Consider the following 138,520-nt stretch of genomic DNA (forward strand, 5'->3'; position numbering starts at 1 on the left):
ATTGTTTGGTGTGTGTGTGTGTGTATGTATGTCCATGTGGGTTAACTTGTGCTTGCCTGCGTGTGCATACCATTTGCATATGCGAGACAAAAATAGATCTGTAATTGAAGGAAAAAAAAAGAAAGAAAGCTTAAAAAAGCTCTATGTTAGAGCATGTCAAGTATAGGAAAAGAAAGATTAAAAACAGCTTGATATCCATGGTTACTCAAAAGAGAATCAACCCTCCCCTGACTTTTTATTCATGCAGCAAAAAGATTTCACAATGTCTTTTTTTTTTTGCTGCTTAATCTTTAATCATAGTGAAATATAAATTCTACTTTTGTATGTGAGTCTAGTGACAGAATGGGAAAATATAAATTTAAGAAGCAGTCATGTCTTTTATAGTATTTGAACTAAATCGCCTCAGGGCCAGAAAAATATGTTAACATTTTATGCCAGGTTATTCAGATGCATTCTGTAAGTTCTGCTCCGATAATTCAAAGTCTTTCCTTCAATGTTAGGACTTTTTATTTAAATTATTTTAATCTAAGATAAAATATTGGGGTGTAACAAAATTTATTCCCAAACATTAAATGTGATTTAAGGAATCACAGATATTTTTGAGCTAATGTACAGTGCTGGAAGATTTGCATCTCGCACGTTTTACGAACATATGCTCTTCTTACTGCTGCTTTTACTGCCTCCTGTCTGGGCTTTTAGGTCACCTTTAATTACCTCCATCCGTTCATCGCAGCCTCTGTTTGCCCATTTAGTCGTACCTCGCTGTTTCGAGACGGTACTTCATTGGCCGTCCCAAAGAAACTGCGTCTTTTATTTTGACAGCACCAATCCATTTTTTTTTTTTTCAATTTGCGTCTTTATCCAGCTGATCTATCCAATACAGTAAGTGAGAAGGCTGTTTTGAACCTTGGAATTCAAATTAAATCAAAGTTTAAGTTGGCTATGCAACATTAGCAAACTGATTACTATGATGAAAATGTATTTGATAACTTATTAAGCATTCTGTTGAACTGATAATGTCCGAAGAAGGAGATTATTCAGGTGTATCTCAATAAGTGGAGTCAAATAAGAGAAACTATCCACCCATCCATCATCTACACCCACCTACCCAGTAGACACAATGTTTTCGCAATGTTTTCAGGGGTTTACTTTTGAAAATTTGGATCAAGAGTGCTTACAGCTAAGCAGCTAAGGAAAACTGAAATTCAGTTTCTCAAAAAAAAAAAAAATAAAATAAAACTGAGTCGGTAACGTAAGCACTTGAATATGTTTTTTGTGTTGGACCAAGACCACAAACAAGTAGTGAAAATGTATGAATGCTTGAAATGCCCTCTATATAATTGCCTATTTTAATACTTAAAACACCAAATGTGCCTGAATATGCATTAATATCCAGAATGGAAACAATCTTAGCGTAATCTGTTACCTTAGCTGTAATCTGGTAGCGGTAATCTGTTACCGCTCATCCTCACCTCTGCTCTTGGCGGTCAGCCCTAAAGGAAATGATGTACTCCTGGACTGGACTCTTATTTGTCCTCCTATCTGTATGCAGTGTTATTTATACTTAATTATGAGGTAGTTTAAAAGTTTGGTTCTAATCTTCTCTATTTTATTTTACTTTTTTATCCTAAGTGACATTAAAAGTGAAATACATCTCATATTAACCCTAATATCTCACTTTGCACATTTTTTTTGGTCACATTTATATGCTTGAATGCAGACTTAAAAACATTTGTGCCACCTAAGGATGATCTCTCTTCAAGTTTCATTTATACAAATGAAAAACAAAATCTAGGTAACTATGTTCACCATACAGGAGGATGGTGTGACTGTGAATGGAAAGGGAAGGAAAGACTAAGGTGTTGTGGCAACCTTTCTGGCAGCCAGGCAGTCAGGGAGCCAACAATGCTTAGAGGCAAATGGAAAAGATTCCTGACCTGTCTGACATTCCTACTGCCTTACAGCCGCAGTTCAGCAAGTGGATGGAAGTGCACTTACACATCCCTGTATATGTATTTAGGTAATTGGAGGAAAAACAATCTGAAGACCAGGAATTACAAATCTACGTACTTTAAAAAAAAAAAAAAAAAAAAAAAAAAGTTCATCACGGTTATGACGGCTTCACCGCATCTTGTGTGTTTCTGTACTCGTTTCTTTATCTATTGTGCTGGACTAAACAGCGTTTATCATCCATGCCTTACAATAATAAACATGTGGCCTGCCGACCTGTCGGGATGCCTATTTATGTGCTCAAATGGCATATTGAACAAATCAAACAAATGAATCACAAAGAGAGGACACCATATGGATTTGGAACATCATCCTAGACACCTGAGTCACTGTTACCGCTTAAACGTTGTTGTCTGTTTGCAAGGATTAAAGTAGCAATAAATGTACAATTTATATGCAATGTTTATCCCAAAATGGATGTAAAACATACAAGATAATTTATCTTGTAATTGATTTTGCAGTTCTGAAAGTTTTCTCTGTCTAAAGGTGAATGGGACCAAGGCAAATTTTCATCTAAACTACGGTGCCTTGAAAGTATTAACTTTCCACAATGTTTCATGCTACAGCCACATCTTCAGTGTATGTTTGGCTTAGGGAAACTGGTCGGAGGTGATTGGAAGATAAATTGCGCTAATTACAGGGAAATCCTAGCAGCAAACCAGAAAAGATTTTCGACTGAGATGAAAGTTTAGCTTTCAGAATGACGATAACCGGTAAACATAAAGCCAGAGCGACCACAGAATGGTTAGACCAAATCACATTCATTTGTCAGAATGGCCCAGTCAAAGTCTGGACCAATTTCCACCCGAGGATGTTTAGGGCCTTTGGTGGAATGACCTAAAAATTGATGTTTATAGATTTTCTCAAACTTACACTTATTTTCTAAATGTGAAGGGAGAAGCACACACCCACCACACTTCACTGTAAATGCAGCAGAAGGTGGGCTCTACAAGGTTTTGGCTCAGTTTTGACACTGCGGACCGTTGACATGCTTGCTTATGAAATATTTTTTCAAAACTGCGTGTCTTTTTCCTTCCAGCTCGCAATGATGCACTACACAGTTTTGGCCTGTCGCATAAAATCCCAACGAAATTACATTGGTCGTAACGTGAATGTGAAAAAGTTCATTGGATGTGAATCCTTTTGCGGGGAACTGTCGTGTTCATTGTTCACATTCACTTTCTAAAGCATTCAAGTGCGATTTTGGGGTAAAATGTGGAATAATTATAGCAAACACTCCTCTGCTGTGCTGTCCTCCTTCCCTTTTAATAAAACAGGTTAGTCTGAAAATCTCCTTGACTCAAGTTGTTTAATGACCATAGCTAATGCCGCTGTGCTCACCCCTCTCTTTGTCTTGTCTGTGTAGCCTGCCTAATCACTGCTGACAGTCTGCTTTGCTCTTTTATTAGCTCTGCGTCGCTTGCAATCAGTGACAGTGAAGTCAGGCAGCAGGAAGGGCTTGTGTGAACTCAACACCCACTCTGGCCCAATGATCGGACTTATGAACACACACACACACGCGCGCACACGCACACACATGCATGTAAGGGTCTCTGTGCATGTTCACAAAACAAAACAAAACTTTTCCTAAACAACTAAACAGACCTTCAGTGTGTTTGTGTTTCAAATTTACATCCACGCACGCACAGGAGACACACACACACACACATTTAATCACTTGTCTTTTCGGCTCATGGATTTACAAATGCATAGCAAATGAATCCAAATACACACAATAATGATATTGCCTTGCCTGTTCAGGCTGTGGTGTGCCTGTATGTGGGTCAGGCTCATGCAAAGCTGTATTGATTTTTTGGCAGTGTGTCTGACTGTGTGCCTCCGTGTTCAAAACACTGACTGCTAATACGAGCGGCATCTCTGGCCTTTTCTTGTCAGTGTCCCATGAATTGGCAGACAATAGACTTTGCTTGATAAGAAGGAGGGCTGACATTCGAATGGGCAATTTGTGAGCGACGGGGCGGGAGGCAGGGATGGGGGCGGAGAGGGTGGGTTAGGAATTTTGCTTCACTCCCTTTAAAGAATGTAGCATCACCCATATGTCCGTCTGCCCTGGTGCAAACTCGATGGACTGGAAGGGCAGGGATGCGAGAGTGCCTCTCTCTTTTTCTTCCTCCGTCTATTTCCAGTCTATTTTGCAGGGCTGACAAGCCTTTCTGCACACTGGGGATGCAGAGCAAATGCCTAATGCTGTTTTGTCTATTGCATTAAACCACGTAACGGCCATTTAGGCCACTATGTAGGCCAGAGCAAAGACTGAAACGGCATTAAAGCCTATAGTTGAGGTCAAAGCAGAATGAGGTGAAATATTTTTATCCTTTAAATCAATCTATTTGTGCGTTGCTTTTACTACTCTGTTTTGTGTGTGTATGTGTGTTTTTGAAAGATGCGCTATGAATCTCTCTTGTACTGCAGGCTTACACATTATATTTACCACAGCTGACCTTTTGACCTTAGCCACAGGCTATCATCTATTGTTGTAAATTGGTTAATTTGTGAAATGGCAGCCTTTACGAGTGAAGACCACTTAGACCTAATGGCGGACTCATCTGCATGCTTACAGGAGGGCAAGAGCAGGGCAGCGGTGGCGCTAGTCCACGCTGAAGCATACTGTATTTGCAAAATGAAGCCGCTTCAAATAAGCCAGACATCAGTCCCTCTCGCATCAATATGAATAGTTACGACTTTCTCCACTTTCATTAACTGGCCATTTGTTATCCCTGTGTGCTGTAGGCTTTTTCTCAATTATAGCCATTCATGGCTTTTGTAGTAATTACATTAAACTCGAGTTAGTTACCTGTGAGGTGTGTTCTACTGTAAATTAATTTGGAAGTTTCGGTCTCGCTTCGGTTTCATTTGAAAGTAATGGGTTCCTCTTGTTCATGTGCCAGACAACCAGAGGGGCTGAATGAATTCGGAGGCAGGAAACTGACCTCATAAGACGAGGTATAGACTTCCAGGAGTTCACAGCAGTTTCAATTAAGGCTGAGAGACAGAGCGTCATCCCTGAGAGAAATGATGTCATTCCAGACAGCCGTAATATGCCAAGCAGATAGGTACAGAAAAAAAATAAAAATAAATAAAAATTAGACATAATTCAAATATTTATTGAGTGACATTTATAAATAATGTGTACCACAGTGTGCATCTTATTTATTTATTTTTGAATGAACAAACAAATAGTAAATTAAGTAATAACTTTAATTACAAAATAGTTCTGACGTGACACAGGAAATCCTTGGTTTGGTTTAATAGAGTGGTGATTAAAAATAGGTTTCATCTGTACATACATGGGGATAACTGAGAACCTAATGTATTCCTACACTTACTTCCTTGTCTGATTTCTCCAATTTGTGCATGGAATATTTTACTACCTCAGCTACCTTCAGCATATTTAGCCAGTCCTTCATTTGCACTCGTCGTTTAGGCTAACAGCTTATTCAGCCTGTTTATGGATGGCCCCTCAGAGCTAAATTAATAGAAGAGGCTTTGGGGACCAGAGAGGAAAGTCATAAGCAAGACTGTAATGCTCATTTGCAATGTAGAAGCTAATTACCAATTTGCCACTCTCCAATCTTGTTTCATAATATGTTCACGACTCAACTTCTTTTGTGTTTTGGTGCCTGCAAGCGATATATGACTTTTATACAACAGAGAATGCTTGCTCCTGTCTTCTTCGTGGCTTCATGTGCAGGAAATATTGAGCACTTACAACGTGCCCCACGCAGACTCGCATTTACCATTTGGCCATGCGAGCAGGATGCTGGGATTTCCTTCGTCTTTAAGCGTTCTCTTTGGTCTCTTTCAGTTCGTGGATAAAGATTGAGTTCAGCTGAATCTCATGTTCCAAAAAAGCACCATGCGCTTCTTACACCTGTCACCTCTGCCTATGCATTAGGACTGAGTGTTGGAAGTATTCCACTGGGAAGGGAGCTTCATTAAGAAGTTAGAACTTCACCAGGTGTTGCCAGTTCTTTGTATGTCGAAAGACGCAATGCAAATTTGTCCATACATCACCAAAACCCAGCAGAGGAATTTGACACACAACGCATTGTCTTTATATTTTTCAAGGATAAACAATAACCCAATGTCAAACGTGGCACATCGGAATGTATGAAACATGACATTCCAGTGGCCTTTGTGTGTTTGGTGGTTTGAAAGTCATACACTTCTAATAGACGGATTTTGCCATTTCCTCTGCAAACGCTTGTATGGAATTTTACCTTTTAAAGCAGCAGCACAAGCGCTTTTTAGTAGCTGCGCAACATATATTTTATGCGTCTTCTGCACAGCCACATGCTCATGAATTGCTAACAAAATAATTCTGCCAGCATGTTCAAGATTGCCGAGTCTGTTCTTGACATTAAAGTGTGGTACCTGAAAGGTTTGAGCTAGAGTGCAAAATACCTTGCCGCCAGTCAACAGAAATAGAGGTACTCTGAGAACGCACTTCAATAGCTCCAGTATTGACTCAGACCTTTCATGTACTTTCCGTCTGTCGTTGAGCAACATTCACAACGTGTCTCTTAATGCTGATTATCTCACTGCAAACCAAACACAAGTCTGAGGATTATCAGGCTTTGGAGTGCGCATTATTTAAAATCCCACAGTCAATGTTGCGGCTCTGGACCTTCAAATAGTGCATTACATATACAAATTATGTGTCATCACGTCTGTTCAGAAATATTTACTGAGAGTTACTTTGTGCTTTACTCTCTCTTTTCTTTCCTATCCAAACACAAAACACACTAAGTGTAGCAGTTTAAGAAATAATCTGTAAGAAAAAAGACAAAAAAAAAAAAAACATGGCTAGAGACTCAATTCTATATTCTCAACATTTGGTTAGAAATAAAATTTATGGTGGTTAATTACAGAAATAGTATTGCCATTGCAAAAAAAAAAAAAAGAAAAAAAAGAAAAGAAAACCTTAAAACTTGGTAAATGATTTCCTCCTTCTGGTAAATACGTAGATAAAATTACCACAGTGAAACAAATACCATCTTTAATTGGGGAACGCTGCGCAGCCTTTTGTGAAATGCCCTAGAAAATGTGTGGGGAAAAAGACAACATGCTAAGACTGTGCTGCTGTTTTGTTTGCTATAAAGAGTCTTCACTGTTTTAAAAGTTGTTTTGCAAGATCACCAGCAAAATTAAGTAGTCTGAGGTAGAATTATACAACTTACTTATCTGGACATTTTAATCTGAGTGTGGTACTTTTTTTTAAAAGAAATGTACGGAATGTACAGAATTACTATTTGTCTTGTAAACTTTTGTATTTGTACTGTAAATTGTATATTGTCAATTTCTCCATGTGACACCTGAGTTTCCCCACTGTGGGAGAATAGCATAATTCTAATTTATAAAAATACTGACATGAATGTGCATTTCAAAACACCAGGAAAATTATATGGCTCTGTAAAATTAAAATGTACTGCATGCACCTACTTGAAAAATGACAGGAGTACAGTTTCACCTCATTTAACTTCTAAGTCCAGAAGTGTCCTTGCTTCGCTTGTGTGTTAATCAGTGCATACGCACAGTAGTAAACCGAGTGTTGAATCATTAACTGTAGGAAATGGATCATTAAAAGTTCAAACAGGATCTGGGTTAAACTCACAGAGTGAACATTATACCCTTTAAAAACTTAAAAGGTAAGAAGCAGAGGACACAAAGTCTATGAATACCCTAATGAGTTTGCTACTGCCTTAAGGGTCAGTGTTGCATGTCCGCCGAAGAAAAGTTGAATTGAGTTGGTCATTGGACATTTACATTTCAAAGATTTGCCTACATGTTTAGACAGCAATGTGGTTTAGGGACCGGCCTCTGAGAACATAGGTTCCAGCAATCAGCAGCTGTTTTCCAGGACTTTGTTTAGAGTGTCACCTGGGACGTTTGTATCCATTCTGAATGTATTATGCAAAAGAAAGAAAGAAAGAAAAATGAGTTTTTTAAGCTTTCTTGGGGAAAAACTTATTTCTGATGCTACAAATGCAAACATTAATTGAGTTGTGCAGATATATAAGAAAAGAAGATGCAGGTTTCTGATTAGATCATCTGGCTGGGCTGTTGGCCTGCTCTCCTACTGTGGGAACCTGTGCAGTTTGGGTACATAGGCTGGTTGCCACTCTGGGGTGTTGGTACCTGAACCTGTGAATATACTGTGGTATGTACGGGCAGTGCGAGTATATGGTGTCATTTCTTGTGTGTCTTTATGTTAGGTGTGTGGGTATGAATATCTGTATTTGTGCCCATGAGTGTGGGAATGTGTGATTTTGTCTGTATGTGCCTGTTCATCTGTCAGACTGGGTGTCTGGTTGCGTCCTCTCTTAGATCGTCTCATGGCCTCCACCAAATGTGGGTCCAGGTAGTTACAGACACAATTTATACTGGAATGCAGTGTCCACTGAATACATCTTGTATTAAATCATGCCGTGTACTTTTAAGTTCTTCCATGATTCTCTGTTTTCTCTCTCTCTCTACAGAAGCAAACGTCTATGCCTATTATTCTTATCTCCTTCTTTCCCATCTCTTTCTCTTTCTTTTTTTTCTCTACTTTCATTTTTGCTGCCCATTACATTTGAAATAAACCCAAAATAAAGTTGTTGTTTTTTTGTTGTTTTTTTTATATATCAATGTCACTATAATTGCCCACTTGTAAAAAGTAAATCTGTTGGGTGTCTCTCCAAAACCGATGTATGACATTTTTACAAATCTGATAATCATAACGTTTTGGGAACAAGAACTCTATTAGATATCTGACTCCATAAAAGTTTATTTGGAAAAAAAAAAAAAAAAGCATTTGGCCATATTTCAGAAAGTTTGAAACCAAAAGACAAAACATGACATGTAGTGACAACACCATTTCAGACATGTTAGATTTTGGATAATAATGTTGTTGATGACCATTACAGGAACAACAAAGTTATATTGTCATTTAACCAACACTATAAGTTTTCAGCAAACTGGTAAATTGATTTGTAAACTAATTAGCTTAATGCACTTTAGTTGTAAGATCTTTTCATGCCATTGAAAAAAGGACATAAAAATATTGGTGTAACTTTTTAATCATTTGAAATTAAAGTGCAGATGTGCACCCATTACACTTAATATGTCTGAACTAAATCTACATTATATCTTGTTCATACACAACCTTTGAGCCACTGACACATTCCTGCCTCTGGTCACTTGCTCTTTAAAAAAAAAAAAAAAAAAAAAAGAGTTCATGAGACCTTCGTCGCACGATGACATCACCCCATCTCAAACTAAATGACAAACAAAATAAACGAGTTCATTGTGTAAAGTTTAATTCCAACAATTGTCTAATTTCCCCAAGCATTTTATGCCTGAACTTTCAGTCAGTGTGCTCATCAACGGAGAAGACGCTGCCTTTCAAAGAGTACATAATAAGGCTTTGTCATGAAGAGTCAGTGGCATGCAGAACAGCTCTTGTTGGTCAGGAAGATGTTTCTCAAACACTTTGCCCTTGCTCTCAATCTCTCTGAAATCATGTCCTAATGATGACCCAAGGCCCACTTTTAATCACTATTTGCATTGCCCTTTTTAACAATCATTCCACTTTGCTGCACAATTTTGACTGTGGAAGCATGAGATCCACTGATGAAGTTCTTAGTAAACACAATAATTTGGGGGTAATATTAGTTCTCCTCAGCGTATGACGAATTCTGACGAAATCGTGCAAAATTTTAACTGACCCTTCGATGACTTCCCCCGTTTCTTTTCTTTATCATATAAAGCAAGTTTATTTCTGCAACATCTGTTCTCAAGTATGATGAAAGGAAAGTTCAAGCTTCACACAAGCCCTTTTTTATTCTTGGAGAGAAAAAAAAAGAAAAAGAAAAAGAAAATGCCACTCATTCCCACTGTTACGAGGCCTTACGAACTCTGTGGCCAAGGAGAAAGCAAAGCAAAAAAGAATCCAGAAACAACAATGACTGACAAATGGATACATACACTTTTTGACAAAATTAAACTAACACTTCATCCGTCATCCAGTTTCTGTACTCAGACTGGCCTGTTCAGGGTTACTAGTGAAGGCTAGAGCCTTTCCCAGCCAAGAGATATGGTGCGCCCTAGTCAAAATGCCAGTCTATCACACGACATTTCAATACGACACTAAAATATACTTTCTTAAGTGATGTCGTGATTCATAAAATTCTTTCTGAATTAAGTAGAAAGTCTGACATTGTTTATTGATAAGAGTCTTGATAAAAATCAAAAAAAGCAAAGGGTGCGTGATCTTTTCAGATTTTTAAAGGGGTAGTATAATGTATGTAACATCTCCCCTTTTGAAAATAAATTCTAAACTCAGCATAAACCAACCTGATGAACAGTTTTATACTCAGGATAAAAAAATAAGTTTCTACTCCTGCAAAGTTTCAATGATGTTTGAATAATCTGCATGTGAATAATAAAGTAGCCTTCAAGGCCTATGTATTTTTTTCCCCTGTATGGGTCATGTTATTAATAGCCTATTCTTTCTTTTTTTTTGCTTTAAATACAGGATGAAATATTTTGACAAGTCCACAAGGGGCCCCGGCCAAGTAAACATTTATTTTAATCAATCATTTGACAGTGAACTTAGTTAGCGCCGCACAATTCTTAGTGACTCTGAGATCACCATGAATGTACTGCTGCTGCTGCTGCTGCTGCTGTGAGTCCATCTGTATCTGTTTTGGATATTTATGGAGATTTATTTATTTATTTTTTAACTATCAACAATAATTTTTGCATTCGCCCTTGTGAGTGAACAACAAAAACTGAAGCGATCGATCGCTACCCTCTGAAGATTTTGTGTTTTTAGAACAAACAGTAGGGAAACAAATGGAGGCAAAGCCAGATGAACAGCTGTATTGAGATAAACCGTCACCCCATATGCTGAGGAAAAACAATCTCTGCACATTATGGAGGCTGAAGATGAAAAAAAAAATGCTTAATCAACTAACATTGATATTACTTCTGGCAATTAGGAGCATGCTGGTAATGATATGAGTTTTCAGCTGTAAATAATTATGCTGCCTGCGGGCCATGCTTTAATTCTCGGCTGTATCTATAAACAATAATCAAACCAACAGCAGCAGGGCTAAAAGTTGGAGATTTGCGATTTGCTGAGCAGAGGTTGAGGAGCAGCTTATTGGAGCCCTGTGGTGATGCTACTAGTCGGGGTCACCTTTGGGTGCTGTTTCTTCTGTACACCGGCACACTAATGTTATTGATCAACCCGGATTTGTCAAAGTAAAACGCACTGGTGCATGTGCAGGTGCTCAAAAAAACGAAACAAAAAAAAAAAAACATATTAAATTTTTCAAGCATGTATTGTGCAAATCAAGCTTCATTTATACTTGAGGCTTAGAAAAATATCAATTTTTTAAAATAGTCTCAAATCAATAAATCGAGTCTATTTTGATCAAAAAACAAATAAAGTATTCAAAGAAATCCAGTAAAACTCATTCCAAAAATTATGCCTTTTGCAGCTAAAAAAGTGCAAATTACTTCTGATGGAAAATTCTCTTGTCTCATTTTTACAAAATTGCATCTCCACGCAATGTACTTAGCCAGTTTCAACTTTACATCACAATGTCAGAAAGGAAGTGTCAGCTTGCTGCTGTGTATAGACTTAGATGAAGTGCATAATTAAAGAAACATATGAAAGCCAGCACTGGGCCTGAGATTAATTAGGTGCATGTCAATATCCTCATCAATATCCGATTAACCAATGACACATGGCCCAATGAAGGGTATTGATCTGTTCCAAGTGTGCGGCGGTAATAGGTTGCAGCCAAGAGTCAGTCACAGAGCTGATGGCAGAAAACTTTGCGGATTGTAGAAAGTCGTCTTTCATAGCCAAATCGTAACGATTGTGCTGTGCAGACTCATGGGAATCCACTTATTGCTATGGCCACAACTGAACTTAGTCAGCTTTTGCTCAAATTCCCATCCTGTTACTGATAATTAAAAATGACCCCAAAGGATCGTTCTCTCCCCAAAAAGACTCAATCTAGATTAATGGTGGCGAAATGGCCAACATAAGTTAGTCCCTTTATGATAATGATTATAATGATAATAATGAGTGCCTTGGATGAAGGATGAACAATCCCCTGTCCTGGAGTTGAATCCCTATACAGGTTAATTAGGTAAGATAACATCATTAGCCACTCTCATGCCTGCACTGAAAATTAATTGGATAAGATGGAGATTTAGGTCTCTGTTTAAATCACATAAACGATCAACGACAGCTTTGGCAGAAAATGGGAGGGCCAAATCAGCGAAAATCTTATTTAGATTACATTAAACCAGCTTAATGAGGGGAAAAAAAAAATATCCCAGTGGTTTGTTAATATAGGTGCTGCGAGGGCCCTTTAGGATGCACTGAACAGATTAAAAAGTGCATTAATGATGTATTGTTGTGCCTTGTTAAATCCTGATTGTTTTCAGCTTTGTTTGATAATCAAGAGGAGATTGTGACATGGGTCACTAATCAAAACATTAAGATAAAGCTAACTAGTCTGCTGCAGCTGGTACATATCAAAGAACAAATGAGTAATATTATTTGTCAATACGCTACCTTGCAAAAGTATCTCCATCCAGTTAATCTATTAGAAACTATGTAAAATTGTAAATATGTATATTTTTTTTAGCAAATGGAAACAGTTGCAATAATCTGCAATAATCTGCATAATCCCCCCTTTCACTCTGGCAACCTAAATGATACCCACAGTCCACCTGTGTGTTATTGATCTCATTATGAACACATTATTAGAAGACATAGCTGCATAAGAAGCTAACTTTTTTTTTTTAATTTTACTGTTTACGACCTGGGTTTCAGATGACGTAACACCGGCTACCCACTCTGGTACAGTAGGTGGCGGTATGCACATTAAAGTTGATTGCGATCCGCCATAATAGAAAAGAAGAAGACGCAGCACCGAGGGCAAAAAGTAAGCTGTTTACTTCTGTTGATCCAGCATCAAAATGTCTAAAGTCTGTGTTATGCATGGTTGTTCCAACTGTTCTACTAGAGAGAAAGATAAACGGTATTTCGTGTTTCGAAGGTAGTTAGTCACAAGGGAGTTAATTAAAAAAATAAAATAAAAAATATGAAAAAAGAGGAGAAAAGTGGATCAACAAACAGTAGATGTGGAAACTAACAATGCCAGAGTTTGCAGCGCCCACTTTCTAACAGGTAATGACAGCATAATTTAAATTTTATTTTCAGATATTTTATTGGACAGTAACTTAGAAGAGCAAGCGTTCGTATGTAAGGTAAAATATATTATTTTTAAGCCCTAGCTTTGCCCAGAGTGCTAATGTTGTTAGCAGCTAACTCGGTGCCGAATCCCGGACAGAACATATGTTTATTCAGTGGGACTTTCATGCTTAAAAAAAAAAGCTAAATAAACCTACCTAGCCATACAGTCACAGAGAGCTGTGACTATTCCCCCACATGGTTCGCGCGTCATCCGGGTCACATGCCCGAAACTCAGCAATATGCAAAATTCAATGGGACTTATGCGAAATGTATTTATTTTTTTCTTGGAAACTGAGACTTGGAGCAGAACATGGCTGAATGTAGAGAGAGGTTCAAGATGTGTGAATCCACGTGCGATGCTCTCATATATGAACAATCTGCTTTCCTTTTTTATAAAAGGCCACCAATGCCCTGATGACTTTGTAGTCATAAATAAGGCAGTCTGAATGTTTGTTGTAAGGGAACCGCTAGCTAGTAGCTCATGATTTTGTTCCAAGGGGGACATTAGTGTTATTAGTGCCAGGCCAATCCACTGGGCATTGTCTTACTATCCCTCACAGCAGCCACAGAGCTTGTCGGCTGTCTTCAGCAAAGAATTATATTTGTGTGCACCTCTCCATTAATAATGCATGGTGCTACGTTTGTGTGAACTGTCATATACTACATAATAGATGTTAAAAAAGGCACCGGGAACAGTTTAACTTCAGTTTGGGGAACTACATTGTAATGGAGAGTGGGAGATCACAAAGCAATCAGTTATACCTTTGGTGTCTGTGTTTCTAGTGAAACGCTAAGTAAACACTTGGTCAAAGGAGCATCCTGCCACAACTCCCATTAATAATTCAGCGTAGCAAAGAACACAAACATTAATATAGTTTTGCCACCTGGTAGATTAAACTTGTTCTTGCCAACTTGAATGTTGATGTTAAAGGGTTTTTTTAAATTTTATTTTAACTGCCACCAATTGTTCTTCTTTAAAATGTCTAATCAAATGAGTCCAATTCCGAATATCTATCATTAAAGTTTATCCGTGCATAATTAATTCAAGACTTTCCCTTGATCTTGTATTTCAGTCAATGAGAGTGCGTGGGAGGAAGTTATCTGACACCGTGTGTGTTGTGTGCCGCTTAGAAACGCCTGCCCACTGTTGGCCTGACGACTGAAGAGAAGCTGCCCATGAAAAGGCAAAAAGTCTGGCTTCATAAGGTAATATTCCGATTAATCCGAAGAGATACGACAGATACAATAAGCAATATAATGTGTTACTTTTTTATTGTGAGAAACGTTGTTCATTTAATCTGATCAAAGTCTGAAAGAAGCTGGTTTAGAGAGGCAATACCTGTCGAAAGATTTTACACCACTAACGGCAAGCAAGAGGAATCTTTGATAAATTTTAAATGTGTTATCTTTATACCGCATTAATCAAATGCAACACACTTTGAAATAGTCACTTCAGTACAGTTAATTTCCATTTACTTTACTGTTGTAAATTAAAATTTATCTTTGAAAATAAAATTTAATGCTTCGGCAGTGTGTTTTTGAGTGCATATGGATTTAAACTGCTCGGCATGGAGGCAATGCAGCTGTTTTTATACGGCTGAAATTGCTGATGTGAGGTGGATTAGGTGGTGTTGTACATTAAGAATGAACCTGTATTTGTTGCTGCACCATAGCTCGGTCTTATTGTGACAATTTAACGCAATAAGACCAGATCCCCTGATCTGTGTGCAAAAGAGAAAAAGAAGGCCAAATGAGGATTTCAGGTTGGATCACACCATAAAAAAACCCCAGTAAGTTAGAGATGGATGGAGTGAAATACAAGAAAACCTATGACAGGGCTCACCTTCCAGGATAGCAAAGAACCCCAAACATACAACCAAAATTATGATAGTATTGTTTTTTTCAGAAGTTATTCATGTGTTAGAATGGTCCAGTCAAAGTCCAAAAACTAAATCCAAATAACAATCTCTAGCAGGAGTTTAACATTGATTAAGCTTGAGCGGTTTTGAAATGAAGAATGGGCAAAATGTTCAATATTTGGATGAGTAAGATAATTTCCCAGAAGACTTGTAGTGGAGTACAAAGTTCTCCAAAGTATTGACATTCTTTGTGTGAAAAAAAACAAAACAAAACAAAACAAAGCAAAAAAAAAAAAAAAAGCCCACTTCAGAGTTATTTGTGAGCCAAAAAAACAAACAAAATCTGTTAAGATACTTTAAAGTTAAGTTATAAAGGTTCCTCCTTATAACCTAATGATAATGTGACAAAAATGCAAGGGGTGTAACTACATTTTGTCGACTGTTATTATTTATAGGACTTCTGATAGTCCTATAATGGTCCTTCTGATAGTTTATACAAATTTCTTCAATTCGTCTGGTTTGCAAACAAACCAAATGCTGCGAAATAAACAAAAATCTGCTAAAAATCACGAAGAGCTGCAAAATTCAACACAGCAATTAAGTAAAAAAAAAAAAAAGAGAGGCCGTGTTGTTGTACTCTGAGCAGAGCTGTTATTATTTCTTTCATATCTGAAAAATAAAACGCTATGTACAGGTCAAAAAACAAACGCATTAATAGAAAACCCCTGTATGTATAATTTAGGTAGGCACACATTAAATAATTCAGCGCACCACTGAACTCATACATGTTAATATTGCTTATCTGATTCCAACTCAGACGCAGCGAGCGCTCCGAATTCTCATGGACCCGAGGTTTTTTCCAGCGTAGCTGTTGTGTTCAATAACTGCGAACCTTTAGCAGAAAAGTGAATCAGTCATTTATGTGGTTCACAACAGCGCTGGCAACCTCTTTGTTTAGAGAGTCAGTGTTTGGCAGGAGGCTCGCAGCTTTAACAATTAATAGACTTCTCACAGCATCACAATTTTACAACCTGTGTAAAACATTCACACGCGCAAAGGCACACACAACTCTTTAAATAACCCAGAAAAAAACAGTAAAGCCAACCAAAAACGGGAATGTTTTTGGCTTTTGGTGTCTAATTTAATATAATACACATGTAAAGGAAATGCTGCAAAACGTCATCCGAGTCTTGAAGTGTTGCCCCTCTTCTGGTGATAAGTGCCACTGGATACAAATAGAGACAGCTGGAAATATGGCTAAAGAGTTTTGTTCTCCACATTTGTTTACATAATCAGCTTTTTTAAAAAAATTTTGCGGGCCATGATAAGGCTACATGGATATCCTGTGGTCTTTGCCTGGCTAATGTGAGCGGACCGCACACTGGCTCTGCTTTCTCTGAGTTATTACGTCGAGTGTAATTTGAAACAATTACAAAAACACTGGCCCACTTGTTACAACACTCATTTTCCCCTCACATATACAAACCACGGATTCAATAGCTTTACATGTTTTTCAATCACACCCAGTGGAGCAGTGTTCAGTGTGAAAAAGTGTAGCATTTCATCCTAGCTCGCATGGTATGGGATAATCTTTCACATTTTGCCCGGGGTTTGTTTTGCTATTTGAGCAGAAACTTGCACGAGCCATGTGAATTACCACAGGAAAAAAAAAAAAAAAGATAAAAATACCAAATGATATTGCATCAGATGTAAATGAACAAACAAACTTGAATAATCGGGGCAAATAATTTGTTATCTCTGAAAATAAAGGCTGTTTATTATCCTTTCTTCTCAAAGATGCATTGCAGAGATAATAGTTTTAAACATACAAGCAGAAAAGAGATGGTGTGACATAGCTTGGAAGGAGCTTCTTTTTTTCTGCACGGTGAGCTTCTGTGATACAAAAGTGAAGCTAAGCATTGAGGACCTCCGTCTTTTTTTCAATGGAAGGAATTGTAGTAAAGATATTGACATGAAAACTGCACCAAGTGTTGGTGATCAAAATAATCTACACATACAAATCGGTTCATAAATTATGTGTTAAAAGCGAGATTACACAGAGAGCAAGAGTTGATTAAGAGACCTGAACATAGAGGAAAACCTTTGTTGTTGTTGTTGTTAGCATCAAGAAGTCTCCTTTATGTTGAAGCATGCCCCATTTATTAATGAAGAGGGATTTTCAACCACACTCTCCAAACAAACTTGCTTCAAATTTTGAAGATGCTGCCGGCCTCTTCTGTGTTTGCAGTCTGATGTTTTGCTCTCTCTGCCGGTTTTGTGTTGGATTCCGGTCAGGTAACCGACTGGGCCATTCTAGCAGCTTTATTTTCTTTCTCCGAAGCCAAACAGAGGCTGTCCTTGGCTGTGTGTTTGTTTTGGGATTATTGTCTTGCCAAACAAGCAGAGCTTCATGTGTAGATTTTTTTTTTTGTTTTTATATCAAAAATTCATTCATCTTTCAATTGTGTTAAGTCTACCCGTACCGGAAAATGATGTTGGCGTTTCTCGGATCACTGTTGATGTGTTGTTTATATGTAAACCTCATTTATGACATGACATCCAAGAGTTTTCGTCTAGTCTAAACAGATTATATCCTTCTTGTCTAGTGTTATATTAGCTTGTCCAAAAGTTCAGCCAAAAGTGCAAAACGATATTTCTACATGCTTTTTCTTCAGCAGTGAAGTCTTGTGCAGCATGGATTATATAGTCCTTTATTTGGAATAGCTTCATCTACTATTTGTAACTCTGTCTAAAGCTCTGCAATGAACAACTCGTCTGATTATTATTTCGTCTCCTTTGTCTGAAATCATGTGAGGACCACCTGGGCGTGGTTGGTTTGTAATGAAAATCCGTCTCTTCCACTTCTGGAATATAACTAAACATTAGCATGTTTAGAAAATTTGAAAATGGGAAGCACTTGAGTAAACACTTTGCTTTTACTCATCATAAAATGCTTCTTCTGTAATACCCTGGTCAAAAGAGACCTTTATATAGGCTATCCATGAGGATTAAAATAGCTGAAAAATTTTCTTCAAATGTCCAAGACTTGCTTTTTGTATCATTTTATTTTCTACTTATGAAATATCATTAAGTTTGGACTTGTTTTGATATGTGTGAATGCGTCGATAACTTGAATTGATGTCAAAATCTGTTGAAAATTTTATGACAATATATAGAATAGAAATATGTAGTTGATAAATAAAACATGGACATATTCACTTTGTAGTGGTGGTGTTTTTATTTCTGTTTTTGCATTTTTAACTATAATAACTGCAAGCTTTAAAACGGTATCAGTCAGGCTCATGCGGTTAAGACTGATGTCTTTATTTTGGCTATTTATTTTGATGAATTTATGAGAAGTGTTCTTGTCTTTCAGTCCATGGCTTGCTGTTGCAGAGAGGTCACAGCCAGCCTGTCTTGATCTTTGGCCGTTTGCGGAGATGGACGTCTTTGGCAACGTGAGTGCAGTTCCACTTCTGTTCCTCATAACAACACAGCTGAACTCGAGAAGGCCATACCTCATACCTCGGACCCTCCCTCTCTCTAAAGGTGCTGCTGCAGCCTGACCATTGACATTTAACATTCCTCTGCACTGCCTCTGCATTCTCAATGGGGGATTGAGGAGAGCAGAGGCCAGTGCCCGGTTCTCAGGGGTAAAAACAAAAAGGCTCTTGAAAATCCCAAAGAGTTCCCATGATCCTAAGAAAGACCTTGATCCGACCTGTGTTAGATTTCCATTCCATGGATTAGGGGCACACAAAACAGGGACATATTTGGGTGATTTAGTTTGTCCCTTGGCCTGGATTCTGATCAAGGAAGTATCAGAGTTCTTCTGGCTGGCATTAAAATTCGCGGCATGGTAATTTGGCTAAAATAAGAATTCATGAAATCTTTTTTTTTTTTTTCTACCCACAAAGCTTTCATGGCCTTCATTGAAACAAAGTCCCTGCAAAACACTTGTAGTGACATTTAATGGCGGAAAGTTTTCAAAGTCATTTTTCAAGGTTTTTCCACTAACATACACAATCTGTTAGCATCAAAGGAGCACACATGCATAAATAATTGACTAATTCACTTAAAGGGGGCCAGCGTAGATTAATTAAGCTTGAATACTAATTATGTTTTTCTGTCTACACCAAGCGACGCAGTTGTTGTTTAGAAGAAACTGCACAATTACCGTGCTCGTATAAGTCTGCTCTATAAATTAAGACGCTGGCATATTTTAATGGCAGGGCCGGATCTTTCTTTGAAAGAAAATGCTAACCTTATCTTTAGTGACGACGAGGGGGCTTTGTAGAGGTTCTCATTGTTCTTATGACATTTCACATTTCACACGGCATTTAAAAAAATTTTTTTTTTTTTGCTTGTATTTAAAAAGAGACTTTGTGACATTAAAACATGACAATAGTTTAGGCCTTCATTGATTTTTTTTTTTTTTTCCAAGCTGTTTGGGTCTAATCCTTCAAAAAGTTTTAAGTGCAAAGAAATAAACAACGTAGGATGATTAAAAATCTTTCATATACCACATCATTGTAGAAAATCTAACATTACAGCAAGAGACAACATATGCGCAGAAGCATTCGTGGCGGGCTTCTGAAAACTTGTATCACTTCCAGAAAATCTCACGCCCCTGACTCCTTTGCGCCTGGTGTTTCGAGTGTTTGTCTGGAAATGGTAGCTCTAAAGTTGTCCTAGGGAAGACGAGCGCTCGCTGTCGACTCTCCCCTGGCAAGCAGCGTGCGCAGTGACAGAGGAAGACAGCTCAAAGCTGGGGCCTTGTTTACAGCTGTGCGGGGAAGAAAACAGGCAGACGTAAATGAGGGCTGACGGTTTCATGAAGCACAATTGGTTGACGGCAGATTCAATGTGACTGGGCTGAACTGGGCGATGATCCGTACAGTATGCAAAATTCACTTTCTAGCTGGTCTGTGCCCACCAGCCCCTAGCGGCAAGCGGTCTTCCCCAAGCCCTTCTAGCTATGCCTTTGAATGCAACGAGAACTGAACAAGGCATTGTTGTTGTGCTCTATTCATTTTGACAACAATCGCATTTAAAAGGAAAGAAAGGAAATAAGTCACGGATTTCTTTTGACACCACAAATAAACGTTTTTTGTTTTTTTTTTCTGAAGCTGAATGCAGAGTTCACATTTTGGATAAAAATAAGCATGGGATTAAAAAGGCAAAATGACAGCAGGATATTTATGCTGAGTGTAATTGCAGTGGTACAGCAATAACTACTTTGCACTGGGGAAATGTATAATGGGACTAAGCAGTTGGGTTTTGAACCGTCATTTTATTCTCAAAACTTTTGAATTTATTTCATAAACCTCTATGACACTTTCCCCCCCTTAGGATTAAATTCTTGCTGTCATTTTGGAAGTGCAGCATCTGCATGTTACATCCACTTATGACATATCAAGCAACAGGCCTCGTATGGTCTGAGGATGTTGTCAATGTCTCCTGAAATGCCTCTCCTTCTAGCTAACGACAGAGAGGCTAACGTGTAGATCCGATTTCTAATGACAGTAGCCAGGATGTGTCATGCAGGGTCTTGGTTTGCAGAAGGATTTTTTATTTTATTTTTTTTGTCTATGGAGTAAAAAATAAAAAGAGAATATCAGGTTTGTTTTAATTAGCAAAATTTCTATTAACTTTTCTATAATTGTTGCTTTGAGTATTTTAATTGTAACATTCTGCTCTTGCAGATGAGTTAATTGCAAAAACTCATCCCCACGTCGAGTGTATCCATAAGATACTTACCTCGAATTTTAAATTTATGAAAGGTTCTCACCATTTCCAAATCGAGCACTTTTCCATGATGGGGCTTAAAGTGTATTCTCAAAAGGACTAAACAAAATCACTTCTCTGGAAAACGGTAAGCCTTCCAAATATTTGATGAACATTTTGCTCCCTTAACACCTCACTGACGCTAAGAATCGCACACTTCTTCACTCAGTAACAGAATTCACACCAAAAAGTGTTGTTTGTGCTCTCTGTTAGCATTCGGGTATCTCGCTTTCACTGACTGGGAAAAGATTGGATTTGTTAGGATTCATCTGACGGATCAGTTTTGGTCAAAGTGTAATTTGTCCGCTTCCGGTCACCTGCTGATTAATTTCAATTTGACAATTAAGGAATGTACGGAAAATGGAAAGAAAACACAAAAAATACAGGGAGACAGTCATAACCAATGACAACATTTTTCTCTCATCTTTGCTACGACACAGTATGTACAAATCGCAGACGATGATTGGTACCCAGTCGAAAGGAAAATGGTTTTTAAATAAGTTACAATTAGATAAGCATTAATCTCAGTGGTATAAATGAATGTCTTGCTGTAGGGCTTGTCGAATGTAAAAACAGATTTACAAAAACCCCTCTTTCCAGATTGGTCTGGAAGTCATCCTCTGCTATTTTAATTGCTCTGTCATTTAAAACTGAAAAAGCCCCCTCTGCGCCCCTCCAACAACAGTCTGCCCCTTGATTTTGCCTTTGAAATTAAATATTGTATACAAATACATGCTGTTCATGGGCATGAGCACCGTTCATCACTGGAATCTGCATAAAATAATGCTTAAAGAGCTCCATACGCTTTAAGCAACGGAGCTCTTTCATATGGTACGTTCACATGTAAACATATCAGTAACACAAAAACACAACTACTTATGTCCGTTCCCTCCTGCCTCTGCATTGTTCTTCTGCTTTGCAGAAATGAGAGAAATGTGGGACTGCGGCTTGTTTCACATGTTTATGAATTTAAAGAAAACCATACTGGCTTTTGGATGTCTTTTTTTGTTTTATGCAATTGAAGACCACCTACAGGGGTCCTTTAAAGTTACCATTTCTCCACAGAAATGTATAGGTCTCTCCCGCAAACGCAGCATATTTTATTTCAGTTTCATTTGGAGGCTTTAACATAAGTCGGGAGCGTTTTAGGTAGACGCACAGTGACGCCCTCATCCCGTTCGGTTAAGAATGCACAATTTTCCAGGAGATGCTTTTGTTGCCTCGTCGTTTTAGAAGCGCGCAGGAAGTATTTTAATGTGACCTTCATTACACATTCATGTCAACTTTTCTTATCTATTTATGATTAAATTCTTTTCCACTCCTGTTGTTCAATTAGTGCTTGACCCCTTTAGCGGCGATGTAAATTAAATGACATTTCAGTGTCGTCCCATATTTAAAATACTGCGTTAGTTGCGGATCATAAATGATGATCTTCATTCTGCAGCTAATTTATTCATTTAACAATTTCCCTCCAGAAGTTACAGCAGAAGGCTCTGCAGCAACCTAAGCAGAAGAAATCCAAGTCGGCTGAATTTCTGATGGGTGAGTCCTGCTTGATGAGTTATTGCTCATAATTTGTGTAAGGATTAATTAACTAATTACAGACAAATGGCTTTGGGCTAAATTTTGCTCTTGCTTGTCAGGGCGCAATTTGTAATTATTTTAATCATTTCTTCTCCTCTTTTTTTTATCCTCCTCCTGCAAGATTCTGATTTAATTTTAACCTAATTGTGTTTTAGTATCATTTGAGGCGGATGCGCTTGAATATTTAGAGGCATAGGAATCAGTAGTAGAATTGTTTTAATAATAAATATGTCTAATATTTAAAAAAAAAATTGTGGTGAGTCATTCTGACCTATAGCTGTTGTTTTGGCCTGTGTGTCAATGCCTTTCAATTTACGTTGCTGCTTATTTTATCAGGGAGCGAGGAGAGAGCTGCTGTTGTGGGCATAGAAAATCCTGCGTTCAATGGAGAAGGAAGCGCCGCGCTTTCCAATTCTCCGAGTTGGCTGGGGAGAAAAATGCGAGGTGACAGGCCAGATAGCACCCTTGCAGCTCACCAAAAAAAATTGGAGCTGCAAGCCCCTGCCAGTGAAAGAGGTGAAGCTTCATTCTTCATTAGCCTCAAATCTGTTGACAGTAGATGTGTTCCTGATCTAACCTTTCTCTCGCTTCCTCCTTCTTTTCTCTCCTGCTCTCTCTCTCTCTCTCTCTCTCCTGCTCTCTCTCCGTTCGAGGGGCCCTTGGTCCTGGCATTCCAAAGCAAGCGTGTCCAAACAAGCACCGTCGTATAACTTCTTCCGCTGGAGATCGCTCTGCAGTAGTGGGTGTTCTATCTCTATCTAGAAGTACCCTCGACACAATCAGCCTTGACTCCCACTCTCGGCTACATGCCTTGTGGTGGGCTGGAGTCATAGGAGAGTGCATTTACATATGCTACTATGTTACCGAGCCGATCCGCTGTCTGTGTGGTGTACTCACAACACCCCCGAAACACGGCTTTAGGCCAATCAGGCATACGAATATGCCCCTTTATAATTCAGTATGTCAGGGAGAACTCTTGAGGAATGGGATGGTAAATTAGGATGCGTTCAAGGTTGCGAGCGTGCCAGTTTTTCTCAGGGATGAGTCACATTTTAGATTCTTGATTTAATGTGGCTTATTTTGCTTTGGCTGTGGATGGTTACTAATTATTTTACCCTTATTGTCATTATTAGTAATGCAGTGGAAATAGAATCAGACTCATGTGGGAAGAAATGTTTATTCCTGAGTTGTTCTCCGAAAAGTGCAAATCTTTTATTTTGTCTAGTGTTCCTATAAAATGCGTCCTGGGGTAATATGAGCACCACCACTGTTTTAAAATGGAAAGTGAGGCACGATACAGTGAATATAAATATACAGTGTAATAAACACTAAAACATCTGTCCCTTCTTGTCTGCTAATGGAAGATGTTTATTTCTGTAAAATTATGTACAGTAAATGTTTTTTTTATTGTAATAAATTTAGATTTGAATGTTGAAGGCATGGAGTAATTGTTAAAGCAATCCTTTTTCTTTCTGAACATGTGTATTTTTATGGCCTTTCACCTACCAACAGTGTTATTAAACTGAAGCAACATAAGATCAACTGCAATCAAAATAACATTTGTAACAAAGTTTAAAATCAGATTACGTAAAAAAAGAAAAGGTTACATAGTTAACAGTGTTAACGAATTGTAAACGGCAACAAAACAATTACTTGCAACGGTTTAAAGAAATATAACCTGCGAAAAAGAAACTGTTTGTAAAAAGTTACTGAATTATAACGATATAAAAGGTAAGATTTATTTGACTGTTATCAAATAAACTATACGGTTGAAAATATTTGTAGCATAGCTAACAATTACAAACTACTTAAAATAAATATTTGCAACACTGTTTTCACCATACCACATCATTAAAAGGAAAAGAGTTAAACTACATAAAAACAGGGCTCTCATCTTAAAGATGCAAAGATGGGAAAAATCTGTATTAGCCCAATAAAATAGACATGTGACAAAGATCTATTCTGATGCATTAATTTAAATATGTTTTTATGCTGATGTAACTTTTGAATTCACGGGTTCGCAAGTTCTGTTTTAATGTTTTTCATAGAACTGTTAGACAAGATGCAATGTTGTATAGCAATCGTATTTTAGCAACACATTGAGAAACTAATTTGTTTTGTTAACGCAGTCACACAATCACCACACCAGCATACTTGGATTAAATAAAAAAAACTTGGTATCTAGCTAAAAAATAACCTTAAAAAAAGGAATACAAAATATGGCAATTAGCTTGTTGAATTCTGAAAGACTCGGTTGTATTTGTGTAAAATTTGTGTGACGCTTTGACTTAAAAAAATAACTCGTATCATTTCTGCTAACAGCGTCTTGGGCTTTCGAGAAATGTTAGTTTCAGATACTCTGTATGTAAGAACAGATAATTGAAATTTTCATTAGAGGGATGAATTGGAGGGCAGCCAGACTATTTAGGTAAATCACAGCTATGACTCAAAAGGCGATTCACGAAGCTACTACCATTATGCAAATTTGTGTTTGAAAAAAGGGTTTCATAACCTCAGAGCTATTTGCAGAGAAATTGTTCAAACTCGTTGCTAACAGTGTAGAGGGATTTAACATGTGAATTTCACAGTCAATTTATGGCGCCATTGAAAAGATCACACTGCAGCTCCTCAGTTAATAAGTATTTCCGTCTGAGTGTTTAACTTCAGAGTGCGGACCGCGTGTGCAAACCCATTGCAGAAATTTTAGATGAGCTTGAAAGGATCTCTGTGAACTTTGTCATATTTGGGTGGTGGCACTCCAATCCAAATCCACCTACTGACAACCTTTAAGCATCCAAGCCCCAACACATTTGGATTCCTATAAAGAGAGGCCTTGTTTCAAATAAGTATCATGATTTAATGGACCATGCCCCCTACAACTTGAGAAATACAAAGTAAAGCAATTTTGGATCAGAGTGAAATATTCAAGACTTGTAAATGAGAATGATTTGTGGTCAAGGAAGCTGCTCGGCGGTGTGTACTCTCAATGGAACGAGCCCTGGAGTCATTTGATTCCCATAAACTGTGTGGCGCAGACTTGATACCCATAGGTCAGTGATTGCTAATAAGAAGTCAATGAGACAAGGGCTCGGGTTATTTTCCTTTGGATCGGGTCCCCCAAACCTGCCTGGTCCTCAAGGCCGCTGACCTTGGAGTATTTAGAAGGTATTGTCTTTGAAATTCCAGGTACTTTAAGGCTTGTAGACTTTCTCATTAGTTTCTTTTGAACATGGCAAACATATGGGAGTTGTATTTAAGAGATTGCCTGCCTTGACCTTTTGCGGCATGCTAATTAGGCCCCAGAGCACTGCAGGCCATAGAGAGGTGCTCTGAGAAGCCCAGCAGTCTTTTTTTCCCACTTCACTCTCTGCTGCCTCGGAACTCGTCTCGTCTTGGCGCTGCCTTATCTTGCTAGCCCACCGCTGCCACTGCCCTTCGACAGTGTGCGTTTCAAAATTAAAATTTTGCTTCATGTGCTTCTAATAACCACTAACTTGAACCTGTACAACTCCCTCCTTCCCTTCTCATACTCTCCCTCCCCCCCCGCCCCACACACACCTCCCGTCTCCCTTTCCCCAACCCTTCCACTCTCCCTCCTCGCCTTCCAAAGGAAATGAACGTGTTCGAAATTACTTTGACCCGCCACCGCCAGAACAGACAGACCCAAGGCAATGCGAGATGGCTGGGGTCAGCGCCGAAGATGAGCTGGAATTAAGTATGCCATTCTCTGTCATAATGGTTCTCCTCGGTTCATTAAAGAGGGGTGAGAGAGATCACTGGTAGCAGGCTGCCATTTGTGACGGCGGGACATTTTATGTAAATACACCAAACGATGGCATCACTAGATTGGCTACCCAACTCGTTGTCATTGATGAAGGTCACGAATCATTGGTCAGTTTTCATTTCACTGTAGAGTTTCCTCTCCCCAGTCAAGAAGACACATGTAGAGCCACATCAATAGTTTGCAGCCTTCTGCTAAAATGGGCCTATTAAAAGCAAGCTCTTGGGAGCCAACCAATATGCATGTTATAATGAAACCTGGCTATTAATGGAGAAGCCATTTCACCTGTATCTTTTGGATATCACTGCCTTGTAATATCAAAGGATTCACCAAATCAAATCTCATCACATGATGACAGGCCAGCTAACAGGCATGTTAATGCTCCTATTTCATTACCCCCGTCTGCACGGACTTCATTTTCACCCTCTTCCACTGCAGCCAACGTCTCCAGTTTGCAGGCTAAGATGTGGTTTAGATTAACTTGTCTGATAAGTTGAAAGTAATCTCGAAGCTGATAAATGTATGAGTTTTTTTTTTTTTTTCCACAGAAGGTGAAGTCATTTTCTGAATGTTTTGGTTTCTAGAAATACTGAAGGCAGATGAAAACAGACTGTATGAAAGAATGACGGCATTGCTGAATGAAGATGAAACCTTTATAAACATACCTGGTATGTATCCCATTAGTACTCTGATACTTTGTCTTAGTTAGCTTTAATATTCACCACATTGTTAGATTTCATTGGTGTCTTATGCTATTGATCAAAACATTGAGGTGCAGAATTTTGAAGTGCTGGAAAAAATGCTACATGTTTATTCATAATTTATAGAACTTTCAAAGGATTGGCAGACGGTTTTCTTCAGCCTCCCTTACTCTGATACATTTAAATAAAATCAGTTTACCCAATAGCCATATGATGTATCAAATTTGCAGAACGAAGTCGAACCGTGTGTGGGTTTGCACAATTGCTATCCCCCTAAACTGACAGGCCAAGTTAGGAGAACATTGATAAAAGAAGCAGCCAAGAGGGCCATGGTAAGTCTGGAACTGATACAGATTTCCAAAGCCCTGGTGACACACTCTGCTGAAGGTTCAACTATCTGTTCTCTCCACCGACCTGCTCTTTTGCCAAGTTGAAAGAAAGCAACAAGAAGTCTCATTTGCAGCTTGGCACAAGCCATATGGAGGAGACGGCAAACTGGTCACATAGGAACAAATTTTAAGTTGCATCCAAATCCATGGGATGATGCTTGGGATTGGATACCAATACACAACACACTTTTCAGATTTCTCATGAAAAGTTTGCAAACTTTGGATTCTTTTCCATCCAGTTCACAATTATACACTACTGTGTAGAGAGACATAAAGCGCCAATAAAATATGCAGTTTTGTGATTGTAGCACAAATGTGAAAAAAGTTTAGATTGTAAATACTTCAGTAAGACTTAAATATTCAATTCCGTAAGTACAACAAGCTATACAAGGATAGGATACACATCCATAACAAGACTACAGACATATAAAGAATAAAGTCAAAAGGGACCCCTCTTCGTGCTTTCCATGGAAGACAATTGTTTTATGCCAGGTGTGCCTTTCCTAATTAAGTCACTTTCATTTCATACTGCATTCATCAAGGCGACACACAGATGGTTAAAGCTTGGCATTGTTCTACGTGAAGACTGTTACACCAGATCCCTTTGCCATGACGCACACCTACCTTGTAATTCCAGCACACGAGCGATGGGTTTAGGCCCGCTTCAGCATGGCAGAATTTAGAAGGCTCGCATTATTCGCCATTGTTTTGGATTTAGCTGTACTACTGAGATTAGTGCCCCTATTCATTGTCTCGGGATGTTCATAAAAAATCCCACCGGAGAATGTAAAGAGGATCTCGGATTAACAGTTCCACGCAATAGGCTGAGAGAGTCGCAAAGAGCGACACCAAAGGAGGGGAAGAGAGCTCGCACTCCTGTGCTGAAGTGAAACTGTGGCGGCTGCCAGTTAACACTTTACGAAGCAACAATAGACTTCAAAACAATTACCTTATGTAGTTGTATGGTTGCCTCCCACCGGTACAGACGGTACAGTGTTCAACGTGGCAGCAGGGCAGAAGGGGAGTATGTCTTCATAGCTGATCCTGGTATTTAGCGATTGCTTCTAAGGCTTTTGTTTTTCCCTGTCTGAAACCATGAATTTCACAAGCCAAAGAATGGATAAAGCAAAATATTAATAAAATGGACAGTGGCCAGTGCTGAGGATGTTTTATTTTTTTGTTTTGTCAAACTGAGATCCTGCGAAAACCTCTTCTGTCTGCCTAGAAATAATCTTTTTTTTTTTTTTTTTTTATCTTGATGGCTTCTTTTGCTTTGGCTCAGCGAGGTACAAACACAGAACTGGCACTCTTTTCATTCCTGTTTTCTGCGAGGCGTGAGGCATTGACAGCAACTTCTTTACAAAAAAGCATTAGCCAACGACAACAGCTTTGGCTCCTACACATGTTGGACTGCACACGTTGAAACGCTCTATTGTCATGTTTTCCATCACTGAGGGAGGACAACAAAACTGCAAAGATGCACAGCGAGAAGATTGTATCTAGTTCTTGCGATTAGTTGTAAAGAAAGTTTGACCCTGCAGCACTAGAGCTGCAACTTATGTCATCTTTATTATACTCTTTGAAACTAAGCTTTAGTTTATTTACAACTTTATGCTGTCTATCTAAATTTCAAAAGAATAATTTCTCAAAAAGTATTGTTCTGTTACGTTAGCACAAAGATTTGCAAATATATTAACATGCCGCAAACATCTTATGTTTTTTGTCTTGTCACTTATTTTTAGGTCAGTTAATCATGAGGCAAAATGAAAACAATATTTTAACAATTTTGACAAATAAAAGTCTACAAAATAAACAAATATATTCTTCTTGGTGGTGCTGGATTACAGTTTGAAAAAAGTTGAGGGGATGGTTACAATTGCATGTCACACTTTTCAGGTTTTCTTTGTGAAAAATGTTGAAATATTTTTCCTTCACAGACGTGCGCCGCTTCCTGTTTTGTTCCATCACAGTGGTGTTGGAAAATGTTTTGCCCTGAGAATGAAAGCTGACAAGTTGAAAGTGCTTGTGGGCCACAAATAAATAACGAATGAAAAGGTTAAAGATTATCTTTAGATTTTGATTTATATACATCTTTTTTAATTTTTTTTATTTGTAGTTTAAAATCTCATTTTAAACATGCTTAAAATTCACTATCTGCATCAATAGTCCTTGTTTACAGGCCAAATTTATACCATTCTTGAATTGTTACCAATTCACATAAAATTATTTGGACACCCTTGATCTATCACACAAAGTTCCAATAAAATAGATTTAAGAGTGTAGTTAAAATGTGGGAACATATGGAAAAGTTCAAATTGTGTGACTACTTTTGGAAGTATATGCCGAGATTGTGAAAGTGCATGTGTGGATCTGCCTTGTGTTTTTTTTTTTGTTTTTTTTTTCCCATTTTTCTGCATAAGTACACGACTGTCCACCTCCACGCTTTCTGTGCAAAAGCACACACGCCAGCGTGTGTGCGTGTTTGTTTGCGTGCATGTGGGTGGAGGTGTGCGTTTCCGCTAAGTATGCTCATCCATCAGCACGCGAATGCATGTGCCGATGTTTATGAATGCCCATCCGCCTGTGCATCTGTGTGTGACTGTTTGTATGCATGTGTCTGAGCGTACTCACCGATGCGTTATCTCTCCAGGTACGCTGCAAGCCTCGAGGGATGAGGAGGTGTTGGAGGTGAAGGCGGGTGATCTGGTGCTTCAGCGGCGACTGCTGCTCAACAGTGGTGGTGGTGGTGATGCCTCGGGCCCCAGGCCCTCCCAGGCCCATACCATTGCCAAACCACAGGCAGAGAGTAGTGCTTGGCTGGGAGGAGAGGCTGGACTCCAAGCAGGGAGGATGGTAACAGGCAGGGAAAGTGCTGTAAAAAGTAATGCTATACTTTTATTTGTTTCAGAGGCTGATTTATTGTGTAGGCATACTGTCAGTATAAAGAATAACACTTTTCTATGCAGGTTTTTTTCATGGTTTGTGCACCTTATATGGTGGTATAGGATTTAATGTATGTGGGGAAAAAAATGTGCTCAAGACCTCTCAGAGATATTTGAAAACTCTATAGTCTGTCGATGAAATTAATTAATTTAACTTGCATCGCTCACATTGTCTCGTAATATTCTAGACAATCTTTGGAGTTTGTTTGTTTGTTTTTTTTTTTTCTTACAGCAAGAGCAGCTGAGGAAGTGATCCCCTGCTACGCCCAGCAGCTGAGGGAGCGTGTGCGGCCTGACATGATCACGCTTGGCAGCCTTTCACTGCAGCAGGTCAGTGCTACAAAGGGGGGAATATCTGTGTCATCATCCCATATTCACCAGCACATCAGCCGTGTCCATTATGCTGTGTATCAGAGGTTTGGCTAATGGACACAGTGTGCTTGCGTTTGTGTGTGTCTTAACATGCGTTTGTCTGCTTTTGTCTCTCTGTTTGTGGACTGTATGTATAACTTGCTTTACTGATTCTTCTCTTTCCTGTTTCACCCTGGGTCGTGTGCTCTCTTTTTGTGTAATCTTTTTTTTTTTTTTTTTTTTTTTTTTTTTTTTTTTTTTTTTTTTTTAAAAATCCCCGTTGTTTTTTTTTTTAATGTTTTTTGCGAAACAAACACTCAAGGGTTTTTCCGAGGTTAGATTACTCATTCTTGTTTAGCCCAAAATTAGAACATGGATTTCAGCTTTATCCTTTATACCACATGCAATATTCTCACCTAATTCACTTATTCAGTTTTATTCTGTCTTTCAACTTTCATCTATGTCTATTGCTTTTGCTTGCTTCTTTACCCAGTCTTATGGTCTTTTCAGTAAAAAATGGAGCATGACAACATATTATTTTACAACAGGGGATTTTACAAACTAGCACTAAGATCAGACGCCTTTCTGAGAAAAAAAAATAGTGTTTGCATGCTTATACTCCCCCAGTCAAAAGAGGAATGAGAGTAGACAGAAGAATGTCAGGGTTATATTGTCTTGGGAAATCCAGTTTGCAAAAGCATTGCAGGCATTAATGCAGGAGTTCTATTCACTGTATTTTTAGTTCTAATCTCATTTGAAAAGACTGAGAATATTACATGAATAGCGAGCAAATGTAATATAGGAACAAAGGTACAAACAGTGTTTTCAATGTCACTTGGAAGTCACTGCAACAGTTGACTCATCTTCGCATAAGTGGATAATCAGTGGCATCCACTCTATCAGTGCTGGGATCAGTGTTGTCTTATTCTGGTAAAATATGCACGTGCTCCTCTGCTGTTTGCACACCCACCTTCCAATGAAAGAACATTATCCACCAGAGATTTCACATCTATTTAAAAATTATAGCTTTTTTCCCCCCCTCTTCTCTTTCTTCGTCTGCAAGATGCTGTCACTTAGTAATGTCAATGTGTCTGAATTGGGGTGTGTGTGTGAGTGAATGTGCTGACTGAATGTAAAACTGGCTGAAACACTCATCAAATGCTCCATGTCTTTAGGGTCTGGCTCAGTATTGATTGCCTGCAGATTGCATTACAGTTGCTCCTTGTGCTTAATTCTGCTATTATGGTGCACTGTACTGTTTCATAAGTCTGCATCCATAGAAAGAGTGTGTGTGTGTGCGTGTTTGTATTTACATGTATTTTTAGCAACCAGATCAGAAGGGAACCCAGGAACAGAGTGAGTGGGCAAAGAGAAAAAAAAGGCTAATGGCTTTCTTCACTGGCGATGTCGAGGTAAATGCCCATGCATCGTATGGAAGCTGAATCAAGTGTATCTATATTTTTAGCCTCCCGAGTTGTTTATAACCTTTACAAACCATGCGCTCTACTTTATTTGACCTAGTTATTAGCTTCAGGTTAGCATTCTTTTTTTGTATGTCTAAATGCAATAACGGTTTTCTTAGCTCACCATGTGCCTTGCAAAAACATTCAAACTCCTTATCCTGTTGCACGACAACAACACAAGATGTATTTTATATCATTCTTGTTTGATTAATCAACCCAAATGAGGACAGTGGCTGACACTGCCTATTTATGGTTGAGTATTTACTGATTTTTCTGAGGAACGCAACTCAGTGTTGTTCATGGCAATTTCACTTATTTGATGATGATTTATTTTTCATGAAATTCAGATTGCATTGAGACTTCTACTTTACCTGCTACTGGCAGATGTTTGCAAAGCAGCCAATCCATGAGGGTCATTAATTTACCTTGGCATTGATTGGCTGTTCCCCCAAGAGCAGATATGAGGAAGACTGTAGCTGTTAGCTCCTGCGGTAGAGCTAACACTGTTTCAAATGTGCGCATTAATGCATATTAAGACATATTTTGTGTTTGATTGATTATAATGGGTGGTTACAAGTGTTTTCAGAGGGAATTTTAAGTAGTTGGGAATTTTAACTATTCACTGGTGTATGAAACGGCACCAAACAGCGCTGCTGTTCATTGGAAACGATGCAAAGAAACGGCTTCGGAGGCTAATTAAAAAGTTTCAGATTTTTTTTCTATGTTTCTAATTTTTCATGTGAAGCAGACTTCAAATGTGGGAAAAAAAAAAAAAAAAAAAAAACTGTTGCTGCAGCCAGAATAGTTCAAAGCTTCTTTGGTCAACATGCAAAGTGCAAGGTGTGAGGAACAGTAACTGACACACCATACCCCCAACAAGCATGGTGGTGAGAGCATCATGCTGTGGGATTCTTGTCCTCAGCAGGAACAGGGACGCTGCTAAGAATTGATATCAAGATAGATCAAATGAATGATCAAATTTAATCCTCCAGTAGGACAATGACCCTGACAAAAGCTAGCACATCAAAAGTCTCATTCAGGACAAAAAAAAAAAACAACAACATATTTTTGAGTTAAAATGCCCTCGTAAACATCTAGACCTAAATTCTACAGAAAAACATGTTTCAACGGTTAGAGAAATAACTCAAGGAGTGAAAATATTCTGTAAAAGGCACTGTAATTTGTAACACTACAGAATACAAACATTTTGATAAAACATTTAAATGAGAAATTCCTTCAATTTTGTTTTTTTGAAGGAACCCAGTTCACAGAGAGCCTGTGATGAAGTATTAAGGCCCCAGCCCAGAGTGAACACATTGTTTCAGTGGTAAGTACAGCTCCTTTCATATCAACCTCCCCCCCTCATATGTAAAACTGATGTCACATGACTGTGATCATTAATTGTGTGAGAAGCATTTGTATTACCGTTGACGCGCCAGATTCATATGTCCTCTGCAAGGCTTCTGCTGTCAGCAGGCATTGCATTCTGGGTAATATGGCTCAGGGGCACAGAAATCTGTCCATGTCACTGGGCTAGGAGGTGCATCAATTCTTGCTCCATCCACTTTGGTCAGACTTCACATCTCGTGGCGAGAGCCCCGCGGGCAATCAAGCTTAGCATGTTTAAGTTTTCATTAATTACCGACTACCAGGCTGGCTGAGATGATAAAAATCAAGAAACTAGTGTACGCTTCAGAGCCACGGCTTGTGCTGGTCCGTGTTATGGGTGGGTGGTAAGTCGGACACCAGCCCTGTCAGATGAATGTGATTTGGAGTTTAGCGAGATGACCTCCTCCAGACAGCCTTGAACCCTGTAAATCCTTGCTGATATCAATAGTGGGTGGCTATTAGACATCGGAGACTTTCTACGCATCACCCAGGGCTACATCTGCCTGAAATGGAAAGAGAAATGATTTCACTTTTCTCTCCATACATCTTTGAGAGAAAGAGAGAGAGAGAAAATTAGAACAGACACAGAGCTGACTTGTGTTTTTGTAACAAATGTGTAATTCATTTGTTTCCACCGTTTCTGATTTAATGGAGGTTGAGTAATTGCATTAGGAAGCACATTGTGCCATGTTGTGAACTGATGAAAGCATGTGTAATACTTTTGATAGGCAAACAGAGGGGAGGGAGAGAAGGAGAGAAAAGAAAGAAAGACCCAGCGCCCGCCTTTGATGCAGAGCGTTTATTTGCTGAATTATCCTTCCTTTAACAAGCATCTTATCCCCAGTCACAGGCAGGCCGGGGCCCCTGTGATATTGCTTTATTTTGAGGAATTAAGAGAGGTGGCGAGGAGACGAGCGAAGCAAGCGCTTATTACATTACCGCTGATAAGATTGAAAGGCAGAGAAAAGCAGGGAGAGAGAGAGAGAGCCACAGAGAAAAGAGGAAAAGCACAGAAGGAGAGAGAAAGAGGGACCCAATGGAAAGTGTTTTGTTGTGCTGTTATTAGATTGAGCTGCTGTTGGCTACAGAGTGGAACAACAGGGGCCCCAAAATGCAGGTGGCTGTTAACAGGGTTAGCCCCTCGTACTGGTGTGTGTTACACACAAATGTTTGTGCACTGCAGCAAAAACCTCGACAGCCTGTCGATCAGAGCGCTCGGCGAAGGCCGAGAAGAGGCGGCGGCGGCCAAAGAGCTCCCACAATCCTCCTCTTCTGCATCACGGCCCTCGTGGCAGGTAAGGCGACGGTGGGCTGAGAAACGGCACATCAGTTGGACTGAAAATAAGGGTGTGAAGATGGAAAGAAACACATTTCGTAATTTTTCTCTGGGTTCATTGGTCCCATTGGTTTTCACTTATATTCTCTGTAACCCGAGATTGGAACGTCTTGCATTTCAGAAGCTAAAAGTAAGTCTATAAAAACGCCCAGATTTCTCATTATAGTTTGATTTCTAAATTAGCTTTGGTTAGATATGAAATTTCTATGTTAGTTTACCAATTTCTTCTTAAATTTTATTTATATTAGCAGGTTTTTTTTTTAGGTTGTTTTATGCAATTCATCAAGTCAAAACAATCACAAAGTCTTTGTAAAGTCTGAGAAAGTTGAAATATAATTCTGTGCCGTGAGTAGCAGCTAATAGGAAGAAACCATGTTCGTCAGAATCAAAAGCCAGGCCGAGCACACAGAGTCCAAAAACCATTCAAAGTTTTCTAATCACCATGTTTGCGACTTCTGAGCTAGTTTTGCTTTCCATACGCCCAGTTTGAACGATAGAGCTGTAAACACACATTGTAAAGTGGAATGCACATAAAGAGTGCTGCATCAGTTGACCCTTTTCATTGTGTTGGAATGCACTGATTACTGGATTTCCACAGTGAATAAAGTCAGAGCAGGTCTAAAAAAGTTAACTCAGTCCTATGCCTTAGAGCATCGGCGACCAGGAACACACACCTGATGTGATTGGTTTGATAGAAAATAATAGTTGTATTTTAAAATACACACTTTAAAATGCAACTATTATTACACTTGGTAGGTTATCACTTAGAACAATTCCACTTTTTGTTTCACATTTACAAAACAAGTATATGTTTTTTTTGTTTTTGTTTTTTTTTTAAATGGCATATTTAATGAATTAAGCTGATTGCTTCAATGCAGGGATGCTGGGAGAAATGGTGACATATGTGGGTAAACTTCACCCAACGAGACTTTTATAGTAAGGTAGCATAAAACTTGCTCTCATGTTAAGAAGAACCAAACTGGTTCTTTTACAGAATAAAGAATTGGCAACTGCAGCGGCAACGTATTGGAGCTGCCTTGTTGGAATTGCCTTGAGAGTGTGATGTCATGGGAAATATATCGATCCTATTTACAAATTGCAAGAAGAAAACAGCTTTGTTTGGTAACCCCCTAACCCTCCCCACCCCAGGAAAAAACTGCTAAATGATGTAATTATATGTAATGAGGTAGTGAACGGTACCAGTGAGAGAGAGGGGAAATTAAGTGTTTCCATATGAGCATGCCTATACAGAGACATGCAGTCTTATTCAAACAATTTGAATATTATTGAAAAGTTCATTTATTTCAGCAACTCAGTTCACTAAGTTAAACACATTATGATGATTAATTACACTCTGACTGGTGTTTTTCAAGCTTTTCTTTCTGTTAATTAAGATGTTTTTTTTTTGTTTTTTTTTTTGCCTACAGCTAATGAAAACATGACATTTAAGATTAGAATATTATAAAAGACAAAAAAAAAAGAAAAAAAAAGAATATTTTATTTTATTTTTTTTTTTAATAGAGAAATGTGGGGTTAATTTAAAGTATGTTCAATACCTGCTGAAAGGTTGTTATTTTCAAAAGGTATTCTTGTCACAAGAATAGGAATTTCCTAATTAATTGAATATAACTGTATATAGGTATTACACTGCAGTGAGCCAAAAGGAATCCCCCCAGCCGATATGCTAACCATCCAGCTGCGCTTTGCGTTTCAGCTTTTAAAGATTTGTTTTCTGTCGTTTTGGGAGTAGCGTCTCCCGTTTAAGGAAACATCAGTAGGTGGAAAATGCAATCTTCGAAGATGAAACCCAAGCAGCAAAAAAGGGAGAGAGGAAATGAGGGGGGAACCAATCGAGGGGAAGCGAGAAAAGGGGACTGCAGTTGTAGCGGTAGCATCACCAGCTGTGGGAGTGAGTGTGCTGTTGTGTTGCATCTGGGGATGAGCCTGCTATGCCACCGTGCTGGCTTAAAGATGTAATGAATCTTCAGTCGGGGGCTTTCCTTCCAGGGTGACAACTGGCTTTGAGGAAGGTTGTAAATGCAGGGGAGATTGTGGTATAATTCCTCAGACTGGCGTTTGTGCCCCCCAGTCACCATTCGATTATCTCCCAAATTGCTGTGTTTCACTGAGATAAAGATTTTTTATGGCTTGCTGACTTGAAACAACTAGCGCAGGCAGAATAAGCGGGCAAAGCAGGGAGAGGCAAAAAGAAAAAAAAAAAAAAAGAGAGAGAGAGATGGAAAGAGAGAAGCAATGGCCAAACCTGCCACGCATAGTAATTTCTTTTGGTAAATGACAAAATCTTTGTTTATATGACATTTCTTGAAAATTACTGCAGCGAGATGAATCTGAAATATAAAATGTCACATTTGGCATGCAAAACTATGAAAATATATTTCTGTGCAAAATTCATGGAGGCATTTAATTTAGAACGTGTTTAATAACTAAGGCAGCCTGCATCAGTAATCCTGCCCGGAGGTCCCGAAAAGATTGTCATATTTATTCTCTCTTTTCTTCACCCCCCTCCTTCGTTCCAAAGCCAAAATATTTTAAGGGTAAATGTTCATTGTTAATTAAGATTTACTAATTAAAATGAAAATAATTAACAAGAAAGCTTAATCTCTGAATATTAGCCTATACTTAGAAAGAAAGGAAGTTTTTGTACGTGGCATTTCCTGCCTCCATTAAGAGTGCATTTTGTGTGATCAGTCAATGTGTGGAAAGCCCTGAAAAGATCTTTGAGCAAAGGGACGGCCGCTTGCCAGCAAAACCACAGAGGATCCCTCGCTGGAGCCTTTGATCTCATCTGTAGGAGTGCTGTAATGTTATGGCACTTTAGGCACAACTCAGGCTCGGGGCAAACAAACCACCTCTGATATGGAAAATTGGCTCCCTTCACCTTTTACCTTCACCTTGCTGTCTCTGCCATTTCCTACGATGCCTGCGCAGGCACTTGAGCCAGGGCAATAACAATGCTTCCGCGACGCACATGGAAAATTAGACGCAGGTGTGATATTATTTTTTTATTCTTTTTTTCTTTTTCTGCTCTCGTTCCTCTCCTCCCCCCTCCCTTCCTTCCTCCTCCTTTTTTTCCCGTCTCTTCTTCTGCCTGCCCTCGTCTTCCTATGCGGGAGCTCGGAGGCCTTCGCCACCTCCTTCTAAATGTGAGACGTGTGGGCTAAACCGCTTTGCCACCAATTATACTAATTTTACTTCTGCCTGTATTGTTTTTGGTTGTTTTGGAATCCAAAGATGCTCGCAGTGGGAAGATTGAGAGGATATCACCGAGGGGGTTCAGCTGCACACGCCCCTCCTTCTTGACTGACAGGCACTGTCATGAGTATTATGACCCTTTGCTAGCTGAATTTTAGTATTGTGTCCTTTCAAAATATATGTGCTTCATGACCCACAGTTAAAAAAAAAGAAAAAAAAAGTGACATTGGAAATCATAAGGAGAAAGTTCTAAAATCCATATAGGAGTGTGTGTGTGTGTGTGTATGAGAGGGAGAGAGTGTGTATCATTGATTGGAACAGAGGGTTTTAATTGCCAGACACTCAAAATATGCCCTCAGGTCCTGGTTAACATACTGTATACTTAAGCACATACAATAAATAGGAATAAGGAGATGTAATTTACAGTGGATGATATGAGTTTCTTAGAGAATAGGATAGGAGACAGTATAATGCGATGTGATGCTATAAATCTTGGTATATATGTACGCTGTAAGATACAATACGTCATTACACAATGGAATAGGATGGCGTTATAAAGAGAAGGGTAGTGTAGGATAGGGTTGGATAGAATGCTACATTTATTTTTTTGTTTTTAATCCTATTCTTCATAATAGTGCAAATCAACCTCTTGGTGTGGCAATAGGATTATGTTATAATTAAAATGATCAAGCCCCCTCAGAATACAAATAACTATATTTGGGGACTATGCTAATTATCAGTATCGGCTGATGGATCTCTGAATGATCATAATAATGTTAGAAAAACAAACAAACCCTGGAAGAAATATTTAATGACAAAAAGCTCCAAATTTGTTTTGGATATTGATGATTTAAATCCTGTTAAAGACTAAGATAGGAGCAACTATTTCCATTAACTGTCTTCTGGATGTCCTACTTAATAATTTTTTAACTACCTACCTTACGCTATAAAACAAGGGACATACAAGCAAAAAAAAAATAAATAAATAAAAAGAAGAAACATCCAGTCCTTGAAAGTTCATTTTACCACCGCAGGGCTTGGATGTTGGAAATCTTCTCCTGAATGGGCAATCTAACTTTGACAGCAGTTAATGTTGATGTGCTTTGAATGAGGTTTAAAGGCTATAACCCAATGAAGCTCATTAAATGGAGAATATTAGGTGTAGTGGGATTTTTTTTTTTTTTTTTTTTTTTTTTATCAACACACTTTTCGGCATTAGAGCGCCTTGTTACGTTTTTCCACGAGTAAATTTAAGTTTTTGACCGATCAATCATTTTCTGACCGGTTCAAACTTTATAATTATAATGTCAAAGTGAAAACATATTTTTCAAAAATTAATGAAAGATCAAAATGAAGTCATTACTTTGCAGAAGCCCCTTTGGCAGCAATTACAGCTTCTTGAGTAAGTCTTTAAAAGCCTTTTACACCTGGATTTGGGCCGTTTATCCAAGTCTTCCTGGCAGATCCTCTCAAGCTTCGAAACGCTGGATGCCATTTCAGGTATCTCAACAGATGTTCCTCGGTTTTTAATACTGAGCCCCGGTTAGGCTTCCAGATGACACAGGCTTTCCTAAAAGAAAGCGTTGCCCTGTTTATTTGAAAAAGATCACCCTCCTTGGTCTGGGTGAACTGTAGTGCCAGGTTTTAATTGTGTAGCTTCTGGAACACGTTTATTTGTTTTTGAACTAGAACTCCCTACATTTGGGTGACTTCAATCAAACGCTCCACTGTGGAGGTTAGCACCTCCACATGACTTGCTCTGGTCCAAAACGGGGAATAATGAGTCGGATTCCTTTACTATTCCAAAACCAACAATTTAAAAATATCTTCAATTGGGCTGAGGCCCGATACACGAGATCATCCCAAAAATATTTTTTAGTTTTTAAATGACAAATTTTTCAGTTTTCGGTGCAGTTCATGCCAAATTATAGCTGGATAACTTAACATTTTGAAGCAGGCCAATAACTGCTGTGGTTGCAATCCGGTGGTGGGATATTAATGTGTTCTAATAATGCTATTAACTTTATGAGCATCTCTTATGTCTAATAAAATTTTGGGTAAGAACACAGATGATCTGTTGTCTATTTAAATAAAAAAAAAAAGATATGCTTATAAAATATGGAGTTGAAATGTTTGCTCATCCTCGTGTTCTCCTATTTCTTCTTCATAGGGGGACCAGGGAGCCCTTCCCCAATCCATAGAGGTGTGTGTGTGTTGCCTGAGAGCGGCAAGAGACAAGCTTCCCAGAGGTCTCTACTCGGTCAGAGTGGCACTTCAGAGCCCTTTAGGAGGTCCTTCTCTCCACCTGCGCAGTTCGAAAGAGCAAACCTGGTCGGCGTCTACTGAGCCAGTCGAGCACCGAGGCCGCTTCTACGACATCGACCTGCATATTAACCAGAGCCTCTTCATGGTGCCACACACCGACTTGTTTTATAACGCTATGTAGCAGTGTTACAAATAGTTAAATGGTGGGATTTGGTTGTAGATAAAAAAAAATAAAATAAAATGGTCCTCTAAATAGCTTGTAGCGAACTGCACACGTGACTTCTTAGCCGTCTTTCTTCTTGTCACTCTACTATAAAAGCCAAATTTGAGGAGGTGCACTACTGATAATTCTTCCAGTAATGTTCCCCACGTGATTTATGGATCTAAGTGGCTATCATCCAGATTTACTTTAAATCTGATGTGTTCCTTGGTCATCAAGATGCATTTTGTTCACTCAACTTATTTTACAAACGTTTGAGGCTTTCACAGAACAGCTGGATCCGTATTTAGATAAAAGTGGGTTTTACTTGCTAATTTTCCGCAGTGCTTTGTGTTGGTCTATTCCACAGAAAACTGTGACTGTAGCATAAAATGTGAAAAAGTTCAAGTAACTTTAAACTTTTTACATGTTTTTGTTAACTCGTTGAAAATACCAACCCCTCTTTTTCTTTTTCATAGCGGAAGAATCGGTGTGTTTTTCCAATGTCGGGCCTTTAGAAGTCGCGCAGCAGATTATATTAGATCAAATCGGAGCCCATTTCACAATCACTCTTTTAAATCTCTTGAAAAAATGCCATCCTCTGTATATGCATAAGCAGCTCTAATCTTAAAAAAAAAAGAAAAAAACCTACAGACTTATTCTGGATGGTTGATATTGACCAGTGGATTAGGTTCTGTGTATTCATTGATCATATGTGTGCGGGACAAAAGATTCACATGCAAAAAAAAACAAAAAAACAAAACACCCCTTAAAATAGACGCCTTTAAATTCGGTGTCCCTTCCGATCCTATATAGTCGTGTATGTAGGCTCTGTTTTCTAATGGCGTCTGTTGAAGGCCTATGCGGAGCATTCAGCACATGTGGACACTGTCAATGCGCTCGTGGGCGTATTCACTGAGCCCAAGCTCCCTGATAATATTGTCTCCAGCTTCCATCCGACATAAAGGCATGGGGTAAAAGCTGGCATGAACTGAATGCAGACCTGGGATCTGAAAAAAAAACAAACAAAAAAAAAAACGGTTTAAGTACAGCATAGTATAAATGCCTTGTGTCACTCTTCTTCCCCTCCTCTTCTCCCTAAACTGTGAGCTGTGCTTTATAGACAAACCAGCTGTTGTTATTCACATTGACAGCGGTGGAAATGCCGATCAGATTTGTATGAGACCACTAGCTTAAATGCTTTTTTTCTTCCCTTCCCTCCACTTGCCCACACTATAGCGTGCGATTTCAGAAGTACATGCAGTCCCTTCTAAGAGGAAATGAGGAATTAGTGATGGTAGAGGGAGGCCAGGAGCTTATTTTCCCCTTCCTCCCTCTCCATCTTTCTTTCTGTCTCCCCCACTTTTCTTTCATTCACCACTTGTTTTGTCTGCCTGGGCCGGATTAAGGCGGAAACAGTTGAGTGTCAAGCTTTTGCAGGTGAGTGGGAACGCCTCGGTGGAATTGACAGAGTGTCTGAATTTCATTTTACGGCAAAACGAGAATGACGTGGATGTGGTTTTAGTTTTGGAGTAAACAAGCAGAGGGGGGAAAAAAAAGCAAAAAAATAAAAAGGAGGATCTTGTAGAAATCCATTCATTTGGTGTTTTTTTTACTTGTTTCCCATCCTTTACTCCTGTGCAGGACTTTCAGGCATTTTTTTTTTTAATGGTTGCTGTCATTACTGTGTTTGTTCATAAGAGTGAACAAATGGCATAAGAGTGAACAAATGGCATCACGAAGACCAAGGAGAACACCAGAGAGGTCAGGGTTGTAGGTGGACAGAAGTGCAAAGTAGTGCGATAACATACAACAATATCTCAAGGTTTAAACATGTCAATGGGCACTGTTTAATCAGCTGAAAAATGGGGGGAAAAAATGATAGAATATAGGCAAAAAGAGTATTTTGTTTTGAAAATGCAAGTAAATCAGGAGATTTTTCAGAAATCCACACTGGGAGTTTTTTTTTTTTCCTATAGAAAAAAACTACAAGACTACAAAACGTGGTTGTGACAGTATGATGCTGTGTGGATGCTTTCCTTTGGCAAGCACAGGGAAGCGGGTGAAATTTCATAGAAGGCTGGAGAAAGGATCATATTTCTGTAGCAGTTCATGTTTAGTCTGTATTCACAGACTTGGATCCATCTCACTGAGATGGGGCTGTTGTGGAAAGAAAGCTAGCGGGAAATTGTTGCATCTAAACAGGTGAAGCTGGCACACCGAAGACTTGCAGCTGTGATTACAGCAACGCCATCTTCTGAACCAAACTATTTTCCTTTCAGTTCACAATTATGCAGTAAATCCAGATGAATTTCTTAAAGTTTGTGATTTAAAGGCTTCTGTATCCTACATGCAAATAACTATGTCTAAAAGCAAGCACTTTAAGCACACACACACACACACACACACACACGCTGACGGAACACTTCTAGTCGAGGTCATATTTCCCACAGTAAACGAATTATATAAATATCCTCAATATTCTCAATATCTGTAATCCGTGATATTGTTCCATAAATTTATGTGTGGAGTCACACGCCACCAACCGTCGTTTCACCGGTGTGTCCCAGATTCGGTGCGTGATACACATGATTTATGCGTTAAAACAAGTCCCCTGCATTTTCCATTACGACTAATAAAGGGATAAAATATTTCCTACTCAATGATGGATGAAGTGGGGCACACTTCACTGTCAGTTCATTTTTTAAGCAAACCCCTACCGTTCTCTGGGTAAATAAGCATGCGCGCACTTGCCGTTGACTGCCAACCACCAACACGTTTTGCTTTGTGCAAGACACCCGTAATATTATCAATTTGATTTATGGTGGCCTTACTGGATCTCTAATTCAGTAGCTGTCAGTTTATACTACAGTGGCAATCTGAAGCTCCCCTTTCCACGCCGCCTGTATCCGTGAAACGTGCTTTTTTGGCACATCAGTGGAAATAGGAGGCCGCTAAGAAAATTCTCAATATCCACGACTGCCGTCCTTTCAGTGAATATTTACCTCCATTACTTTGTGTAGACAGGCTATTCATTTAGCGTAATACTGTAAAGCCCGTCTGTTTCTTATACAAAGTTGGACCCTACTTAACAGTAAGGTGAAGGCTATTGGTTGCACTGGTTTTTATTTCAAGGCATTTGAGAAATGGGAGGGCCGAATCCACATTTGTAAAAACTTTGACAAAACATGTTTTATTTTCACTTGTGTTAAAGGTACAGTATGTATCTTTTATTAATAAAAGAAATAATTATTTTTTTCTTTTTGAAGCGTGTGGTTGAGTGTATCTGTTGCTCATGTTTCTGCAGAGCTTACCTGCCGCCTCTGAAATCAACCCCTCCATTGTTTTGCTGTTCCAACTCATCAGCCTACCTGAACACAGTAGCCATTTTAGCTCTGTACTGGCCTGGGGAGTATTTCCTGTATGCAGCATGAGCTTGAGTCTGGTCCAGGGCAGGTAAGTCAATAAACAGCATGAAGTTTCCACAGTAAGTACCTTTTAAGCCAACGTCTTTAGTGCGGGACCGGTTAGAATTAAAGAGACTGGAGAACGGCACGTCCAAACTGTTTCAAAAAGAACAAAAAAAACAAAACAAAAAAAAACAAAAAAACTGCAGCTTTATTTATTTAATGCTTCAATCTAGTTGAACTATCAACATTTTTGGTTGCCAATAATGATGTGCTATTGTCTTAGATTCAAAACTCCACTGATCAGGGGGGAGCCCAGCCCACAGCTGGACCAGTTTAAAAAAATCGAAGCCATCATCTCCTCTGATCTAGACCACTGGCTGTGCAACCTGTATTTTCAGGTGAGTGCTCTTTTCCCCTGGTTTGGTTCTGTAAAAGATCCACAGTTTGCTCATTCATTTCATTTCATTTATTTATTTCATCATCCCATTGCACGTTAAACATTTAGGGCTGGTAGAATGCATGTGCATGAGGTTTAAAACTACAATCCCCGTTTCATTACGTAGGTTGTTATGGAAAGTCCAGCGGGCGTTGGACGTTTAGATGTTTCCTATGAGAAAAAAGCACTTGCAGAGAAATTGGAAATTGTCCCCAGACAGAAAACAAAATCCACATCTTTACCCAATAATTCTGGATGCATCTAAGCTGATGCATTGATTAGATTAGTAAACACTGTAATCAGATTAAAAAACCAGAACAATGCTCTCCCTCTTCTGCGTTTGCATCTTTATCCCTTTGACTTCGACATGCTGTTTGTATTACTCTATCATTACTGTGGTCTACTGTTGCTTTGACTCCTGCGGGATACGTTTGCTTGTCTCCACGAATGCAGGATACAGAAAAAAAAAAAAAAAAAAAAGTGTACGCTTACAGACTTAACTTGGTAGTTATATGGCCCAATGTCAAAAAGATTAGCAAATATCACATACATTAATTATAAAGGACAAAAAAAAAAAAGTGGATGAAGAGCAATGACATGTTTACTGAATTTATACGTAGAGATCAGACAGTCTGATCGTTCTGTGATTATTATTCTGTTCTTTTGTGCGTGTGCGTTTTAGGTAAAGAAAATTCCACTCGGAACATCCGGAGGGACAGAGCTCTTTGTCGCACCGTCGAGATCCCTCTCCAACCCTAAAATCTTATCCAAACCCGAGGATCACCAGGACCTGACCCTTACCCAGCGGCCCACGTCCCAGTCTCAGATTTGCCCGCATCCCCTTCTTCTCCAGTCCCAGCAGCACCTGTACGTCGGCCCCGGCTGCAGAGCGGGAGAGTCCGCAGTCCTGCTCTCTCAACACGGTTCACCTCAACACCTGTCAGCTGATTCCGCTGGCTCGTCTTCATCTCTGCCAGGTAGGAGTCCAAAGCTAAACCTCGCGCCGCCCCTTCTCCCCCCCCAAACTATGCCACAGGTGGGGGAGAAAATGCCACTCTAATGTCTTGAGCTGGGGGAAAAGAAGAATGGGAGTTCTCACATGCATGGACTCTCTGCTGGGTGAGCGTGCTTTGGGGTAAAGTTAAATAAAGAAAGGGAGCAGAGTTTGCATAAGCAAATGAATGTTTTCTTTGTATGTTTACGTGACAATACCCAACAGATGCGCATTTCTTTTAGGCAAATATTTAGGCTGGACCCTCAATACTGATTGTTAGTGATAGCATTCTGACGAATACCATTGCGGATTTCACCTGTGAACAAACCATTAACGCACCGACATAGAATACCCTGGAAAAGAAGTCCAATTACTGGCTGCTGGAAACTTACACTAAATAACTGTAATTAGTCCAGCAGTGAGCCCAAGGGATTTAACCCTAAACACGACGACACGGAAAAGCAAAGAAATGGATTCATTTCTGTTCATCACGGATAGAAGACACTCACAGAATTTAACCAAGAAACATGTTTAGCAGTTTGCGTAGATTTTATTTGGTCAGACCTTAGTTAATATGTTTGAGTATAACAAATGTAACTTTGACACTTAAACAACAAATAGATTAGTGTCCATTCTAACATATTTTGAATTATTGTGGTCCTCTCATGTAAGGAAAAGGAACAGCATGACGGTAACATACATTGTACGTGTATTTTCAAAAGCTTTTCTCTGTACAGCACAACTAAGATGTGCTGTATATTGTCAAAGGCTGCTGCAGGGTTAAGAAGCCCGGCTTGCATCAAATTTGACTTTAGCATTGTTGTCAGACTGGTTAAATCTGGAGACGACCTTCTTGGATCTACTCTAAGGAAGTGGCATCCTAACAGCCTGAGTTGTTTTGATCATTGGCATTGTCTGCCTCTCCGTTAGGAAGCTAATGTTGAATGCGAGTTTTAATTTTGTAACTAAACTATTTAAAGCTGAATACAAACTTTGTCACAGCAAATGGCTTTCTCTACCACATGGCTTAGACAAGTTCTCAACTTTTATTATGTTCAGCAGCTAATAAAACAAAACAAAACAAAACAAAAAACAGAAACAAGTTAGTTTAAATTCTAACATTTTTTTTTATCATCACTTTACTGTCATTATTCAAACTACCATGTTAAAAAGAAACAAAATAACTGGGATTTAATTCAGACAATAATAATAATAAAAATATTTAAATCTATTCTAACGAAGTGATTTGTAAAACATTTCCCTGTGATGTGCTGTTCATTAGCAGCGACTCCCTCAGGCATAACAAGTCCAGCTTGCTGGAGCAAGTCAGACTTTAGCTTTAGCACTGTTGCTAAATTATTTACTTGAGGATTGAAACTTAAATTCATGCTCCCACAACAAGAAAAAGCTTTGCAACCGAAAACGAGACAAATGTTCCCGACTTACTTGTAGATGATTCTTGAATCCATAACAAAACAAATATGTGATAGACGCATCAGAGTAATAGTGAGAATAACATTTTACTGAAAGGACATCTGATTCAAATGTTTAAGTAAAATTGATCACGTAAACAACGCTAATATCTAATGGTAATATTTAATACCCTTACAGTTGATCAAATTCTTTGTTGAGCAGGTCCTTGGAGGCATCCTTTTTTTCCCTCTTTTTCTCTCCTTCTTTCTCCCCTTTTTTTCCCTCGCTTTCCTTTCTTTCTCTTTATTTCTTTCTCTCTCTCCTTGCTTTCTTTTTTTCTCTCTTTCTTTCTTTGTGCATGTACAGCTCATCTTTATTTAACAGTTCTCAAAAGTTTCTGGGGTGCTCTGCTTTAAACATCACACAGGCTTTTTAATTACAAATGAGTTGTGACAGGTCTGCTGGGTAGCACCCTGGCCCATTTTAAACGTGATGCCGGCTGACAGCTTGGCAGTGTTCTCCCAGCACTGAAACATGTGGAAGAAATTGGTCTTTTACATTTCACAGCTTGTCGCTTCCTCCGCTAGCTGACCTGTGACCCCCCACAGAGATCCTAACACCCACAAGGGAAGTGTCCCCAACGAACCGACTGCATTTCCAAAGAGGGAGAGAAGGAGAGCGAGAGACGCTCTTACTATGCGGGGATTTATGTTCAGCCACATAAGGCAAAATTCGGCGGATCTGCTCGCCGAGGAGAAGAGTGCACGGGCACGCATGAAAACACACACACACACACGTACACACAGTCAGGTGAAGAGGTTGCCGGAGAAGTGAACCCGATCCGGCGAGTGAAATAATGGATCAAAAGGTGTCCCGCACAACACCTCATCTGCACCGCTCCCTAAGCCAATCTGACGTTTGGGCCTCATTTGCATACAGATCAGTTCAGGTTGCATTACCTCTGGAGTGAATTATGGCGTTCAGATGGGGCGATATGTCAAGGCTGAGCAGGGCGATTGGATGGACAACTTTAACCTAGCCAAAAATGGAAATCCAATTCAGTCAGGGAAAAGAAAAACGAATTATCCTCAGCTTCTCCAGTTCTCAGTCAAGTCGGGGGGTGGGGAGGGAGTTTCAGACGTTTCCTTTCTATTTCATGCTTCCCTGTTTCTGACGCTGATGTGTGCTGTGGTGGGATCACTTTCTCGGTGCATGTAATGCCTGGATTTTCCTTAATACCCATTTGTCTCAGAGTCGGGACAAGTAGATGGAGACCTCTTGTCATTTATAACGTCGTGACGCGTAAGGCTCGACAGTGAGACGTTAAGTTTGCGATCCTGAGGCCTTAAGTTAATTAATCTTTTTATTAAAAAACAGAACAGAAAAGAGAATCACGACACTTGTCATGTATCAACAGAACCAAACCTGACATCCCAATCTAGAATAATACCGCTGACAAGTTGTGATCAGAGAGTCGGAGCGTTACCGCGGACGTTGTTGTATGTGAACTCATCATTTCGCGTTGCAGGAGAACTTGTAATTCCACGATCATAATCTGATTTACCTCAGATGACTTGCCAGAGCATAATGAAGTGTATTTAGTATTTTGCTGATGCGCTAGAGGCACACTGGGTTAAGTGACCTTTCACATTAACAGAATGATCCAGTTACACTAGGTTTGTTTGAGCCCAAGTGACAAATTAGATCAGTGTCTCATTTCACGACGCCTGTAGTGGATCATTATGAGGACGCCGATGACGCTTTGTTGCTTTTTTCAATGAATTTATCTCAACATCCAAGCCCCTCATCACTCAAGATGATATCAGGGTCTCCCTTCATCTACAGTTTTGTTTGGAGCATTCCCATTTCAGAGTTCTCTCCCCTGTACTCCCAGTTATCAGACTTTCAAATCATCGTATTGTCGTGTCGATCCGTTATTCTCTATGTGCCCTCGGCAAGTTTAGTTTTTAAAAAGACGAAGAAAAAACAAACCTGATTTTAAGGCTATTCTTGGAATCCCTTAATAAGATTATCACATTTCAAAACCTTTTGTGATGTATGCAAAGAAAGCTGGAAAACCTTTCATGGAAAATAAGATAAGTGCTACCCCTAAAACTTTTTTTTTCTCATTGCAGCCACACCCTCAACTGTTTTTATTTAACAATAAATTGAACAATTGTTCATTTAAAGCTGTTAATTTAGCTGTTTTTAAATATACCAACATCTGCAGATTGTGGCGTGGATTTAATTTCAAGCCCCCGTTTGCTCTGATACAACCAATAAAGTTCAGTCCATACTGACTGATGCAACCAAATTAGTGGAGTCCTCTAACTTTCAATTAAATTGTTCATTCTACTTCCAGCTGGCTCTTCCCCTGTGTGGAGTGCAACTACAGCTGCTCTGTGGGGGTTTACTAGGCGCTGTTGTTGAACAATGAACTTCTTGAGAATCCACGGACACACCAGACAAGTCAAGAATAAAGTTCTGGAGACGTTTAAAGTGGGTTTAGGTTATAAAACAACGGGAAAGTGGTGGAATGATAGCCACCAGAGAAAGAAATCCCTAATAAATGCAGTTCAAAGTTTGCCAAAAGCCCTCTAGGAACCTGGCATACATGTGGAAAAGGTTGTTTATTTTTTTCCATCCATGCAACATGCTATATTCATATCACATCACCACAAGCCCCTCATCACAGAGATACAGCGTGGTAGGTGTGCTGCTTTTCTTCCACAGTCAGTCTCAATGCAGTCTGACTGTAGCTGAGATACTTTGCAAAGAGATATGGTCAAAAAGTCTTTCGATTTGCAAAGCTGATTTAAGTATGCGCAGGTATACATTTAAGTTAAATTGCAGCAAATTGGCTTCAAAATATTGACTTGGAGGGGCTAAGTATAAATGTGCAGAGCTATTTGTGGATTTTTATTTGCAACACGTGTTGGAAACCGTGTGTCATCATCCTTCTGATTCACAAACATAACCTAAAAGAATATACTTCTGCAAAAATATTGAGCAAGAGAGCTTGAACACAAATGCACACCACACTTTTCAGATCATTTTTTGTGTGACGTTTACACAAGTGATAAATCATATTTCACAATGCCTTTGCTTTGTGAGCGTCCTCTGAAGTTTTTTTTTTTTTTTTTTTTTTTGATGCGATGTGGCAACATTATGAAAACGTTGAAGGGCGTAAATACGAACTCAAGTGTTCAGTTAGTATCTGCCACTGTAATTAAATTCCAGTAGATTAAAAGTAAACGCGTTCTTGGTTAAAGCAACACCCAGCCCTTGCAGCTCTATACGGCAAACTTTAGCACGAGATCCTGCCAGGGACTCCGGGGTGATCTGCGAGTTGATAACCTTTGTTTCTCCAGCAAATCTTGGCCAGTCATCACATAAAATTATGGACCTAGGTGAGCAAACGACTGGTATCTGACTCCGGTTCCATCTCACCGTAAACACAGTAATGGGGTCTCCACAGTGGTGCAGCCTTCAGGCTTTTCCTTCCCTCAACCTGACTTTGTTTGTAAGCTGTGCACTCGTATATCTCTACCCTCGAAAATGCTTGTGCATATATGCAAGTGTCTACATTGATGTCTTTGCCTTTTTGGTGTGTGGGTGCATCGACGCAATGTGTGTGTGTGCGTGTAATGGACGAGCATGATGTGTACCAGCTTTAACATAGCTCAGAGCACTGGGGGAAGAACAAGGAGTTTGTTGTTGGCCTTGGGTGCCCAGAGAGGCTGGAGTTGTGGCAGCTCCGGTGCTCCGAGTTCACGGACGTAGCCCTTAGCTGTCAAGGCAGTCGATGCTGCCTCCGCACTGGTTTCGGTTCCACAGCATCTGACCAGTAGCAAGCGGGGCCACGGTGTAATGAGCGTGCACGTTCGGCTGCATGGCTTTAGACGGCGTTCGAATCCTTGGGGGTGAGGGGGGGGTCTGAGTCTACGGAGCACGCGCATGGTTGTTGATGCTGCTAATGGCGGCTGCGATTCCCGTGTGCGTGTGTTCGTGTGCGCTCATGCAAACGAAAGGTGGCGGCGGGTTGCATCACTCTTTCTCAGGTTGTCTGCACACGCACGGAGACTTTGCTGACTGTAACGAAGTATAAATTAACCCAACAGAGCTCGCCGAGCATTATGAAACACAGGATCACGTTTTGCATGTTGCGTGTTAAGGATTAATGACACCGTGTGTCTAATTTGATTCCATTATTTTCTCAATGTGTTGTCCTTTTTTCAGTTTCTTTAACCTGTTTTATGGCTCTTTAAAACGTTTCAAAATTCCTTGACAGCATTAAGGTATGTTTATGCCATCTCCTACAGGAGATGTTAAAATAGAGTATTATAATATAAGCAAAGCATAAAAATATAACCCTAAAAATAAAATATATATACTTCTGTAATATGTCACTTTACAGTGCCTTCAAACTAAAAAAAAAAAAAGCCTCTTTTTACCATTCACATGTACTACATTTTAGCTGTCAGAAAGATATTTTATGTTTAAGTCATTATTACTCATATATTTAATCCTGTGGCAAGAGAAGAAATGATATCTTCCCCGAGTTTTCCATATGTATTATATAGATGTGATTGGTTTCATGAGGGGGGCAAAAGTTTCACAGAGTGAGATTTTTACACGTATCAAGCTAAGGTTTACTTAATTACAACCTCCAGGCAAAGCAGGAACCCCTTTTTGAAATTCTGTGAATGTTAATATGCTAAATAATGCAGATCCTCGACTCTTCAAGCATGAGACACACATCTGGTGGCTCACCGTTTAAATTACAGCGAGAAAAAGTGAGGCAGAAATAGAAAGGGGAAAGAAAAAGGGGGAAAAGAATTAAAGGATGAAAAACACTGCAAATGTGATATTGCCGAGAAAATGATAAAGGATATAGGTTCAGAAACATTGTTAATTTCTTTTTTTTTTTTTTTTTTTTCATAATTTCTAATTCCATATTTGAAGTATTAAATTGCTTGAAGAGCTAGTCTACGCATTATTAAGCTATGATAAAATTCAAAATAAATAAGTTATTTTAAGACTTCAAAACTTTTTTTTTTCTGATTTTATTTATTTTATTTCTTTCCACTTGATAGAACATCAAAAACAACAATGCAAAGTTTGGACAGTCAAAGATGATTTAAACAAAAATATCTTTAAGGTATAGGTTTTTATGATGGGCAATCTACAGACTTTGCAGTATAGATTTGTACTAACTAATATTTAACAAAGCTTTTCATCGTAGCGTCCCCTTTACAGATTTAGTATACATTCCTTTCCGTTTTGGGATGCAGGGAAGAACGACTCCCCAGAAGTCTTTTCGGGAAGCGCGGTAGAGAAGAGCGATCCTTGCCGGGAGAAAGCAGAAGTTGGCTTCCAGTACAAGGTACCGCTGTGATTTAAGGAGATGTGTTTGACCCTTTAAAAATGAAATGCTTCTCCCCTTTTTTTCCTTCCTCTACCACTTTCCTCCCTCTCCTTGCCCCCTCTCTCCACCCTTACTTGCACCTCCCCGGCTTATTATCTGAGATTTGTCAAAATACATTTCACACTAACAGGTATTTTTCAGCCTTCAAAGCCAGTTTTGATCTGCTTGACAAGCCAGAGCAGCTCAAATTCTGTGAAATCAGCAATGCCAGCCAGGCCTCCTTCCTTCCTTTTTTTTTTCTTCTTCTTCTTCTTCTTCTTCTACTCCCAACCCTTTCTTAACCTGCCTCTTCCTGTTCAACAGAAGACTTAAGCTAAATGAATCAAAGCCTGCATGTTGCCTGCTAAAACTTTGAAGTGGTAATTGCAAAATTACCGCGTGTGCTGATCCGGCGTCACAGGCTCTCGGTCCACCCCTGCCATTGTGCCTCTTGCAGCGGCCTTTTGTTTGCTGCTGTGTTATTGTTGGGGCAGTTTGAAAGTCTGCGAACGACATCAAGCTTGCCTTTCTCTCTCTCTCTTTCTCTCTTTCTCTCTCTCTCTCTCTCTCTCTTTTGCATTCACATTTTTACCTCTCCCGGCTCCCTCCTCCATCCCTTACAAGTCTTTATTGTTTCTAACTTCTTTTAGCCGATCTACCAGAGGCTCCTCAGAAGACCATTAATCAGCAATGTCCCGATAAATAAACGAGTTTGTTTATATGAGGTTTTTATTTCTCCGCGACCATTTTTTTTCCCCCTCTCTTCTCTCTCTCTCTTCCCCACCTCTCTGCTCCCCATCTTTAAAAGACCTGGCTAACTCTGTCAAACGTCGCGGTGTGGAACCCAGTTGTCTAATGATTAAGTGGAATGATCTCCAACCTGCCCCAGCCTGGGAGCGCTAGGGATCAGATTTCAGCCCTTCAACCTGCAGTGCAGGCCTAATTAAAATGAATTTTCTCCAGGCAACCCCTTTGCCCACGGGGCAGGAATCCAACTATACGCTGAATCCACTCTTAAGGTATTGCATTAAATTTATTGTGGGGAGACACTGGAGAACATTGTGGTTTATATATCTCCTGCATCTTTCTTCTTCTTTTTTTTTTTTTTTCTCTCGTCTCGCTCCTTTCTACCTTTTTATTGTGATCATCACTCTGGAATCCAAGCTTGCTTTGGCAAAGATTGCCCTATGAAAACGAATGGAGCTTTTATGGGACTCTGCCCATTTACTACTTCCTGGGCCTAGTATACGGCACGAGGCGAGACACAGAGGGCAGAAAAAGGAAGAAAAAAAAAAGATGAAATGGGGAAAGGTAGAATGTGGGAGGGGTGTTTGAGGAAGAGAGAGAGGTTTCTTATTCCAACTGTGGATCTCATTAACATACATCAGTGTGTATGTCACAACTTCAAGCAGAAAGGCACTAAGCCCACCCAAGGGCAACACAGACAGACTTGACAGGGCCAGAGAAAGCAAGCCGTTAACATGTTGGCGGCTTAAAAAAAAAAAAAATCTGCTCCCAAGTACCTTGGTGAAAAATTTTAAATCCCACTTCCTGACTGTGTTTATGATGATGACAGTAAATGGCTTGTGTGCAGGGTGGAGAGGGGGGGTAAAAAACAAAACAAAACTGTGCCAGCTGCTCTAACATCACGTATTTAACGCCGGTGTCACTGTGCGCACACTTCCCGAACGAACCCGACTTGAAGGATGGCGTGCCGTATGCGATTTTGCCGTCACTCTTGCCTCGCGTCAGTAGAGGCGCGGGTTGAGATATAGGAGAAGCCCCCCAAAATGCCACACACACACACACGCGCACACACATTGTCACAGTCACCGTGTGCATCCTCCAAGATAAATTCAAAGGCCTGTTTCCTGCTTTGATTACAAATGACATCCGTATGTGTTCTCCCCGATTCCTGCTCCTCACAGAAGAAGCCAATCAAGAAGACAAATAGCTGCGGCCCCAGCATGAGCGGCAGAAGCGCGCCGCCTCTCCAGGCAGACAAACACAAGATGCAACCAACAGTGGAGAACCTCTCCATGGAGGAGATGGAAGGATATACTTTCTTTCTACAGTAAGTATCAATAGGTATCCATCTTCATGCTTGGAAAATCAAGATCACATCAACCAAACTGTGACTGGAAGAGAGAGAGAGAGAGAGAGAGAGAGAGAGAGAGACTACATCTATTTCCACTGATGATAAAAAAAATGGTTGAAACGTCTTAACATTAAAAACTAAGGAAAATTAAAGTACATTTACTCCAAGAAATGTCTGCTAAGAACACTGCAAAAACACAAAATCTTACCAAGATATTTTAGTCGAGTTTCTGGTGACAATTTCTTATAACTTTTCAGCGAGCTAAAAGAGCTTGTTTCAAGTCAACAATTCCTTAGTATTGATGCAAAAGTGATGGCTACATGTGAAATAATCTGCCCATGGAACAAGACATTTTTTCCCCATGTTATAAGTGAAAATGTCTTGTAGATCATTTAATTGTTTTTCAAGTGTACTAAGATATTTGCACTAGAAACAAAAGAATAATATGTGGTTAGATTTTACAGTAAAATACTTTTTTAATCACCAGTGAAAGAATCATTTTAAACCCGACTCTACACTCTAATGTATCTAAGACAGAGAAACTTCCAGATACATTAAACTAACTTGTAATTTCCGGTGTCTGTGGCGCGTGAACATGAGGGGGCAGAAAGACCTGTTTACCTTAGCAAAGCTTCATAATAGGGAAGACAAGAGAACATGCAATGTCAGTACAACAGAGAGTTGTTAGAAGTCAGAAAATTACTCAATGGGTACCTGTGAATATCTACAGTCAGAGAAAAACCTACAAACAAGACGAGGCCTCAAGTTTACCTTGATATCAAGAACAGTGAGCAGGATGACAAAGGAGTTAAAAATTATCTCCTGAGCTCGCCATTCAGGATCTGCTGAAAAGAGTGTCATCTTGAGTGTTTCAGATCTCCAGGAGACAATAATAATAATATTCCAACAGGTAGTTTGGAAGTGATATCAGAGGAAAATCTTTAATTGTCAATCAGAGACACGTTACAGGTTCTTGGTCATATTGCCATTTCGTTCTCTTGTGTTTTATCCTTCTGTGTCGTCTGCGGTCTCGGAAATGCTTCTTTGTCCCAGAAAAACATTAATAGAAAAACGGCAAGTAAATGATTAAGAACTGCGTTGCCCAGTATGGAGGGTATTTACAGGTAACCTGAGGTCAACAAGGTTTAAATATATACGACTGACAAAAACCCATCCTCTTGCTGACATGGTGTTTCGTTCCAGCATCATCATCATCATCATCATCATCATCATCATCATCATCATCAGAGAATAATATACAAAACAATTAGGAATACATAAAATGTTAGTATTTTTATGACCCTTTGTTCCTGCATTTAATTAATTTATTAATGGAGTTAGTTTAATTGGTGTAAAGTAGTTTATTTATGTTACTTACAAAATGGAAGCAGGAAGGGACACAATGGTGTTGATGAAATGGGGTGGAAAAGTTAAGATAATTTAACTTTGGAGTCATTTGTTGAATACTTTTACGACTTTAATTGGAATTGCATATTGGTTAGAAAGAAAGAACGAATGAGCTTTTCCGCTACAAATAACAAAAACAGGTGGGTTTGACTCTGACCTGTATTATGACGATGTAGAGAAGTACTCCACTGCTAAGTGCATGGAATGATCTGAGATGGAGTTCATCAGAAATTAAAAAATAATCTTGTGGAGTGAAAATATAGCTATTTCGGTTTCTTTTACTTAGATTCAAACTTATTTTCAGACGAAGTGAACACAGCCTTTGTGTTGTATTTATTTTGTTCATGAAGCTCTAAGCTTCTGTCTTTGCATGTATACTATTTCTCTGCTCCCAAAGTACAACAAAGTAGTTTTGAAACTTAAGTGTTTTTTTTTTGTTTGTTTTTTTTTTTTGTCCTCAGTGTGGCTTTGAGCATTTCATTTTAATTTAAAAAATGAAAAACAAATAGACCAGAGAATTTCAAACAACTTTGGTCATGTTCATCTGAAGCACCAAGGCAAGGGGCATCAAAACAGCCCAAAAGTGAAATAGTCTATTTCAACTCCAAAGTCACAGGTATTTGTTTTTCATTTGAACTTCCAACTAAATTAAGGGGAGGAGAGGGAGACTGTATGTGCAAGAGGAACGTAAAGCAAATTCTCCCGGGAGATTTCGGAGTACCCTTGTTTCTGCATTTCTGGGAGTTTGTAATTTATAGCTGCTGGTCACATATTAAACAAGATCAGAGACTACTCCCTGACATCTTCTGAACATACTCAGGGAATTCGAATGATTACCAGCGTATCCTGCCAACAAATGACGACACAGGGACTGTCTTGGGGGGGTGTTGTGGAGGGAGAAGTGGGGGGGGGGAGGTAAAAGCGAATACAAAACGAGCACAGAAGCCGAGCAGACTGCACACAAAGGGACACAATTAAATGGTTTTCACGATTATTCATAGTGCTGCTTTTTTTTTTTTTTTACCTCTGAGCAGTCGTCGGCTGGGGGAGACGAGACGCTTGCTGTCAGTTATACATACGAGTTGTATTGAGTAAGAACTTCAGCTTTTCCCCCGATGCCCTGTGAAGGTGCTGCAGCTATTGATTTCATCTTTGCGAGCACTCACTTTACAGTAACTCTGAGCTAAAAGCTCCTCCTTGCCCTCACCTAATCAGACTATTAGAAGGGTACAGTGCAAGTGTTAAATTTTTACAACCAAGGCAGAGACACTGCAGTATGAAACTCAAACCGTTTAACCGTAATTCCCCCGTGTTGCTTGAATTGCTGTGGGCTTCTCTGCGACTGCAGGGCTCACAGATATCTGGACAAAAGATTTATTTATTTCTTTTAATGAATTCATTTTATGTCTTTATTTGCTGTCATTTTATCACCGTTTGTTTTGGCATTGTCCGTGTGTCTATGCTTTTTTTTTTCTTCTTTTTTCTTTGAGCGTGCATATGAGAGTGTTTGCTTGTGTTTATGTGCTCTGTATATATTGTCTACACGAGTGCACAGGATGTGCACACACACACGTCTGCATATTCATGTGCTTTAAGTGCAAAGCGGATTCATACAGCAGTGATTGAGGGATCTTACTGCCATCTATTGAGCCGCACGAGGCTTAGCTCATCGGGATTTTTATGGGGCATCCTGACACAAATGTGCAAATCAGTGGCTAATGCATAATTAAGCAAACGCATGGAAACGCGGAGATTCGGATCAGATAGCGCGCAGATGACAGAAATGCGGTAAGATAATGCATTTCTATAAAAGTCAGAGTGGGGACTTCATTCTGCTTGTAAAATAAATGTGCAGGGATGTATTGAGCTTTAATATGCACTGTAGAACCCCATGAAATATTTATGCAAGGGAATAATTTTATTGAAACTGGCCAAACAATAGTTCTAGTTTAGATAAGGAAGCAAATACTTTGTGTGCTGTGAAAATAAAGACATATGACACAAAACTGATAAAAGTGACTATCTCTGAGTAGTCTTTTGCCTTTTTTATTTTGTCATGCAAGGATCTTAAACTTCAGCATATTTTATCAGAGCAACCAACATAAAGTATCAAAATGTGTAATTGTAAAGAGGAAGGAAAATTAAATGTGGTTTTCAAAATTTTTTTGCAAATAAAGATTTCAACAACTCCCCTTTATAATTCCACTCCCCCCCAAAATACTATTCTGCCTTATTAAAGAAACCAAATCACTACAAAGAGAGGCCCATGGTAATTCTGGAGAAGCTGCAGACAATCACAGTTTAGGTGGGAGGAATTGTTGCTATCGAAAAAAGCCGCAAGAGATCACAAGAGAACAAAACAAATACATGAAAGAAGGCGTTCAATTCAAGTCATTTTGAATTCAGGTTATGTTTATACTTCAGATTGTTCTGGTCAAATGAAGCTAATGTTTTTCTTGGTTCGTTGGCTTACATGCAAACTACTGTGTGTGGTCAAAACTAATACTCTAAACCCACCATTGCCAAAGTGAAAAATAACGGTCTTAGCATCATGATGTGGGGATGCTGTTATTTGGCAGAATCAAGAAAGTTGGTCAAAGTTGCTGTGGAGATGGATGGAGCTAAATACAAGCAGGATGGCAACGAGGCAAACCGACTTCATGTTTTGGAAAAGCCTAGATCTAAATCTAATGGAAATTTTGTGGCAAGACTTGGAAGCTCAAATTGACTTCGAAGTTCCTAGATGTGCAAATCTGGTAGAGCCAAACCCCAAAATGATCAGAGCTAGCTGCAGCAGAAAACTGTTCTACAAAATAGAACAAATGGGCCCGAATGCAAACACAAGCCACACTTTTAAGATTTTTATTCCTAAAAAAAACAACAAAAAAGTGAAAATCCTCTATAATTTTTTTTCCCCACACATTTTACAATGATGGACTTCTTTGTGATGGTCGGACATATAAGATCCCAAGTTCAATTTACTGAATATTTTAGTTGGTCTGTGACAGTATACCACATATTTAAGGGGTCTATTTGTCCCTCTGAACAATGTTGTTCAAGATCAGCTTATGTCAACTTCTGAATACTTTTCATATTTCAAGGTCTAAGTTTCTTATCCCCGAGGCACAACAATTATCCTAAAAAAAAAGAAAAAAAAAAAGGCTTGTGTTGAAAGCCTTGATAACACGTCTAATCCATTAAGTCCAACTTCAAAGAATAACATACAGCACCTTTTACTGCAAGTATTGACACACACACAGTCAATTCTGGTCAGATGAAAAAGGGGAAAAATATAAAAATAAGTCAAGAATGATCCATTCTTTTTGGTTAAAAATACCATGCCGCTGTTATCCAATTGAACATGCATGAGAGATTTCTGCAGACCTTCCAGCCTATTTGATGTTGGCATGTGTAACTTAACTGGCATTTTTTCCTTTTTTTTTTTTTCTTCCCCACCCCGAATGTTTCCCAGAATAATCAAAGCACTTAGCTCAATACAGTTGCTGTTATTGATTTCAGCGTTTTGGTACTTTTGTAAGAATCTAAACATACTCAGACTCGGATAGTTTGCCAGCATATCAGGATTTTTTTTTGGCATTCTGAGTTTGACTAAAATCTTTTTAAAAGTAATTACCTGAAGAAATTCTCACATCTTTACTTTGTTTTTTGTTTTTTTTCTTTTGGTCCACTGTACATCACTGTACCTAACCTTCATCCATCAGAGCTTTCCAGTCGATTAGCTTTGCATTGTATCCCACCAATGTCACCGAACTATTTCTTTTTTTCCTCCTCTGGTTTGAGGAGAGAAAACCTGTTTTAATCAAAGTCATTCTCACATAGCAATTAGATCTAATTAGTCCAATTACCAAGATTCTAATTACATTAAAATATACCCCCTAAATCTCATATCAATTATAGTATGTGTGACGTGTCCTGGTCTGGAGACAGGAAAAGACAATGAGTAGAGACAAGAGCTTGGCGGAAGCTACAGAAAGAGGAGCGTCCTCGTCCTCCAGAGGACACGCGGCGGCAGGCTCCATTAATCCCAAAAGCGTGAATTAGAAGACAACGTGGCCAAATGGGGATAAAAGTCACGTAACCTTTATTCAACTCTTGCCTATTCTGAACAATTTCGTCACAGACTGTGATGCTATGATTAGTTACATCCTTGTTTTTCCGTCTCGGTTGGATTGGTTGTGAATCGCTAGGAAAAGTTTTGGAATTTAATCTGACTGATGCTGCAGAAGTTCAGTGGCGTCAGAGTACCTTGCAGCACGCACCGCTACACACACAAAGTCCAACAGATCGACGCAGCGCGCGTCTGTTCTGGTGCGGTGTGACTCTTTAGGTGTACCAGTGAGAACACACGCGTTATACACACGCATGTTCTTGCTGTGGAGTCACAAGGAACACACTGACCTAATTTCCCCCCACTTAGCTCGCCTCGTTGGGGACCAGCGTTCCTCTCCACCCGTTTCCCCCGACTGAGCCTATCGGAGCGCTCCTCTCAGTCTGTGTCTCTGGCTCTCTGTCACTCTGTGCCCTCCATCTGTTTTAGTCTGTATCCATGCATACATACAAGATAAGAAACAAAGTGAGCAGTCACTATGCTCGCAGGTGCTTGCATTGTACTTTTAGTGGATCGGCATCGTGTGCCTTGTATTGAATCTGCGTTTTTTGTTTTTTTTGTTTTTCTGAATAAAAATCCAAAATACTTGGAGAGAACGTGAAGAAGGAATCACCAAAGCCATGCTGTCAATCTGCTCTGGTTCACAGCTCAGAGGCAAGGGTCAAGTATTTCCACTGTAACGCTGGTAGGAGAGGTGGATAAAGACAACATAAAGACAATCTTGGTCACCTCTGAGGCTCCACTGCTTCCCAGTGCTCTTTCCTTTGCTGAGGGGGCAGAAACTCGTGCGCTTGTCTGCGCGCCCAGCTACGTGTGCATATGTGTGAAACCGAGGCCCCTGGCTACCTCGGCCTGGGTGCACATGCCAGGGTTTTTTTATTTTTTTTCTTGTGGCCAGACTTGCCCTGGGTCAACTCAGGCCTCTCAGACATACACACACATACAAAGTCAACATGCTGTTTCCTTTATGGAAAGTAGGACTGTCAGCTCCCTGACAAGCCAACGCCAAATGATTGGTTAATCTGCTGCGAGGTGGGTGTCTGCTGAGAGCTGGCTCCGGTCCCATTGGTGGTCTGGGTCAAGTCAGTGTGTTTCCCACTGACATGTAAGAATGAGTGAAAGACATCGGATGGAGAAAGATGACGGAAACTATTTGTAGGGGTGCATGATAAATAATAAATCACTTCCGAAGAATCCAAAAAATATATATATAGACACAACGCATTCTGTCTTCTGCATTAAAGTGTGAACCGTTTGGAAAATGTGGTGGTATTATCTGACAGGTGGCTTTCATGACATAACTAACAAATTATAGAATCATGCATAATCAAGATGTGACATCAATTTCAGCTTATAGATTCAAAACAGAAATATGGTTGAGTGTAACTCACTCAAACAGTAATGAATGAAATGAAATTATAAACTCAAAAAATGGAAGAGCATGTTGAAGTGTTCAAAGAAAAATCTCAAAACTGTGGCTTACGTATGATTTTAGCTCCCCATATGCTGACGAAACAACCATGAAAGATAAAGCTGTGGAGAGGCAGGGTTATGTCATCTTATGGTCTAAGCTGCAAATTGGACGAGCCCCCACTTTAAGGTTTGAGTTCTTACAAGGGAGGACAAGTTTCGTTAGTGGGGAGTGACATCAAGGTATTCAAAGCATATGAAGCTTTTAACATTTCTTAGGAGTTCATCATCCAACAAAGGACAGAGATTAACACAGCTGCAAATATACAAAAAAAAAAAAAAAAAAGATTGCCACATGAACTGAGTGCCAGGGAATGACGGTACTGATCCCATGGCTATGCTGATGGCGCTGTAGAGATCCACAGTGTGGATGATAATCTGTTGACAGTGGAACTGTTAGCCACATGCTCCAAAAATCTGGGCTAAGTAAGAACGGCAAAAAGACATCCAATACTGTAGTAAAAATTTCATAAGACCATTTTCAATTTTAAAGGCACTTGAAAGGAGGTGCTGTGTCCACATGAAGCTGAAAAGGAAAGTTTTTGTTTTGTATGGCAGGAAACTATGGCAACACAAACACCGTTCCCAACTCAAAACATACAGACAACAGCATGTTGTGGGGATTCTTACTGTAAGCACAGGCACCTCACAGTAAGAAGGTTCTGGTTTCTTCAGATATTTTGACTTTCTTAGACATCTCAACTATATGCATGATGGCTTTACTGGTCTTTCTGAAGGAATTTTGAGTGTGCATGGTTACTTGTCCTGTGTGTCTCCTGCGACGGACTAATGATCTGTCCTGTCTCGCAAGTTTAAGCTGGATGCTCTTACGTGGCAAAAATCCTCACACATAACACCCCCCCCCCCCAACCATTCAGCTATTTCCACACAATCTTAAAAATATATATATATTTTTAAAACTGACTGAACATCTTAGCTAACCGTTTCCTAATTATTTTTCTTTTCCCATCTCAGCTCCCCCTGCTAATCCCAACTTTATCTCGCTGTCTCTGCCTCTAATTTTCTCAAATTTTCTCTCTCCGTCATTCCTCTATTTCTCTGGTGACGAAGTCCTGCAGTTATGAGGCAAGGTCAGAGGAGTGAAATCCATTTAAATACTGATGCAACTCTCAGGTGGCCAATACTCAGCTTCTGCAGCATCCCTCCCTGAGCACCTCACCCAATTCGATAAATGAATAGATTTCTGTAAAAAAAAACAAAAAAAAAACATATATATATATATATGTTTTTTGTTTTTTTCCTTTGCCGTTTACAAATCATTTAATGTTATACCCATCGACTGACATCATTATTTGCGCATTTTCTTTAAAAGAGGATTAATAGAGGATTTTACTGTTAGCTTTAGTAGCCGATCGTATGAGGAGTGCTTCGGATGTTCCAGCGTGTTTGTTGATCCCAGGTGCATCTGCTCCAGAAATGTTTCCTCCCTCATTTATAGCACACTAAGGGACCTGGCATTTCCACGGTTTAATTCCCTCTCATGCTAGGTCGGGGGCTCAATAAAAACACCACATGTTGCTCGGCAATGAAACAGCTACTTCATGAGCGGTTCCAAGGTGTCTGAGGAGGGCCAAAAACATGTTTTCAAGGAAATTTATTACAAAACAGTCACAACTTTTAAACATTTAATCATGATGAAGACTATTTTATGTGAAGCTATATCAGAGGACCGACGTAGGACTGAGCCGAGGCTGAACTCGTGGCTCGACTCGACTTCCCCCTTATGAGCTTGTCTGGATGTGAAATCAACTTTTTCACTGCCAGTGTTGTAGAAAAACAAAACTGTGGAAACATGATTGTAAAAATGGCAGCCTCATTATGAAGTAGGTTAACAGTTAAGTGAATATAGTGCATATTGCCAGCAAAAAAAGTTTGGAAAGTAGGAAAAAAAACTAATTTAGTTTCATTGTTGTGTTTCTTAGGATTAGTTCAGCTCTTTTACTTCATTTTATTGCTTTCTGCATTATAATGCTCCACTGTGACTCTGCCATCTATCATGTATGTATGGAGTAAATACAAGCTCTATGTGCCACTGGTTATTTATGTCAATTCACTTGTTGCTTTCTGACCTGGGTGCTGAAAAGGTTCCTTAAAAACAATACTAAATAGTCCAACACCAGAGTTGAAAAATACCTTTGCAACCATATATGTTAAAATGGCTTCTTCTCAAATTTTCTCTTAAAATGTACCTGTAGCTTTACAATCGATGTGAAACTGTGTGAAATATGACATTTTTGAGCTTTATAACACATTAAAATGCTATTCCCTCATGATAAGCATACTATGATTGCATAAATGGATTCTTCAGGAATCTTTGAATCTCCCATTTCAGCCATTCAAGCCACCTAAATGCTCTCACAACGTGCCGCCCATTTCCACAAACTCAGCCCAACGTCTCAAAATCTTAAAGCAAAATAAAAGCTGAGATTTTTTTTTTTTTTTTAAGTGACTCTGGGTGAACCAATCCAACGCATCAATGTTATATCTAGTCAGATGAATCATGTAAGTAAAATTAAAATGATCCTATGACTAAATAAAAAAAATAATAAAAAAGAAAAACAATAGTTTTATCTCCTCTGAAATCCACAAAAAAACCCCGTATTGCTCCTTGTGGAAAGCAAAGACTCACTGTGAATGTTCACACATAATTCAGAAAGAACCAGATTGTGCAACCACCAGAGGACAGATTAAATAAACACGTTATCAGTATTTTTGTTAAATGAAATTTAAAAAAAAAAATGCCATTGCATCTTCAGTCCCATCTACAGACGGCTAAGATAATCGCACTTGTATTAATCACCACAACGTTTATGCATCTGGGCTACTTTGAAAACAATTCAGTTATCTATTAATCTTTTAAGTCTTTTTAATCACTTTAGATTTTTATTTTTATTATTATTATTATCATATTTCTCAGTTTCCCCAACAGCAAGACATTATTCAGTTGTGTGCGAAAGGTCGGATCGCTTTTGGAACATTTATTACCGTCACCGGCTAAAGCGGAGAAAGTGCCAGAACAATCCCAGGCCTCAAAATAAAGGGATGAGTTTAATACTTTAAGTGGTCCTTCACTGAAAGGTTTAGTTCAGAAGAGATCTGCAGGTTACCTTCACTTACCCTCAGGCTTAACTGTGCAATTTGAAAAAGTAACTCTACTGTATTCTTCCAGTTCCCCGCCCTTCCTTCTATTATTACCCATGCCATTTAAGACTTGTCCATACTTGCAATTCACTTAGTGCTATTTTTAAAGGTAGTGCTCCAGTTTTGTTGTCTTGCCATTCAACCATTAGGGGCGGGAACCTGAGAGAACCAGTTCAAGGGACGCTCTCCTTCTTCCAGATTCACAAAAAAATAAATCTGATTTACATGCCGTGACACATTCAGGAGAGAATGACTCCTTTTTGAAATGACATGGGAAGAAACATTGATAAGAGAATAAGGAAACAGCTTTTAGCCTTAATTTCACAGAAGCACCTACAGTAAGAAAAAAAAAAAGAAGAAAAAAAACTGCATTTTACACCAGTCAATGCCAATTTATGCGTTTTTGTTTCATCAGTGTGTCTGTATGTCATGCAGAGGACGAGCTGTTATGTTTCGGTGAAACGTCCTTTATTCCCGCAAGATGAAATTCCTACACATCCGCCATCCGTTCCTGTTTCTTTTCCTGCGTAGTATTTTGCAACTGAAGCCGCAATTGTGAACAAAATTTAGAGGAGACAACAGATTCCCATCATCCCACCAGCTTCCTTCAGAGGATGCCACAGCACAAACGCGTCTAAAAATATTCCCCTTTCACGCACCACCAATGTCTTCATTATGTGAACGACGGACGTCAGGTTGTGTTTGGTGTCTGTATTTAATGACAGTTGACAGGGTAGCATCTTGCCTGTGTCTGAGGCAAACACTGCTTGTTTTGTTTGTTTTTTTTTGCCCACATTGTAATTCCGCTTTTACCAACGTGGAGAAAGTGAAAGTAGTTGTAAGCCACGCTTGTGGTGCACTGTCGAAGCCATTACAGAGCAGCAAGGACCACACATTTAAAACGCCTGTGTTCTCTTTCCCGGTGGGGTTATTTATCGCTAACTTGTATGAAAACACACTTAACTTTAGGTTTGTGCAGAAAAATGTTTTCCACAATACTAATTTCTGTTTTTATTTTTATATTCTGGGGAGTATATAAAATATAGGGGTAGTGGTGCTGGTTTCTTCCGAAAGCAGAGGAATTTCAAAGCATATATCTGGGTCCTTCATCTAATTCTTTATTAATGAAAAAAAAAAAAAAATAAAATAAATAATCAAATAAGTTCAGGCTTTTGTGTGATCCAAGTTAGACTAAGTTTACATTTAATGCATGTTTCAGTATGTAAATCAGATACAGGTTGGGGGGCGGGGGGGCTCTTTTGGATTGATTGGTGCATCTGTTGTTGGCAAAGCGCAAAGAATTGCCTTCTTTAGAAAATAACTAATATCCTTTATACGATGTTTGATTCGGTAAACGAAGGCTCAGTTTTAGGTGAACCAATTAAAATCTCGACAGGTCTGTGCTGTTGTGAAGCGTCTGCATCATCTCTGTGCGAGTTTGTTTCGGCCAACCTGTGAATATTTATTAGCCCAAAACCGTTGACGAAGCGTTTTGTGAATAAACCTCCACTTCTCCCACACGGACTGCATGTTACGCCGCTGCTGTTGTAAGCATGCTTGAAGGAACTTCAACTCCAAGTAATTTAACACTTCAGAAAGTGTGCACATCTCACAGAGAAGAGCATATTAAAAAAACCACAAAAAAAAAAAAAAAAAAGAGTAGCTTGTTTGAGAGTTGGCATTCTTGCACCGATTCGAGCAGGAAATAAAATGCAGTGCCTCATTTTGATGTAAGCCGAGCCTAATTATTTGGTAAAGGGGGGTGTGGGAGCAACACAATTGATTCTGTTTTTCGTCTTAAGGCGGTGTGTGATTTTTCCCAAGATGAGCACTACAAAGTGAATTCCAACTGTGCTCTGGGAGACAGTAGCGAGACACAGGGATGTCCACAGGCGCAGGCCCGCAGCCACGTTCTGCAGTGCTAACCAAGGCTGCACTGTAAACAAGCATTTTCTTGCAGTATTATAACTATCGTTGGTCAGATGATAGAGGTCCTCAAACATCCTCTTGTATTGGACGTGGTCAAGATTTACAGTAATTGGGTTTTCATATTTAAATTAACGGTAAAAATTCAACATTTCTGAATTAAGAGCAAAGTTAATTCCCTGCCCCTTTCAGCTTTTGGTGATTTTTTTTCTCATTTTTTTAAATATCTTTTTACATAATTGCTGTTTAAAGTTTCCTTTCCTTGTCTTCTCTGTCCTTTCCTGATCTACTGTCTCCGTTTCTCTCCTCCTCTTGCTTCACAGTGCTCCATCTGTGCCCTCTGTATGAAAGGGAATAGTTGAGCAGGCCTGACAAAGGGCGGCACAGAGGTGCTGAGGAAAGCTGAACATCGCTGGAAGGGATTCCTATGTGTGTGTGTGTGTGTGTGTGTGTTGTGCGTGAGGGAGAGATAGAGAGACTGCACCATTGTGTACATGCTTGAATGTGTGTCAATTTGCATACCAGACTTCCCTACCTTTAATGAAAGCTACAAAAAAAACCAACTTTGAATATTCAATGAATGGCAAAAACAATGAAGTGTGTTATTCACAAATTCACATTAGTAGATCCAACTGATACCTCAGTGCAATGTATACAGAGAATACAGCTCAATTGTCCTTTGTTCATCTGTTGGCATTGAATGCCAACATTAGGAACGTATAAATAAAGGGACTTTTTATGAATCCTGTTTTTGCTTTCTAAGTTTTCAGTTTTCCAGTTTTCTCTTGTAACAAAAATAAATGATTTTTTTTTTTTTTTAGAAAAACTTCTTATGCCAATTCTTAAGTATGAATCGGATCTGTCAAGCTGAACGTGTGTTTTTTCTTTCAAAGACCTTGGGAGCCTATTTCAGAGCATCTCTGATAAAAAAATAATGCATTTCTTCCAAAATGTGTGGAAGAAATGGTTAACCCGACACAAAAATACTCAACTTCCATGTTCTTCTTGGCACACAGTTCTAAATCTTGTAGAAAACATTGTGGGGTGAGCTTAGAAAAGGAAGACTAAGAGTTCCCAGGAGTTTAGATGATACAGAAACACTGTGCACAGAGGATTGATCAAAGCTCTCCTTCTGCATGCTCAGACCTTCTAACATCACCTTAGAGGAAAAGACAAAATTCTGCCTCCAATAGCAGTGGTTCAAATAATTGAGATTTTGTTAAAAATAAATATTCATAATTATGAGATCTTCTTTCCCCCCCTCACTGAATAAATGTACTTAGATTTCATATGCATGTATAATTTTTAAGGCCTTTTATGCACATTTAACAGGTATATAACAGTTGTAATACATGGTTAAAGCAACATATTCCCACATATTAATAAATTATAATTGTGTTTTTTTTTCTTCTTCTACATCAGATCATCACCGACCACACCGAGCTCCTGTCCCCCACGACTGTCGGATCGAGCCCGACTCGCCCTGCGCTTGCTGCCGTCCGAACTGGGCCTCCTGCCGTTGTCGTGGCAACAGCAACAACCGCGCAGACGCTGGCATGACTCCGTTCGGCAGCTCGGCCTCATTATTCTGCTGCTGGCTTTGATGTGGTTTGTGAGGCTTTACCTGCATTACTGCAGCCAGTGGCTCTACCTTCAGGCCATTGCTGTTCCTGTCAACAAGTGAGTTTGCCTCCTTTGATATGATCCCGCACACACACGTTGCTCACACAGCACACACACACGCACACACACACGCGGCGGGCAGACACACAAGGAAACGCGTAGCCTCCCCAACATGGAGTGTGCCCCTGAAAATAAATGAGCAAAAAGGGGAAGACGATACAGGATGTACAGTAGATTACTGTAGAATACTGTAGCCTAATGGCCAATCACAAATTTGCACACCTTCACATACACACACACACACAGTATGAAAGCTCAGGAAAAAAAAAATGCTTGCAAAAGATGGATAACAAAATGAGAAGAGACAGAAAAATGTACCATAATCAAGTCTGTGTTTGTGAATGTACATATGTTAGCAAACCTGCACGCTGGATACACCCAAATCATCTGTTTGGAATCCCCCCTATTAACGTTTTAACAAGACTCGCTCAATATTAACATCCATTGCTGTGGGAGTTAGCTCATTGCACAGCTTCGAGTCCCAGAAGACTTTATTTAGAAGGAATTTATTGTTATTATTTGGTGTACAGCATTGATAATAAACAGCAATAAGACACCACAGAACTGTTAAATCACACTGCACCAACACATGGCCCTGATTTAGTTTATCACAATAAAAGAACGCTGCCCGCAAACAAGCATACAAGAGGGTTTTTATTACAATAACATGTTGGGGAAGGCATCATGTGTTAAATCATGGAAACTGACTGGAGAAGCAAAGAGAGGGTAAAAAAAACAAAAAAAAAAACATGGCTGAGTGAGAAAAGACTGAGGGGGCAGATAGGAGGACTAGAAAAAAAAAAAGAAAAAGTGAAAACAGAGGGGGTCAACACTGGATGACAACTTCCACATGTCCAAATCAGCCACTCTACCTCCGAGCATGTTTCACTCCATGCAGTGGCCGGAGCTGGTAGTGGCCGCTGAGAGGGAGAGACGCCGAGTGACAGTCGGCGTGGGCGGCGTGGTGACAGGAAACCCTCCCTTCGCCGACGCGTCTCTGGTGCCGTCGGAATCTCTTTTCTGTTTTCTCTTTCTGCCGCGATGCGCTCGCGCGAATCGGTGCGCAGCTCAGTGCCGTGGCGTGGTGCGTTCAACCTCGTTGTTCAAAACGGAATTTCAGGTGAGGGAATCGAAACCTGCGTGTCCTGCTTTCCGCATCTCTGCAGGTTGACAGGAAACACAAACAGCAACTTTCTTCTGCCCTGTGGTTAAGTGTATTTCATAACAGGATGCGATATTTTATGCTCTTAATAACTGGTATTAAATCTTATAACTACGTGACACTGATCCTTAGCTTGCCAAAACTCACCACAGACTCCCACACACTCACACAGGCGCAGTTGGGTAGTAATGACTACCTCATAATGCCAGAGTTACAGCTTCAGTGTGATTGCAGTCTGCAATGTTGCAAAATTCAAACTTTGCTCAAGGTTACTTCATTATGACAACCCCTTATTTTAATGTATTTTTTTGTTCTAAACAGTTGGATTTTCAGAGTTTTGAGACAAAAGAGCAACAGGAATGTCCCTAAAAGTTGGAAACTGGACTGAGAATATCAGAGGTTGCCAAGCAACCCTGAATTCATGATCTAGTTTATCTGCAAGCTGCTGTCAATGACCTTTGCACTTTGGCTGTGCTCTGGCCTGTTTTGGAACCAAAGGCTTTCGTCCACTGCCGCCGTAAACCTGCAAAACCACAAGAATGCATCTAAAGGCCAGGTGAAATTGGACCTTTTGGGGATCCACAATAATGTGCTTTTTGTAGGTGAAGGACTGTAAGATATAGATTATGTGATCAGCATAATAACTACTAACAGACACAGTGTAAATCTTTCTGATTTAGAGTTGTAAAGGGTGACGCCTACCTCTAAAACCTGACATTTCCTTGTTCTCGGTGGGCGGGGCTAACTTGAGATCAGAACCTGATCCGTTCCAACCCTACAGGCACAGTGGGTCTTTACGCCGCCTTTGTAGCCTGGGAAATGCCTTACAACATCTTCGTTTACTATTTGTAATTTTCTGGGATAAATTATTCCTCGGATCTAATCTGAAACTTCCAAGGCAAATAAAACACGCCGTGCATTTAAGTGTTAAAGGATATAAGAAGGCCATTTAAGACTGAAGTCAACCTGCAGCACAAGCAGCGACATTTCAATTCATATACTTTTTATTAGAAAGACAGAATCCCTTTCAGAGGTCTAAAAATAAATCTAAATTTATCTTACGAAGATCAATTTAAGAAACAAGTGCAGGTGTTTTCTGAAGATGTAAGCATGAGAAAATAGAAAGATTTGAATCAGTAACCCCCCCCCACCCCCAAGCTATGAACCAAAGTTTTCAAAAGGATACTTATATATGTTAAAAAAAAGAAGAATTACAACACTTTATAATAGAAATACATGCACACCTGTGTAAATATAAATTAGCTAACATTTCCTACATGCATCTCTGTCCACATTACATTTGTAATTCAAAATGCAATTTCCTAAGATAGATATTGTCCATTTAAATAATGGCAATAGTCTCGTTCCACTTTCACAGTAAGATTCAAATTAATCTCAAAATTGCATTGCATTTTTTTACCCCCCCCCAATCCCCCTTCACCCCTTCCTCGTCATCCTGTTAACTATGCATAGGCCTCCTTATTAAATTTTAAGATTTGACTCTGCATAAAGATTTGCCTGAAAAAAGAAAAAAAAACAAAAAAAAACAATGGAGCTCTTCTTCAGATTAATGGACAGAATCTGAGAGATGCTTGACTCTTGAAGCAAATCGGATGGAAATTAATGAGGAAAACTGGACCTGTCCCCGGCCACCACTGCTTTACCTCCTCCTGGCTGATGGGAAGATTAAGAAGCTCATGAGGCTTGCTGTAAATGGGGAGTCCAACTTTTCAAACGGGAACTTCTTTAAAAAGCTCCATCTTTTTTTTTTGTCAGCAAATACATCAGGTGACTTTGACATACATCTGAGCAATTCGAATATAATCTGATCGGAAGGAAATTGATTAACGTCCAAGACAATCAGTGGCCAGCGAGGCTAGCAGCTAATAATAATTATTGTCGTCAAACTAATTAAGAACAATGGAATCAACTGCAAAACAATGTAACGCAGAGTGTGAGTTGCCAGAACCAGCTGGCCCTCAGCTGCAAAGTGTCACAAACACTGTTATGGTACATGCATATTGACACTTTCCTCTTCTCTTCAGATTTCACTTCCATGCACACACAGTGGATCTCGTCTACCAGAGCTCTTTGCTCCACACCCGAGAGGAGCTGGCAATGGTGGTGGTGGGTCCCCTGACCTTGAACGCTGTAACGTTCCTGCTGGTTCTGATCAGATGGGGCTGTCAGCTGATATTTGGCTCACTCCCTTCGTTCACGTCAAATTTTATCATGGCTCAGGGAGTGTGGACAGTCCTCGACCCCCTGGCAGTCTTTGCTGTGGACGCCGTCCTCGGGGTAAGTCACTTAAAAATAACTTGGACACTTGTGCACTTTAAATAGGAGTTGACTTTATCCTGGCAAAGTGACTTTAAATGATATTTAAAAAAAATGAGGTAGGGGAAGGAATCTGTGCAAGGTTAGATGGGTGTCTTTCTTTTATTTATTTATTTATTTTTTTTGGAAAACTTGGAAGGCTGGAATACCTCATTTGAGATTTAGCAATATGTAGTGTCTTAAATCACATCCTAAATACTGTTTTGCACTGAGAAAATCAATCCAAGATGTCTGATTTCACAATCTATTCTACAAATCTGTGAAACTCCATTGCATTCTGCGATCTGTACTCTGAACAAGGGCTCATTTGTCTCGTAAATGTCCAGTCTGATCGTCTGGAATCCTTGATTTAGTTTGCCGTTTTCTTCAAAATGTCGTCTCTCAAGCGTCTGGCCTACAGTCCCGACACACCAGTAGGAGATGCAGCCAAGCTTTACTGGCACTTCTATCGAGCCGATGGGTCCGGTGCAGCGGGAGTGATCATCACTCTGTTCCTCTACGCGGTCCACTTCCTTCTCTCCATCACTATTCTCACTATTTACCTGCTCAGGTGAGATATGCTAAAAAAAACAAAACATTATCATTACACATATCATGTTATCATTTGACCTTTTTTTTTAAATTTCATCTCTTGGAAGAGCTTCAGTGAAATCTGAATTATGTTTCTCCTTCTAATCTGTTCTATAACCCAAGAAATGACCAAATGATGGATTAAAACTAACCAATAAAATAAATCTAACATTTCATATAAACAATAAACCCATTCATTTTTTTTTGTGTGGTTATATATTGTGTAGATTCGAAATGCAGACTTTTTTTCTTAAAGTAGAATGAACATGACTAAAATCTAAAAAAATAAAAAAAATAAAAAATTCCGGCAACATGTCTTGATTCAATAAGTAGTTTTAGGTTTGCTTTGGTCTCTGATGAAATACCGAAACGGTGTTTTAAGAATCAGTTGTTGTTCACTGATTACTTATTTAATGCTGCTCTCCTAAAAACAGAAGCAATAGCCAGTTTTGCATTTAAACTAATGAATTAACAGCAGGTAAAAAAAAAAAAAAAGCATTTCAAAACATCCCTTGGTGTTCATCTGAGGACTTTTCTTCTCACATTCCTAACACTGTTAGGAATTTAACATGAAAGGAAATCCTTTTACTTTTCCAAGTAAATCGTTTGGCGATGTGTGGCTCGGGCGCCGTCTATTTTCTGGAGTCAGGAGGCTCATCAGCTAAATGGACAACATTAAAACAGCAGCAGAGAATAATGACTTATGCCTCTCAAACGGGTTTGTTGTGAATGTAGCCCACGAGGTTGAAACAAGGCTGATAATTTTATGGGATACAGTTTCGCTATTGGCTGCAACGAAGAGCCTCTGACACAGCCTTTGACCTATTTTTGAAAAAAAAAAAAGACCCTTAGGCTGTACATACAGATAGAACAGACTGTTATCCTCTGTTAATTACATTTAGGTTGTGTTTAGCCACGTTTTGATAAAAAAATAAATAAATAAAATACGTCCTTCATCTATGTTTTCTGTGAAACTCCATGAACGCTGATGAGACGGACCAGATTCACGTGTTAATGTTTGATGGAAAAGGAAATATCAGTCGCTAAGTCTTCAAATTCCACGTGAAGTAAACCTCAGTCTTGACTTTAAGAGTTTATTACAGTTCACTTGAACACAATGTAGTAAGGCAGCTGCACCCAGCAGGAAAGATATTGTTATTTGGTGTTTTGGAATTTTGGAAACTTTCAAGCATCCAGAGTGATCTTTAATGCCAGATGGTGAGAGGACGATGATGGCACCAGAGCAGAAACACAAGTTGGTTCTGAAAAAGAAGAAAAAAAAAGTGCATCCTGTGACCTTGTACGACCTTCATTATCAGTTTGATCTCTGGCGATTCTGGTGCAGGAAACTGATGGATCAAAGGTGGCTCAGTTGGAGTTCATTCCACCTGTTTTTCCTTATGGTTAGGTCAGACATTCAGAACCACAAAATATCCACAAAGTCCTGAATTTAAATGTGAAATCGTAAGGAAAACTGATAGAATGTTTGATAAACTTAGAGCGGTAACACTTTATTCGACGGGGTGTGTATAAGACTGCCATGGCACTGTCATAAACGTGTTATGAACATGAAGGAGTCTTCATGAATGTTTATGACTGTTGTCATGAAGTGTCATTTGGTAAATAATGACACTTTTAATGCAAAGTTGTACTAAAATTTCCATTAAAAGTGCATTAAAAGTGTTAACTTTGCACTAAAAGTGTCATCATTTACCGAATGACACTTCATGACAACAGTCTTAAACATTCACAAAGACTCCTTCATGTTCATAACAAGTGCTATGTCATGTTGTACAGATCTTCAGATTCACAAATGTGATCTAAAATATATTCCCCAATGTAACATACACATGTCCTACGGTGACCTTTGCACCTGAACCTCGTCACCCGGGTCCGACCCGCACGTTTAAGAACACTGCAGCGAAGTTCAGGGCTCCTCCGCCGCAGCGAAATTAATCTGTTTCGAGGAGCACGGAAGAAAAGACTGTGAGTTCCTTCAAGAAAGCGACCGCATAAATGAATGAGAAGCAAAATTCAAGTGTAGGATGAAAATGATTGTATGCTATTCCTGTGTCTGAGGTCAAGCTTCTACAAACATTCCTCTCCCAAGAGCGATGGGGAATAATGCTGAGTTCAAAGCTCTGTAGCAGCTCCTTGTGTAAAGCCTTGTCTCCTTGATGTTGTTTTTATTTGAGAGCTGATTACCCTTTGACAGACTAGAATCTCTGTGGAAGGGCACAAGGTCTCCCAGTTTTGATGGTTGGCCAAAGCATTTGTTTACAGACATGGTGTTTCTTTTTTAGAGGTTGGCTGCATGCAACCCGTATGTGTGTGTGTGCGTGTGTGTGCGTGTGCGTGTGTGTGTGGCGAAACAAAAATAACACTTTGGTTGTGTGCATTCATCTGGAGGTATCAATCAATATGCCTTCTGCTCTGCAGAACATTTTCTTGTGACTCAAGCCAGCCTCTCCAGACGCATGTACAATCGTTGCAACTGGGATCTTTAAAGCTCGGCATTAACACCGAAGAACATCCCAGGATCTGACTCCCACACGTTGAAAAAGATGTAAAACCATGCAGACACCCAGCCAAGCATGGACGCAGCTACAGTCGGCTTGTGTTAACAAAGCACTTCTTACTCAGAGGCCAATTTGTTTGATTCCTTTTGCTGCTTCTCTTGATGTATTAGACTTTAAAGAGCATCACCCATATGTGCTCTGCAATCAATAAAGATTTCAAGTGTTTTTGGATGTTTTTTTTTCTTTTCTTTTTTTTTGTGAGAAACCCGGTCAGTCAGTCTGTTTTGGCAAAGTTGCCTTTTCTTCTTCGACTAGCATTCCTGTAGCACATGAGCTTTTGGAGGCCAAGTTCAGCAAATTTGGAATGACGTTACCTCGGTTTTCACTTCTTTCTCGACACACCTTCCAGATTCCACAACGACGGTCGCATGTTGGATGTCTACCAGCGACTCACTGCCAAAGAGGGCATGTATTTCCTGCCCGAAGACCTCGAGCTGTCAAACCAGGAACTCAGCTTCATTGTCAAAAAGGCAGAGCAGTGGAGAGGCTTCAATGGAGAGAGACGAAAGGTGAGCTCATCACCAAGCGAGCCCTCTGCATTTTTTTATTTTTTATTTTCAAAATAAATTCCTTGGAGACAACCTGGACAAAATACTGTTTTCTTAAAGTCAGAATGATCTGTAAGGTCATTAATACTGGGATGATTGGTTAGCTTGTGCAAAACAAGAAATCGTAAGCGCAGTAGGATAGAAAGTCTGTGATCCAAATGTCAATCTGAAGGCAGCTTACAGCTACTCTTACCGCAGCTGTAACCGTTGCGGTAGTTCAATATTCACTAGTAACTTTATAGGAGAAATTCCACATACCAGGACGTATAGCGTGGACTGGTTTCATGTCATTTCTTTAGTTACATGTGAGAATCCTGAGATCCATCTCAGAGGTCTTTAGTTTCACTCTAATTAGTACAAGATAATTACCAAAACAGAAACCCGACTAGCGCGCTGCCTGATTAGTCTATAAAAGCCCATTTTGGAAGATATTCCATTAAAGAAAGACCGCTCAATCAAAAACACAACGTGAACTCTGTGGATGCGTTACACCGGGCATGTCTTCGTGTCAGGCAGGGCAACTTCCCAGGATGTATATTCACTTGAAATTATGGCTGTCAGATGTTTGACAGCCTGATAAAGGTCAGCTGTAATGTCATGGGGTGGGGGGTTTAGTGGTGCCGAGCCTACAGATGATGTCAAATCTTTGCAAAACTGAAAACGTGACTTAGAGAGATAAGGGAAATGGAATGAAGTGATCAAACTGCAGACACCTTTTAGTGTAATCTGTGGTATTTATATGGTGTTTAGAGGCTAAGGCTGAGCATGCTCATGGTATTCATGAAATTTGAACGTAACGGTGCTGTTTTTGACCGAAGGGACCAGCACTGAGTCCGTTGGACATTTGACAACCTATTAACCCAACCCAAGAGTAAACACAGGTTAGAATCTATGAGGCTCTTGGACAAAGCCTCAGTATTTCAAGGTGATGTTAGTAGTGCTATTTTTGTAGCGATCACCGGTTGAGAACATGCATGCCTGTCTATGCTTTGAACTGTACTCTGAGGTGTGTTATGTGCACACACCCCATGCAAAGATGCTTCAGAGTCTGTCTGGATTCCACAAGCAGAAGGTTAAAATAAATGTATTTTATTTTTTTTATTAACGTAAAATAAGATATTCTTAATTTGAACTTTAAAGTCAGGAATACGGTCTTTGTTACTCGAGAGCTGTGAACGTAAATTTCTGTAGTTTAGAACTGAACTTTAAGCTAGTTCAGTAAAAGTGCAAAACACTCTCATCCTAAGGGAGAAATACAATTGAAGATCTTGTTGTTGTTGTTTTTTTGTTTTTTGTTTTTTTACAATTTTTTATGTACGTTTGATATTTATATACATTTAAAATTCAGTTTTAGTTGACTAATTGAATGCTTCAAATGTACGGAAAAATCTGTGTGGAACAGAGATGTTTTTTGAAAGCCAACTAAACTAATAATGTGTCAGACCTGGATTTTTTTTTGTGTGTGTGTTAAAGCCTCTTATTAAGCAAACATCCCATTTAGCATCAGGGAAACGCTTGTTGTGGTACACTTCTTTATTATCCTTCCATTTACTGTATTCTTCCCTCCAAAGCAACAATTCCACCATTTGTCATATTGCACCTAATTTGCTGCTATTACTCTGATAAAATGTTAACACATTCTGTGCCATGATGAAAATTTAGGTTTATTACAGCTTAACATTTTCATATTATATAACTAGACAATATTTCATCAAAATAAGATAGGCCTTGCCATTATTTTATAATTATTGTCACAATTTCTTCTGCGCAAAAGGGTCACTTTCCTAACTCAGCAAAGACATATCCCTATTAAACTAATTTGCCTACATGCAAATTTCTGTCATTTTTCCCTCATTAACTATTTATCATAGACAGGGGGGGAAAAAATATATTCATGAAGGCAAGGAAAGGAGAAGCCCGACAGAGCCGAAACTAATATTTTGCAACTCTAATGATTTTTTGCATTCTTAATTAGATAGAATAAGGTTGATATGATTAGGTCAGGATGTAGTGTTTTTCATTAAAAATACATTTCAGAAACTGTATTCCAAGTGTGCCCTTGCAATTAAATAATGAATCTGGTGCATTCCTTATTACGGACCCAATTAATATCAGAGGCAAGGGCGTAATTTTAATAACAGTGGGCTACAAGGCCTTCATTAGCTCACTGAGAGAAAGGAGGGATGAGGAGGAGGAAAACAAGGTACTCTCAGGAACAGCTGCAGTCTGCAGCAGTGTATTTTATTTATTTTATTTTATTTTTTCCCAAGTCATTAACAATGCATTCCCAAAAGTGTAGCATATGACATTTTTCACATCTACCATCTTGGGCAAACAAGCTCAAATATTGTCTCTGTTTTGGCTAATTTGATGACTGTTGTTAACTCAGAACAACTAAAAAGATTGATCAGTTTGAAATTCAAACTATTTTAAGGCTCGTCTGTTGAGCTTAAAAATGATTCAAGCTTAATACTTCGATATCACCATTTAGAAATAGATTATGAGACATGAGCATATCTATTCCAAATTAACTAGTAAAGTGTCATTTAATCGATTATAGTATAAATAAGTATAAAGACAAAATGCTGTGAGCTTGCTGCAAATATCATCCAGGGATGATATTTCATGATAGGTGCATCACTGGTTTAGAGGGCATGACTGAAAAGGCTCTATTTCACATTAGAAAAATCAAGATATTCACTTTGAGAAACCAAGGATTTCCAAGGTCAACCAAGTTTTTTGGCTCTGAAGTTTGATAACATTTGACCTTTAAAACTGTGACAAAAACAGAATGAAATGCAAAACGCCACAATAAAAAAAAAACTACGTCTCGGGAGAATTGTCACAAAATGCCAAACATTTTGTGACAATTTTTATACCTTCATATAATTCATTAAGTCAAAATAAAATGTATTTGCAGTGTGCACAGCCACATGTTTTTCATCACGGCGCTAGTCTTACTTTTAACACTTTATTGCTTCTTTTTCTATTGCTGGCACATAATTAAACTCTGCCAAACAACATAAGAAGCAATTAGAATCAGATAAAACCTCACTTCCTGAATGTGCTGTGTTAAAACAAAGAACTCAGCAAAATCTCAGTATTTCTATATTTCCCTCCAGCTCTGGAATAATAAAAGGGGGGAGGAAAAAAAATGCATCCAGTTACCAACCTTAAAATGTCCTGTTATTATCAAACTTGTTATTTTCATAAAGCAACTCTGAAATTTTAATTCTTGTATACTACAAATCATCTCAATGAGATACTTTCCCACACTTTTGGGTTGTGGGAAAAGCTTCCTTTAAATATGTACATATATCTGACAGGTAGAAATAAAATCAAAAACTCTCATTGATGCATCAAAGTTCATAAACTCATAATTTACCTACTTGTGTGCTTTTTCAATTGGACTTAGATTAAAAGGTCAAACCGTGGATTTACAGCTGAACGTGAGATTCCAACAAACTCATAACATTGCCCAAGTTAAATTCTGAAGAAAATACTTTTTCCAGAAATTTTAAAATGTCTTTTGTTATGTTGCAATAAGCAGAAACGATTAAGTTCAGTGTTTATCACTGCTTTAACACTTAAACTTTAAGACGAATAGATTGATGTGTGAAGGGAATTTGGAAAAACTGTAAAACCTATGACAATTTTTTATTTTATTTTTTTTACCCTTCTGTACTACCCTGGCTCTGTGGATGTAAGTGGCTCAGTTCAGCTTGGTAATGAGCCCCATTAATTATGTAAAGGCAGTGATGCAGATGGACCTAATTAATTGTCTCCTGTCACCCCGTTGATTACTGTACCTGCAAGGGAGGTGTTAATTTCTGTAATACTTGGGCAGGTATGCAAACTGTTTTGTTGGAGACACCGCTTTGACAATGACGGAGTGCAGCCCCACCAGCTTACCTGCTGCAGCTATCTTTGTGCTATTAATTCAAAGTTTCCTTTCGGTGGTGGTGATATTTTTATAATTGAAGGAGAAAGGCAGAGAGGGCGGCTGCATGGGAGGCCCTGGAGATGTTTTCTCAACTTGATTGCATCAACATTTTGAGTGCGTTTGCGCCGTTTGTCACTCTGTGTCTGGGTAATGGGGCACCAGCGGGCAAGTTTGGGAACACCCAAGGTGCTTTGCAACTGCAGCGTGGTTGGAGGCACGTAAACCTGTTGAGAGTCAAACAACACATGTTGGAGTAGCAGTGATGAATTTACAGCTGCCCCCCCTAACCCCCACCCCCCACCCCCCGGCTGCACTTTTTGGCAGCCCTGGTAAAAATGTGCCAAAAAACTTAAGCTAAGGTATGTCAAATGTAGCAATTGAATTAAGGATTATATATATATATATAAATATATATATATTTATTTATTTTTTCTGTGAGCTTAAATCTACTTTCACATATTTCATATGTATTTATCAGAGCTACGAGAGGAGTTGCCATTCACAAAATGGTTAATCTAGGCAGAAACTAAGCATGTGGAAGTATAAAAAAAAGAAAAAAAAATTCCATCTCAATTAAGAAAATGCTGTTTTGACCAATTTTAATATTAGCAAAATGTCTACACAGCTACATGAGCCAAGAACCCCTACATTGAGATTTTCATTACAATGGCTATACTCAAATATTCGTTTATAAGTCTTTCCCTGTGGATAATAGTCCTCGGCGCACCTGAATACAGACCACCTGAGATGCTTAGCTGAAACTTAAGTAACGGATGAAGAAGCACTGAGGAAGAAGGCAGGTGGACGAATTAGTGGGCTGTGAAAGGATACACAGGAACCGCTGTCATGTAACAAAAGAACCCCCAGCTCCTGAGCAGGAACCCATAACAGCAACACAGGAAAACAGTCAGAGAAAGAGCCAAGTGTTTCGTTTGCGCCGTGACGGTTTTCTAAGTCCAGAGGCGGCTAGCTTTGTGGTCAGTGTGCATGTAAGCGTGTCTCAGTAAGAGACGGCTTGTGAGTAATTATTGGGTTGAACATTGGCTCCCCAACCCTGGTAACCCCTTCCATAGAGCAATGTGGGCAGTGTGGCATTTAAATGTATGAGTGTTTTTTTTTTTTGTTTGTTTTTGTTTTTTTTTTGCATTGTTGTGCTTGGCTACATGCGTGTTGATGCAAACCTGCTCATGCACTCAGTTTGTGGATTCACCCAGTGCGTCTGTAGTCAAAATGCATATCCGTATGTGCAATTATCTACATGCATACCTCTCTTCTGTCCTGCATGTGAATGTCACATTTGGGTTGGTCTTCAATTACATTACAGTGGAGATTTGCGTGCGTGCGTGCGTGCGTGCGTGCGTGCGTGCGTGCGTGCGTGCGTGCGTGCGTGCGTGCGTGCGTGCGGGTGGGTGGTGGACACTGCTGAGGGCCCAAAATGCCTGGGGGAATTGGAGGCAGCGACAGGAGCGACACAGCAGCAAGCACAGCAACCACACTCGGAGCATTAGGGAGCTCAATATGAGATATGACTGCAAAGACTACATGCCAGTGTTCCTGAAAAGGTCATAGACTTTCCTAGGCACTAATGTGTGAAAGGGGTGGACAGTGGCTTAATAAAAGAAAAGAAACAAGGGGGGGGGGAAACAGATCAAGTTCAAACGCATTTGCCTCTGTTGAAAGTTTTTATTGATAAAAAAATATGTTTGTGTGAGATTTTTATAGATTGTCAGTCTGCACTGAGAGCCCAGCTGACATTGCTCAAAAAAGTGGCAGAATGAAAAGAATTACAGTTAAGCCTCAAAATTATTCATACCTCTGGTTGATTCAGATTAAAAATGTAATTATTTTCATTCAAACTTGATTTTTCTTTCTACAAGGAAATTAGGTTTTTTATACTATTTGGTACCCCTGATTCATTTATGGAGTCAATATACTGTTTACTTGTAATTTTTGTTGGAACAATGAGTTATGTAAAATTTCTTTGTCATCAGTTCAGCATTGTGATTTTTGGTTTAAGCCTTAGCCTATTTGTACTTTGTTCCCAATTTGGGAGCCTTGTCTCTGTGGTTTAAAAAAGATTTTAAAAACAGTCAGTCTAAACAAGGAAACATCCTGTTCGGGAGTCCGTAATGTATTCAATCTCCGAGTCAAATAAACGGATTCAGCATTATGTTTGACCATTTCGAGCACTTGTAGATCCATTAGTGCTGAAGAGCTTTCTCCTATAATTTCTTTATTAAGGGAAGCTTTTGCCCGTCAGCCATCAAAACGCAAGCAGCTGGTCGAGGTAAATTGACACCAGGTTTGCACCACTTTCAGGCACTTTTCCCTTTCTCACTCCTCTTCCTCCTCTTCCCATACAAGCTAAGTGCGGAAGAATTCGTACTTGTTTTCTTGCCAGCCCACAATGTGACATAATATGACACAGATGGCTACAAATTGAACTGTCGAAGGGGGAAAAAAAATAAATAAAATTTAGGAAAGAAACAACACAGCGAAATAAGTCAACAAAACCCTGTAACACGTCCAGAGTTTTAACAGCTAAATCACCTGGGTCAGATCAGTGCAGCTCGCATAGAATGCTGTTAAGCCAAACATTTGGATGGATTACTGAGGGAAGCAAATTGATTTTATCACTTAAGAAATCTTCCAGAGGATGCAGCCCACTTGCTTAGATAAATACTTTGTGTACACACGTATTCCCCAACATACAAGAAGTTGTACAAACAGCCTCTGGCTCTAAAGAGGCTTTATTTTGATTTGACAGATCTGATGCTTTGTGACTGTCTGTCGTTAGTCAGTTCTTTTCTACTCATTCCCTTCCTTTTCTTTAAAGAGCTTGACCTTGGCCGCTTCCTGTGGACCCCGAGGGGCCGAAGAAGTCCTGGCGATCATGACAGGTGTCGCGCCTTAACAGCCCCTCGTGACGTCTCAAGGACGGGATGGATATTTGGAGATTTCTTATTTTTCTATAAGGGGTTTTTACTTAGAACCTTAAAGAGTGGGGAGGAGTGGCCTGGGGTGTGTGGGTGTGTGCACTCACATGCACAAGTAATGCATGAGAGAGAGAGAGAGAGAGAGAGCATGCGAATGAAGGCATACTCCCTGACTCCCAGCCCTCATTCAGGTTATTGGCTTGGATACTTATCACCCCAAGCCTCCGAGGCTTGATTAGGTTGAAGCTACTCCAAACTCAAATTCTGGATATCAAAGGCAACCCTCAACTTTGGCATCTGTCTGCAGCATCTTAATATGAATCCCGGCCCTTTAAAATGTAAAGAATTAAACATGGCATCCTGAGATATGTGCGCGGCGTAGTTTGAGTGAGGGGAAACATGTTTTTGCGCCACAATAGGATTACCTGAAGGAGGCATGCCACTAATGTTGAATTAGTTCAGTGGAAAGCACCGGGGATGTGATCGGCTTGGCTCTGGCAATACTAAGTATTACAACCCAAATTCACAGTGGCTTAATGCATGAGTGCACACGCATCTTGTGAACTTGTGTGAATTTGGCTTGGGCACGCTGTGGCAGATCTGAACTTACAGATTTGCATATGGATTGCACTCAAAATTTAAATTAGCCCTATGAATGTTTATCACTTGAAGAAACTTGACAACATAATACGTTACTGTCAGTCATTTATGCTCTAAGTGAGGGCTTAGATGAGGACTTACCCTCTTGTTTCATCAAAGTTGCCAGTAAACTTCACCGTGCCCCAAAACAAACCTGGAGAAGCGATCACCTTAGGGCCTGGTGTGAGTCAGAAACGGCATAGAAGGAAAAGCTGAGCTGCTATCTGAGTTGTTTACTGTAGGTTGGGAGTTAGCTTTTTTTTTCTTTCTTTTTTTTTTTTTTTGCAAAGGAGATTAGTAACAGCAATTTATGCATATCTTATTTTCTGGATTATCTTAGGCACTGGGAGATGCTATCTGAATGCATAATCTCTTTAAAGTCGTCTAAAGTCGTCTGGTCTATTCTGACTGTAAATACAGTTATTTTTTGCTTGTTTATTTTTTCTCAGAGTCCAGTTTGCTGTGTACTTGTTTTGGCTAGAGTTTTCTATTTTTTTTATGGCATCTTAATTGTGATTATTCAGGTCAAAACATTTGAGGAGCAATGGTCACTGCTTTGGAGGCAGAGTAACGAGTGGAGGGTTACAAGCTGTTTGTCAATGTTTGCATATGTGTGTGCACTGGACAGTACATATATATGTGTGTGTGTGTGTGTGTGTGTGTGTGTGTGTGTGTGTGTGTGTCTCCATGCAAATATGAATGGGTGGCCTGTCTTGTCCAATGGTGCGTTTCACCAGACACAGACCTTTGCTTCAGCCAAATCAGGCCCAACACAGACCGTGTGCATCCATGCCATTTTCAAGCTGCTCCAATTATATTTGCCGACTGGCCACATATTGGCCAATTTTACAATAATAGCGTATCTATTTCTGTTCTAATGGCTGACATTGCTTGGCCTATCCATGCATATATGTCATTGGTCCTTTATGCTTTGTGGTCTTGGCCTGTTCCCAGCCATGTGCAATGTGCTGTGGCCTGTCTTGGCTTTGCATTTGTATGTGATGCATGAACCCCATGTATAACCAAGTAAGAATGGGCAGCGGAGCTTTACTTCACCTTACACGTTTGCGTGGTGACTTCTTCCTGTAAACGGTAGCGTAATGAAACTGACAAATGCTGTTGTAGTTATTTATTTAAGCGATCCTTTCTTTTAAAGGGAGGTTTGTGCTTCTTTCATGGTAGTTCCCTTGGATATTGTAAGTTTGGTATCTCTACTCTTCCTGGACTGTGTCTCCAAAAGTGTTTGTTGGGAGAAAAGTGCCTTTTGGGGGGAGGGGAAAAAAAAGACAGTGCCAATAAAATATCTGCCAACATCAGCATTTCACCCCTACCAGCCTTAACTGTTGATAAGAAGCAGGGTGGATCTATATTATGTTGTTGTTTATTTGGAATTCTTGTTGTGCAAGCTTAGTATTGTCGCTAAAACAGCAGACTCATGGGATTAAGTAGCTTTTTTTTCAATCTGTTATTGTCCAATTTCTGTTAGCCTGTGTGAATTGTAGCCTTGACTTCCCACCTTTGGCTGACTTTATGTGGAGTTGGTCTTATGCTGCTGTAATTTGAACGTGTAGCACATTAAGAGAGATGTTATCCCACACACCTTGACTGTAACCAGTAATAACTGTAACCAGGAACAGAAGTTCCTGACACCAACAGCCATGCTGTGTACAAAATCTTGTGAACTTTCTTTCCTTGTCATTCTACTTGGTTGGATGCCTAATGCTCATGTGGATGTCTAATTGCTTTATGTTGTCTTATGATTGGCAAATTTGTTTTAAGGAATACAACAGGTGTTCCCTGTAAGGTGGCTAATGTAACTGTACTGTATTTTCTTAGGTAGATTTGAATTCAGTCCATGACTCAAAATGTTTGTGCTACCCTTGTGCTTAGTAGTTAGAGTCAGACATCATGCGTTGGTTGGTGTTTCTTGATCCATCAGACCATGCATCGTGCTTCTATGTGCCACAGATGTTTCTGTGGCATCAAACCTGTGATCAGGCCTTAAACCCAGACAAGGTCTTATTGAAATGATGGTTTGGTCAGGGAGTCAGGGGATTGACCCTCTGTAGCTTTAACTGCCTCAGTGCACAGTACCCTCAACCCCCTCTCCCCGCACCCCTCCAACACACACACACACACCCTAACCATGCTACTTCCCCCCACTACACACACACACGCACGCACACACCCTTTCTATCACCCCGCAGCCCTCTACACTCCCCCCTTCCCCCTCTCCCTGCTCTGCAGCTTCAAGCGCCCGCAGGCACTGGAGATGCACGCATGCGTTGGCTCACTGTGTGGGGCTTTGTCTGTTTTGTGGGATTCGATATATGTGTGTTAGCATGTGTTACTGTGCTACTTTATGTGTGCGTGCCTGCGTGTGTGTGTGCGTGTGTGTGTGCATATATCTGCGGACAAAAGAAGCTACTCAGCCTACCTCTTCACGCACTTCACAACAATCACCGATGCTCCTTTTTGAGCTTTTTCTTCTTTATGTCTGTGGAAATGTCCTGCTGGGACACCTTTAGTTTTGTGATTTGCAGAAACATTGGCATATTATTGCACTTTATAGGCATAGTTGTAAACGTCCAAAGATAACCTTAAATGCTTTTGTAAAAGTTAGAGGATAATCGTGGAAGAAAACCTGTTAGAGGCTGTAAAAGACTTGATACAGGAGCAGAGGTCCGTCTTTGAGCGTTAGAATAACCGTAAACACACAGCAGTGGTAATGACTATGATGGTACAGCTTATATCAAAGTGGTTTTTATGAAGTTATTCACACTCATAAAGCTCAGAAGGATACATTTTAAGCACAACCACAAGATTTTCCTAGTTTTTGCCCCTAAAATAACTAAATTAGTGAGATCATTTATATACATAATTTTGTAATATATATTTCGTTTCATCACAAGATGTCTCCTCTCGACGACGGTAAATCACAGCCAAAACTTCGTTTCTGACTTCATTTCCTACCTTTTCCGTTTGCCTTCGTCTGACTGCCAAGGGGAATAGCCCTGCTGTAACCTTCCAGTTCGGAACCTCGCAGCGTTCCCTGTATTCTCCCAAATCTAAACCCACTGAACAGAGTTTCAACCCCTTCCACGGTGTCAGTCCCAACTCCAGCCGCAGCCGGGGCTTTCATGTGCGACTGACACATAAATAACCAAGTCTGTCCGCCACCCAGGCAAATTCAAATGCACCTGTCAAAGTGATGAAGCACCCGCCCGCAGGGAAGCATTGTTTACATTTTCACTCCACTCTTTGCAAAAGTGAGATTCTAATTATTTTCCCACTGTAAATTAAAGCCAAGTGGGACAGAACTACAAACCAGAAAGGATCATGTCAGTGGAGAAAACTCCTGCCTTCTCACAGCGTAAATTTGCGAGGGCTGGGAAAGATGCAGGTGGCAGAACCCGGGAAAGGTCAGCGACTTCGTTTTCAAGTGGTCGATGGGAAGGCAGAGAAAGTTGGGAGGCAGGAAGACATGTACAGTACAAGTCACACACACCAGACAAGCTCTGTTCGGCTAATTACCATCGAGAGCTGGATAAATAACAACATGCCGTATAACGCAGGCTGCAACTGATACACAATGCAAACTATTCTTACCAGAAAACCTGCTATTATGGTTGTTCTTATCTTACGATCCCAGATGACGGAGTGCCACGTTATTTGTGCTAGGGAATCAAAACATCTGAAACATGAGGAATATGCAAATAGTTGAAATCAAACACGGCAAGGTGTATCTTGGAAAAGAACATGCATAAACTGATTATGACAGCTATCTAGTTTGGATCAATCATTAAACAATCAGAGGGGTTGACAAGCCTGTTGTTGTCCGTGCCTTAGGCTCCTGTTCTGGACAGTAGCCAGCTCGCCTGCTGGTGCAGACTCCTCCATCTCGCCTCCTTTCAGTACCAAGCAGGCAAACATAATTTACGCCGTAGACTATGTGCGCAAACATGTGTCTTAAAACATAAACACTGGTTGACGTGTGCCAAGACTTTCCTCAATAAAATGTTAATATTTAGTTCACAAAATTAACTCTACCTAGGGCTGTGTTTGTTTGTGTTTATTAATCACTGATTGGTCCACGTCAGTATTCCAAAAGGTAAATTAATAATTGCATCTCTTAACGGTGAATGTTTTTTTCTAATTTGCCCGAAGGTCCTTTTCCTTTTTTTTTTTTTTGACACACTGTTTTGAGCACTGAAGAATAGCGAGGCTTACAACAAGGTCCTTAGGTTGAGGTTGAACTGCTTTGGTTGTCAGCAGGGTAAGCCAGATGGATTCACTGTGGGGAAAAAAAAAAAAGCTCTTCCATGAGAGTCAAAAGCAGACATGCACTTAAGAACCGGCGTGACACAAAGTGTCAGACAATTTGCCTTGTAAAAGTAGCTATACTGCCCTGAATTACAACTGAAAACATGAATGTATTTTGTGCAACATAACGCGATGAAGCACATATTTAATTTTTTCAAGTGGAAAGATGAGAATATGAGAAAATAGAAAAATATTTTTCACAATAAAAATCTGAAAAGTGTGGAATGAATTAGCATTCACCTCTCTTTGCCTTATAACCCCTAAAATAATTCCCCTCATTAGTCGCATAACTGAGTTCAAACATTTGCCGGGTAATGGAAGTAAAAGTTTCAGCTGTTCTGTGAAAGTCTTTGGAAGACAACGTTATTGAACTTCCAGCAACACAAGGACTAAATAGCACACCAGACAGACCAGGGAAGGTAAAGGCCAGGTTTGAGGAAAAAAAAAATCTAAAGCCTTTTGACACATCATAGGCACTATTTAGTCCATCATTTGAGAATGGAAAGGGTATGGGACAATAGCAAACTTACAAAAACAGTGCTTCACTTAAACGGACTGTCTCAGAAATATTTGTCCACACTCAAATGACTGACAAGTCATGATGTGTTGTTGAATTTGTGCTCTTCTATTCAGCCTGATTGAGTTTTTTTCCTCATCATTTGCACTGTGACATGGAATGGTGGGTGTGAAATTGCATCTTCCCCCAGAAAAAAACAGACTATGTGGTGAACCACAGCAGATGCACTATCCCCACTTCCTGATCCTGTGTCTCTCCTTCTCTTCCAATGTTGATTTGTGGTAATGTCTGCAAATTTCAAAATTTATGTCCCTGCTGGAAAGCATGGTTTGCCGTTTATAGTCTTCCACTAAAAGAAAACAAGACCCGTCTTTCCTGATACAAGTCAAATGACTGATGTGGACTCTATCAGATTTCTAAATACAGACCTCGACAATAAATCCTGGCTTGATTGGGTTTGAATTGGGTTAACTCACTTGAATGCTATCTGCTTAACCCACAGCTGGCCTGTCTGCTCCATGCAGGCATTGAACCTAAATCAGTCACTTAGTGCTATCAAATGGAACAATGGTGGAGTGGAGAGAGCACTCAAGCTGGGGCTAGAAGCCAGACTAGCACCATAACGTAACACAACAGACCAGAACAGAGTAGTGCTGAGCAGACAGGCCTCTTCTAATGCTCTTTCCTTTTTGTGTCTCAGCGGTGATGCTCCCTGAGAGCCATGGTGCGTTGCATGAAATGGCATCATCCAAACAGAACACACAAACACCTTTTCAAGCTTTTGTCTAATCTTGTCAACTTGATTTCACGTGCTAATTAGTGTAGGATGGTAGCATGGCTAACATAAAACAAACCTATTTCCATGCAAGCCAAAATACATACTCTTGCTCAATCACAACAGATAATTTGAGCAGGTGTGTTTAACCAAAGTGACGTATAGCACAGGCTCGGGATGCATAGTGTGCCTATCATCACTGTACAGCTTGGTTTTCAGAAGTCTGGTGAAGGTCCAGAACTGAGTCACAACCACATATGTGGCCAGTGGAGGGGAAAGATGTTTCATTTACAATTTGTTTAGATAATTGTCTTTTTTTTTTTTTTAAATGACATCCTCAACCTGTATCAGACCTTTATGTTACGTAACTCTAACAATCCATTGCATTATAAATGCACAATGTAAGTTGTGAGAACAGACCATTTCAATTTGAAGGTTTATGTATTAGAGCATTTTTTTTTTAAGTTGGACCCCTGGACCAATAGAAAAACAATCCTGCTAAGTAGATTCTCTGCAAAGTAAGTCTCACATGATACGCGCTTGGTAGGGAGACGGTGTCCCATAGTTTTTTAACTTGCGTACTAACAGAACTCGCTGATTATTTCTTGATGAATATTGTAATGATCACATGTTTTCTTGTTAGGGGCAGGTCTGGTTTAGTTAAATACAAAATCTATACGTTAGATTGCAGGTATTGGCTGGATTTTTAAACTGATATTAAGAAAAGCAGCTCAAACTGGATAATGGATCTAACCCCATGCCATTCCATCTTTGGAACCCATTTTGTAATAAATTTAGCATCAAAGCAGTCGTGCAGTTGTCATACGACACACACTGGCACAGAAATGGCACTCATAATTCATTTGCAGCAGCAAGGTCATTCACCTTAATGCTAATTTACATGTACACCACAAAAGTCTATACAAATACTTTGTTCTAACTCAGACGTTTTGTTGTCTGAGTTGTAATGTAACCAGATCCAATTTCCTCACAACCCGATACCTGACACACAGGTGTCAGGTCTTAATGAAATATTGCCAGATACCTGTGAATCTGGTATTAGGACAGTCTTTCAAATGAAATGTTGTACACGCTCCTACACAAATAAGAAGGTGACTGTGCTGGAAGAAATCCAGCTTTCTCGCTCTCTGAGAGAGGGAGAGAGGGAGAAAAAGAAAACATCAACGTACACACGCTATCCAAACAGACTGATTACTGCCTTGCAGAGGTGCTGATTACTTAAGAAATTCAAGTAATCAGTTACCACCAGTGTGGGCTGAGGCCAGGCTTGAAGCAAAGCGCAGTTGAGGCGATTTCTCTAATGAGAGTCTAAATTAGAACGGAAGAGATGCATTCCTGTATCCCTAGACCAAACATTCTCTCTCTCCCTCTCTCTGTCTTTTTTTCTCTCTCTCTCTTTCTCTCTTGCATCGTATGCTTCAGTCTTTTTCTTATTTGCTTTTGTGCCTCTTTGACACTTTGACAATGAGGGCCTTTCTACTTACTGGGGTGTCTGCCTCGCTCTTTATGCTATGTCTCTAATTACAACTTTGGTAATGGCTTCCACTGTTTTCTCAGCGAAGTGCCTAGAGTTGTGTTTGCGTTTATAAGTATGAGGGTGACATTGATACGCCGCCCCTCCTTCAGTTTGACCCTGCCACTCAGGGCCCACTGAATGAGTTTACCTTTTTTTCTTTCTCTGTATTTTTAAACGAATCATAATTACACAGCCAATTAGGGGGTCACCTTGAAGAACTTTCTTCTCTTTATGACTCTGACTGTGTGTGTGTGTGTGTGTGTGTGTGTGTGTGTAGTGTTCACTACTGTGAGCCTGCTGCTTGGTTGAAATCCACTTAATGGCTTTGACAGTGGGTTCCAAAAGTATCCATACCTCTTGAGCATTATCACGTCACAAACATAAACTTCATTGTGTTTTTTTTTGTTTTTAATTGGGGTTTCATGTGATGATCTTTTATCTTGTGTTTTCTCTTTGTTTTTTGTTTTTTTTTCACATTCATGATATTCCTTAGTTATAAGATTCCTTGTGGTTTTGTTTTGAAAGTTTGTTCATTTTAATCCCTCAGATGACCCTAAACATACAACCAGAGCTGCAGTAGGTGGTCTTCATGGCTCATACAAAGTTCTACCAAACTCCAATTGATAACATGGTTGGTCATAAAATTTTGACTACCCAGTCTGAAACCGTTTGAGCTTGTCTTGGTTTATCATATAAAGTCCCTCTAACGTCATTTAAAGGTCGTGGTTGTGATGAGGTGAAACAATTAGAGCGACAGGAATGTTTTGCAAAGGCACTGCAAGTCTTAAGATGTGAAAACGCAGAGCGCAGTTCCTTTCCTTTCTAGCTGGATATTGTCTTTTGTAAACGTCTATTTTGCCAATTAGTTGATTTGATGTATAAGAGATCTGATAAATCAACATTCCAGCCTTTCAGCCATAAACACTTTCACAGAGGGGGAATGAGCTTCCATGATCTTCACACATGGATGACTTCGAGTTACATGACCTATATAACATGTTACATGCCCCGCTGGCTCCCATGTCTCACCCTGATATGGAAGAGCAGCACATTACAGGTGTGTAAGCCCCGCACACAAACACACACAGAGTGGAGTCATGAACAAAGCTGTTTTCTGGATTATACCGCTCACATGATCACGAACGCAGCCTGTCCCTATACCTGCTGCCCTTCAGTTCCCTTAGGATTCCCTTATTGTGTGCTTTGTTTTGGAACCATTTCATTTTTTTTATTGTAAAAAAAAAATGTAAAAAAAACTTATCAGTATCTGACTTGAACAGTGCCATCCATATTTCTCTCATTTTGCCTGTGGGTGAGCAGGTGGCGGTTTATGACTCTATCTGGACAGCAGAGGACTCTCTCTCCAGCCCCGCTGCCCCCGGTGATGAGCCTCACACTGTGGACGGTTTGCCGCCGGAGAGCGAGACCAGCACTCATGTCGTAATCCAAACCCTGTACCTGAGTGTGCTAAAACAAAGATACAGACACTTCCTCCGACAACCTGATGGGGCTATCATTGAGGTGAGATTAAAGAAGAGGCGTTTTCTTAATGGTTCTTTGGGCATTTTTCCAAGTAGAATTATTTGCATGTCTTGTGCTCGTTGGAAGGAAAAAAAAAAAAAAGAAAAAAAGAGAGATGCGAACAAAAGAAAAAAAATAATACATGCAAATCATAAGCAGCTCCACGGATCAGAAAATTCACATAATTTGCAATGAATCATTGAAAGGACAAAATCTGTGGTAAGTTACAGTAAAAATCATAAGTTTGGGTCTACCCATTGTAATAGATTTTTGAATAAATTACAATGATTTTAGAGAGTCTATTTCAGCAGGTGGGCACTAAATAAACATCCCTTTTTGTTTTGTTAAGCCATCATACCTTATCTGACGCGGGTTGTGGCAACAACTGAACTCTATGCTCTTCCTCAAGAAGACTCCAAGTGAATGTTTATGCAGTGAGGTATCATTAAATTAAGACAACGATGAGTATCAGACATCTAAACTTTGCAGCACCAGAGATAGCTTAAACTTTGCAGCACGTTGTGATACAAGCCAACAATGGTTTATGCAATGCAAAATTATCAGCTCAAAGAACCCCGCTTTATTTTTGTGTGCTTTTTTTTTTTCTACATGCACACAAAAAAAACATAAGATATTTCTCATTCTGATGAGTGGGTCTCCATGGTGGCAGAGTTATTAGCACCGTCGCCTTGAAGCTTCCTGGATTTGAAAGCTGGAATGAGATCTGTCTGCATGGACTTTGAACGTCCGCCCATGCATGTGTGTTTACTCTCTGGGTACTCCGGATACCCACGGTTCCAAAATGTGCAAGTAATGTTGTTTGGTCACTTGATGCCCTTGAGTCTGAGTGTATATGTCTATGTTTTTGTGTCTTTTTTTGTGTGTGTGTGTTTTTTTTTTTGCCATGTGTGGCTCTGTGTTGCCCTGCGGTGGACTGGCCGTCTGTCCCTGTCCCTCTTCCAATGTCCCTACAACGTTAAGCAAGCACAGAAAATACATAAAATGATGCTCAACTTTTTCTGATTGAATTCAACATTTAATTTCTTAAAAGGAGGATTTCTTTTTGAAGACTTTTAGGTACAGCATTCTCTTCACCCTTCCTTATTTTATTATGTTTTTTTTAACTCTCACTGTATGTGGTGTTTTGTAATATAGTGCAACACATTTTTTTTTATATTTCTGTCTGTGAAAAGGGCTATATAAATAATAAACACAATTTACTTACATACTCGAAAGTTGCTCAAAATCTGTGGAAAGAGCTGCTGCTGAAGCAGGAATGTATTATTCAGTCCTCAATCATTCTGTCACACCCCGAGCAACCTGGATCGTCTCAACAAAATTAATATTTTAAAGTTGAAATGTCAAAGAAGTGAGGAGAGAAAATGCTTGATGTGCCAACAATTAGCTCTGAGGCTCTGTTATGTCCTAATGGTCCTCAATCATAAACCACCAGATAAATGAGCTTATTTAACAAAACATGATGATGGTGTATCTGTTTCTGGTGTCTCCATGCTGGCCTGTTTGTGTGTGCATAGCCCATAGACTTGTGCAAGGTAAACGACATAACAAGGAGGCTTGTTCGTCACTGAAAATAGACACATTGCAAAAACAAACGAAATGGCAAAAGCAATTAAATTTTCTGCAAGCACACAAACAGATGTTCCCACTAATTTCTAGCGATAAAAACATTGATCACAACATCTTTTCTTTGTGGAGAAAAATAAAGTTTATGACAATGGACTTCTGCATTCGAAGTCAGAATTCACAGAGGCCACGCGTGGATGTCGCCGTCTGCAGGAAATTATTTCGCGTTTCTAAAAAACCCTGCAGGTTTTAGGGTATTTCTAATTTCTAGCTTCTTTGCAAAACAGTTGAAGCTCCGTCAGAATGGATGGAAATCACTTGGCTGGTCTTCTGATTCAAACGTTTCCCTGTCGGACCTGTCAGTGTAGAGACAGAAATGTCTTGGTAGACTTGCGGTTGGGCCATATGTCTACATTATGGATCACAGTGATGCAGGTGATGATTAAATATTACAATATTCTACTATAGCCTAACCTTGATTTAAACATCTCTATAATTTTCTGGCCACTTTGGTGTTATTTTCTCTCCATAATGATCCAAACATACTCTCAAACAGACTTCTGAAATCTTCACAGAACAGCTGCTATTTATACCGAGAACAAATTACACACAGGTGGTCGTATAATGACAAAATGGGGGGGAAAAAAAAAAAAAGTTTGTATGAACACTTTCACAGTTTTCTAATTGGACTGCATTGATAATATGACCAATATTGTCTTTTTTAGAAGTTAAATGATCATCTCGCCTTTTCAGTTACTGAGCAGATATTTAGAAATGACTTATTTCCTTGAAGGAGTTCTGTTTGTTTGGGCAGAGGTGTCCTGAAGAACTTGTTTCACTGAGTCTTACATGACCACGAATTTTAAGGCCAGCAGGACTCCAAATCACACCCAGATCTGCACTTTAAGTGAACACAGTAAAAAATAAATAAAAAGCAGGTTCTTAGTGCCTGGAGCTAGTGAAATGAAGGCAGATCAAAAACTGTTAATTTGGGAGTGAAAGACAACAAAAGTCAGAAGTCAATAAAAAAAAAATTAAAAAAAATTGTTTATTCAGCAGTTGTGAAACATTTCATGTTGCCTGAAAGTTGTTTGTGCCGCATCCTTTGCAATTAGTTGAAATAAAGTAAAGTTGCTGTTGAGAATGTTTAGTCAAAACTATAACAATAATGAACTCTTTATTGACTTGCATGTTGAATTCTGCTTTAAAAAGTTAATATTAATGATCCATCATGTGCCTTCACTGAGTCTGTAGCCAGAGGCAGGTGCACGCTTGTGTGTGCGTGTGTGTGTGCGTGCACGCCTGTGTGTGTGTGTTTCTGACCCTACCGAGAGAATCTTCCCGCTGAATCCCAACAAAACAAGAAGTTAAAGCTCCTTTCCCATCAGTGCGCTCCAATAAAAGCCATTAAAGGTAAAGTGAGGTGTAGCTTTCCAAATACTCATTACCTATAAACAGATGTTCCACAGCTGCCGACTCGCAAAATGTGCTGTCGACAACAACCGTTAGGGCCAAAATTATGCACGGGAAGGCATCCATATAAGCTAGGACCTTCAGAGAAGGACTCATAACCACTCTGTCTGTAGAAACAAGATGGCTGATGAAGAAATTAATGCAGGCAAAGTCATTATCTTCCCTCCTAAAACCACAGTGGGTTTATGTCCCCCTGTGCCGCTTTTTCTCCGAGGCTAGCATTTAAGTGTCGGCGGACTTATAAAAAGATAGGACAAGCCAACTGTGCTCCTTTTGTCTCCTTTTCCTCCATATGGGTGACAGCAGCATATGCAAGAACTGGCTCAGCTTCTGTAAAACTTCCATTAAAGATGCACAACTAAGGCTCTGCCAGCTTGAATATTACCTCTCTCTGCAAATTATTTATGGCTCGGAAAAAGCGCTGATGATGAGCATCTCCAGCGACTTGAATAAATAAAAGAACTTTTCTCTGCAATTTTTTTTTTCTGGTGCTTTTCTTTTTTTTTTTTTTTTCGCGTCTCCTTCTTGTGGATGCGCTCAGTCGCAGAAACAAAAGGTGTGCAGTTTATTTAACAGTAAGATTTTATTAGCTGACATGTAATTATCTTGGCTTCAGCAGGGGTGAAAGTGTTGCGGTGCAATTAGGAGAGGTTATCGCCCATGTAGGTAGCAGATTTTTAAGACTACAAAGAAAACAGATTTGGTGAGGATAATTATGCAGTAGCAATATTTTGAATTAAAAAAAAAAAAAAAAAAAATATATATATATATATATATATATATATATATATATAGAAGAGTAGCTTAGATTTCATCATGATATTCCATTAAATCTGTCATTATTGTGTGTTTATTGTGTGTTTTGTTTCCTTTTTGAAAAAAAAAAAATGGCATGACTCAGCCTACTGTCCGTCTTCAAATGACAACGTCTCTCCACTGGACCAATATTGACCTAATTTAGCATGCAGAGAATATGAAGAAGTTAACCTTTCGCAGAAACACCTTGCAGCAACATTAATTGACAAACTGCATCAATTCTCCGTCTCCCCCCCGTCTTGTAATTACTCTGCTGCATGTTTGATTGCCACTGTGGAGGCTTAGGGCCGATGCTTCATTTCCGTGAGGTCGACAGTGACCGTCAAAAATATGAATTTGATTTGCACAGGAAGTTAGTGTGCTCTGTATTGTCTCTCTCTCTCTCTCTCTCTCTCTCTCTCTCTTTGTGTGTGGGAGTGTGTGTGTGCGTGTGCAATGAAAAGACACTTGGAAAGACATAAAGGAATGTCCTTGGCTCAACCCAGTATGTTGCATCAGGATACTGATGCCTCCCTAGCAGCCATGTCTGTTTGACGGGAAAACTTCTCGGAAGCGTACGACATGTAGTTATCAGACAAGTTTATACTGGTTTAACGTCACAGAGAAATTGGTGGAACCTTTTTTTTTTTATATGTCCCTCTTTTCCTCCTATAGTTGATTGTTTATATTATATGTAGCTCAGATGGGTTACCTATGTTTTAATAAAGTAAAATCTCAAAACAAAAGGCTGTAAAAAGAAGTTTTTATAACGACTACCAGAGAGGTTTCAGTGCGACTTCCTATATGTACCCAAGTAGATCTTGTAATAGGTCCTGAGTAAAATACAGTATATTGTCTACATTGAGTCGCCCATAAAATGTATTAAAATCAAGTGTTTTAATCACTTCCTCTCCTTAAATCAGCAAGTGCAGTGTAAAGCATCAGACCAATATATTCTGAAGCATAGAATACGAGTCCTCTGAAGTAATGAGTCACTTTTGTGGTCTGGCAATCTGATCAATGAGGCGAAATTTAACATCTGCTCCCAGTAGAGTTTGGATTATAGCTCAGCTTCATTTAAATGTATTCCCAGTGCTGCAAAAGAGAAGACGTTTTGGAGAATTTATTTTGATCAAGCCGTCTAGATGATCATAAGAAGCAATATAGCAGTCACTTTTTTTTTTTTTTTTTTTTTCCCTGAAGGTGATTGGTGAACTACATGGATTGGACAATTCAACCAAGGAGGTGCCTTCTTGCCTGGATCAGAGCTCATCCTGTCAAAGAGAGGACAAGGCGAGTGCCAGCATCTCCCTCCAGCTTCGGAAACGAAAAAAATTGTTTGGCCGTAAGTGTTGCTTTGATCCTTTTCCTGACATGTAAACTTTATTGTTAATCCGATACAATTCATTTAAGTGAAAGTCTTAGCCATATCGCTGTAAACGTTCTCTGCCCTCTAGGGTCCAATCGTGTGGAGCCGATAGCAGGAAGTGGATGTGGCTCAAGTTTTGCAAGACTGCCAGACCTCACTCAGTAGCAACGAAGACCACGTAAAGATTTGACCGCGTCCCAACACACGAGTCAGTGACATTTGTGACACAGCAATTTCAGCGTTTCTAGATAGCAACAGCTGTTAATTTCAAAAACATTGTTTTATTCTAACTATAATGCTAGGCTAATGTTAGCATGTTTACTCAGTTTTTTTTTTTTTTTAACATGCTGATTGGGTTGTAGTCGCTTGGATGCCAATTTTGTGTTAACAAGAAAAAAATGACAACTTCATAAACGTTTCACTTTCCTTTGAACTTTGTGACATTTAATGACAAGTGTTTGACCACCTCACATGACAGCGACACAAAGGTGGTAATATGAATATTAAGGAACTCTTAAAGATTCTTAGGAAAAATCTATACTTTTTGTATCAACAAAATTTCGTTCAGTAATAATCATGACAAACAGGCTGCGCAAATTGTGACTGCGTACTGCTGACGAAATTAAAACCGTCAGTATGTGTAGATGCGTTCAGGCAGGGAGTCCAGTAGAGATCCTTGATCCAATTTAGGATCAAATATAGGAATCTCCACCGAAAAACATACGAGTAACACTTTCTTGAGCACCGTTCGTGGTGCTGTGGGTTGCAACGTTTTGTCTCCGAGATCCTGTGCAGGCAAACACAACCGACAAGTCATCTGTGACCCAACGACGTCAATAAACACTTCGACAACTCTCTGACAATCGCAGGTTGTCGGCTATCGCACACTGCCTCGGCTGAATGAAATATGAAGATTCCTAAAGTCACTAATCAGAAGACAAGTGATAAAATATCAATTTTGGCCTCACATTAAACAGGATAATTTTCAGGCCAGCTTGATTTGTATTGAATATGTGTCTGCTGGCCGGTGCTTAGTGTAATGAACTGGCTCACAAATCAAGCTGTAATGGCCGCCTACTTACACATATTGCTTAATTAAAGGTTGTGAGCTTATTAGCATGTGTCTCTGGCGCAGGGCGCAGGATGATGGGGAGCACGACTGATGTCGTTCAGAGCTTTTTTATGGATGGCTAACCTATCCCACTAAAGCCATTGCCCCTCTAAAATCTGATCTTAATAACCTGTCATTTTCATTGATGATAATTTCCCCTTTATGGCTGGCCATTACGGATCAAGTTCGGGGTCTCGCCGAATGGTCATAGCGGCCATTTGTGCTCATCATTATCAAGAATATGCCTTACTTTGGCCTTGAAGTGGCCGCTCACCTCCATGTTTAAACCATCATAGCTGTGGCCCCGGGGTGCCAGGGACAGTGCATATGGACACACACACAGCACAGCACACTCGGATATATTCAATATCCATTCAGCTCCGAAAGGCAGTTGGGCCTTCGCAGCCTTAAAGGAGAGGAAAAGAAACCCCCCATAAAAATATATAAAAAATGTGTTAAATTGAACATCCAAAGATGGCTCTGGTCGTATGTTTTGGGTCACTGCCCTGCTTGAAGGTGAACCTCTGCCCAGCCCAAGTTCCAGGATGAAGATTGTGCTTTAGTTTGCATCCCAGGTTGAACAAAAGCATCCCAACATCTTAATGCTACCAATGCCACGTGTAACCGTGGAGACGGTGGATTGAGATTGACACGGATTGTAAGTTTTTTTTTTTTTTTTTTTTTTTGCCACATATGATCTTGTATTCCTGTTTCATGTAAAAACAGGACAGAATATTTGAACATTGCTACATGGAAAAAAAAAATAGAGTTCAAACTGAATGAATGCTTAAGGCACGTTACAGAATAAAGGAAATGCTTTGTATTGGCTAAAAAGTATTTAGAAAATCGCTGTACAATTGAAATATATTATGACTGCACCTCTAAGATGCTTGTGAAATCATATTTTCATCTTGCCCTCTTGTTTGTGTGACTTTAGCCAGAGCCAGTTAGTCTAGTTAGGAATGACTCTATTAACAGTGACAGTGCTACACCCCCAATTCAATCAATCCTCTAATGAACATTAAGCAGAAATCCTCCCTTTCAGAGAGGACACCAAGCTTTCCCTTTCTCTAAATACTCTACCTTCGTGATTTTACCAATTTACTCAAACCAGCGGGTTATTTTCACTTGCACTATTCTCCTATGTAAAAGGGCAACATGGTAGTTGTTTTTTTTTTTTTAATTATTCAACACAACAAAAATATTTGATTGTTGAGTTCATTTCTTTCATGTAAAGTCTTTGATGTTATTTCCCCTCTGCCGTCTTTCTCATTTTCTATTTTGTGAGAGAATCGCCATCTTTCTTTATTCACGATCATCAAAACAATGCCCCATGCCATTTGCTCAAAACTGAGGGAAGCGCAGGTACAGGGAGGAGAAGAGGGGGCCAAAGGTAATTCACAGGTTCAAATATTTGATTGTTAATGACAAACACCACTTTCGGTGCAATTTAAATTTCAAATTGATCCCTGGGAGAAATTATTTCTGAGGGAGAAAGAAACACGCCGCTAGGTCTGCGCGCCACACATTTGCTGATTTAAGTTAAAAGAAAACCTTTTTGCAGAGCTATCATATGGGAGCTGCAACTTTTTGAAGTAGGTGCCCGCATACGCTCGGAGCCAGCCCAAACCTGGGGATCTTTCTGGAGAGTGAGGAAAGAAGGGGCAGAGGGGGGTGGGGGGTAAAATAAAACATAAAAAGGAGAAGAAAAAATAACACTTTGACTAATTCTATATTTATGTAGCCCTCAGCTCGAGGTGTTCACATAAAACAGCTTGTATTCAGAAGTGCTACGGTGATCGTTACGCTTCTCGTTGAGATCGGCGAGTCTCCGGGCAAGGTTGGCGGCTCCGGCTCAGACTGATTCAGTTGAATTAAAGTTGCCCAACTAAATAGATGGAATTTCAGCTCATACATTTCATCCCGTGTGTGTGTGTGTGTGTGTGTTTCATTTTTTATATATTATTATTATTAATTTCAAACCTTCTACGATTGTTCTAAGGGCAAACACTTCTGTATTTCTTTTGATTGGGAAGGCTGTTGCACTTTTTGCTAACATGTCAGTGTTTTTTTTTATTTGAAGCTGAAATATAACTATGCGTTTTGGCAACTTTTTGATCAATAAAAAACCCTTAAGGAATTGGTTCATACATAAAAGAACCTTTTAAAAAAACATGGTAGTATATGTCAACATCAATTTTTAATATTATTATATATATATTTTTTTTTTTTTATTTTATTTTTTTTTTTTACAGTAGCCTACTTATTGCAAGTTGGGCCAAATTAATTTACTGAAAAAGGTCAACACTAATTTCTTTGTACCAGAATACGAGTATCATAGCGACATACCATTCAATAAAAGTCAAAGCAAATTTAAATTCTCCATTGGGTTTATCTGTCGAACCTGTTTTCCTCTCCACTGACCCTGAACTTGATTTCCTGGTTGCTTAAGTCAAAGAAAACGGCGCGCGGCTGCAGGAAGCGACGGCGACACCGTGCTATATTTTTGTGGCATCTAGATAGAGATGTTACGTTTACACACATATTTATTTATTTTTTTTCCTCTACCAGAGCTCGGTCAGGGGAGGCAGATGTCCTGCTCACAGAAAAATAAATAAATAAATAAATTAATAATAATAATAATAATAATAATATTTTGCAGTGAAAAGGGGAAATGGGGGTGAAGGGAAAATATATATATATATGAATATGCAAATCTTGTCACAGTGTGGAGCCTTGTAATGAGTGGGAAATGTTTTCGCCATCTTTTATTATGCCGAGGTCATTGCTTAATGCCAGGCAGCTGGGCCAAGCTTCGTCTCTCTGTGGGCCCCCCACACCCACCACCACCCACCCACCCGTTGTCTTAAAAAAAATACTTGAACCAAATACTCTTAGCAGCAACTCTGCATGTTGCTCTTCTTGGAAGAAAAGCTCATAGTTACAGCTGAGTTTTGAGAAGACTTCATGAATAAAAAGGTTGCGCTATTGAAATATGCTTACCAGTTAAATAAAATATCTAAAAATAGGTATTTTAGTCGTACATCCACAGTTAAAGTGTGACACTTCACACACCCGTTTACCTTTTTATAGCAACTACTCCTTTGCATGCGACACTGCACACTAGAGACTATTCCAGGGAACATCTGTCTCAGCAGAGATAGAGATTTTATTGGTCAAGCCAACAAACATTTGAAAATATAACCAGCAGAATGGATGACTTAAACCTCTGTTTGGTCTTTAGGGTCTCCAAAAAGGCTTTTCTGAGTAACCTTGAGATTGTCATGGGTTGCTTATTTACCAGGTTACTTGTTTTAGTGACGTTGCTAACAGCTTCAGCTGAAACAACACAATGGTGCAAGGTGGAGGCAGCATCATGCTGTGATCCTGCTCCACCATAGGCAGAGATAAAAGCAAATAATGCTGAGATTAATGTAGCTAACCGAGAAACTCAACACTAGTATCAGACAGGACATGAAATATGATGAAACCCAGCTAACTTTAGCGTAAAAATCCATTTATGCTGAATATGGGCCTGCAGACTCTATACATTAAATGGCGTAAAGTGAAAATTATTATTATTATTTTTTTTTAAGAAGGATCTATTTTTTACCTTCTTTTAATATGGGTTGGTTTCTAGAATAATGTCATACTTTTTGAACCACTTTATGAAGACAAATGATTTTTATTAATTTGGAAATCCGTGCACAACTCCACAAAGCGTCCAACAAAGGAGCCGTTTCTTCTCTCCACTCGTGCCGAATGCTTAATCCAAATCAGCAACGGAAAACCTGGTTCTGAGAAAATGCGAACGTTTCCATCAAATTGATCAAGTGCAAATCGCGAGTAGCTCCTCTGAGGCAGAAGTTGAAAGAGAAAACGGCTAGTTGTTATAATTCCTTGCTTACCTTTTGATCACATTTTCTCTCGCGTGTTGCAGATTGCCAAGACAGCCCTCTGTTCTGCTGCCTCCTCACGTAAAAAAAAAAAAGCGTTCCTTACATTTCCGCTGGCGTCTGCCCGACTTTGAGCTATAGTTGTGATCATTAGGTAAACCCATCTTCCTCTCCTCTCATGCAGTCTTCAAATAATCCTGGGTCTGAATGCTAAAAATGTAATGAACTTCACGGTTCATTGTGTCTGACATTGCTTAATTAATGGGTGCATTTAAAGTACATAGGGCCTCTGTAATTGATTTATATGCATGATTTGCACATACAGCTGTTGTTTCCTGTAGGAGACTCATCACTCAAAACATGTTTGGGCTGATAATAGATTTCATAGGTGAGATCAAGTCGTTCTGTCATTCCTTTCATGTAAATGTTTTTATTTTTACTGCTTTTAGATTATGAACAACTAGTTAAGAAATCTGAATTTTGTTCAAACAATCTAGAATGTTTGAATTATTGTTTAACCCTTGCTTCAATGGGAATATTTTGTCTCATTTTACATTACTGGATAAATTAGATTTTTGTTTCTCTTCACATAAGGGTCAAAAATGGACACTAGCACAAGCAATAAGTTGCGAGGGTGAAGGGTAAAGATCAGGATCTCCATCCTCCATAAACTTGTGGTTTACCACCAAAAAATTAAATTGTCAAAAAAATTATTGGAAACATGCAAAAAGCTGGTCAGCAATTGCAATAAAAGAAGGATATTACAGCTGCAATGCCAATAAACCCAATTCTACAGATTACTAGAGAGTGTATAAATACTTTTCAAACATACTTTGCGATTGCATTGTACATGAAGAGCAAAATATGCACACGTTTCTTCATGTCACGCATATATCAAATAGACTAAACAATAAAAAGAACAGTAAACAATAAGTAAACGCATTATAGTGCAAATAGAGGAGTAACCGGTAAACTGGAGAAATTGTCGAGTAAACAAACGGACTACCTTTTCTTAAACGGACAAAGATAAAAGCTGAAACACGGTGTAAACATAATTGTTAAAAGCTTCTCTCTCTTTCCCTTTCCACTCATATCGAAACACAACCTTTGCTATGTTAGCATTTAGCCTTCATTGACTCTGGCCTTAATATGCTTAGTGTGGGCTCACACAGTGTGGTTCTAATTATTGTTTTCTGTGGAGATCTGGAGGTCGCTGGCCCTTAACCATTATTTGGTTTTGGACAAATTCTCTGTAGAGCTCAGATCAATCTCTCACCTAGAGAACATTCAAGCATATTTCTATCACCATCGTATTGATTTTTCCATGAGTGGGCCCTTGTTGTGTGTGCGTATATATGTGTGTGCATGAAGTGTTTTCATGCTGGGGTTGCAGCCCGCAGCAGACACACACACACACACACACGCACACGCACACACTCTCTCTTGCGTGCACAGGCTGTACACTGACACAGACACGCACGGTGTACTTGTTCTTTTATTCATTTCTGTAGACACCCCTTGGCATTTCAGTGAGTAAAATGCAGGCATTGGCATATTTAATGGCTTTAGATCTCACACACACACGCGCACACACACACACACACACGCGTGTATTCACGCACGTATGCACGTACAAATGCATTCCTTGTTAAAGCAGACGCCAAGAGAGCCGTGTCCTCTCAGGAGCCAGGTCTCTTGCTTTCTTTATTACGCGCGCTAATCAATACTAACTGGCCTGGCGTGTTGAGGTGTGCCATCTTTCCAACGTGGCCCACCCAGCCGCCCTCACTCTGCCACCCCACAGTCCGGGCCCTCCTTTTCCTCCCTTCATTTGCGTTTCCGCACCCGAATCCCATTCATCTCCCCGTGAATCTATTATTCCTTATCCTGTCGTCACATGATCCCACCATCGGTCTGTCCACACCTTTTTCATGGTCCCCATCAATCCTTAGATTCATTGTTGTAGCTACAGTGAGCAAGTGATCATGAGCTGAAGAAATGGAAGTTCAAATCTATGGTGTGTGTGTGTGTGTGTGTGTGTGTGTGTGTGTGTGTGTGTGTGTGTGTGTGTGTGTGTGTGTGTGTGTGTGTGTGTGTGTGTGTGTGTGTGTGTGTGGAACGTGGGGGGCGGAGGGGGTTGAACACCAAGGCAGCATTATTGTCATCTATAACATAGTTGGACAGGGCAGGGTGATTTGGATTTAAATAATGTATTAGATTTTCAAGGGAGCTATTCACAATGTCTTACAACACGGGGAAACGTTAACTCAAAGGTGGGCATGAATTGATGAAGCAAAGCGAAGAGATAACGGATTTGAAACTATGTCTTCTTAAAGGCAAACCGAGTTGCGTACATAACACTTTGACGCGAGTTGATTAGATCAACTCGGATGATTTTAGATGACTAGCAAGTGAGGCGAGAGGGTGTTTTTTGTTTTGTTTGTTTTATTGTTCTAGTGGGTTGCGAACATATAAAGTCTGCTGGCTGTAGAGGGGAAGTGGAGCTGAGGGCTTTTTTTTTTTTTTTTTTTTTTTTTGCAGCAGCAGCAGCGCTCCGAGACAAAAGAGGCAGCTGGGCCGAGAGGGAGGGTGAAATAAAATATTGCAATGGAATTTGTCAAAAGCCAATAATCATTCTGGTGCGCGAGAGGAGTACTATATCAGAGCGCGAATCAATATCACATTACGTTGAGTATGGGAGTATATACAAGACTCATCAAATTGATTATTTTTGATGCTACAATGGCAGTTTCATTTGCTGGGGCCCTCAACAACTACTGTTCAATTACTGGGGCTAAGAGTGAATTCGGAGGAGAAGAGAGGGGGGGGGGGGGGGAAGAAGTAGAGCAAGAAAAATGGATTTTTATTTGACTAAAATAAAGCCTCCCGTGGAATGGAAATGAGGAATAGTATGTCACAGTCAAAGCTCTGTTTAAAAGATGACTGGTTTCGTCGGACATTGAGACTTCATGAATATATTTTCCACTGGCCTGAGAAAAAAAAAAACAAACAAAAAAAACCAGAATTCATCATTAAGTTTATACACGGACCGTAATGTCACAACAAAGATTAGTCAATTCTAATGTTGCAGGGTTAAACATATGCCTTGTCTGACTTGGTTACACAGTGTAACCAAGTCAGACTTGCTTGAAGTCAGATTATTGCTTGAAGGCAATAATCTGTTTTTGTTTTTGTTTTTTTGAAAAAGTGGACTTATATTCATTTATATGTACACATTAGGCTACGTATTTCAAAAAAAAATAAATAAAATAAAAATCAATTCAACATTAAATACTTTCTCAGTGTAATCCCAAGTCCTAACCGTTATTGTTCAGATCAAATGGCCAGAGGTGAACTTCCTTTCCAACAGCTGCACAAATACAGTAGAAACACAGATATTCCCTTTCTCCTTTCGCATTAAATTACAATATCCCCAAACTTATGGATTTCCAAAATAAGAAAACAAGTACAAATTGTGTTGCGACGTAGCGAAAATCCAGATCACTCGCAGTCACTCGAGATTAAAACTATGGAGCGATAATAGCAGGAAGAGACAAGAAGTAAAAGGACGGAAAGTTCAAGGCTGTTTTCTGGTTTTAATGAACGCTGCTGAACAATCATCCAGCAGAGTGCAGCTGTTCTAGCTGCCTTCCCTCCATTGCAGCTGGAAAAGAGGAAATGTTCCACCTTTCATGTGTCTGCGCCACAAATTGACCGACAATCCACAAGATGGATGCTGACGCGAGGATTAAGAATCTCGTCGGAACATAAACTGGTACAAACTTGGTAAAATCTCTTTTTTTTTTTTTTCATGCGATTGTTTCCCCAGCACCTGCCCAGGGCGTAACCTCCGCCCCTCGTTCCATGACCAAGTTTGGCATGATGAGCGGGTATTGAAAACGGATGGACTGATTTATGTTTTCCACTCGCTTGGCACTCCCAAATGCCTAAATCCAGCTGTTGTTGCTTTAGATTTAACTTATTTTCATTCAATCAAGTTTGTTACTGCTAGAGGATCAGAAAAGGATCTTCCAAATTTGTCCAAAGATGAGTATTATTCTTAAAAAAAAAAGAAGTAATTATCCAGGTACTCTCAAGAACAATTGCTGACAAGATTTATGTAGGTTTCAGTAAAAAAAAAAAAATGTTTGGATGGGCTGCAGGTTTTTGGTTGGAAGGTGTGTTTGGTGTGGCATTTTGCTTTACGGGGGTAATCTACACATATATTATCAATATTAAAGCAAAGTCTGATTCTCACACTCTCAGCTCTCCATTAGTAAAGTCCTACTCCTGATGTCTCCAAGTCTTCAATATGGTGCCATCAGGAAAGACGAGACGCAGAGGCTCCTTGGATGATTAAAAAGTCATTTCCTTAACTGTCCTCCCAGGATTTGAGGGCTTTTTCTTTTTTTTTTTTTTGGAGCGAAAACATTAAATTGCTCCAATCAAGCATAAACGTCTCCTGCTTGTGGTGTAATTTGTACTGCTGTTCGCGTGGTGGGTGCTTATTTGTCATCCTTTTCCTTTGGCGCTTTTCCCAACCGTCTTGATCAACAATTAATGGTTGAAATTGCTTCCCTGTTACTTATGGCTGTGGAGACAGATGCAGCGGTGGGGAGGAAGGGGTGAGTGAAGGGGGGAGAAAAGAGAGAGTTCAACAGAACAACAAAAATGAGATTTATTAAACTTATTGAACAAGACTTAAATCAGCCTCTTTTTTTTTATGAATCCTGTAATCCTGCATTCATCTTACTGCACTTACATGTTCCATTACTGCAGAAGTACAAAACAGGAATGGTCAACTTCCTCTTCTCTCCCCAGATATTCCCTTTCTCCTTTCGCCTCTTTGCTCTTCTGTCTCTCTCCCTCATTCTATCCTTTTACACAATGACCTTTACTGCTCTTTCCTTCATTGCAGGGACAGGCCGGGGCCTGGCATCTGATAGAATCAATATTCTATTATGATAGTGCGTGGAGCGTGTGGGGCTTTACAACTCTGCTGTAATAGTCTCTCTATTTCATCCCGTGGCAGCCATGGCCTGAGGGATCATCCAGGCTTCTCCAGGCTCTATGCTCCCAGCATAGCCCCATTTCCATTAACGTCACCGGCCCTCTGCCTGCCAGGGGACAATCTGCGTGACCGATGGATGGCGTTGAAAAAGAGTCCAGCCTGGGTGCAATGTATGTCAATAGGCTGTGTAATAGCCGAGCCTGCTGGGTGAAATGTTTGTTAAATGGCTCTCCGATTTTAAAAGAAACAAGAAGGAAATGTCTTTGTTCTGTTTTGGGGTTGTTTTTTTTTCGACAATGTTCCTTTTTTTGGTTTGTTTTTACAATTAAATAAGTCTGACAGTGGAGTAAATGTCAATTACCAGATGTGAGAACATATGTCTGATACATGGGAAACATTTTATATCAGTGGGATTGACCAAGAAAATATATTTGTTGCTTTTTGAAGAGAGACAAAGCAGGAGTTTCAAAGAAAACGGTTCCCCATGAAGAATCTTTCTAAAACAGCTGTTGATGGGATTCCTGGGCTGCACACAATTATTAGCAGTAATAGATTTCCTAAATGCCATTTTGCTATGACTTTGTAATAAAAAAAAATAGGTTAATAAAGTCACAGAGCAGCAGAAGACTGCTTATCAGACAAGACAACCCCACATTTCATTTTGGCTTTTATTTTCAACCACCTCAACGCTACATATTACATAAACATCTACACTTTAACCTCATATTCTTAAATTTCTCACGACTTCCTTAGCCAAACACTATCAGTGTTTGTACACTGAAGTTGAGTTGGTTGATTCTGGCGGTTGTATGAATCTGCCTCATCACCTGCGACTTCTCAGTTTGCTCAACATTTGACTGAACTTGTAGATTCGGGTATCAGATTGTCCAGGTCTTGTAATTGTCCTAAAGCGATCCAGTTGAACTCAGTCAGGAACATGAACTGAGTAACAGGACCAGAAGTTTAATATCCTCTAATATAGAATCACATGGATGGATATAAAGATAAAGTTTTGACTTTCTGTTTTATAAAAATCAACTCTCAAGCTGTTAGCATACCCTGGCTCAGAGGAGTCATTCATCTTTTTTTCAAACTTTAATTTGTATGTCAATTTTCAATTACAGGTGAAGCATTTATTAGTTACAGTAACAATGTTATTTAAATTAAAAAAAAATCTGAAATAGTCCGAATTATCCATTTTTAGGGAGGCAGTACTAAAGTGAAATGGCAAGCTAACGGCACACAGCGGATCCCAGTAAAAGATTCATGCTGGACATTTCTGCCTTCCCAAATAATTAACTGAGTATTTTTCTCAGTCAAATGTGCAAACGGGTAAGAAAAACACTTGAATATAAATGTAAAGTTGATAGTGTCATTTAGCAAGCATTTTATCAAACATGTTTTCCAACCCATGTGGTCATAAATACCAGAGTATATAGTAAAATAAAAGACTTTTGGTTTAATCCAGTGTGGTGCACCTCTTCCAAATGTTTCACATTCCAGTGTTTGAAAGACAACCTGTAAGTTTGCGTCCTCCTTCCTCCTCCAGTCCCATTAACTACTGATGTATGCATCTTTTTCCCGGGATAGAGTCTTTCCTGACAGCATACTTGTTCCACATCTCTCGCTCCCCCCCACACCCAAACGCTGCCCCCGCCGCCCCCTTTTTGATTGAGTTGGGTGACTAGAGGTACAAGATGAGCCCCTTCTTGTCTCATATTCATCATGATGTAACCGTGAGCAACCCGGATCTAAATTACCTTCGTCTGGCATCATTCCAGCACACGCTATAAATGAGGTAATCGTCCTTGACTATAAAATTTGCATTTTCAAGACTTAATTGCCATCATTACATTTTTTGCGTAATTCTATTAATTTAGCAGAATGGGGGATCTGAGGCTCTTTTATGGTTATAATTTGCAGTAAAACAATGCATTTTCAAAGTAGGAAAAGTCTTCAGTGGGAAAGGTTGTGTGAAGAGTCAAGGCTAGTCTGGCCTCTTATGAATTAGCATTTATTCATCTGCATTTAAAAAAAAAATGTAAATGAAACTAAGCAAAAAGACTTTTATGCCCTCAGACACAAGTGTGCATGTCTGTGTAGTCCAGAAAAAAAAAAGAAGCTTTTTTTTTTTTTTCCCAGGAAGAAAACGGAAAATGCATCAATTATATTCCATCATCACATTGTGTGGGCTAACTGAAGCTTGTGTCTTAATAATGTTAAGCTGAGCTCTATTTTTCCATGCTTTTTGCAACGCTGCCCGCCTCCTTTGTGCACATATGTACATGATGTCAGCTGCACTCAGCAGCACCGTCCCCAAATACTATGGTGTGGCGCACGGCGGATGACACGGAACAACGGAGCCATCATCTCCCATTTATGCTTCCTGCAGTGACCTTGCCACAGACGTCTGCGAGGTTCAGAAGTGCGGCGGGCTAAGTGCCAGCAACATTCTGCAACCCGCTGCACTTCGTCGTACTCTGCTGACCTTAAAAGTGTGGCCTCAATTTGGGGGAAGGATAAAAACACATACAAGCATTTTGCTTCTGCTTGGCTTTTTGCACTCGCACAACGTCGTCCTACTTTCAGAGTAACTGTCTGCAAAGTGCACATCCGTTATAACTAGAAAGTTTGGATGCGAAACAAAAGTTTCGACTTAAGCAAAGTGAGGATATGCTTCCAGACAATCAATACATATGGACTACCTCGTTTAATATTCATGTATTTAACTTTCTTAGCTACCAGTGAAGGAAAAAAAAAAGACAAGTCTGACAAGTATTTTTGTGTGAATGCCGTTTGCAGACAATTGGAACAATTTCTGACAAAATCATGTGATTTGAAATCTATGTGCAAATGTTTACATGCATCATGTATAAACCAATTTAACAGCTTTCTTGCTTTCATATAATTTTGACCCTGCCACAATTTTTAAACACCAATTTACTGGTATTTTGGTCTATGTTTGTTGTGACTGTGTGACCATCTTTCTCACACATCCTTTAGATTGCGATCTGGGATTTTGTTATGGCTACTCCAAATCATTAAATTTGCATATATATATATATATATATATATATATATATATATAGTGCTCAAAAAAATAAAGGGAACATTTCACTTTAATTTTGTGTGTGGCTCCAAATCCAGGCCTCCATTGGTTAATAAATTTGATTTCCATTGACGATTTTTGTGTGATTTTGTTGTCAGCACATTCAACTTTGTACAGAACAAAGTATTCAATGAGAATATTTCATTCATTCAGATCTAGGATGTGTTATTTGAGTGTTCCCTTTATTTTTTTGAGCAGTGTATATATATGCATCATCTTTGGTCATTATAACTGATCTAAAAAAGCCTAATTTGATGCTGTCAGGCATTTCTATATAGTGTATCCAAACATCTGGTTTAAGCTAAGTTCTTGTTTGCGTTTGAATCATGACTGATTTGCAGCAGATGCAAGAATTCAATAAAAGAAAATGACTCTACAATGTGTGTAATATGTACAAAGGTCACTGGGTTTAACAGCACAGCATGGTCGTTCACAAAAAAAAAAATAATAATAAAACAAACGGTTTACCACAGTGATTCATATTTGTGAAAATCAGCATCAGCTTCCTGCTGTATGCTACCGAAGGTCTTCCCGTTACTTTACCTCCCCTGAAGTATTTACACTGACTCCTGCTGACACCGAGCAGGTGGCGTCGTCACTGTGGGTTTCCATGGCGCCTGCCGTCAGGAAGCAGGTAAGGCCTGACACGTCGGCCTTGGTGCCCAACGTGGCGGTGAGGAAACGCAGAGCTTTGTTTTGACCGTGTCAAGTGACATCAGCTCAAGCACGAGGCCGCTTTCCTGCTTTGGGTTCGAGCGTCTAAGCAGTGTCTTCCTTGCCGACGTGGTCGGGAGAAGCTGTCAGGTGGAGACGTGCTGGTGGTCCTCAAAGCGCTACTGACGTGGGTGCTTAGGTCCACGTCTGTACTTGAAATTGAGAAGGGCTTACCTCTGCAGAAGAATCCGACTATGTCAGATATATAGTGGAAAAACATCTATTGCCCTTCCTTTTTTTTTTTTCATTTTGTTGTTTATGCTACAGCCTCAACATTGACATATTTTATTGGAATTTTATGTGCTAGATCAATATGAAGTGGAGACAACATAAATGAAACACCAAAGAAAAGTTTAGCTTGCATTTATAGTAAGCCCTCTTTACCATCACATCCCTAAATAAAATACGGTGTAACCAACTACCTTCAGAAGTCATCTCATCAGTAAATAGTCATTTTCTGTGTAATGTCTGAGCTTCACAGCTACCCGGTGGAGACATCGGGCTTGTTGAGAGAACATCAGGGAGCAAAAGGCATCACGAAGGCCACAGAACGCAGCAGAAAGGTCAGGGGTAAAGTGAAAAAGTGCAAAAGCAGGGTGAGGTCATAGAACAATATTCCAAACTTTTGAACTTTAATTGAGGCAAATCACAGGTTGGGCAAGGAGAGCAACAATCAGAGAAGTAGAGCAGTCAAGAGACAAAGGAGGAGACATTTTAGGAGATGCAAACGTCCACAACTCATACAGCAGAAAAATCTCCCGAGAAACACATGGTTGTTACGTTGTTGCTGTTGAAGATGTACCTTTAAAATACTTGCAGGTGTAATTGTAGCAAAAGTGTTAACTAAGAGGGGGTGAATATTAATGCACACTTTCTAATATTTGTGTGTGTGTGTGTGTGTGTGTGTGTGACATATTTATAAAAACTCTGCGTCGGTTTAACGTCTCACAAACAGTTTTAATAGAGTAGACTGAAGTTTGTGAGAAAGATCACTTTGTTTTCATAGGCATTGTATTTGTTTTGCTTTCTTTTTTTTTTTTTTTAGTCCTTGTCTTTAGGATTTATATAATGTTAACAAAAATCCGACTGGGAAATGTCCCTCATCTGACTTGGCAAAACCATCCCTGTGTGCGCAAACACACTTAAACCCGAAGTTACACTCTGTGCTTACTTTGTTTGAGCTTGGATTTAAACCTCTCATTGAGGTGTTGAGAGGAAGACCTCCTCGTCACCACATCATCTCCGTCCATCAACGCGCTAAGCTTGGCGTTGTAAAAAGTCCTGTCTGCGGTGCTTTTCAATAAAGACTCGGCACTTTGCAATCTGTCAGGCAATTCACAGAGACTTTCCCTGAGTCAACACAGGGAAATGGTTTCCTCAAAGACGGCCAAAAGACGCATAAACATTTTGGAAAAACTGATCTCTAATTCACTTTCGAGAAAAGCACGGCGGGTGTTGAAAAGAGTAAAAGCTGCGCAAACTTTGTAGAGCTTAAAACGTGGTTTGTCGCCGCACGTTGTTAGGACTCCAGAGCTCATTCACCTTGGTAAAAGCCCCTCTTTTGGGCGTGCTGAAACAAAGAGGCATTCCGTTGATAAAGCGCCGTACTTGACATTCATCTGTTGTGCAAATTAACGTTTAATAGCCATACGCATTTGAATATGTTTTTTCTTGACACAGTGAGAAACCCACAACGACGACTACGTACACAACAGGAAGGAGGACGGGGAGAGATGGCCGCGAGCACTTTTGCCCACCACAAGCAACATTAATTGTTTCACGAAAGCTAACTGTGGTGCCCATTTGTCAGTGCTGTTTCTTGTTTTTGCTCCTCCTGTAAACAACTTCTGCTGCACAATTTGTTCATCATAACCCGATTCTGGATGGAAGCAAAAGAAAAAGATATTTTTGTTTCCTTTTTTTTGTGCCCTGGAGTAAAGACCTTGGAAAAAAAAAAGGCATAATAAAACGACAAGTGGGAGGATGATGATGAAGGCAAATGATGCTTCTGTCAAATTACTGAATTAAAGAGACACTTGCTGAGAGATATTGCTGCACAGATGACCAGCAAAGAATGCCAGTGTGAGTCTCTGTTACACACACGAGCCCGTCTTTCCTCGGAACCGTCTCCTGGAAAACTATCCGAATCCTAACAGGTGCACACTGGCATGAGGTCTACTGCTCTTAAAATCAAAATACATATTCTCAAACGTCTTCAGACACCGTCGCTGCAGCGGCTGTTACACCACAACTGGCAACCCCTGTTATTTGGCAGTGCTTCCCTCGCGCTTCAGTTCAACCGTGTGACACCATCTGTCGACTGGGTGCTGTTTATTTGGTGCTGCATGACTTCAGCTTGAGAGGAATTCACTCTAGCGCTCCTCAGGTGGTATACACACTGTTCTGGAGGAGTTGTCATGAAGTGTGGCAAGAAGCCAAGATAATATGACCAAGAGCAAAAAAAAAAGAGAGGGAGAGAGATGCCCTGGATATTGGGATCAGCATGTCCCTCCATAGTGGATAGTCTTCTTCTTCTTCTTCTTCTTCTTCTGTGACAGAGGTGACAGCAGAGTCAGGACAGTATTTAGCACCTGGAGGTCAGGTGGAGTTAGACTCAGAAAATCCTCTCTCATGGTCAGGATCAGGTGCTATCCTTGGGAATAAGTGATGCGGAAACTCTGCTTCCAGTCTTGACCTTGTGTGTGCGTTGTGTGTGTGTGTGTGTGTGTGTGTTTTAGTATTTCTCACCTTGTAAGGCCAATCTTTCCAATAAATACCACATTGTGAGGACAGGTTGAAAACCGTGGACCCCATAAGAAGACGTGCTGTTTTTGAATTGGGGTCAGGTTTAGGACTGAGGTGTGAATTGAGTTCAGTGGTGAGGTGTTGGCTTTTTGTTTTAGCCGTTTCTTTGGCAACCTTAACTTTACACATTAGTCCCTTGAACTCTTTTTCTTTTGTTTGTTTGTTTGTTTGGAAACATAACCAAGAAGGCTGGGTCAAACACAGAGCCTAATTCTGTTGTGTTAAATCAAAATTTGTAACATATCAGGTTTTTAGGAGGCACTAATTTGTTAGAACCAGGAAATAATTCTGGAGTTCAAGCTACATTTGGACTCATGAACACCATTTTAAGACTTTAGGCAGGGAGAAACAACCCATGGGGTCGATGCTGGGAGCGATGCCGCTTTTAGCACACAGTTTTACAAGAGAGCCTGCCGTCTCCAGATAGACACAACACACATGCTACCTGTGAGTGGGACACCTCAGATACGCTCTGGCAGGTGGCTGAATGAACCTTGCTTTCCTTTATCTATTCGTGCCAATCATTTTCAGCCCTGTGTTTTCTATTAACACCAGCTTGCCCTTCCTGTCATTTTTTATTTATTTATTTATTTATTTTTTTTTAGTTCTTAGTTTCCAGCATAAATCCCTGTTAACTCCTCCTTTTGCTTTTCACTCTCGTCTTTGAAATTATTTTGAATGACGACAATGGAACGTGTCAAACCCGTGACGTAAAAGAAACACCGAATGAAAGAGTTAATGAAGAAAAAATATACGTGAACCATAAGTATGTCTAAACTAGATTGGCGATTACGAGGGTGTGCACTCTTCGACTTATCTTATCTTCAACTTCAACTTACTGCACACCAGTTGAATAATGTGATACAGGCTTTTATGCTAGTGTTTTAACTGGGCTCTGCATTTTTTTTTTTTTAACCCCCCCCCTCATGAGAACTCTCCTAATCCAGTGCATCCCAGTTTAGGAGCACGTAGCCAAAACACAGAAGCTCCGCTCATTAGAGACATTAGTTACAACCAAAGGAACTCTATTTCACGCACATCTCCCCGACTGACTAAATGAAGCCTTGCAAATCCTCCACAGCTTTTAATAGCTGCCGCTAATATTACAGGTCACAAGCGATTGCGCCCTCAGACACAGATTTGGCTGATCAAACACAGCCCGAGATTATCAGCGTTATTTACGCTTGTGCATCGCTCTGGCATAAACACGTGTTTATGAAAATGCCTCCCTCTGTTGTAATACACTTTTTAATGATTCATGGTAGAAGGATTCGGTAAAGATGAGACAACACTAGCAGCAGCGACTCAAACCCCCCTTTTTTTTCCCTATTCAGTTTTAAATGTTTCCAGCCACATAGATGGTGTCATAAAGGCTCAGCTGTGCGTTTTGCACACAAGGGTCTGAACCAGAGTAGCGTAGTTCCACTTTAGCAAATCATTTGCAACATATGGGGGTAAATAATGCAATGTGGGCCTAATTACCCAACAATCCAGAAGCTATTTTAGGCTTTGCCAAGAAAACATTTAAAGTAAAGAACCATACATACATGAATATGGACCAACACCCTGACTACACACAACTCAAAGAAAAAAAAACAAGAAAAAAAAAACATCAAGTCACTCATACTCAATGTATCAACCAATTAAAATAAGGGATTATTATGTTGCTGCATGTTGGCCTCTGAGTGCAAATGTGCGCCGTGCGTGTGTGTATGTGTGTGTGGGCACTGCTGCCACGCGCGCAGGCAAGCAGGCAGGCCTCATATTGCCCACAGCTACTCGGTAAGGATTCCCGATAAGGAGAATTAGTCAAAACTTGGGAGCTGCCAGTCAGCGCCAATTAAACTTTAATCTTGGGCTGAAACAGGCACAAATAAATTAAACCCTTGTGAGCGGCAATGTGCGCTCTCCTGATAATGGGAGGGAGGGGGGGTTGAAGTCGTCTTGGAGCGAGGCTGCATGTTCCCAAGTTCAGCCATGGCGGGCGGCGTGTTGCGGAGCGAGCGAACAGGGGGTAAAAGGCTGGCGACGGAGGGAAACGAGGGAAACTCGCAAAGTTAACAGAAAATGGACATGGATGCATAAAAGAAGAGTGATGATTAAAAATGTAATTGATGAAGGAAGAAAATAAAAGTTAATCGTGGCACTTATTTTCATTTCGAGTGCGCATGTTAGAAAAACTGTTACAGGTCTTTATGTGGCTGATAAAAGCGCCACGAAACCATAACTGAGGAACTTAGTAAGGGAGGAGCCAAATAGATTTGATGGATCAGCGTCTATTCATGAACTGTAAAGGACTTTAAAATGTTTTTGGCTAAACTTTTGTTGGAGAACTTGTTCACATATTGTCAGGTTATCTCTCCACTATTATTTGCCTTACTTCCCTGCTGCGTCGCTTGGTCTTAGTGATGCCGTTCGTTTAAATCGGTTCTGTAAAAGACACGTTTGCAGAAATGATGCATTTACGCTAAAAGCTCTAAAAGCAATTGATTACTCGTGATTTTATTTAGAGGAAGCGGGCTGAACATGCACATACCACCATTTAATTAGACTTAAATTTGTAAAAAAAATAAATAAATAAATAAAAAAATAATAAAAACAAAAAAAATATATATGACAGTGGAAAAGCTCAAGGGGAATACTTTTGCATGGCATTACATTATCTTTTTTTTTTCTTTTACAGTCCACACATAAATGCATCATGTTGTTATAAATGCCAGCCAGACATACAATTGAACTCCATAGGTCCCATATTATGCATAAAGCCTGTAACATTTTTTTTTTTTTTTTGTAAATATCTTTGGACAGACTTGGGGTGGAATCATATTGGGCATTGTAGCGTGTGACGGAATTTAATAACAACACCAAGCGTGATGCTTTCCAGTGGCAAATGGAAATAATATTTTCAATCATGCTCAGGCATGGAAAACAGGGTAAAAGTATCAACCAGTGTGATATTAATAATAAAGAAAAATCTACCCTTCATATCAGCCAGAGGAAAGGCTTTTAATGTTGCAATATTCAAAAGTATGGTTGCCTTTATGTGCACCGTGTTGAAGGGGATATTTCATTAATATTTTTAATGAATTAGTGCCCTTATCTCTACTTCCGATGCCCGACCTGTGCAGGCCTGGTGTTTAATTTCAGAGTAATTTTCTTGCTATAAGAGTATGCCGTTTGTGTATTAATGTCATGGGCCTCGTCAGCCAGCGCCATGATTTATTCCAGAGTAGCGGTCACATACATCCTAATATCTTCAAAATAAGCCCCAGAGAAATGCTGTAATGAGAAAACAATAACATTAACAATATTAGCAACGATAATGAAAATAATTGCCGGTGAAGCAACAATGGTGATCACACATAGAGAAATACCTTTGTATTTGACCGAATCGTACACAATTATCATGCATGTGTATATAATATAATTAATTCTATGTCTGAGCCTCTTAGCCCGAGGCAATCAGCATAGAATCAGTTTTGTATGTATAATAGATCAGAGTGCAGTTCATGAATAAAACAAAAGTGGGGACCGCGCAGCAATGACTGCGAATGTTTGTCTTTGGACAGCAGAATCAAAGTGAACATGTAATATTGTGATAATCCATACTTGATGAATTCAAGGGGCTGACTTGCCTTAGCTAAGTTCAGCTAATTTCCAGACATGGCTTGCCTCCGTAATTGAGTTTCCAATAACATTATGATTATTCCAGCCCACGAGATAATTGAATTCAAGGTATTTTTTTTTCATTTTTTTATTTTTTTTTTTCCCCCTTAACACCGCAATATTGTAGATGTGTGATTATTATGCATTTGCATGTAGATTTTAGTGCCTTCCTGAAACTCATCACTTTTCTTCTAACTGGATTTCCCATATTGTAGCATACATTTGGCTCATAACAAATGATGGGATTCCCCCTCTCCTTATGAGCACGGAGTCAATTATTCCAAAAAGTTCATTTTTATATCAATTTTTACCCCCCCCCCACCAGCCCCCCTCCTCCCTCATAATGATATTTCATAAAAGATTTCCCCCTAAAAAGTCAACTCAAAAAGTCTACCCTGCGCCAACCTGTTTGTCATTCTCATTATACGTGAAAAGGGGGAATATTTTCACTGTTGAACTCATCAAATTCACATCACTGCCAGCACTGCTCCCATGCTTCCAGTTTGATCCTACTTAAGGAATGTTACCAAACTTTGACACTGTGGCCCCAGCGCTCATCTGTTGCATAATGTAGAGACCGTATAGGCAGATAGGCGAGAACTGCGAGGGTGTGAATGTAATTTTCATTAGGCCTCTAGAACCCCCACAGCTGCAGCCTGTGCATAGGAAGGGGCACAAAGCGAAGCGAAGCGAAGTTGGCTGGCGAACACGGGAGCGCTGCTGTGTTATTTTCACAGACAACAGTGAGGGGCAATCTCGTCTCGCACCTCTAGGTGAACTAGTTGGGATCTTCTGTGCCCCCTGCATGAAATAAATTTTTGACAGTGAGAAGTCAAAACATTCATGCATACATACGCGAGGAGCGCACACTTAGCAGATCCTCATATAAGCCCCCGAAAAGTGGGAAATTATTTAACATATCGCCTCCGGCCGAAGCTACCCTGAAAAGCAGAGCAACTTTCTCCGTGGTGCATAGCGTTATAGTGTTAGCAGCTCGGTCTGACTTGTGCTACCCTACACATGGGAGGATCGCTGGGCAACCCGGTTGACGCTTTAAGCCAATGGGCACTCATGGTGATTGTGAATGGAAGCTCTATCCATTCTCATCACTTAGAGTAACCAAGGGGCCTGTACACTGAGCATGGCACCAGCCAAGACATTATGCCAGAGTTTAGCTGTTGTTTTGCATAAATGTTGAATCATGCCAGATTCCTTTTAGAGTGTAACAACAGTGTGCATTGATATTGATTTAATGCTCACTAATATTTAAACTGCCCTGAGGGATCAATGCTGTTGAACATGATTTAATATGGTCTACAAGTAGAGTTATAAAAAAAAACAGTCACAACACACAAATCGATTACTTGAGGTCTGATTTTGTTTTTTTTTTTTTTGTTTTTTTTAAATACACACGCATCAAATTTGAACATTGAATTATTCCTACAAAATAAGTAAAATAAGTAATGCATTTAAAAAAAAAAAAGAAAAAGTAGAACGGAATATGTTTAACTTTTAAATACGTGGAATATTACTTAGTGGAAGTGCTTTGCTATTTGTTTTTGGTACTGGATGTTTATCACTTTGGGCTGAATCTCCACCGACGAGGAGAAATGGGCAGAGAAAAGCGAGAAATAAGGAGCAAAGAAAGGTTGCAACAACTTTTAACAAAACATGACATGCGAATGAGCACTGAGTCCTCATTTACATATGCTGACATTTTGCAGAGAATATTTCAACGTTGGGCTGAGCTGTAATGAACTCCTGCCAGGGAGCAGTCAAGGAATAATGTTTCCATAAAGGTAACCTGTCCACATCCCCTCCAAGAGAAAGATGTGGAGGAGGAAAAATAGACATTTTTTTTTTCTCCTCACTCGCTCTCTTCTTTCCATGTTGGCTGTTTTGCAACAAAAGGGGTATTTTTCTTTCACTGCGCTTCATCCATCTTGGGCCGATACTGATTTAGTGTATTTTTCCAGCCTTTTTACAGGCTAATTGCACACGGCAATGGTGAATTTGTTAGTGGTGACACCTTGCCTACCCATTGGGAATGCATCTCATTACCGGACCCAATGTCCAGGAACATCAGATATTATTAGCTGTCATTAATCTGCCATACATGGTGGAGGGGAGGAGAGAGAAGAGAAGGGCGACAAAGGACACAAAGAAAAAAAAAATATGATGACTGGAAAGATCTGCATGGTGAGGTCGAAGTTCAGAAAGGTTAGAAAGAATGCAGGTGGGCTTCAGGGGGTGTTGGTAGCAGTCTGAAACTGTAAACTTTAACTTTTTAGGTTTGGAAAAGGTTGAGTTCTTTATTTTAGTTTAATATTGGTTAAATCATAACTAAAACTAAGAAATAATGACAAATGAATTCACAAATCAATAGAATTTCATCACAGGATCCCATTATTAAGTTTATCCGGACATTTTAAATTACTTTTTAGTCATAGTCTTATTATTGAAGTGGAATTACACAAAAAAATGGCAAAACTCAGAGAAAGGCTAACATATTTGAAACTATTTCAATTTTGTTTGATTATCCAATGCAATCTAAAACAAAAAAATTCTCGTCTGAATGCATACTGTACACAAATAACACACACTTTGCACAAAGCAGCCTTTAGGTTTGCATCTTAGTAAACACCCTCCATATAAAAATTCATTTTAGCAATTTGTCTCGTATTATTTTCCGTCATGGCCTACTTTCTTATGTCTCTTAAAGTTTGTTGTGCTTTAGCCAGTTATGTTGCACTTGCAGTACTCTGTATTATGTAGCACCAGCAGCAAAACTTTTCTTACTGGTTTTGTTCCACTTTGTTCTAAAGCAGATTAATTACACACAGACTGATGTTTTCATCCCTTTACTTCTGTTAATTATGACATATTGCTTATATTAAAAAAAAAACAACTAACATTTATGAGTATAATTTATACATCATAGCAAAGAATAAAAAAATAATACAGATATCAGGGTTTAATAAAAAGAATGTTTAATATTCGGTTAGGATTGTGGTTTTCAGAAAACACTTCTACTCTGAGAAATGAGCCTCATTGGACAACATATTTTAAAGTATTAAATGATTTATGACTATATACAGTATTTTATGAACATTTTTAAAAAGTTTCTTAGTTACGAAAATATTTGTAGAATCTAGTACTTTGAATTTCTCTTACAAAACTACATTGATTTTGTTGTTTGTCTCATCCAGTGTGTTACATTGTATTACTGTTTTTTTTATATATATAAGCCGCAGTGGACCATTTTTCCATTAAAGCCTGCATAGTGAATGAGACTTTTTTTTTTGTAAACAGATCAACTATTGGGTCTGTTTTTGTCACGTTTCAAACTGTGTTTTGTTCTTAAATCCTATTTGACAGAAATGAACATGACAACCTTAAACTAGATTTTCAGTACAAATTCAGTCTCTTTTCAAAGCAGTCTGATTGTTGCCCAAAAGAGTGTTCTTTTTTTTTTCTCCACACATATGTTTGATTTGATACAGCATCTTTGGCTGTTTTTCCCCTGCACAGCCCTGCCTGAAGACTGCTACATGCATAGTAGATAGGATTACACCTTCTAAGCAGATTTTGTTGTGGAAGGGTTAACACAGATCCCCCTGCTTTGCTGAACAAACAGGACACCATCTGAAGACACAGGAACTAGCTGGGCTCTCATTAGGAGATTTTTTTTTTCACCCCTCCACCCCCACTTTCCCTCCCCTCCCGTCTCTGGAGCTTTTTTTTTTTTTTCTCCTCTCTTTTTTGAAGAAGAAGCACATTGTGGCCTCCTACAGTGTTGCTGGGCTCTTTGAGTGCGATGGAGTATGTGGCCTAATGACTAAAAGTTCCTCTATAAAAAGTATACAGCACAGCTCCCTGCAAATTGAGTTTCCTCTTTGTGCCAATTGAGGGTGGTTTATGTAGGCTGCGGGGAGTTCCTTTGAACTCTCATTCCAAAAAAAAAAAAAAAACTCCAGATTCCTTGGTCAATCCCCCCGCTCAGCTCCCACCAGTGGCTCTGATGGAGGGGAAGGTGGCTGCAGCCTCAGACGCCTAAATTCATGCCACATTGCCGCAGAAGGACTCTCCAGACAGAGATGTGTGTGAGAAAGGAAAACACATCTCAAAACAAGGTTACAGTGGCACGAAGCAGGTGTTCCTCCTCTTCTTTATTGGTAATAAGTTGGTTTGTAAATTGAACTTTATTAGATGAAGCCTTCTACCAGTGTTTACACAAGGCTGAAACGCCAAACCGCTGTTAAACACTGTATGAGTGGCTTTATTTTAATTGCACCATTGTAGGTCAGCCAGGACACAATAAAACTCTAATGAATAACAAAAAAAAAGAAAAACAAACAAAAAAAAACAATATAATACTTTCTTGTCTTTAAATTTCACTCTTAATCAACTTTTTTTTTTTTTTTTTTCCCACCATGGCAGCTCGTGTTTTCCAGAGGAATAAGTGTAGGTTAGGAGCTCCGGCTTCCAAATACGAGTTTGCCAAGTGGTACTTGCTCTCCGTCTTTTGTCTTCAGCTATCTTTATTGCCAAAAGCGAATGTTGGCGGGATCCCATGTCGTGGCAATGGAGGCCTAGACACGAAGGCCTCAGCCAAGTGGCAGTGATTGTTTTCCATGTCAGGGGCATGAAAGCTGTGCTCGTTCTACAATAATCAAAACCCCCCAAAAAGTCTCTGTATAAATCCCAAAACCTCTTCTTCTTCTTGTTCTTCTTCTTCTACTTCATCTTCTTCTTCTCTTTCTTCTTCTTCTCCTCCTCCTTCCTCTCCTTCTCCCCCCCCCAACCCCACCACCATTTTCACAATTATGCACACACATTGCCATAAATCTAATGCGCTTTCATGATCTGTGGGAGCGGAGTACATAAAGCGTGCTTGCCGGATTTGCATACAAACATACTTATTCTAAATCCCCCTCAGAAGTTGTAAATGATTGTCTTTTCCTGAAATACATCTCAGCAAATTGTATTTGGGCATGTTTATGAATCCTATTATGGCATGGGTTTTATCATATTTTGTGGACAGTGATGGCTTCTCAGCATAGCTGTTAAGAAGAGGAAGAGAGGGGCCTTGGGCAATAGACTTTGTCATTTGTTTCAGACGGGCTCTGGATTCCCCTTCATTGCTCCGTGACAGGTCCGCGGTACCAAGATGAATCTGTGCTGGCTGCTAGATGAGCGATTCAGTAACTACTGTCTACTGGGTGAATAGGACCACATTTAGCGTTCAGCTTTGCTCTTTGACGCAACACTTTTCGATGCATTATTTGAAAAAAAGCAGTACCAAGAAAAGATCAGCCTTTGATCGGGGCATTTTTGGATAAACTTTGGCCGTATCGGTTTGCATGAAATAGATGCAGTTACATCAAATAGTGTGTTAGGTAAGCTGTTCAGGTCCCGGTGCATTCTACATTGAAGAAGATGAACATTTCACAAGATTTCCTTATACTTTGCCACCTTATAGCAACTGAAGTAGCAGGGCGGAATACCACAAAGTTACAATCGTACTGTCTTGCCATGTGCCCTTGTTTGTTGGGAGGAAAGAAAATGTCATGTGGATCTAAACAATCAAGAAACGTAGGGAGGTTTGTGGAACATCAATTCTTATTACTTCTTTGAAGCATGACACCTTTAATGTGCTCTCACTCTGAATTGTGCTGTGTATTGTGAATTTACAGCGTTCTACTGTGTCAGGTCTGCGTGTGTTACTTTAGGATCTATACTGATTTTTTGAATGATCTGTCTGTCCATGAATTATGCCTCTTCATGGACAGATGATGGACAGATGATCATGGACAAATTCATTTGATATTAAGGCGAACTGTCAGGTTTTCTTTTCAGTTTCAAGCTAATTGAAACACATGATTGTTATTATGCAAGTGTCACATGGATAATAAAGGCAATGTTTTCCTAAGGTGAAGATATAAGGGCTATAATATCCCTCATTATAATAAGTTGGGCTGACATCACTAGTGAGAGAGGAAAATGTTTTACCGTTTTACATAAAAACTACTTTGAATGCTCTATTATCAATAAACGTTTGATCATAAAGTCAGGGAAAATAAAACAAATGGAAATTTCAGTTTCATTACATACATTTTTTTTTGTGGGAAAATTCAAAAAAAAAAAATATATTTAGAATGACTCTCCAATTATTATTCTTACTTTTGTAAATCAGATAAGCACATCTCACTAATGTATTAAAACATGTCTAAGCATTACGTCGTTTTAACTGATGTTGCCGGGGAAAACCAGGTGGGTGCTCGTGGGCGCTTGTCAGAATCAGCCATTAATTGGTACAACAAGCTGCTGAGTGAGAAGGTCATAAACATTTCAAGAGTTATAAAACTTTCATTAAGTTCTCACGATATTGCACCAGCGAATGACCCTCCTGCTCCCTCTCTCTCCCTCTTTTTGTCTGGGCGGTGTTGAAGAGGGGAACGGCTGCGAACAAGCAGCTTCTTTGTGACGGCGGGAGCCTTTTTCAAACTGTCTCGGCCTCTTGACTCGTCCTAAGCCAGAGATCAGAGCTTGGAAAGTGGCAAAACAAAGGGCCGATTTAATGAGATTGTAAAACAGGCTGAGGGGAAAAGGAAGGGAGGGTGGGCACCAAATAGCCAGACTGCTAGCTCTGGTCCATTTCAAAAGGTCTTTTCAGGATCTGCTCTAAGCCGTCTCAATATGAGAAAAAGAAGTAGGAAAAAAAAATAAAAAAATCAAAGGAATCCAAATGCTTTAACAGATTTTGACATGAAGAACATGTGGATATTTGTCTGCTGTTTTCCACCAAAAGGAAGAGCTGCATTCCTGACAAAAAAAATAACGTGTTCCACATTTCACATGTCAGAAAAGTATTCTTACCCCTTGGGAGAAAAATTCTTTTGAGCGCAATCTTCAAATAAGAGACGTCAGTCAGCAATTTTCATTTGACAACTTCCTTGAATCGGGCTGATTGAAAATGTGTAAATCAATTCGGAGATTTTCTCGCGCTGACAATCCGTGCAGTGGCTTTAAAAAAAAAAAAAAAACCTTTGGCTGTCGAAGGAGGAAGTTGGGAGATGAAAAAGAGGCCAGCGTGATCGAGTTTGTGATTGGCAAAAAAAAAAAAAACAACAAAACAAACAAACAAAAGCTACCAATTATGACGGGGCTTCTTGCTGTTTACACACACTATAAATAGCACTGGCAAAGATCACAAAGAAAACAACATTGCCGTTCATGTCGCTGCCTTACGACTTGCTCTTCTCTAGCAACGCCAGCATCGTGTTTATCGCAATACATCTGTCACGTATCTTCTCTAAAAAAAAAAAAAAGGCTCTCTGTGGAATTAGACCATTTAACCCCTCCTCAGTTGCCATTAGAGGGGGGTGGAGAAGACGAAGGGATGGAAGGAGAGGCAGAGGAGGACAGGAATGAAAACAAGCCAGAGTTGAGGAGATAACCATCAGGGTCCTAAACCCATTATCTGGCCCCTGTCCACTGTTGAGTGTCAGGAGTCACACCCAGGCCCGAGTTAGCCTGGAGCTGTTGACCTGATGCTCCCTGCTGACATTTCCATTCAGACGAATGGCTCTTTGCTGCATGCTAGGAAGTGTCCAGTTTGACCCTCACCTGCCCCAAGATTCCCTCCCCGTCTTCACTGGGCAGAGGCCCTCTGTCTAACCTGTATGCTGTTTCTTTCACTCCCCGCCCTTTCGGCTCTGATGGCTTGGCTTTCTTCAGTAATAATGGAGGACAAATGAAGCCAGCCAACCCTAATGGCGGCGGCGGCGGTGGTTTTAAATGGCGTTGGCCTTCTGCGGTTCTTTCATTTGGACAAGAAGTGAGCGATGGGAAAGGCGAGCCGCCACAGTGCCACAACAGTAAAAAAAAAAAAAAAAAAAACTCCAGTGACCGCGTTCTCTCATGTTAAGGTTATAGGATACAGTCAAGCTCTTTCAGAGGGACAGACAGTTATAGGCTCATCAGGGGCGCCACATCGTACACAGCTGTTTCTTTTATGTTCTTTAATTTGCTCTGAGGCGAAAATAAAGCACGCGAATGGGCCCTTTTTAGGAGGGCCCTAGACTCGAGACACCAGATACCAAAAGGACCATCATAGGTGCACTGTAGTTAACAAATGTGATTAGCAGGAACACAAGTAATCAGTTCGGGAAAGTGTGTCATTAAGTTGCGCTCCCTCACCGCACCCCTCCCTCGTTCTGTGATTAATTTGCCGCTCATAATGACAGAATGGCCCTTCTCCGCGTCCTTAATGACCCTGGTTAATCTTTTAAAGAAATAAGAGAGGCGAGTAGACATATAGCGCCACATAGACAGAGGGAAACTGAGAGCAAAGACAGAGGGACTAGATTTTAACTGCTCACATCACAAGTATAGGACTCCATCCGTTGCAGAGCTTGAGCCATCATGCAATGCCACTTTGAGAGGTTTAGGGAGTGGTTAAGTGGCGACAGACACTTAACAGATAATGCACACGCTGATCTGCATTGTGGGATAAATCCCCTCTTTTTAGAGAGAACAGAGGCAACACATGGTGCCCAGCATCTGACACTATGCTCTCTCTAAAGTGGAGGTGGCAAGGAGATTAGCGTTGGGGAAAAGATCCCCCTATTATACACCCTGTTGCATAATTAAACACACTTCCACATAATTCATTCATCAGTGGAGTACATATTTGTCTTGGTTATTTATTTATTTTTTTTTATTTTTTTTTCATAAGCCATGATAAGGTGGAATTACCCATTTGAATTAATCATGGGAATTAATGCTTTGATACCAGGCTGAGTCCCTTGCATCCGGCCAGCTGCACCGGCCAGAGCCTGCCTGCTTAACACCAGAATTGCCAAGCATATGCTAGTTGGAAAAGAGGAGGGCAGATAGGGAGGCCTGTGTGGGCAGGGAGGAGGTCCCTGTGGAGCCCTTCACAATGAAACACAATATCCTCCTCCTCAGACGCGTGCAATGACTTAAACACTCCATTGTATTAAATATGAATGAGGTTCCCCATTGTCCGCAAGTGGGCAAGCGGGGAGACAGTGTTGTCGATTAGCCAGATGATTAAGCAGATGACACGGTAGGGGCCGCAGAGGTAAATAAAGGCCGCCTTCTGTCATTTCCTCGTCCCAAAGGGGAGCCCTCCCTCCCCCGTTAAAAAAAAAAAAGCTCCTCACAAAACTTAGCGCTGCCAAAGCCGATTGACGGAAAAAGTGATAATGTATGACTGTGAAAACAGCTGAGTGACAGGAGGGTGGGAGTGACAGCCAGGGGAGATTAACAGGCTTGGAAGTGAGGAGAGGATGGAGTAAGTAAAGCGTGAGGAAAGAGAAGCTAAGTGTAACATTACAAAAAGAGAAAACAAACAAAAATAATATGCAAGAGGAGGTAAGGAAATCTTTAAAGAGCAGAAGGGGGGATGATACAAAGTGAAGCAACAATAGCCTACAGGATGGAGTGTGTTTGATTAAACAGGCAGGACAATTCAGTCATGCTCTATGTCAGGTGTTTATTATCACAGTGTAGCATTTGCATGTGAAAAAAAAAGACTCCCAACGCTTGCCTCCCTCCGCCCTTTTCCCTGCCTTCTGATTGGCTGAAGGGGCATCTGTGCCACATTGTTGCAAAGCCCTCCTGTTAGGAGTCCATGAACCCGGTCATGGATATTTGCAGTGGGTCCAATATGTCAAACGGTTATTATCGCCGGCGTTAGCCCGGGAAACAAATGGAGGCAAAGAGACTCACGATGAAAGGAAATAAATTGTTTTAATCAATTCTCCTCTACAATCAGTCTGAAGTGATAGATCAAAGTCACTATTTTAGTTGATGTCACCGATTACTTTGAGAAATAAAGGCTTCCATCGCAAGGAAACCTTAAAATAGTTGCAACTGGTTCACTTCTTAAACAATTGCCAGCGATTTTGATGATGTTTTCCTCAGATTTCTGTTGACTAAGGAGAACATTGGAAAACAACACACAATAAAAGTATTTAAACAATTAAGGGGGTGGAGGGGAACAACCTATTTAACCTAAATTAAACAGGCTAAATGCTAAGCGTTTGTTCTGCGACTTCATCTTTGCTCCACTTTCCCTTAAATTCCGAAGTGATTGAAAAGTTTGTTGGCAAGCTTTAATATGCCGCTGTTAACTCTAATTTCTCCCATTTTAATAATTTCAAGCATTTACCCTTAACAGACTCTTCTGTTGGAGTGTCACCCTCCCCATACCCACAAAATCCCCTCAATCCCCCTCAGCCCCTCCACCAATTCCACACCGGGACATTCAGGTAACTAATCTGCCTTTAAATATGTCTCGAAGGAAGCTTGGCTAATTAGTATCGGAATTTACTGCCTTCACTTTTATTGACTTGTCCTACTTCTCCGATAATTAAGTAATGCGTAAGGTAATGAGCTATGTCATTCAGTCTTGCTGTTCAATTAGGGTGTAGAATCAATTATTGAAAATAGTTTCTTATGCCAACGTCTGGTGTGGTGACTACAAGTCTTGGCCTGAACGTGGTAACTTTGTAATGTTTTATTCTTGGAAAGCAAACCAACACAGTGTGGAAATAAACCTCAGACGTGCCACAGCGCTGCAGCAAAAAACACAGGGAACTGGTGCAGAATGCAATAACCATGCCTTAGTCTTTATTTACTACATGTTTTCTAAATTGTTTAATTTCATATTAAACATCCCGGCCTAGGCATTATAATAATAAACCCATTGAAAATTTGTCTTGAAGACTCTTTGTGAATCCGAATACAATATTATGAAAGGTATTTCCAATCTTAACAAAAACATGAAGTTCATTATAAAAAATGTAATTAGAGTTACACATTCCCCAGTGGATTGCCAGATAATGAACTCTTTATCTTGTCAGGCCAATTTAGTCTGATGCTCCTATAATTATGTTTACATCAAAATCAATGTTCCTTCTGATGAAATTTATTCAAAGTGATTATGTGGTATATTATCTGAGAGCAACAAAAAAAAGTGTTGTAAAGATTTTGGCTAATGCAGAATTTCAAAAACCATTTTTTGCGGCCTTGGCGTACCTTGACGTTAACAAGACAATGCTGCTTGCTTACACATTTAGCTTAGCTCAACAACCTTATTCCACTCTTAGGGGGCAAACATGAGCTGTTTGTACTTAACGGAAGAGAAGAAGAAAAAGAAAAATGATTATATCGACAGGGTATCAGTGCAGTATTTGCATCATTGCTCCTAAGAGGTAAAGTATGCACACTGGGAAGAGAACCGCCATTGTTGTTCTTCGTCTTTTGCTCATGATCTGACTCATTGTTTTCTTTATCTGCTGTGATTGGTGCTACCCTCTGACCAGGAGCATTAAGGGAGCTGAACAGCTGAAGGAAAATTCTGTCCAGGAATGTAATGAACAGAATCTGTGACAAAGAGCAGCCCCGGCGGAGTCCAACTCTCACCGGAAATGAGCCCAACTTACTGCCGGCAATGCGGACCAGACTCTGACAGCGGTCATACAGGGACCTGGCAGCCCGTATCAAAGGGCCCGATACCCCATACCGTTGTTGACATCTTTAAATCAATTTATGAGTGAAAAGTTTTTCACATCTCTACTATGAAACTATAAAAATACCCGAATGAGGTGTAGTGGAAACGACCTGCAGGTGAACGGGGTGTGAAATGTCTCAGACACACCTCAGAACAACAGGGGTAAAAGAGGACCTATGGAGCTACAGTCAGACCAAAACATTGCAGTTCCACTTTATAAGGACTGCAACTGAATGATTTGAACATGAAATGGAAGGATTTAAAGATGCACTTTAAATTTTATTTCTGTGTACTCCAGCATAATACATCTGTTTCTTTACAAAGAGAGATATTGTACAATCTTCAGTGTCCTAGTGCTAAATAGGGTGATGACTGTCACAGAGATCATACTTAATTAAAAGTGTCTGACATTTTTTACTCTGCTGTAAATTTAAAACAGATTTAATCCTTTTTTATTGCTCATTTATTAATGAATATGGACTTATTTTGGAAACACTGAGTCTTTTCAGACACGCAAAGCTTGATGAGAACATTTAGCTTAAAAAAAAAAAAAAAAGTCAAATAAATTTGAATTCCCAGTATCTGTTGCTTGTAAGCTTTGCTATCCTGAACTGACACTTCATGAGATCAAAAGGTATTCTGGGAATTGAAAACAGGATTGGTTGAGTAACTTTATGAGAAAATTTTAAAGCTCCAGCGGGGGTCATGTCAGTACTGGTCGGCGTAACCAGCGCGGAAACATGAATAACGATAGTTGGATGAGCTCCCAGTTTTATTAAGGATGAGTCACTGCTTTTCAGTTTTGTCCACATAAAGACACACACATCATACGGGCTTATGTAAGAACCACCGCAGAGGTGTTAATTTGGAATTGTTCATCCATAAACTTGTTTTGTCATGTAATTAAACACACCTCCCTTTTTTCTTTTTTCTTTTTCTTTTTTTCCCGTATACTTGTCTCGAAGTTTAGAATTTGATCAAGCCAAGAACAAAAAGGAGATCACAGGCACAAGGTGAAGAAAAGAGAGACTTGGGTAAAGGTCATACACACACATAAAAAAAAAATAATTAAAAAAAAAAGTTGGGGGAGGATTCCTCCACCATGTTTTAGCAGTATCAATTTTCTATTATTATTCACGATGCCAGAGGTCTCGGCTGGTGTGCCAGTCAGCGCTGAGCTGATGTGACAGGCTCCCAGAAAGATGCTAAAACCAAGGACATTAAATTCCCCCTGACAGCAACCTTGGAGACCGTCCCAGGCACGCGTCGCTCTAACTGCGGTAAATCAGAGAAATAAACTCAAAAGAACATAATGGAGTCGGCTCTCATCATTATTATGACAAGCAGGTTTATTTAGTGTACATTTGGCTCTCCCTCGGCTTCTGCTGTGTGTGTTTGTGCTTGCCTTGTTGAGCTCTAACGAGCCAACCAGGAGTGACTGTCAACTGTCAAAAATTCCTGGGAGCCAAAGCTGCCGTTGGACTTTGTATGAGGTAAAGCCGCAAGATTAGAAGGAAGTGCAGACTGATTGTATGAGAAAATCCCACTCGTGACCAGCAAACGCACACACCTGGGGGTGGGGGGGTAAATACAACGAGCAAGTGCCATAGTTTGAGCGCACAAATTCAAGAAAGTTTTGGATCTGTTCATTTTTACGTATTTGTTTTATCAAAACCAGTTTTAAAACTATGATATAGTTTTAAATAAAAAGCGGTAGGATAGTCTAATGTGCAGATTCAAGATACCACATTACCTCTAATTCCTTCTGCGACATAAAACATGGAGATTAACGTCCTGTGTGAGTTCGAACACGGGGATAACCCTCAGCCCCCCCCTGCCAATTATACATGGTGCATTTGTTCCTCTGATTAAATACAGAAAAATGAAAAAAAAAAGAAAAAAAAAGCTCATGGCACAGCGAGGAGCTGCAAATTGAGCTATCTATTGGCCCTTCATCATTATCGTGCTCCATGCTTATTTTTTATTTTTTATTTTTTTGGTCATACATTAATTTCCACACATGAATACACAGCTCCAGTTTTAAATACAGCTTTTGTGACATGATTCACAGGGTTTGTCTTTTTTCTTTCTTTCTTTTTTCTTTTTTTATGTTCTCCCCCTCAAAAAACGTCGTACCAGATTCCGGTGACGTTATCTTTCCTTTACAGCATGACGGATCCTTCTGCATCTTGTCAGGCCTCTCAGAGGAAGGCCTTTTTGACATGTAAAGCCACGCTGCGACAGGATGTGATGTGGCGGTTGTGTGCACGTTTCCCCATGTGTGACCTCTTGATTCTCATCAAGGGCTGCATGAACATAACTGCGTCGCCTCGTTATTGTGTGGAAGACACAGGGGTGTGTGATGACACACGCCGGCGTGATCCGTGTGCAAGCATTTAAACCTCGCCTGCGCCCAGCCTCTCTCAGTGCGCTTCCTTATCTGACTTTATGTGCCAAGGCCTTAATCTAATGACACGTTCACACCTTCCCAAGACAGCGCCAGTGTCCACACGGTAAAGACGTTGTCTCCATCCCTCCCAACTTCTTGTCTTCAGCTCGCCCGGTGAGAGCAGGTGACAAGCTTAATGGAGGTGTGAGGACATGTGTGTTTACCTTTACCTCGAGTCAAAAACACTCTGTCAGGCGTCAGTCACTGAGATTAGATATAGTCTGAATGTGGAGAAGATTACCATCACGTCTGATTAGCCTGGATATCCAACGAAGAGCTGCTGCGACTTGAAAAATGATATTACCAAATTAACTTTCAGTTTGTAATGACAAATGTTTAATATGTGATAGACTAATGCAAAGCACAGTAAACCACAGTCTATTCACACATTCACCTAGTTGTGAATATTTTATGTGGGACTTAAATCCAAATTATTTATGAAAAATCTATTCACGGATTTTTTCATAGTACATACAAATATTTGAAGGAAAAACTTGGGAAGCTGAAATATGTAAGCACAAGCCAAATTATAATGCTATTTGGTTGGCCTTTGCAAAGCAGCCAATCCAGGAGCACAATTTCATTTCCTTGCCGTTTATTGGCTGAACACGCAAGAGTGGAGATAAGAAAGACAGTAGATATTAGCTTCTGCCATGTCGAAAATACAAATTTTACTGTGCATATTAATGCGTATTAAGGTATCTTTGTTGTTAGAACTATTAAAACAGGTAGTTATCAGAGGGCGTCGCAAATGTCCACAGATTTTAACTATTGCGCACAGGTGTGATCCCCCGCCGGAGCGAATACCGGTGGTCGACTGTCGCACGTAAGGAAAACTAAATATATGATTTTCAAAAGATTTTACAATGAAAATCAAAACTTGTGGTGTGCATTTCTTTTCGGTCCCATTTACCAATAATTAAAATCCAGTGAAACCAGTTGCCTTAAGAAGTCCCTTAATTAGTCAGAGTTAAAATGTGATTCATTTAATCTCAGCATAAAAGTAGCTGCTTTGGGAAAACCTCAGTTTTTTTTATTTTTTATTTTTTCAAAGAACCATCAATAAGACACAAAAAGACACCAGACAAGCCTAAGAAGAAACGGGCTGACAAAGCTGCAAACCTACCAAGACATGGTGCTTCCACCTAAAATGACAGACTGGGCAATGAGTAGACAGGCACATCTCACAGCCAAGCATCGGTGATAAGAGCAAAATGTAACACTTCAACAAATTCTACACGTCCAGCAAACAATTGTTTCTCAACTATTGCCTCATTCTGTCATGTGGATAATGTTTTCCAGATTTCTCGTTCATACAATCTTGCGCGATTCTATATTTTTCTTGTGGTGGTTTATCCACCTCGAAAATATATCATAGCTAACCCACACAGAAACAAACATGGATTTTATTTCTCCACTTAATACTTCTTGCCCTCTTGATGTATTTATGAATCACTTGCATCAACTTTACACCTGTCCACCTTTAAAACACAAGGAATTCTTCTTCACCGCCACAGCGCCTCTCGCTCCTCCCCCCTCTACATCCACCTCGAAACTAAACTCAGCGCAAAGTCCTGACACAAAGTGCGTTGAGGAAGTCAGCACAATAGAAAAATCGTAAGGGGTCAGCATATGTCTAGTCAGGGTACAACACCTCATAAGACAACTGTCCCAACCGAGCAGATTGGGACTCTCCCACTGCTCATACACAGGGTGGCATGCGGCTGTACAGTGAGTGTGTGCGTATAGTCACCCGTGTCACGTACAATATCCTACAAGTGAAGATGGGGCAGGATAGCAGGAGAGCTGCATGGGCAGAATTGGGTGTTGCCCCCAGGGTGTTTGCTGTAGTCTCTGCCAGTACTGTCAAAAAAGGCGCAGGGCCTATGTTTTTTTTTTTAGGGGTTTGGGGGGGTTGGGCTTTATTACAGAGTTCAGGGCAAAGTAAGGTTATTAGAGAAATTGTCATGGATTTAATCTACAATTTAGAGCTTGAGTACTTTCTGCAGGAAGTCAAAAAGCTCTCAGCCTACCAGGTAGAGATTAAAAAAGCAACTGTCAGCCTTACTGGTCGAAGTATTCCTTCTCAAATCATGCAGGTTTCAGTTTTCCCTACTTAATATGTGTTGTCTTATGTAACTCAAATAACTTTTTTTTTTTTTCAGACACACACTGACGATATTGCAATTTCACAGAAATGTATTGCTAACATACCGCCGTTTAAAAGAGTGGATAAGTACTAATTATTACGATTTTGGTATTTTTAGCAACTTCAATCTGAGTATCTTCATACGACATATGAACAAAAATTGCGGACAATAACGTGACAGGGGGAATTTTCTCCAGCGTTATCAACTGTTACCTTCTTTTACTTTAATGATACACTTAGGCAGACATAAATGAAATGAAAATACTTTATAGCCAGTAGGGTTTGCCTCCACAATTTAAAACTAAACAACTGTGTAACTTCAGTGTTTGTTTCAGAAATAAAAAAGGCTAAAACAGAACAGAACAGTAGAATTCATCTAACAGCTCTAATACTTCATGATGAGTCCTAATAGTTTTGTACACTTATTAGGCAACAATTAGAATCAAATGAATATGGTTTTGACATAAAATAATAAATAATCTCTTTACAAATAATAAATCATCTGCCTCATGTCATCTTTAGTCGGATGCCCTGTTATGACATGGCAGCAATGACTACGAAACACTAAAGATATAAATGCGGATCCCTATTTGTTGTTTATTTTCAGCCTTCCACCCGAGTCACTGATCCATCCAGAGTTAATCACTCCAAACAGCTTTGCAATTAGTGCAGTTTGGAGTCAAACATCCATCTCCAGCTCTATCTATCACTGCTTTTTTTCTTCTTCTTCTTTTCCTCTATGTGGTAATATTCCTCAATTAAGGCATTATTGTAGCCTACTTCATCAACGGCTAAAGTAATCAAGATTAATCTCAGTGAGCTGACACGCACTGTTTGCTAAGGAACACACAGAACAATTGCTCTGGGCGAGCATCATTAGGAAATGCAATAAAATTAGGCAAACTGATTATATTTCAAAACTGGGGAGCAAAATAAAAACACAGTTTGGGGAGGGCTTCAATTATGCCGTGTGCGCTAGCTTGTTTTACCATCAGCCATTAAATGACATTACAGTTTTAATACAGGGGCATAAGTTTTATCTGTGCATGGGAAATGTTTAAAAAAAGATCAACCATAAAATTATGACCACTGACAAGTTATGTGCGTGAAACCTCCCGCTCTGTCAGAAAGCAATGTTCCGCTGAGAAAAGTTGCATTTTGGCTTTACACAGATAATACTCATCCAGTCAACTTTGCTGCACACTCATAAAAACGTAACTATAGCAGTGGCATCCACCAGCAGGCCCTGCAAAAAACTGATTCTAGGAAGCGCCAAGGAGGGCACAGTCTCCAAGTTGTTGACACAATTTGCAAACTTCAAAGATGGCAATATGAAAAAATCTGAAAAAGCAGCCAGCCAAAACAGGATCTAAACCAGCACAACTAATCTAAACATGTTTAACTTTACTAAAAGTTAGTATTGTTGATTATGACCTGTTTTTTGCCAGCTGCTGCAACAAATGTTTGATTTTTTTCAAAGTGTCTTCAATGCTGTATAATAGGGGTTAAGTGGTTAGAATTTTGTCATTAGAACAAAAATGCCTCCTGAAGGGAAGTTTTCATTGAATTTTAGCTCAGAGGGGAATTAGAAAGGAGGTGTGTGCGACTTATGTGTGTGTGTGTGTGCTTTTTTTAAATCTGTTTATATGATTGTCATATTGAATTAGCATGTACGCTTCTGTGAAATCCTATAGGTAAAGTACTTGTGTTTATTTATGTGTTTGTTCCTGCAGTCACTGGCTCGCTCCTGAAGTATACAATCTATTTATGTCATTCATGGCCACTCAGTGGTGAACAATACTCTGAAACACACACTGTGGTTTGCCGGTTAGCACTGAAACCGTTTTAAATGCTTATTAATCTTGCCTAAGGCTAAAATCTTCCTGCTACTTCCCCAAAATGGGAAAATGAATGAAAATACATGAAAATATGAAATATACCTTATCTTATCACTGTGCGGAGGTAATATTATGTGATCCCTTGCTGAAATAGCTCGGAACATTCCATGAATATATTTTGAATATTCCCGTTGTCAGCATGTGAACTGATGTACAGCAGAGTTTATATGCATTCATGTCGCCTGTCTCCTGTCACGCATCGCCCATATCTGAACACTCTCCCAATCAACGTTGACACAAAGGGCCACTTTAATTTAAATTGGCTCCAGAAACAAAATTATCTTGTTTTTCTTGAGCAGAAATGTTCTCATCTCTCCTCCATCCTTGAGATCACAGTGTGTTGCGGCAGATAAAAGATGAACTGAATTAACCATGAGCATATTTTCTTTTTGTGATAGCAGTGCATTCCAGCTAGTCCGGCTGCTTTCCATCAGGTGTGGTCGCTACTATGAGTTGTGTGCAGTTTAGTTATTTCTTTCCCTATCAGGGTAATTTTATTGTCTAAACTCAAAGAAAAGAAAAATGTGTTATAGACAGGTTTCAACCTGAATGTAACCTGTTAGGGCTACTCAGGTGAGAACATGTCTCTTTGTTTAAAATGAGCTAGTGATTAGAAGTAATGCACATACATTTATAGTGTGCAAACATTTTACAGCTAGACGGTCAGCTAGCTAACTCTAGTCAGCTAGCTAACTAGTCAACTAGCTAGTGACTATTCAGCTAGCTAGCAAGCTAGCTAGCCAGATAGATAGATAGATAGATAGATAGATAGATAGATAGATAGATAGATAGATAGATAGATAGATAGATAGATAGATAGATAAAAATAGAAAACAGTTATACCTGTAACATCTATGCAGTTTTAATAATGTCACCTATAATGTCTAATCTGAGTAAAGCAAAAGTTACGTCAGCTAATTGTTACCAGCCTCTGCCTTGATACTGAAACGAGGGAAATACCTACAATAGACTGACATCATTAGAAAGAGTTGTGCCACTTGAGTTCGTGGCGGATCAACCAAATAAGACTTTTTGTGATACAGAGCACTAGTTTGCATGTATTGCTTTCAAAATTATAATTATTAGCAACGACTCAATTATTAATGAAGAGATGTTTCAGAAATGTGTAGATTTTGAATAAAAATATTAGATGGTAGATGGCACGTTTGTGTTGTCATGGCACTAGCTTCCCGATTTGAACAAAACATACAAATTATAATTTCCCTTACTGGGGGAAAAAAAAAATGCATATGTTTGCATTAAATACAGTGTTAGGTCAGGCTTCTGGGTTGTTTTATTCCCTTTCTGAACTTGTGTGGTCTACCTCAGAGCCTTTCTTACTGTGCTGCTGAAAGCTACGATGTTGATTTTACTTATTGATTTATTCTACAGTAACACCACTGTCCTTCACTGTGTCAGTTGGGCCCTGTGAATGAGTTTCTGGAATTGTGATTATTTATTTGAGGTTAACCATATATTTCCAGGCCACACAAGGATAGAAGCACATGAAATCAATAGCATAACATTCACATATGCCACTGCGTGATATTCATTGTTCTCAAAACATAATCAATATGTTCATAAACAATCAGGGTGACCTTTTGGCACCTAGTGACCTTCTTGCTTATAATTAACCTTGCTCAGATTGTGCCACTGACCTGCGCCTATAGACTTTATGAATAATGAATGTACTTCATTATCATACAGTAGTTGAGTCATTTGGAGGTAGCATAACCTACATGTGAATCTTTACGTTTTGTCCCTCCTGAGATGACTTTTACCTCATGCTTTGTCCAGGATTACACAGTTTGTTTCCTCTCTCTACTCTCACACTCTCTCGCCCTCTGTCTCTCTCTCTTTCTCTCCCTTTCTGTGTGTCTTTACTGTTCTTCCTCTCTTCTCTGCAAGGAAGAAAATAGAAGAAGGGGGCGATAAGGAGAGAAATAGTTAACAAATTCTGCAAGTGATTGATGGGCTAATTTCAAGCTCTGAATAAAGCAGTTTCCTAAGTCTGTTGATTCTCCATTTATTAGGGAATGGAAACATTTATCAAAAAAGTCACATTTTTTGCTTAAGCAATAATTGCATTTTTAAGCCCTCATTAGGTCCCCCATGCATACATAATCCAATTGAATAAATACAGAGTTGGAGTAAAGAATTAATACCCTTCTTATGGTAAACTGAAAGTTGAGGATTCTGCGGCTTAACTCCAGTTTTGCATGAAGTAGTCTGAAAACCATGGAGGTTAAAGTACGACCTCCCACTAAATACTTAAAGTAGCTCAAATTATTATTCAATATCAGTAAGAGGTGTTTTTTAAAGGTTAGAAAATGGCTTTTATTAATAGAGTGAAGCCAAAACAATTGGCATTATGGCGTTAAAACTACATTAGATTATACTAATGTTCACAAATCAGTTATAACTTACCAAAATCTGTTGGAATAACAATAAAAAAAGAAGACTAAATACATCACAGAGAGATCTTTGTCTATTTCTTGGTATTCAAAATAAATTTAAAAATCAGCAGACAATTTCAAACTGTAAACAAAAGATTACATACTGATTTGACCTCATAATCTACAAATTCAAAAATGATCTAAATTACTTACAGCCAAACACCGACTCACTACTGATTATCTAAAACAGCAGAAAAAAAGGTAAAGCGAACATTAAAAAGTAACAGACCAAATCAAAGGAACGCTAATTCTGTCCAATGCACCGCTGCTAATTAAAAAAGCAAATTAATAATCTGGAAACCAACATTTAAAGCAACAATTAAAACTAATTAAAAACCAAAAAAAGGTTATCGGTTCCTCATAAGCTGAACGGGCTTTATTGCCTATTTCTGAATTCCAAAACTTTACTCTGATCCAACAGATGTGAAAGTCGTTTTTCAGGACCAACCTTACGACCCATTTACTTCACCAGCACCAGACAACAGCCACAATTTTAGCAATAATTTTATACTGTAAACTGCAATATCAGTGGTTTTATTATGCACTGCAACGTCTGAAAGCTGGAACATGGCCTTGGTACGCACATCAAGCGAGTACGGTTTCCACCTTCGTTGCTACTTGGCCACATACTAGTTCTTCTACTTCACCTCCTCCAAGCTGACTTTAGCTTGTTGATGTTTGTGTATATAATTACATAAAAACAGCAGTCATGTCCTGTTACCTGGCAACGGTCCCACTAGCCCGCTACGGCTCTTGTTCTAGTAAGGAGAGCCAGTTTTAATCACCCAGCAAATTTCCAGCACTAAAAACAGACAGGGCCTCAGCTTAATCTTGTTAGCACAATGAGGCCATTTTCAGATATCATTGCTAATCAAATCATCCCAAAGGCACCGAGCCTGGGCCCTTTTTTTTTTTTTCCCTTTGGTTTGAGACATAGCAGTGTCGGTGGATGGGGGCAGATGTGTGAAAATGTGTGTGTGTGTCTAGGTGTGTGTGTGTGTGTGTGTGTGTGTGT

At 39.6% G+C, this 138,520-nt stretch overlaps 1 protein-coding gene across 5 annotated transcripts; it reads left to right on the forward strand.

The window, feature by feature from the left end:
* Positions 1 to 12,844: 12,844 nt before the first annotated feature.
* ofcc1 (orofacial cleft 1 candidate 1) lies at positions 12,845 to 98,644 on the forward strand. Of its 5 annotated transcripts, none has more exons than XM_007547924.2 (25): positions 12,845 to 12,983; positions 14,368 to 14,500; positions 18,530 to 18,611; positions 22,416 to 22,482; positions 22,861 to 23,040; positions 26,135 to 26,239; positions 26,890 to 26,973; positions 30,046 to 30,276; positions 30,570 to 30,667; positions 32,014 to 32,100; positions 33,408 to 33,478; positions 34,724 to 34,835; positions 40,260 to 40,499; positions 43,861 to 44,009; positions 44,247 to 44,361; positions 45,082 to 45,376; positions 52,101 to 52,192; positions 54,142 to 54,287; positions 67,828 to 68,085; positions 71,296 to 71,548; positions 71,974 to 72,137; positions 75,086 to 75,245; positions 91,275 to 91,475; positions 96,531 to 96,672; positions 96,785 to 98,644. In XM_007547924.2, exons 3-25 carry the CDS (start codon positions 18,594 to 18,596, stop codon positions 96,859 to 96,861), a joined length of 3,345 nt encoding a protein of 1,114 aa, XP_007547986.1. In that variant the 5' UTR covers positions 12,845 to 12,983; positions 14,368 to 14,500; positions 18,530 to 18,593; the 3' UTR covers positions 96,862 to 98,644. The 5 variants fall into 5 exon arrangements, with proteins under 5 accessions (XP_007547986.1, XP_007547987.1, XP_016524878.1 ...); XM_007547925.2 differs by having other exon boundaries at positions 14,426 to 14,500; XM_016669392.1 differs by lacking the exons at positions 12,845 to 12,983; positions 14,368 to 14,500; positions 18,530 to 18,611; positions 22,416 to 22,482 and adding an exon at positions 23,178 to 23,263 and having other exon boundaries at positions 22,951 to 23,040.
* Positions 98,645 to 138,520: the final 39,876 nt, after the last annotated feature.

This window comes from Poecilia formosa, unplaced genomic scaffold (assembly GCF_000485575.1).
Source record: "Poecilia formosa unplaced genomic scaffold, Poecilia_formosa-5.1.2 Scaffold24, whole genome shotgun sequence".
Taxonomy (NCBI): Eukaryota; Metazoa; Chordata; class Actinopteri; order Cyprinodontiformes; family Poeciliidae; genus Poecilia; species Poecilia formosa.

Excerpts from the sequence above, each read along its gene's own strand:
- ofcc1 (XM_007547924.2), top strand. Across the intron at positions 30,668-32,013 it reads GCAGCCTTTCACTGCAGCAG|CAACCAGATCAGAAGGGAAC; the intron begins GTCAGTGCTACA and ends ATGTATTTTTAG. Across the intron at positions 44,010-44,246 it reads TTGAGTCTGGTCCAGGGCAG|ATTCAAAACTCCACTGATCA; the intron begins GTAAGTCAATAA and ends CTATTGTCTTAG.